This window comes from Panicum hallii, chromosome 3 (genome assembly GCF_002211085.1).
Source record: "Panicum hallii strain FIL2 chromosome 3, PHallii_v3.1, whole genome shotgun sequence".
NCBI classification, from domain to species: domain Eukaryota; kingdom Viridiplantae; phylum Streptophyta; class Magnoliopsida; order Poales; family Poaceae; genus Panicum; species Panicum hallii.
Window position 1 is genome coordinate 12,445,208 of NC_038044.1, and position 134,635 is coordinate 12,579,842.

The window sequence follows — 134,635 nt, forward strand, 5'->3', positions numbered from 1 at the left end:
GAAATTATCCAGGGTGCGAGGTACCACTCAATTGAAGAGGTGAAGGAAGCTGTTAAGTGCTGGTCTCTGTCTCTTATGCGAGAGTTTAAAACAGTCGAGTGTAAATCTCGTAAGTACGATGTGGTATGTGTGAAGGAGGGATATCCATGGCGGGTGCATGCCTATAAGGGTAAATGGAAAGATTATTGGGAATGCTCCATTGTCACTCAGCACACTTGTCATTTGCCTGGGGTGCAGAAGACCCATCGCAACCTCACGTCGCAATACATCGCAAATGAGATGTACGGGACGATAGTAGACAACTTGTCATATGAACCAAAGTCTATTATCAGGTATATTAAGGAAAAGTACAAGTATACCATCTCGTACAGCAAGGCGTGGAGTGCAAAACAAAAGATGTTGGAGATGAGGTTTGGTACGTTCGAGGCTGCATATGATAATGTTCCTCGATTGCTGGCTGTCCTATGTCAGAGAAATCCTGAAAGCTATTATGACCTGAAAACTCTAGACAGAGAAGAATGTCCGCCCTACATATTGCAGCGGGTCTTTTTCAGCTTGAATCCATGCATTAACGCATTCCATCACTGCCGGCCTCTCTTGTGCATCGACGGGACCTTTCTCATAGGAAAGTATAGATTGCAAATGCTGACGGCTATTGGAGTAGATGGAAACAATCAATTGCTGCTTGTTGCTTTTACTTTTGTTGAGAGTGAGAACACGGACAGTTGGTACTGGTTCCTGGAACGGGTTAAGCTTACAGTCGTTCAGGATAGGGAAGATGTCTGCCTGATTCATGATCGTCACGCCGGCATACTGAGGGCAATACTAGATTTGCAGTAGGGGTGTGTGGAGATAAGAGAGCCGCTCAAGTGGCATGATGTTCGCAGTAGGTGGTGCATGAGACATATCGGTGCAAACTTTTTCAGGCAATTCAAGAACAAGCACCTTATGAATATGTTTAAGAGGCTGTGCAAAGAAACGAATCAGCAAAAATTTAACAAGCAGTGGCAGAAACTTGATGAACTGGCCGGGAAGAAAAGAGCCGAGGACGCATCAAAAAATATAACTGCACATGATGAAGCAGAGGCTTTATGCCCTTTGCCAACAGATACTGCACGTACTCGCAGAAGGTCTGGCTCAGTGGTGAAAAACTTTTCTGAATGGATTGAGAATGAACCCAAGGAGAAGTGGGCGTTATTTTATGATACCGATGGTGCAAGGTACGGCATAATGATCACCAACTTCGCCGAGGTTTACAATTGGGTGCTGCGAGGTGTTCGTGGGTTTCCACTGGTTGCAATTGTGAAATTTATCGTCCGGGGGTGTACCGATTATTTTATGGACCGGTTCACTAAAAATCAGGTATTCATCCGAGATTCTGACAGAAATTTTGGACTCATGGTAACACAATATATGACTAAGAAGGCAGAAAGCGCCCGGTGACACCACGTACGGCAATGTGGAACACAGGAGCTCAAGTTTGAGGTATCTCCTAAAGACAGGGCGCGACGTGGCATGAGACGTCAAACTGCTGTAAAGGAGTGCATTCTCAAGTTTGATGGAACTTATTGTTGCTCATGCATGAGGCCCAAGTTGCTGCACTTACCTTGTTCTCATGTAATGGCTGCTTGTGCGGATATTCGACATCCTGTTGATATATATATTTCCCATTACTTCAGAAAGGAGATAATTGACAGCACCTGACAGTATGAGATCTATGGGTTCCGTTTGATTGGATCGTTCACTAAGACAGCGAATCCTGTTATATATATTCCAGACCCAAGATCATCACGGGTTCAGAGAGGGCGCCGTCAGACACGGCGTATTCGTAATGATATGGATGAGTCAGAGCTCCGTCCGAGGATACAGCGCTGCAGTGCATGTAATCAGATAGGACACACGTATAAACGTTGTCCAAACAATGATGCTGGCTCCAGTTCTGCTGAAGCTGGTCCTACAGGTCATGCTACAGATGGAAGACCTCCGGTTGCATCAAAGAGTGGGAGACGTCGCCGATCGAGTGCTATTACGTCATCAGGCATCATTTAGTTGCAATTTTATTTGAACGTTGTTTGCTCATGTGTAATATTTGCTGCGTTGAGATTGTATCACACCTGGATGTGTATTTGTAATATTTGCCGCATTGACTGAAGACAGAATATTTGGATTCTACGTTGCAAAACGTTATCGTTTAACTATCTTCGTACGAGTTTTAGATACCGTAATCTTCTTCGTAAAATTGAATTAAAATTTTATATGCATACATAAGAGTATGGCGAATAAATTTTGTATTTGAAAAAAGTCTGAATTTCAAATAACTCGTGAAACATAAATTCTATGAAGTATAGAAGTCTGAGTTTGAAATAGCCTGCGGGGGGCCTCCCGCCCGCTGGCCGGGCGGGAGGCCTGCTTCAGGGGTCTCTTCGCGAATAAGAAAAGTTTCTTATTCGCGAAGAGGTCCCTGGAAATTTTTTTCGAACCTCCCGCCCACGCATCCTTTCCGCCCGTTCAGCGGGCGGGAGGCACCCATTTCTCAAAAATTTCCCAACTGGCACCCCTTTTACGAATTTTAATTTTTTTTAATCCCCTTTTTAAAAAAACTCAACGTGGAAGGAGAGATGGCCTTGCCGCGCGGCCCAGTGTGTGCACGAGGAGGAGGAATCTGCACAGCTACTATCGGCCCAGGCCCAAGCAGTTGCCTGCAAATCCACACAGAGACACCGAGACACAGGATTCGTCGTCGTCTACCCCACCCGGCAAGCGGAGTCTCCTTTTGTTGTCTACGCGACTCCAAAACGCCTTTTGGCCCATCCACGATTTCCGGCCGTGCCACACCATCATGCTATCTAGTTGTGCATGGCTACACGAGGGAAGTGACGCATTCAGACATTCAGTGGAGACTGTAGAGTCTAGAGACTTGAAGGCAAAAAAAAAAAACTCTGGCTTTGCTACTACACGGTTTTCTGTTCAGACATCCCTTTAGTACCACGGAGCTGTACTTGAAAAGTGCAATTTCGAGGGACACCATTATTGGAAGAAGAAAACCTTATCGTAGCAGAATCGCACGGGCAAGTTGCCCGGAGCCTGCCATTGACCATCGCGTCTGTCCGTATGCGCAACTTGCCCCCGTGCATTGCTGCTACGGTGTTCATGCGAGGGTCGGTCAGCACGAATAATATTGGTGCTCCAGCTCGTATTGCTCCTCGCCACGCGAGCGGGCGACGACCTGACGCGCCAGGCGGCCACGCTAAACAATTGAGCAACTTGATTGGGGGGTGCTGCCTGCTGCGTCGTCGTGTGACGCCGCCCGGCCCCCATCATGAGGGAGCAGAGCGGCCAGGATAATGCTCTGGACCTCGTCACTTGATTCCTAGTTGGCCCTATTTTAGAGGCAGCGTTACTACGTAGTACCTACGCGTGGATCTTTCCTTTCCCATCCAAGACAGTACAGCACTACAGCTGTGGTTACAAGGAATCTAGTACCGTAGTGGCACAGGACAGTAAGTCAGCATAACACAGATGATCATGCTCCCAAAAGTGAGTCGTCTCAAGAATCATCTGCTCGAAAATTCAAGTACATGCATGCTGTTCTTGTCTCAACTTATCTCCAAATAAGGGGGAAAAAAACAGAATGGAACAGGACACACTGGCATTGGCACAAGTAGCTGTACACTGCACACATGCGCCGCCGACCAGCAATATACATAATGGTTTATTTCCAAAAAAAGAATACATAATGGTTCAGTACGAGCAGCCAGCTCCGTTCCGGAGGGGAAAGTGACAAGGGGAGTCGATAGCCAGGGGCTGCATGGGTCACAAGAGACGAAGCGGAGAACCAGCGCCAGCCAGCGCGCACGCGTCCGTCCAAGCAGAAGCGGCCGCGCAGCGACAGCTTCGGCTGCGGTGGTGGCTTAAACAACGGCGACGGGTGACGGATCACCTCGCCCCCTGCGCTACCTTTCCCCTGCCCGCCAGCTCCCCGCGCAAGGCTCCAAGGCCGGAAAGGCGCGTCGTCGTCCCCGGCGCCGGCGTCGACGCCTCCCCGACCGGGGGCATGCCAGCGCAGCGACGCGACGGCTGCCTCCACTCCCGGGCTGGGAGTAGATAGAGTATAATATACTAGGACCGCTCGTCCGGATAATCGTTGACCTGTTCCATCAAAACCTCTTCCCCGTCTTTCTAATCGTGCCCCTTTCGTTTTTCTGATGAATCGGAGAAGGTCAATGGCGTTGTTAAATGGATGGACAGTTCACTCATGCAAAGCGTCAATGGCCGATCGAGCGATTATTGTACGGTTCGAGGGCCAATCATTTGGGCCGGTGCGGCTTCGGGATAGAGTTTTTAATTTTAATTTGTTGATGATCACTTTGCGTCCTTGTTATTGGACCAGAGTCATGGCTAGCTACGTAATGCGTAGGCACTGCTCTGCTGTGAGCATGCATTATATTCCGTTAATTCTCAACCACTACTAGAAGGCAGCAAAACCACCAGGTGTTCAGATAATCTCAAACTTACTTCCATTTTTTTTTTTGCCGAATTATGTGAAATTCCAATGGCGCCTATAATCATGTCTCTCTCTTTTTTAAAGAAAAAACACAATTATGGCCACTAAATCTAGCTCCCGTGTTAGATTTATTTTAGGCCTTTTATCTCCTTATGCATGAATTGTACGCATTGTAGGCAATCAAATGAAAAGGTACAAATGCAAACACTCACATAGAAGGATGCGCATTGAACATATAGATTGGCTGCCCTATTTTGAGATAGTCTCCAGCTAGGCAGCTACTCAAGCTCAAGGGCACGCTGCCTACTATTAAAAAGATAATTAGCCGTAAATACGAGCAACTGCAACCTACCACAAAGTAGTACGTATCTAATCTACTGAGATAGTTTGCAGGCAAGTATTTGGTTAGCTCCCTGCTACACTTAATGTATGCCAAATTGTACCTCTAGCTAAACTCGTTTCCTTGAAAAGTTTATCACATTCGTGACGCAACTTTTTAGTTGCCTACATAGATTTCACCACCACCGTCACCCCACCAACGTCGAGCAAGCGGATTAGATCGTCTGAGGTAGTGTGGTGTAGCAAGTGCTCGTGTCTCCATCACATCGCACATTGCACTTGGCCGCTGAGCATTAAGTTAACTTCACTGTAATTAATTAGAAAGTCGCTCCAGCCCTACTGATGGCTACTTCATCACGGGTTTATTATATAGTTTGAAGATTCATTTTTTAATAGGTGGATGGACACTTATCGTCATCCTTGAAACCTGTCGATTGATTTAACTAAGATGCGGTTAGTCGTCGTCACCTTTGTGAACTCCCACATATATGCACAGACAACAGACACTTGTCACTTGGCAGCTACTCCGATCCTTCCTTTCCAAATTGTAGATCGTTTAAGTCAAACTCATCTAACTTTAACCAAGTTTGTAAAGAAAATACTAACATCTACAATATTAAATTAATGCACTATCAAGATATATTCCACGGTGAATCTGAAACTTGTTTGACCTAGTAGACATTTGTGTATTTCTTATAAAGTTAGTTAAAAGTAGATAATTTTGATTTAGACAAAGTTAAAATAACTTATAGTTTTAAACCGAGTGAGTCAATACTAGGTGAAGCACGAGAAGGAAACAAACAAACTAAACATGTAAAATGCCTTCAAAGGCAACTGCATGCAGCAAAAACATAGCACAGCCTGCAGTGATCGGCCAATAAGTACTTGGAGCAACAAATCAAACGAAGAACTTGCTATTTTTTTTAGTTTGTCTTTACGTTGTCATTTTATTGCGATGTGTCATAACGTTATTGATTTACCGTAGGTGTGACGCCTGCTCGATGTAGACAGAAAACTTAGACACGTACGTATTGGAGTTTTCCAGGGCGTATAGATGTTTCTATTGGGCGGCTTCCCTTTTCCTAAAAACTAGTGCTTTCGCTAAGTCGAGTGACAGAGATGCCACGTAGAATATATTCTCTAGATACGTGCCTGTCATGCTTAGATTTATTATGTGTAGTTCTATGCATTTCGCAATGCATGCAAACCATCTTGTCGCGTGATCTCACGAAAGATCACGCGGAATATATGATTCCGGCGATGAATTATAGATGCTTGTACGCCACACACGACACTAAGTGTTAGTTACAAGGAAATATGTTCCACAAAACGAAGTACTACGAACGAATATTTTTCACGAACGAGCTAGGTTCTCTCTGGTGGAACATGTACATTTAGATTTTATAGTCTATGGCACATGCAGCGTGAAGTTTGCATTTGCTGTAAATTTTTCGGAGCTGGATGATAGCAGATCTTACGAACGAGTTACTCCTTTTGCTTTAATTTCCCGGGCACATGGAAGTAACCGCTGTGCCCAGCCAGGTAAAACGCAAAACTTTTGCGGCGATGACAGACATGTACGTTTTGGTTCGATTCGACGAAGTGGGCGGGCACACATCAAATTGGCCGGAGGAAATACGAATCCATGCACGTCCTTTTGGCAAGATCAGGTCCCAATCCATCCACGCGCTCTCTTTGCCACCTGCTTTAGTTTTCCGTAGCAGAAAAGGGCAGATACCAATTCGTGACGGGCAAACTCCAATCGATCAGTCGCCACTGACCACCACCGCACAGCATCCCAGCGCGCGCCCAAAGTTTTCGGCCGTGATCGTACCATATCTCCGGCTCTTTTCGCATCGCTGGTCGATCTTGCGAAGCTCTTCATCGTCGTCGTCGTCGTCGATCACCAGCCTGATGAACTCCGATCCTCCGGACTCCATTTTCTGCACCCAATCTGATCGGCCGGATCGCGCCTGCAAATTGCTCCAACCTTTTTGACCACGGCTCTGGAGCGATTATTCCCTCGCGCACATAATGGCTGCACACGATGCCCCCCTCTCGTTTTCGGCTATCTTCGCCTGTAGATCTTGATACTCCTCTCGGATTTTCATCATTTGGTTTCTTTTTCATCAGCTCATTCATCTCGTGCTATCCGATCCGTCGGCAAGATCGGTCGAGTAGCCATTTCAAAAAAAAAAAAGATCGACCGACTAGCGCGAAACGATGGGCTCTGATGAGCGCATGAACGACGAGGTATCAGCTCGCAAATTGCGAGCTTTCCCAACGTTCTCCGCGTAACGGCGCGCCCCCTTTTCGCAAGTGCGTGCAGTGCATGTTGATGCAACGCAAGTGCCAGCAGCAGCATCCGCCGGACTAGTGTCGCTGTCCAAAAGGTCAGCAGGCCCAAGTCCACCCGCATCTCTCCTGTTCTATCTAAGTACTTGGCATCATCTTTTTTCCCCTTTCACGAATATCACCTTGCATCTCTCCTTTCTGTCAAGGATATTTACCTTTGCTAAATCAAATCCCGGAGTTGAGCCGCTCCGAAGGTGCTGATCATGTGGCGACCACATGCCCAAGTACAGCTTGCTTTTTCCATGCAAGACAAAAACAAGTCCCAGTTGTTCTGTCAACAGGTGAGATTAACCGGTGGCAACAACTGTACTAAATTTTCGCGGCCAATTGCGAATTCGTTGGAGCATATTCTTTCTTGATCATGTGGAGTGCTAACAAAAGCGTTTCAAGGTTTCTGAGGACAAGAGAGAGGGTCTGGGCTGAGGCTGCCCACTGGGGAAGACGTACACGAGGACCAGCTAAATCCTGGCAGTTGTACCAGTGGCCAGCTCGTGGCCTGCCGCAGACAGCGTAGGACACATGGAGCCGAGCCACAGAAGCTAGCCCGCATCAAGAACCTGCATGCCGTCGGGCGAACCATCCAAGGACGAGCAAGAAGGCTGCAACCTGCAAGACCCATTTCCTTTCAAACCGTAGCCATGGAAGTGCATGCAAAGGCTGACCCGATTCTGGCGGGCTTGCCAGCGCCCAGATCAGGAGGCGGCCACTCACTCCACAGTCCACAGTCCAGCAGCATCTACGGCCATGGCTCTGGTAGAATTGGTATCGCCGGTCCAATTGAACGCGGCACAAGAACCACGGGGCGGGGGGAGTAGTAGGCTAGTGGTGGTGGTCTAGGATCACTAGGCGTAAGAGAAGCTGAGAAGGAGCAGCTCTCGCCGCCTCGCCGGCTGCGATGCATTGGCTCCCGTCGCTGTGCGCATGGATGGGCTCATGGCTGTGCAGCGTGTAGTAGCCATGTGGGCATGTGAGTGGCCTGCGCCGTGGGGGCCCGGGGCTCCAGGCGAAGCATCAGTTCGGGGGCTCATCGGGGAAGCCACATTCCCCCATGCGCAGTCTCCGTGCTTTCTTCGGCTTCTCCGTTCCCTGCCCATCGTGTGCCGCCGGGCGTCAGAAGGTGGGGCCCACGCCGCAGCCTCCATTCCGTGAACCTTTTTCTCTCTTCAATTTTCCATTCAACGCCGCCCGCAGCCTTACCTGCTGAGCCTCTCCGACCCCGTCCGGACGAAAGCCGAGCTCGCCGGGGACCCCGACACGACACGGACGGGCGCGCGCCACCAACTCGCTGGCCAAAGCCCAAGTGGTGGCGGGCGGAGGCAGCGCCGGTTTGCCGAATCCAACGCGCACGGGGGACCGCCGGGACAGCCACCACCCACGCTGCCTGCCCTGCCCCCAGGCTCGGCCCCCGCCGGGAGCAGGCCTGGCGACCGCCGCACCGGACGCCTCGGAATGTTCTCGCCATCCGCGGGACATGCGCCGCTTATTTTAAACCACGCCCCTGCCGGCGCCTGTCCGGCGGTCGCAACGCCCGCGGCCTCGTCCTCGTTTTGGTCGCGTGCGCTCCCCGGCCCTCCCCTGCGCGCGGCACGGGCACGGCATCATGACCTAACAGTTTTTGTTCTGAAAAGGTCCCCCCTCCCCACCGTGTCATGTCCATTGCTGTTACCAAGCCCGTCCCTCTCCTCGGTATATATACCCAGCACCGGCTCGGCGACCGCGAGACAGCGTCACAATTCACAGCGCGGCCAGCACCACCACAATCCATAGTTGCAGGCGAGGCCAAGACAGAAATACCGGGGGAGAGGGGGAAATCTCGCGAAAAGAAATCAAACAGCAGGAAGCGCATGAGCGCGGCGCGGTCTGGCGTCGTCGCCCAGCTGTGCCCGTGCCGCGGTGGTGCCCCCTGCTCCCCGTATAAACCCCCAAACGGGCGTGTTCGCAAGAGACAAAAACAACACGGCGGTCATAGGCGGCTGATTCGGATCGGGCGCTAGCTACATGACCAGCCTCCTCGCCAATAGGATCACTACGCTCGTGCGCGCTCCCATGGCCGCCGCGGGGGCGAGGCCATTGCACCTGCACCGGATCCCGCCGCGGGGGCAGGAGGAGGAGGAGAAGGAGGCGGCAGCGGAGGAGGAGGACCAGCGGCAGCAGCGCCGCCGCAGCAGCAGGGGCTCGCTGTCCTGTTCGGCGTCCTCGTCCTCGGAGCGGGCGGCCGCGGGCGTGGTGGTGATCGTCGGCGCCACGGGCACCGGCAAGACGAAGCTGTCCATCGACGCGGCGCGGGCGCTCGGCGGGGAGGTCGTGAACGCGGATAAGATCCAGCTCTACGCCGGCCTCGACGTCACCACCAACAAGGTGCCCCTCGAGGACCGCCGCGGCGTCCCGCACCACCTCCTCGGCGCCGTCCGCCCCGAGGCCGGCGAGCTCCCGCCCTCGGCCTTCCGCTCCATCGCCGCCACCACCGCCTCCTCGATCGTGGCGAGGCGCCGCGTCCCCGTCGTGGCCGGCGGCTCCAACTCCCTCATCCACGCCCTCCTCGCCGACCGCTTCGACGCCTCCGCGGGGGACCCCTTCGCGCGGGGGCGGGGGGATCGCCCCGCGCTCCGCTTCCCGTGCTGCCTTCTCTGGGTCGACGTCGAGGAGGCGCTGCTGGCGGAGTACCTCGACCGCCGCGTGGACGACATGTTGGGCGCCGGCATGGTGGAGGAGCTCCGGGAGTACTTCGCCGCGACCACCCCCGCCGAGCGCGCCGCGCACGCGGGGCTGGGCAAGGCCATCGGCGTCCCCGAGCTGGGCGGCCACTTCGCGGGGCGCAGGAGCTTCCGCGCCGCGATCGACGACATCAAGGCCAACACGCGGGACCTGGCGGCCGCGCAGGTGTCGAAGATCCGCCGCATGGCCGACGACTGGGGCTGGCCCGTCCGCCGCCTGGACGCGTCCGCCACCGTCCGCGCCCGCCTCGGCGGCGCGGGCCCCGACGCGGAGTCGGCCTCCTGGGAGCGCGACGTGCGCGGGCCGGGGCTTGCGGCCATCCGGAGCTTCCTGCGAGACGGCGGCAGCGCCGCCAATTGCGACGGCGAGGCGGAGGAGCGGATGGCGCCATGCTGCGACGTGGTGGGGTGAGCCCGCAGCCGCTTGCTGTTACTTTCCGGGCGGAGTTATTCGGGCGCAAAGGGTGGGGGGGCTTTTGGGGTTCGAGGGTTTAGGCCGCCGATTTTGCAGGTTCCCGGCGGCGCCCTCTGCCGCTGGCCGGTGGGGTCCGACAAGGCACAGTGACACAGAGATGGGAGAGAGAGAGAAAGGCTTCTACTAGTAGAGAGAGAGAGAGAGAGAGAGAGAGAGAGGCGAATTCTTTGTTATTTCTTTTTCTTTCTTTCTTTTGTTCGTCCGTTTCCTAACTGCACCACTGTATGTACTACTAATCCACTAGACAGTTCAAATTTTGAAATATATGCAGTACAGCTGAGGCTCCTCCTTAATTGATCCTTCTCCCCCTCCCGGTGTTTGTTTGTCCTCTTCCCAAACTGCATTCTGCATTTCCGTTTACACGGACAGAGCTCTGCACCCCACCTGCTCCATCTCTCTGAACTTTCTAGTAGCATGGCGATCTGCTGGGCTGGCAGTTTGAAATGGAGAGGAGATGCCACTGCCATGGTGGACGATGATGCCTCGGCGCGGGCTCAACTAATCGCGGAGGGATGATTGGGGCGGTAATCCCCTCCACGCATGCTTAGTGTGTGATTGCTGCTGATCAGGGGGGGTTGGGCGTGTGAGTTGGTGCCTGGTGTTCTTGCTGTTGCCAGCTAGGAAAACAGAGGAGCCGCTTCTTTGACTCCTCCCAGTTTTCTCGGCGCTTCCACGCGTGGCATGGCTGGCCGGGACCTGGGATTCGTTCGGAAACCAGTACGCCGTGACGTCTCTTGCAGTCTTGGCTCTCAGCGGCGGCGAAAAGCGGAGCTCAGTTCGAAATGAATTTACAGGAATGCTGGGGTTTTACAGTCGTGTTCGAGTATGCTGCTTGCATGCCTTTTGGATTGCGATCGGATCGCTTGTTTGGATTCCAAGGTTTTTAGTTTTTCCCTTGCTTTTGATTGGATGCTAGCGCAGAATCTCCATTGTTTTCTTCAGGCTCATGACTTGAAAACAAAACAAAAAAATCACTTCTCCAGTTCTCCGTTTTAGGGTACGTTCGTTTCCTACCCTCTAAACTTTAGACCCATCACATCAAAGAGAATCTTGTTATTTAGAAGTATTAAATAAAATCTGTTTATAAAACTTTTTGCACAGCTGGGTGCTAATTCGCGAGACAAATTTAATGAGCCTAATTAATCCATAATTTGCCACAGTGATGCTACAGTAATCATCCGCTAATCATGGACTAATATACCTCATTAGATTCGTCTCGCGAATTAGCACTGGGGTTCTGTAATTAGTTTTATAATTAGACCTTATTTAATAATTCTAAATGACAAGATTCTCTTTGATGTGACCTCTCTAAACTTTGATCTCAGAAAACGAACACACACTTAAAGATTCGGCTCTGCTCGGCACACAGAAGGGATGGCTGACTGATGACCGCACGTCCGACATGGAGACACAGCCCAGGTTTCAATACGACACTGTCGAAGTGTCAAGGGCCCTCTGCTCTGCGTACGGTGGCTTCGTGCTCGTCTGCTCGACCTCGATCGCAACTCCCGGCCTGCCGTGATGATTGTACCCTCAAACACGACGGTGCTCCAGCCATCCAGCGCGGCGCTACGGCCTACTAGTCCAGTACAGTACTGGTGGTTTGGTGCAGGTGCACGGTACCGAACCGTACTCGTACCCCGGCACGGCGTATACTCCCTCTAATTTTATTTATTTTTATTTACATATGGTATTAGATTTATTTTAAATCAAATTTGTCAACTTTGACTAAATTTATAGAAAAAATATATTTACAAAATTAATTTTATTTTATTAAATTCATCATAAAATATATATTGATAGCGCACAGGTTGGTTAGTATTGTTGCTGCCCTATTTTACTGTAGATTCGGTCAAAATTAACCATGTTTGATTTAGGATAAACCAATATAGGTAATAAATCGGAAGGGAGTATGCTATTCGCCGCGTGTCTGTTGGTCCTTTCGACCGCAGTGAACAGCAACGGCAGGCAGCTCCCTCCCGGCCTCTCTTTCAGTTACGGAATAATCAAAAGTAACCTGGAGGCTGGAGTGCATGGTACACCTACAGCTGCAGGCCGGCGGCGTGTCCACCGAAAGGAGCTGGTTCCAAGTCCCTACACGGCTAGTACAATTCTGTGATGTTTTTTTTTAACGGGTCGGAGGACCAGATGCTCGTGGGATTAGCAGATGACTAGCAGGGGGTCAGTTGGACCAGCCTGCAGGTCGGACCCAGGCCCGCCCGCCCGGCCCAAGGACGGCGCGCGCAGGCTTGACCGGAGCAGAGAAGCTGTTGAGCAAGGACGCACGCCTGGCACGCGTGTCCAGCAGACGCAGGAGCCCCCTCCCACGCGCTGTGGCAGCTTCAGAGCTCGAGGGACGGTGCACCGCGACGCAAGAGCCACGACGGGACCAACTAGTCCTACGATGCAGTGGGCCAGGCGTTATGCAGTCAAGCTTGCTGAGACCCTGAAACCTTTGCATGCATGGGTACGGTTTGGGTTGTGGAGTGCATGCAATGCAATGTACTCGGACCATGACCAAGCAACACAGTGTAACGCTTGGGTGCTGCAAAACTGAACACAAGCGGCGGTCGGCGTTCGTCGAGTGCCGGACTTTGCCCACAAACGTGAGTGGTTTTTCTTTTCGGCTGAATCTTCCGTTTCGAGAGAGAATGTGCGGTTCCGGAGACTACACTTTAGCCCAATCACATTAAAATTTTTTATTAATTTAAAATATTAAGTAAATTTTAATTATAGAACCCTGGACTAATGCGTGAAACGAGTCTAATTAGCATAATTAATCCATAATTCTATAATTTGCAACAGTGATGCCAGTCGTTAATCATGAATTAATATATCTTATTAGATTCGTCTCGCGAAGTAAGAAAATTTTGTAAACAGATTTTCTTTAATATTTCCAAATGATAAAATTCTATTTTATATGATGGGATTAAAGTTTAGCCCATAGAAACCAAACGAGATTAGAATACCTGCATGCTAGTCCGATGAAGACTCGACGGGCTGTTCTTCACCTTCGGCATTTTCTCCGGATCTGTAAGCCTGCCTGCTGCGGTTGGTCCGGTCTCTATGGGAGGTCCCGGATCATACACAGGCTCAACCAAGTGCATGCATTGCTCGTAAGAGAAACTCTAGCATATTCTTTAAAGCTCCTATATTAAATTTGGAGGGTGGAATAAAAAATCACACTCTAGCAGATCTTCTACTAAAATTCCCGTTTCGAGGAGGTCTTCGAATATCTTCCTCCACCCTCTATTCCTCCACCCTCTATTTCTAAGGGTCTTTAGGAAGCTCCCTATACATTGATAAATGGGTTCCATTCTTTAGATATGGTAAAATTTAGAGAACACTGCTGATAGCTCTTAGAAAAATAGAGGGAGCTTTTACTCGAGAGTTTGATTTGAAGACTATGACCGGATATTCTCTAACGTGCCTCCGAGCGTGACGGGCCCCTGGAGCTTCCGCGCCGCCATCACGCACTCGGGCGGCGCGCAGGGCGTGCGCAGACATAGGTCCAAGACCCTCTGAATAGCCAGCCATGGGAGCGCGACGTCCTACAATGACACACAAACCGGCCCACCAAGCAACAATTCAACAAAGCTTGCCGATTTCCACCGTGTGCTGCACAAATCTCCAATGAATCCCATCCGTACAAAAACGAGTGAAAACCAACCATCCGATTGATGGATAGAGATTCCGAAACTTCAGCCATCGGACACTTAATTACACCAAATAAATTCCTTTTCCAAGTAAAAATCAATGAAATTTCTCCTGATAAAAAATAGAATAGATAGGTCTATTGGGCTGTCAATGGCTCCTCCAGGCCCATAAATCCGAAAGAGAAGCCCATGAACTAAACCTTGCAGAGAAGCCATAACGGTCAGGAGGGTTGTTAGGAGAGGAAGGAAAGGAGGCTCGAGGGATCGAGGACGACGATGTCGATGTTCCTATCCGCCCGCCTCGGCTTCCTCCGCCGTTCTCTTGCGGCGCCGCCGGAGCTGCATCTCTTGGAGCGGGCCTTCGGCAAGCCTCGGATGAATCTCCGTCGCCAAGTGTTCTCCACTGCCAGCTCCTCCCGCGCTTCTTCACCTCCAATGGATTCGGATCCAACATGGTATCTCTGTCTCATACCATTCTCTTGATCCGTTTCATCCTCGACCTTTTTAGGTTAATCGAGAGATCAGACCACGAATCGAGCCCCAGGCACGGTTCATATTTCCGCTTTTGCGATAAAAGATCTCCACTGGGTGCCCCTTTTTCTTTCACTCGGGAATGGGGGTGCAGTAGCGCGGTTCACCTTCTGAGTCACCATAGTTCCTGTAGTGCCAATCTTGCTTGCAGAAATCAATCCGTCCTTCTCCTCCCAAACAACTCTCTCCTTTTTGGTATGAATATGAATGGTATCTTTTTTATGTATAGCTATTCTGCTGCTCTGTCTGATCCCTCATGAAATTGATACAGCTAAATAAAAAAAGAATGCCCCCATCGTGTCATAACTTGTAATAGTTTATTGCGGTCGAGCAAGGCTGGAATGGTAGGTGAATTTTTGGAGTATGTCTAAAGTATTAAGAATATCCTACTGGATGGAGTACACCACTTTACTCTTGTAATTCCACATTTTCAGCGTAAAGTTTGTGAATCTTAGACCTTTTTATGGGTTTGTATTTTTTTCTTTGGAGTCTTTTTTTATAAAAGGCAATTTGATTCTAGTCTATTCACTAGGACATGTAAATTTGCTGCCAATGTAGCCAATTTCCCTAATGCTACAGCTTTCAATCCCTTGCATAATACTCCCTCCGTTCTAAATTAAAGTCGTTTTGGTATTTCTAGGTGCACAATATTTGCTATGTATCTAGATATAGTGTATATTTAGGTATATAGCAAAAATTATGCACCTAGAAATATCAAAACGACCTATAATTTGAAACGCAGGGAGTATTGTATATTGGTGTAGGATTCTCATCTCCAAACCTACCGACGCGTCGGTAGAAATTTACTATTTTATCATCGTCAAAAGTGGGTTTTACTGGAATGTCATCTCGCAAATGGATTTCGCCGGAATGCCATTATAAAACTGTGGTCTCCTGCTACAATGCCTTTTCTCTTCTTTTCAATTCGTTTAATCATTTTTCATTTTATCTTTCCAGTGTAAGTTCCCAAGTTACCCCCGGGCCATCGATTGAACCAGGCCGACCACACCCAGCATAGTTCGTTTCCTCGTCACCCCCCTCCTCTTGGTTCTTGGTGGGAGCGCCGCTGCCCCCCTCCGCCAACACGGCGACTCCCTCGCTGCCCCGCCGCGCAAGCCGACGACGGCGGCAGCACCTAGCACCGGAAATCCCTCCCGTCGATGCACCAAGCCGGAAGTCCTCAACTTCGCCAGCCGCAAGCTCCCAGGTCGCTGGCCCCATGACGCCGTCTGCAGCCACGAAGCCGACACCGCGAGGTCGAGCGACCCTCTCCGCGTTGTCCTCCATGCCTAATTCCATGTTGTTTCTCCCATCCGCCTCGCTCCTGGCTCCCGGCCGCCTCTTGCTCATCTTGCTAGCTAGTCACTGGATTTGTTTCTAGAGCTGGTGTGCACGGATGCTTTTGTCACTGGATTCGACGATGCTTGCTGTTTGTTTTTTTTTAAGAGGGGTGGCATCAAATCAATTGAGATGTGATGCTGTTACCAGTGGCTGCTGATTGCTGGAGACGCGCGATTTTTCTTCCTTGCTAGCGCGTCAGATATGATGATGGCTAAGTGCAAGCAATATTAGTCAATATATTTTGCACGGATTGTTCGGTCCAAGAAGCAAGACAAGCTAATCATCGCACGTCGAGAAGAGCAGACAACCAAAGCAGCGCTAACACTGGCGGCAGTAATGCCGTGATGCACATGGAGTGCGGCGGCAAGAAGAGACGGAGGAGAGAACAGATCGAGATGGAGGAGAGTGACGTACGGCCGATTTAACTTGAGGAGGCAGGGGTATAATAGTCAGTTCATATGACTAAAGAACTGAGAAATTATAACATGAATTAGAAAAGACTGAAAAGGCATTGTAGCGTGTTGCACCAGTTTCATAATGACATTCTGACGAAACCCGTTTGCTGGATGCTATTCTAGCGAAACCCACTTTTGACGATGGCGAAATAGCAAATTTCTCTACCAACGAACTATAAACTTTTAGATTGGACCGAAATTTAGATGATAATATAAGCAATCACAGTACATATTCTCACATGAGTTTGTAATTTAAAATTAAACTTTCTTTTCTTTACATCATGTAAAGAATGAAAAAAGTTTCCTATTTTTGTACATTTCTCTGTATAAACACTGTATCTGTGTAGCTAGTTTTAACCATATGAGAAGTGTTGTCAGAGACTTTGTTTAACTCAGATGCTTTTACTTCATTTTTCACTCTCCATGTGGAATAATTGATGTTGTGCCTTGCAATTCATATAATACTGATATCACATTGCATCAATCACCGCTTATCTGAATTTTAACAGAATCAATTTTGTCTGTACAGCCTTTCCCACCTTCTGGATCTGTTGCCACAGATCTGAAGTCACATCAGAATTTTAACAGAACCAATTTTGTGCGTCATGATTTCCGTGCTAAGACACAGGTCAACTTCAACAATACAGATAATGGTGCGACAATGTAAGTTGGCAAATGATATTTCAGTGAACACAAATATTTGTCTATTCCATGTTCTGCTGTTTGCTCATTCTGATTTGATATGAAACTTCAGGACAGCTGGTGGAGAGAGACCTTTCAACCTTGGGGAGCTGCTTCCTTTCTCCGCTTCGCGTGTCATTAAGGAACATGAACAATATTCACAGAGGAAAAAGACATTTGTGACTGTAACGGAAGCTAGTGGGAATAAAAAGACCGGGGCCTCCTCTGGTTGTTTGGAGGACAAGAAAGGGTGGTCTCGTCCCTCTCGATATGCTGCTGAGGCAACTGCAGAATGTGTCGGGCGATCTGTCAGGAAGATGGGTTTAAGGTCTGTTGTCATGAAAGTGAAAGGGACTTCCTTTTTCAAGAAGAAGAAGAAAGTGATCTTGAGCTGGAGAGAAGGTTTCCGTTGGGAAAGAGTAAGAGATCAATCTCCTATCACGTACATCCACGATGTGACCCAACTCCCACATAATGGATGCCGACTCCCCAAACAACGCCGGGTGTAGCTCTCTTTGAACTGGAGGCAATGTTGAGTACAAATAAGTCGAAGTATTGAAGGTGATCTGGAAGGCTTTTGTAAGCTTCGTGGTGTTGGGGTTGGTCTAGTTGATGCATTATACGGACATGTATTGTCTCTGCTGAGTTGTTAGGCTATCCAGCCTGGTTTCTGTATGACCTGATCAGTTACTCACTCAGTGAGTTCAGACATACACAACTCTGCAACTTTTTTTATCTGTTCAATGCTGATAGCCTGATAAAGAACTGTCCAATTCCCAACCATGGTATAATATGAGATCTTAGTTGAGAGTTGGCAATGAACTTTGGTTTTGATCCTTGTTAAGCAACGAAGTCATTTTACTTCGTGAACAAGACGGCACTCTCTTGTGAATTGTGATGTTATTGTTGTCGCTGAAGATTTTCATACCTGCATATTAATGCCTCTAACCATGCTGGACGTGAATCTTGACTGAAACTTCGCTTCGATCTATCATTTTGTCACATAACTGAAGCCTACAAATGTACAAGGCAGCATGCTTGCTGGGTATCACATAACCGGTGTGCAAGAAAAGGGGAAGCAGCTTTTGGATCACAAGAAGAGATATTAGGAGCAACAATAAAATCTCAAAGAAAAAACCTTTTTATATGTTTTAATCCTGGATACTGACATATAGCAAACCATCGCCATTATTTAGAAGCTAGAGCCAATTTGCATAATGGTGCTTATGCATATCATCATGGTTAGGCCATTAGATATTTAAGGGCCTCAAATATTCGTCTAGGAAAATTTAATAACCAAAAGGAGATATAAGGGAAAACTAGCCAAGCCCAGTAAAGCCTCTCCCATATTAGAGGAGCCTACCTCTGCAAATAACTGTTTTGGTAATCTTATCCGCCTAAGTTGCAAATACTCTCCTCAAACTATAACTAATGCAAAGGAACACCAAGGCATTTAAAAGGAAAGGACCCAGTTTACAGAGAATACGTTTGAGTGAAAAATAGAATGCTTGAAAAGTGCACTTACTTTTTAAAAGAAAAATCCAAATGCTTCCTTCCAAAATTTTGCGAAAAATAGAATGAAGGGGTATATCTCTACTCCTATCTATCGTTCTAGAGGCCTGTGCTGGTCTAGTCCTTCAGGCTACATGGGCTAATCCACCCTGGCGTATAATGTTATCCACAACTACAACTCTGTATCTTTTTTTTTCCCTGTAAGGAGCATTTGTACTGTTCGAATGCCGATACAGGACCGAGCTGGAAACCCCAATACTCAGGATTTGAAATTTGCTAGGTGTGGCCGCACTGGGGTGAGATCGTAGCAAGATCACTGGATCTGGATGGAACTCCTGTCCTTGAGCTCCCAAATCTTCCAGCATCCCCTGCATTGGCAACACCTGGACGTGAACACCTTGTGCCTATGCAGAAAAACGGGGACGGGAGGGGATACCACAGTACCACACTCGTCCAGGAAAAGGGTTAAGGTCCGATCAACCAGCGCAGCGCGGTGCAGAAACTGGTTTGCAGACACCGGCTGCAGTTTGTCCAGCTCCGCGCTGCTCCTCCTCCTAATGGCACGACCACCAAAACTCGTTTTCTAGGCTAAAAGCAAAATGACAGCTCTGCTGGATCATCTGAAACCACGGCAGAAAGGCAACGGAGACGCCACTTGCATTGCCTCATGTCACGATCAGTTGGAAGACATTCAGCCTAAGATAACTTCACCCAGCGATAAGGGGATCTTGGTCTCAAGCACACGCAGGAATACAAATATGGCCTTCCGTGTAAGACTGAGGGAGACAATAGTCTTAAACAACGACAGCTCGACCTGTAGCTTTCGACTGAAAATTCCAAAGGCTGACCGCAACCTTGTATTATTACATTATTATCTATCATCAACACAGCTTACGTCTGAACAAACCACTCCGGTGCAATCGAGACACCCTGCAGTGTTCTTGCTGCAGGCATGGCAGGAAGACCAAAAGCTCCTTGCCAACGTCACTTTCCCGGGCATGTGAAGCTACGAATGAATCAGAGCACAGATACTTTAAACATGTCGAGTAGATATACAAGCAGAACTGCAGATATTATCAGGCGCAGTGAGTCAGAGAACACAAATCTGGACATGTCATGCTGGTGGGGCGCACTGATTAAACAAAGCATTGTCAATATGCATGGGCCAATGAAGGATATTAATGAAAAGAATACGATAACTTTCACCTGAAAACAAGTTCCAAACACAATCAGGAACTTCTGGATCTGGATATGCACAGAAGATGCAGTGAAAAGGCAATTTTATGTTCTGAACCTGAATTCTGCAAACTGGCACTGCTCCAGGGAGAGGACAGGTGCAGTTTCGCCTGCCAGCACTAGTCAGTAAACCACACAGCCAAACTTTCAGGAACATGAAGCATTGTCAAATAAGTCAATTATGTGAAGTAAAATTACTGATACAACAGTACAGTGAGCCAAATGCATATATGATATTACCCGAAGATCAAAGTTTGAATTGCTAGGCTTATCCATATTCTCAGGATCAACAAACAGCCCGACCGAAGACAATGCCATCCAGCCGATTATTAAAAAACTGAACCACCAGATAGTGTGCTCAGGGTATAATACTAAAATCAAGTGGCCTTTCTTGTCTTTGGTAAAAAGTACTTGAAATGTGCTAAAGTAAAAGGGTGGGCAAGAGTTCAATTATGAATTAAATGCATTTGACAAATAAAGACCGATTTCTTATGCATTGCAGGGACTTCCCAGTCATCTGTGTAAAAGCCAAAACAGCTTCATAAATAGCTACTGAACATGGTACCTTCACCATAAAGCAAAATAGATCAAAGAAAATGATATACGGACCAAGCCAGCAAATGGTTAAATTATTGGCATTATGAGCAAGAATGAAACATGCCAACTTTATTAATTGTCAAAGTTTGCAGCAAAAAAAGAGTGAAGCATAAGCAATATAAGACACATAAAACAGGTGGACAACGATAAAAGAAGACAATTGTGCACATTACACATGCAAATATAAGATTCATATCATGGGACTTTGGTAGCTTGTACAATGTTTAGAATTTTGACAGATCATTCTCCATATGTACCACTACAAGTGCTGTACCATCTCTTTCAGGAGCAATGCTGAATTTTTTTATATAGTAATACACATACTCTACCAGAGAAGAATAGAAGTTGTCTCTTCTGTTGCCTGCAACTAATTGACATGTCTTTCATCAGAAAATCCAGAAAGCAATCATCCAGAAAAATTCCACAGAAATTTGCAGGCCATTTAATCAACAGCTTATCTGGGGAATTTGAACGAGTGAAAAAAGCATTTCATAGATTAGAACCATGTACATAGCATGAGAGCTTCCCATCACCTAAGGATATTACCCAATTCTACCAGAATCATACCCCCCCAAACTCAACATCACACGACGAAGCACAAGCATCGCCCATCAGCCCCACAACTTATCATAAAACAGGACTCCCATGTACAGAATTAGCACTGGAAATCTAACATTCCATCTTCTAATCAGCAAGAACTAGAATAATTATGGGATGGAGATGCTAGCCATCGCAAGAAGAAAGCGAAAGCTGGAAACATCTGAAAAGTTCCTCCTATGTGCAGCTCCACCACGGCGCCAATCACCTCTGCACGAGGAAAAAGGCGCATGAAGAAAAGAACCAACTTTGGGGGAAAGAAGTAAGAAAAACGCCAGTGAAACAGCCATTTCTTACCTCCTCGATCTTGTACGAGTCCAGATTCACGTCGGCGAGAGATAATCCCGGGTACAGCATCTGCAATTCCAAGCAAAACCAAGCAGAATTGAGCACGGGGACCCAAAATCGCGCATCGGAACGTCCTCGAGGGGGGCGAGGCTGTATGTAATCCTTACGTCGAGCTGGCGCTGCACGGCGCGCGGGCGCTTCTTGGGCCGGCGCGGCGGGCGCGTGCCGCGGATGGCGGCGAAGTCCTCGGCGATCTCCTCCTTGGTCAGCGAGGCGGAGAAGCCCCTCTTCATCGCCACCGCCGGCGGCGACGCGAGCGACTGGTGCGCCTGCCCCGCCGCCGCCTTCCAGGTGCCCTCCGATCTCGACGCGAGCGGCGCGACGGTGGCGGAGCGGCGGGTGCGGAGGTTCCATGGGCGCGGCGGCTGCGACGCGCCCGTGGCGCCGGGGGAGCCATGCTGGCCCTGGGGCTTCTCCTTCCCGGGCGATGGCGTCTGCGGGTGCGGCGGCGGGGACGCGGAGGCGCCATCCTTGGAGCAGCGGAGCAGGCGGTGCGTGCCCCAGCTGAGCGTCGGGAAGGAGAAGTCGTGGAGGCGGGTGCGCGCGGCGGGAGCCGGCGACGGCGACGGGGACGCCGGCGCCGGGGGTGCCTGCGCCGGCGCGGTCTTGGCAGTGGCGTGGTGGTCGGAGTCGGAGGCGCCGGCCATGAGGACCATGAGAGGAGGCAAGAGGTGGGTGCAGGCGGGCGAGGCGAGGACAGAGGAGGAGGACGCAAGGGAAGGGAGGGGGGGGGTGAGGGGTGAGGTTTTCAAAAAGGCAAAGGCAAGAGGAGAGAGAGGAGGAGCCGAGGGGAAGCAAGCCTTGCTCACGGCGTCCGCTCCACCGGCCCGGCGGCTCGCGTGAATTCCCTGACGGATGTATGGCTGGTTGGATGGTTGAGCGGCGGCGCGGTGGGGCGGTTTTCTGGTGCTCCGTCCCGCGATTTTGGTGGCGCGGCTGCGTGGTGACTGCGTCGCCTCTGGCCTCTGCCAGGAATCGGCAACGGGGGGAGCACGGCACGAGAGCCTCTGCAGGGCCGGTGCGTGCTCCAGAGCGTCACGACGCGCCGTGGATGGGGTTACTGGGTTGCCGCGCGCTGCGTTAGGCCAGGCGCCCGCAGGGCGGTTGGTTTCGGCCGCCCTTGCCCTTGGCCTTGCCATGCTTCAGGGCCACAGACCGATTATTGTTTTTGCTTTGCATAGCTGGGGCTGGACTGATGCTATGATTAAGTCGGCTCTTCTTCGCAAAAAAAAGGTCGGCTCTGATGGAGTATGTGGCAATACAATTTGGTATTAACGATGCCGTACTGATCATCATATGAAGTTATTGAATGGTACGACAGTATCTATTATTAGGTCAGCACCTATTTTTCGAGCCACAATACATATATTTATATTATTATGTTAATATTTTGTTGCTACTTGAATTAGTGTTTACGATAATATTATCAATAGATGATGCACAAAGAATAGAAACAATATAACTAATGTATACAGCGAGAAAGCAAAAATACGAGCCTTTTCGAGGTGATATCTCTAAAAAATATAATAAATGTTAATAATATACTTTGCGTTGCTAAACAATATGATTGTCCACCGTGCATAGTATGTGTTCATAAAGAAACTTACGCTAGCAATCCTTATTTTGCTTTTAGGAGTTTGCCGTCAAAAAACGAGCTATGAAAGCTAAATGCTTGGATTACAAGTTAATATTATTTTAAGTTATGATAAATGTAGAACTAAAAGCACATGATTTTTTTGCGTGACAATGCCTATGAAAAATACATACCGGTCTTTTTGGACTTTTATGTATTCTTTGTGGAAGCATTACTCTTACTATGTATTAATCCTTCGCGTCGTCTTGTGAAATATTATTATAGCAAACATGTTAGTTCACTTGACACATGTATATAGACAGGACAAAAGCCATCACCCAATATAATAGAGCAATGTATCTGATGTATGCTATGAGAAATCAAAATTGCTATGGTTCATTTAAGGGTGATGTTTTTTTAAAAAAAGAAGAGAAATAAATGCCAATGAAATACTTTGTGTGTGATAGGCAACGTGATCGATTGTCATGTATGGTAAGTATTTAAGAAGCTTTTCCCAAGCAAGTTTATTTTGCTTTTTTACGATCTTGCTAGGAAAAACAAGATATCAAGTTAGATCCCTAAATCAAAAGTTAAAAATAGCTTAAGTTACGACAAATTGAGAATAACGAACATATATTTTATATTGATGTGGCAATATTTATGCCCCACACACACTCCATCTTCTCGATATTTACATCTTTGTTGGACTCGTAGCAAACCATGTCAGTTCATTCTTACACGTATATCAAGATAAGACAAATCGTCACCGAGTATATCAGGCTATCCAAGAAGTAGTGACAAATAAAAATTATACTTTAAACCTCAATTTAATAAAAAAACAATCCATCTCCTGCGAGTTACCGCGAATCCTTTTCCATTTCTTTCCTTTTCGAGACGAGGCATTCTCAAAGACAGAGGAACTTGAGCGGGACGCGTTCAGGAAGGCAAACCACTGCGAACGAAAACCGTGGACTTAACCCTGTCAGGCCGCTTCGACCCCGTTGCCCGCACCAGCAGCCGCCGGATCGGGATCCAACGCCCTCCATGGCTCGATAACCGCAGCGTCAGGCCAGAAAAGCAGAAGCCTGTGCGGGGCCCAGCCCGCGAAGAGGGACAGATGCAACCGAACCGCACTCGGCTCGGGCTCGAGCCCAAAGGCCCCCCGAAACCCAACAAGGAGGAGGAAACCGCGCGGCGCGGCGTCTCCTCCCCTTGCTCCCCCTCGTCGCAGCCTTGCGCTCCCCGCAAGCCTCCTCCTCCTCCTCGGCGGCTCTCTCTTCTCTCTCTACTAATCCGATCGGAGGAGCGAAATTTAGCGAGAAATCGAGAGGAGCCCCAGACCCTGGCGCGCCATATATAGCCAGGCACATGCAATCGGCGAACCCAGTTGCTGCTGGGCTCTATCCCCCGCGCGCGCACACGCATTTGCCGCCTCTTTAATCCCCTCCCCTCTCTCGCTCACGTCTTCCGCTCGCCAATGGAGTCCTCGCCGGCTGCGGCCATGGCCCCGCCGCCGCCCGCGCCGTCGTCGCGGGCGAGGGACCCCCTCCTCTTCGGCAGCTTCGACCTCCCCGCCGGCTGGGGGTGCCGCAAGCCCATGGGCTTCTGCCGGGACATTGGCGCCCCCGCCGCGCCCGAGCCCAACGCAACCGCCACCGCGGCCGAGAATAACGGCTCCCGATCGCCGGCGAAAGGAGCCCCGGCGGCGCAGCACGCGCCCGCGCCGGAGGAGCCCCGGGAAGCTCCCCGGAGGCAGTGGAACCTGCGGGAGCGGACGTCCTGGCGGGATTACAGAGCGGAGGACGCGCGGCAGCCCAAGAAGCTCGGGAGCGCGGACGCCGGCGGCCAGAATAGCCGCGGGTTCTCGGTGGCCCTGACGCGGCAGGAGATCGAGGCGGACTTCCTCGCGATCACCGGCCGGAAGCCGCCGCGCCGGCCGAAGAAGCGGACCAAGAGCGTCCAGCGCCAAATCGAGGTGCGTACTCCTGGCACGCAAACAGAGCAATGCCGATCTTGATTCCTTAACCGCGATCGCAAATTTTCCTCCTGGTTCCTCGATTACCGACCGCCCAGTTCGTGCTTCCTCTTCCTCCTGTGGCGCAGACGCTTTGCCCCGGGAGTTCGCTGATGGAGATGACCCGCGACCGCTACAAGGTGAACGAGGTATGCCTAAAAAACTCCATCTTTGATTCCCCCGGAATCTGCTTGTGAGGTTCGAGAGGTGACACCGATTGATTCGACTCTTTAATGGTGCAGAAAGGGGGGTTCTGAGTTGCACAAGCGCAAGGGGGGAGGAGGAGATGGATTTCCAACCGAGGAGCTTGATCGAGCAATGGCGGGCTCATCAGAGTTGCTAAGAGAGATTTATTTAGGGTTAATTGCCTCAGTTTGTCGGTAGTTATGCAATTGATCATGCACTATGCCAAACCCTAACAGTATGTGTGTTGGTTGGGTTCTCTCTCTTAAACTGATTGGGGGGTTTACTTATGGGTATCCATCAAGCCTGATTCTCCCGTTCTTTGGCCAAAGCACGGACGCCCATTCTGCAGGAGAAGAATCACAAATCTCCGATTGCTGTCAGCGAGAGATGCAGTTGCAGATTCTTCGTTCATCTGCCATCACTCCTGGGTGCCATGTAATCTTGGGCATTGATTCCAGCCCAGTACCTTTCTTCGCCGCTTCTTGATTTCCACCGTGCAGTTCAGTTCATAGCAGCACCTACTCTGTCCACCAAGCCAGTTCCCCGCCTGATCTTGCCACACAGAAAACCTCATCAATCATTTTCCTCGAAAGACAGGCACAGGAACATAATACTCCTATCTCCTCCCCTTTTCTTGCAAGAGTCCTGTCACTTACGCGGTTTGCTTGACATTGATCCATCTATGCTTGAAGATAAAAGAGGAACTGTATGCTGACCAAGTACTGTCTGTTATTCGGGATGATCAGAAAATTCCATCCAGACGCATTTGACTCGACGAGTGGTTCATCAGAATCGCGTGCTGGGACTCGAGTTCAGTAGGCGCTCACGAAGATTGGGAAAACGAAAAGCAGTTTCCAAGGAAGGGGAGAGGGGACGGAGAGAAGTGTGTGACGCTGGAGCACCATGATTTCCCAATCATTAATCCGGTGTACTGGGATGTTTGTTCCGTCAGCGGCCTCTGATGAAAGCGACCCCTTAAACAAAGACAATGAGAATGAGAGTGATCCTGCTGGAGTACAATCTTTTCACCATCCTAAAGAAATAGTATTCCACTTTCTACATTTTTTAAAAAAAAATACACGGCACAAAGATGCTACTGTATCTCACTGATCTCTGTTGGGCTTTTAGCCAGACTGGTGAAAAAGCCAAAGACTTGAGGCTCGGCCACTCTAAGACTCATGAGTCAAATGTGCCCTTGTACTAAGTTGTAACAGAACATTTATTTGTGCCTTATTAAGCAACGGCCATGATCAGCTAGCAACGGCTACTACTAATTTATGATATCTTTCTCACGCAGCTTCGCGCCACACTGCCGGCGCGCCTGACAAATGTATTTGCCGATCTCGATGAGCCCAGCGATCGAGCTCATGGCCTCTCTAAATGCTGCTGCTTACTGTGACAATGCTTCTTGGCCTATTTACTCGCCCCACTACACCTGATAGGATTATGAATAGCTTCCACATTTCCACTGACATAATTTCGCCAATTGACTCTTCAGGCTTTATTTCAGTATCATTTTTTTTTTGCTATTATGGGCAGGATGTGTCCTCTGCTTCTCCAGGACGCGACAACGAGTAGTAGCCTCCTGCTCTCTCTCCTACCTGTCATGGTGAGAGAAGAACAGAATCATCCTCCTACATACCTGTCCATCATATGCAAATGGATCCTGGTTGCGGAAGATCATTGGTTGTAGCAGCAGTATTTTTCGGTTAGCTGTTAGCTGGCGATCAGCCACGATCCTCCTCGTGCCGCGCTGCGTGCTGATACTATAAAATTCCCCCCACTAGCCGCCAGTTTTCAAAGACCATCAAATCTTAAAGGGTACTAAACAGATGGGTGTATGGTGCAAAGCAAACCGTTTATTGAAAAAAAACCCAAACAATGTAGTAAAAAGTGTAAAACATCTTGCACGCGTGGAACTTCAAATTGCGGCCTCTCTCGAAGAAATTTTTTCACTTTTACCATTCCATGTTGACCAGCCAGCAGGAATTCACTGCTCTGAAAACTGAACATTTGCGCACTGGTCTCCAATCTCCATTGACCTTTGTACACCCCCGATCTACCCCCTTCTCGTGCACGTGTCGCCTCCAACCAAGCGACGAGCCGTCGTCAAGGAAAGGAAGTTTCGGAAGGTATCCATTGGCCGACGCCGACGCTTATTTTACACCCGCGCGCGGGGGCCAGGCCAGGCGTAATATTCCGCGAGCTCAAACGCGACAGCGCCACCCCGCTCTTGTTTTATTTAACTAATCCTCCGTCGTGGACAAGAGATTAGCGAGCCGTGTCCTACTGGTCAAACGAACGGTCGCCTGCTCTCGCTCGTCAACCCGATCGAAGCCGGCAGCACTCGTTTCCGGGACAACACGGTTGCAATGGGCCGTAGGTGCTTTGCGATCGATTGCCGAGGTACGATCTTGTTTGGAATGCCTGACCAGTCTCTACTTATTCCTCAAGAATCAAATGGGCTATGTGAAAATTGGCGACAAATAAATCCTTGCGCTCCAAGCATAGCGTAAAGCCCAGGACGCCCGTACTGGCTCATCGTCCCTGGGGAGCACTGGCTGCATAGAGCACCTACTGCCGAGAGCCCGAGATCGCCCGCCGGAGCACGCGAGGCGCGGGCAGCCTTTTCGACCCCGTGGCCGTGGGAATATCAGCCAGCGTGAGGGGAGCGCAGGGTTGGGTGCCGTGCTGGCCGGCGGTGGGGACCGCGCGGCCGTCCTCCACCGCTCCGCCGGGGGCAAGACCAGGTCCAGGGAGCGCAGGGATCCTGGCCTGGCCGCCGGGCCCCGCCCCGGAAAATCCCAGGCGACCCACCACGTACGAGGACCCGTGCATGGACGCCTCCCTGCCCGGTGGGCCCGCCCCCGACCTCACGGACACCGGTACGCCACCGGCTTTCACCCCCCGACGCCTGGTGGTCGCCCAACAGACTGGCCGGAGCCCAATTCCCTTTCCGTCGCCGGCAACGTGCGCACCGCGGACTCCACGCTTGCACTCACTGACATGTGGGCTTAGCAAATCAACCGGGCCCGTCGATCAGTGGATAGGGTAGCAACGTAACGGCCGAGGCAGTTGGTCTTTAGGGCCGAAACCTCCGACGTGCGAGTCCTGGCTGGGCAATTACCAGGCTGCCCTCGAGGCACCCCACCCCCCTCGCGGCCTCGCGTCCGTAACAAAACGCGAGAGACCCCACCCCCTGTGGCCTCAAAACCTTCTCGCCTCGCCTCCTACCCATCACCTCCCTCTCTCTCTCTCTCTCCTTCTCCTTCTCTCGTCGGCGACGCACGCACGCAGCCGTTCCCTCCGCCGCTCCGCGCCGCCACCGCGGGTCGAGTTGGGCGGCCATGGCGGCCACGGCAGATCCGCGGGCGAAGCCCCTGGCGGCGCCGCCGCCGCACCACCTCGAGCCGTGGTCGGCGCATCAGCCTTCACCGCATCGCATGCCCGTCCTCCCCGCGGCAGCCTCGCCCGCGGGTGGCGGGTGCGTGGCCGCCCGCGATCGCCGCAGGTCGTCGTCCCACCGGCGGGGCGGCGCCGCCCAGGCCGTCGGGGAGGAGCCGTGCGGCGGCGGGATCGAGGCGCTGCGGGCCAAGCTCATGGGCCACCTGCGCGACGCGGCCGACCGGCTCCGCGTGCCCCAGCCTAGTAGTCGGGGTTCCTCCCTGCCTCACCCACCTCCGCCGCCGCCGCCGAAGACCGCCGCGAGCCCGCCGCCCGAGACGGGCTCGGAGCCCGAGCCCGAGCTCCGTGCGCCGCCTCCTCCTCCGCCAGCGGCCCCGCAGCAGCAGCCGCAGGCGGAGGCTGCGACGAGGCCGTGGAACCTGCGGGAGCGGTCGCGGCGGCGTCCGGCCGCCAGGTCGTGGGCCGCGTCCCCGTCCCCGCAGCCCTCGTCGTCGTCGCGGAGGCGGCGCAGGCGCGCCCCGTTCTCCGTCTCCCTGACGGCGGAGGAGGTCGAGGAGGACATCTACGCGCTGACCGGCGCCCGGCCGCGGCGGCGGCCCCGGAAGCGGCCGCGCGCCGTGCAGCGGCAGCTCGATGTAAGGCGAACTCCCCGAACTGCCCCTCCTTCCGAACCACTTTATTAATTAATTACCCGGCTCAATTCCGCTGCTATTTTATCACCCCCGCTCGATACGCTTTAAGCTTGCTTATCGCTATTAATATCCCACACTGACATGGAGTACGGTAATTGTTGTGTGCAAGAATAATCCTCCTACCTCGCGATCCAAACCACTAACAATATCGCGTGCGCGCTGTTGCTTGTGCAGTCGCTGTTCCCCGGGCTGTGGCTGACCGAGATCACCGCCGACGCGTACCGGGTGCCGGACGAGTAAGCTACTGCTCCTGCCGCCTCCGCCTTGCCTTGCCGGCGCCGCCAGCCAGTTTCCGAGCTCCGACCCCAGGCTCCAAGGAAGGAAGCTGGGCCATCCAACCACCTCGCGTCATCGCGTCGCGGTCGCGTCGTCTCATCGCCCCGAATTTACAACTCGGGTCGAGTCGAGCCCACATCCAGCCGGTAGGTCCGCCTTCCCCCCCCCCCCCCCCCCCCCCCCCCCCGCTTGTCGTATGCCCTCCCAAGTTCGTTCTTCTTGTTTTTTTTCCCCTCCCTCCCCTCGCCATCTGGTGTTGGACGTGTGCTCCATTCCTGCGCCTGCTTCTAGCAGCCTGTACATACAGTTGTGTGCTTTGTGGTTACTGCTGCTGCTGCTAAATTCATGAACAAGTTCCAGTACCTGTTCTTACCGTTATCATTCAGTGCTCGTTCCATTTGCTCTGCTGCTTGCTTGGTAGCTGCCGCCACATCCAGCGGCACGGGCCGAGCCGTGTGCCGGCCGGGATCCTGCCTCCTGCGCGCTTTACTTTGTGCTGCCCCGGCCCCGTGGATGTTTGATCCGGTCGTGGTGGTGCTTTCTCGGGGGCTACCCAATGCCTGCCGAGGCGGAGCGGACGCAGCAGCATACGCCGGAGAAGGGGGAGAGCCAGTTGGGTGGTTGTTTGGCCCGGCGGCCGGGCGTGTTTGGATTCTCCGGACCCCCTCTTCCGCCGCTGGGGTCGACACGCCACGCCACGGACCACCACCGCGCGGTGCAAGTGCAGCGCCGTCTATCATTGCTGAGAGCTTAGGCGGGGATAGCTCGCCACGAAGGGAGCCCGCAACTTTCCGCGACCTCGTTCTGACCCAATCGTCACCACGATAGCAGTGCTCCAGAGAAGATTGGGGAAGAAAAAAGGGCCCTGGGAGGCTGGAGGGTCGGGGACTCCTCATGGTGGTGCACAGCCCCTGTGCTGCGGCGGCCTTGTTGACGTCCAGGTTTGTCATGTCCCAGCGTACGATGAATCATGAAACCGCCGGAGGATGTGGTCTTGTCTGGTCATCTCTTTCTCTCTCTATCTTGTGGTGTGAACGAACGATTTCTGGCAGTCCGTCCGGGGTGAAACAGGGCACGAACGTCCAGCGGGCTCGCACCGCTCGCACGAGGCAGGCGCTGTGCCGTCCTCTTGTTCTCCGCGCATGTTCGAAAGCTCAAGCGCGATCGGGCACGGACGGCCGCCATCACTCCAGCACACGCCACACGGCCGCACCAGGCGCCACGTCTGCCCGTGCCAAGTGTGCCATGCTAACGGGAGAGGGACGCGCTGTTGCCGTACGGTGCCGAGGCATACAATACTTCCCCGTTTCATGGCCAATTTAAGAAGGCAATCAGGCTGCGTTACCGGGCCCACTTGTCAGGTTCAGCGGGTACGCTTGTGATCATCAGGTAGGGAAAACGATATGGATGCTGGTACTACTGCTACGCGCAGACCTGAGACCTGTCGTGGCGCCCCTGGCGTAGGAGAACGGCCCGGGCAGGGCCCCGCGTGTAAGGCTAACGAGCCCGCTTTCCACGGGTACCTCAGGCTTCAAAGCGTCTGGCCCATCGAATCAGACTGCCCATGCAGTTCAAATACAAGGGCGGCGGCAGGGCGCCCTTTGCCCCCTCGCTCGCGGCGTCTTCTGGATGCGGTGATTGGACTGATCCGACGGTCCAGATGAGGCACGTGGTATATGATCATGATCCGCAGCACCTAATTCGATTCAGCACCAGTTGTGGTAAAAAAAAGAATGAAAAATCAAATAGTTTACCTTGTACCGCGGCTGGCTGCACGTACTCGTCGAAGGGGCTCGCTCGCCCACGTGCTGGGCAAACGGCCGGACGCCCGATGCACCTGCGTCTCCACGATCTGCAGAGGTGTACGGTCAGGTCGAGTCGAGATCCTGCCGTTGCGGCGTTGGATCGCGGTACGCCTGCGCCGTACGAGAAGTCGCTGTTGCCGCGAGAGTGCGTGGCGTGCTGACATAGCTAATCCACGCCCCCCTTTATTTGAGGCGTCGAATCGATCTATCTCAACCTGTGTGGTCGACCCTAGTAGGTCGCAACCGGCAGTGAAAAACCGGCCTCTAGCTCCGCTGTCATTACCATCACCTTCTGGGCCATGGTTTCTCTCTCTCTCCCCTGTTATCGGCAACGCCTTTCACATGCCGTGACATGAAAACCGGCGCCTCAGCTCGGCTCCGTGGCGTTGCGAGTTGCGACGTCGCTGTTCCGGGTACAGCGGCAGGCGCCAGCAGTGCGAAGCTACGGCAGCGGGCAGCGGCCAGCAGGTAGGCCAGCAATGCGCCGCCCTCCGGTTCCGGTTCGGGGTGGGCCCGCGCACCACACGATCCGTACCTGGGGAATTGTCAAAAGGCATGCGCCGAGACGCTGGTCGAGTCTGCTCTGCTGCCGGCGTTTTTTCGTCTGGGAATCGCGGCGGGTTCGGACGCCAAAGCCGCGGGCGACCACCTGCCCTGCACGCGCCGCGCCACCTCGGACGGGAAAAGGTTCACGGCCCACAGCACCTCCATCCAAGCAAGGAAGACGGGATGGGCTGGGGAGACTCTTGCGGGAGTTATCTGTGGCCTTTTTTACATGGGCCGGGTCACGCGAGCAGCATCAGTTGGGCTTAGCTACGCCACTTGGGCCGTGAACGGGACAGACTCTCATGCTCTGTTCTGTGTTGGGTTTGGGATGGGAAAAATGTTTTTTCTAAGGAAAAATTTCTTTCAACCCTTCCTCACAGATATTCAACACATGCGTTGAATATCCGGTTTTTCGGCTGAGAGGGTAAATCGTGTTGACAGTTGAGAGAATTGAATCTTGCTCAACTTCGGGCTCTCGGATGCCCAGTCGACCAGAAAACGATTGCAGTTTCACGTGTTCTACACGGAAGCTGGGACTGTACAAAGCGACAGCGTAACCGACAAGATGCTCCAGCAGCGGCACCGTATCCTTGTACTCCCCATACATAATACTGTATCGTAGCAGTGGTATCGAGTGTTCGAATCTTGAGACGTCGATCGGTTGCAGGCGCACGTCATCCTTCGTCTCTTTTTTTGGGAACACGTCATCCTTCGTCTGAATTCCTTCAGTTCAGCAGTGAGAGGAATACCGAATACAGGTGGAGGACTTGAAAGGAGTTCGCATCATTTTCTTTCTGGATTTTTAAAAGCGAGACGGGGAAGGCATCGATGGGACACGCAAACGACGTGACATTACCTGCGGTATCGCAGTCAATAGTCCGCACACGCTCTCGTTCATCGTTGCAGAGACACATCCTTTTTTTTCTTAGTTGTAAAAAAGACAAACCTTCCGTTGTTCATCTCAAAGGCCCTGTTTAGATGCAGACCAAATTCTAAGTTTGTGTAATATTTTAAAGTTGCAATCTAAATGGGCTGGTTGCAAAAAATTTAGCCTGCGGGTGGAATGTATTTGGCCCAGCCCAATTGGGAGCACCGCGCGGTGGACGGCCATACCCCTCGCTGGTTGCAAGCAATGTGTGATGCTGTAACTGGCGTTTTTTTGGCACAGAGGGGCATTCCAGTCTTTCAGCAACCTCATTTAAAGCAATTCAAAGAGTTGGAATTTTGTGTTGCAAAGTTGGGGTTTAAAAGTTTCCAACTCATAGCTGAACTTGCAATTTGGATTAGAAAAATTTGGAATCTAAACAAGACCAAAGTGTAAATTTTGTAACCGGAATATTTCATTGAGTTTTTTTTCTTCTTCTAGGCCTCCATGCCGGCAGGCAGGGCAGGGCACCCAATCATGGCGTTCCAGGCTCAGGCAGCGGACAGCGCCGGCACGGTTCAGTATGCGGGCGAAAAGCGCCACTGGCACCGACACCGGCTGGTCAGCCGTGCTGCCCGTGCATGCGGGCCGCGCCCCGCGCGCGCCGGCCGCCACCGTTGGATGGTTGCGGGTCGCAACTCGCAAGTGGCGGTGGGCGCGGGGGCAGGGCAGGTGGCAGCGGCGAGCCTGCAGCCACACGCCTTTTGGGTGCACGGTCTCAGCCAGGTGGTGCTCCTGTACGCGCGCGTGCTGCTGGTGGAGCGTCGAGTACTTTTCACGCCCGCCCCCCCGAGACCGGATTAATGCATGACACCACTTGCCATTAACGTCACACCAATCACTCTTACTGTCAGAGAGGAGCAGAGAGAAGAAAGATTCAAACGGTAGGTCACAGGTTCTTCTTCTTCTTTAGGGGGCCTCTGCGTCGGTACAATCAATTAGGAGTACGGTACAGGGGGCTACAGGAGTCGATCTACTCGTAGCTGGGATGGTAAAAAAGGACGCCTGCTCGAACTGCTACTGCTTGTGCAGTGAACGATCGCTCTGGTCTCTGGTCATCTCACCGTCTCGAACTGCTACTGCTTGTGCCGTGCCGTGTCGGTTCAACGCCATCCAGGGAGAGGAGGACACTCTGTCTCTGTGCCCGGCCCCCGCCCGGCCCAATTTTGGGTTGGCCTCGACGCCTCCGTCTCTCCCATTTCGAGCGACGCATGTACTACGACCACGACGATTTGCTCTAATCGCCCGGCAGTTACGATCCAAAGCGTGCGACTATTCTTGCCGCCACTGCCAAAGCATCGACAGGACACAGAGGACGCATGCATTACGGGGCTGTTTGCTTTACGGTCTAGGACGCTGCACCGTGCCTAAGGTGCGGCGGCCGATTCGGCTGCGGCACGGGATGTGCAGTGCGATGTGGCGTCGTAGGCTAGAAACCAAACAGCCCTGTATGCACAACAGTTTACTACTGGACAAGTGCCTCTGCAGGTGGGCCCGGTGGTGCCCGTTGACAAGGGGGTTGGACCATGCACGACGCAAGGACGAGGTGTCAGGGTCACAATCACAAGGCTGATAGTAGATGGTACGGTACTCGACTGAGCCAGGCCACTGGCCACGCTGTGGTGTGGCTCACTCGACTGTGCGCGCAGTGCTCGTACCCCGCCATTGAGCAGGTTGCTGCAACTTGGACAAGATCCTAGAAATGAGCTGGAATGCTCATCTCCCGGCAGGTACGGTCCGCAAATGGTGAACCAGTAAGGCGATCAGAATTATCAAAAAAAAAAAAACACCACATGCACATCCACCGTAGCACTTTACTATGCGCTGATCCTGGCTATTGAGCTGCTAGTAGCTAGTCAACGCTGTGCCCAAGGATGTCCGACTAGAAACATGCTTAGAATATGAGGCCGCATTTGACCCGGATCCTGGAATGTATCTTTGTACGCTTGCAGACTTGATGTGCTATTATATTATTACTATATGTACGTCAGTGGGTTCAGCACTCAAGTCTGCCCGTCTCAAGGACCAAAAAACAAATTAAATGTCGGTCTCGTCATTGTTGTCGTGTGATGGATCATTTTATTCTGCCGCCGCGGAACAGGCACTGCAGGTGTTTGAAAAGTTTCAAATTTCAAATCAAGCGTATTTGTCCATATGCGCCATCCTGTTCAAACTTCCTAGCGTAGCGCAGGGTAGTTGACAAAAAGGGGGCAAACATACTCCGGGATTGCTAACGTTCTCTCGGGCAGTAAATTGAAGGGGTAGCAGGTGGCCGTGTGTCAAGTTCAGCTACGAGTAGTATTTGACATGTCCGTGTACCGCAGCAACAACAACCTTCCCTTTGCTTTGACCTCACTCTTCGGTTAGCTAGACAGTAGACATGAGCCGGCAGCCCAACATCCAACCAGAGGTAGATGCACCGTCACCATACATGTGCCGGGGGCATCTGAGCACAGTCACTCTAATCGCCCTGTAATGATACAGATAGCAGCAGCTTAGCTAGGCTGTGCGAGTAGATTGTTACCATCGCTACGTTCCGTTATTGATGCTGTCTAGCATTACAAGCAACGTTTCACTTTTCCTGTCCCGCCTTGCCTTGTATTGCACTCAACTCTCCGTTGGAGCCATAGGAACCGTAGATTTTTACTTCTGAAGCTGCATTACGGAGCACAGTAACAGCTTTGAAGTTTGGATCAGGATTAGACTTTAGAGCTTAGACCAGTCCACGTGCCAGGAAAACGAACAAAACCCCAGAGATGTCAGCGCAGAAAGATCACGCAAGCCGAGCCACATGCAAAGAAACAAACAAGAACAGTCATGAGACGTCGCTTCCTATCTGCAACAGCCAACAGTGCCAAGAGAAGCCTGCAGAGCGCCCCCACAAGTCCCCTCCTGGCGGTCCTCCTCCTCTCTCTCTCTCTCTCTCTCTCTCTCTCTCTCCTCTGTGTTCTCCGGTCGCCTGGTTCCAACACTTGGATCATCTGCCCTCTTGCTCTGGATCACTACACCATTTTTTATTTTGTTTGATATAGGACTTGGTTTAGAAAGGGTTCCCAGGACAGGGAGAGGAATTACAGTTCAGTAGTCATATCTGAGCAAGAGTTCCACCTATGGCTTTCTTTCTATTTTGTTCTCTAGCATTTGTCCATGTTTGTTCATGGGATGTGACCAAGGCATGATCTTTTAGGCATTTAGTGATCCCGTCAAGATTCAGCAAGTCAAGAAGAATTGGAGGTAGCAGTTATACTTTAGGAGAGAGAAAATCGCAGCCACTGATTCAAGACCACACCCCCCCCCCCCCCGCCCCATTTTTCTGTTTCTTGCATTTATTTTGGGCTTTGTAAGTATGCGCGGAAGTGAGGAGGCATCCGAGATTCAAAGGGAGGACATGCATTCCGGTACAAGGCGAGAGGAGAATTGAGTTTGAATTCTTCTTGCGGGCGTGGAGACATGAAGAGCGGCAGCGCCGGCGCCTCCGCGCCCAGCGCCGGCGGCAGCAGCCTGGCGATCGCCGAGCGGCAGAAGCCGGCGCCGTCGTGCGTGGCGGCGCTGTTCCAGATGTTCGCCAGGAGGAAGCTCTTCTCCTCGTCCTCAAAGAAGAGCAAGCTGCTCCCCTCAGGTAAGATTGCAACGAAACTGCATTGTCCTTGCTGCGCGCAAATCATCCTTCCCCCCCCTCCGCCGTGCGAATCTGCCGCTGTTCGTCAGCTTTTGTGTGTCGGTGTTTCAGTGCGCGCACAGAAGTTCTCGCCCGGGAGACCGGCGGGCGGCGGCGAGAAGACGGCGGCGGCCAAGATGAGGCCCCTTTTGGTACAGCGCAAAATTTCCTCTTTCGTTTTCTTCATCAGATATTTTTGGGGGGATGAAACTACAACTTTGCTTTGGAGTTCTAGTTCTGAAATTGTAATGAACTGACTCTGAAATTCTGGGCCCTTTGCTTCCAGCAAAAAATTATGCCTGAAAAGATAATTTCCCTTCTTCCAAGGCATTGTTTATTTGTTTTTCCAATAGTTCTATCTCATTCATGTTCTTCTCCTCTAGCTTGATTCTGCGGATTACTCAAGAAGCAAAATTGAAAGCAATGGCACCAGTCACTACCCACAGCCTGGCCAAGACAGAAACTGCGGTGAGAATGAAATGTGTGCTCCAGGAGTGGTAGCCCGGCTGATGGGTCTCAGCTCGATGCCGGCTGTGAACCATCCAAGGCCGACCAAAGCCACAGACTCCACCGAGCTCGGTGACCACTGGAATTCAGGCCCTCAAGATTGGTCCGGTACATCTCGGAGCATGTACACATCGCCTCAGAAGCAACAGAAGACAGGGCAGGTCTTGGATGATCGGCGGCAGGACAATGGAAGTCAGTTCAATGCTCCAGATACACGGCCATTGTGGCCACGGAGGCATGCACACAAGGTGGCCAAACCTATTAAGAGCCCAAGGTCGATGTCCAGCAGGAACAAGGCTCGGCTGATTGAAGCAGCAGTCAAGGTTCTGGAAACTGGGTTGCAGTCAAGGACTCGACGTCTTTCACGGCCACATGCATATTTGGAGTATCCATGCAGCAATGATGATGGTGAGCCTGGTGCTGCTGCTGTCTTGCAAAATTTGTCTGATCAATTCTTAAGGGATATGTCTGATGGAGATGCACAAAGATTAGGTGCTCACAACATGGGAGCTACATCTCTGCACAACTCGACTTCTAATAAGTGGATCGAAGAGGATACTAGCAGAAAGAGTTTTCTGTTTAGGAGGTCAGACCAGAATGTACCGTGTCAAATTCAACCTGAAGGAAATGGTAAGTACTTGCTCATTAGCTCGAGCGAGAACCCTGTTTTTGAGGACAGTGCTAAGAGGACCTCCAATTGTGTTGCTGTCACAAATAGAGATGCCCGAAGAAATCAGCCTAGGAACATATCCCGGGAGAGCGCTCGTCATGGCCCTCTTAAACAAAACAACCTGAAGCAGAATACACTACCTGCAGCATGTAGAGAGGCAGATCCAGGATCTATGGTCCAAAGGAATAAACATAGAAGTGGGGAGCGAAATGCGACAAACACAGCTCAGGACTTTGTTTCTCTGAACAAAAAGATGACTGGCAGTAAATCTTTGAGGTCAAAAAGAAAGGAGTTGGATAGATTTGGTGAGTCACATATTAATTCAGAGAACAAGAACATGACCACAAAAGGTCGTCAAAGCAGCAGCCTGCATAGTGATACCTCTAACAAACTGAAGCTAAAGACTGTAACTCCAAAAGCTATGGAGAAAGGCATGATAATTGCAAAAGGAGCAGGATTGGTCAGTGAGAACCCGAAGTCTGCCAGTCAAAACCGTGCAAGGAGTGATTTCCAGAGACAGTCAGAATCATGCAACGTTTCAAGGGTTAACAAGAAATCAGGCATTATTTCTTCCAATTCCAGTTCACCAGTGAAAGTTGATGCCACTTCTTTGTGTGGTGATAATGCTACAAGAACGGGTACTGCTGTTCAGGGATCTCCAGTCAGTGCTTGCCCTAAGAAACACTCTAGTAGAGACTGGCAAAGTACATCTACTCAAAGAGGATTAGTTTCCAGGGAAGTATTACAAGGCATATCAAGTCCGGAGACCACAGAATCAGTTTTCTTTAACAAAGATGAGTTGAAAAATAGAGATACTCCTGATGGTAGAGCAGCATCTTCTTTATTTGAAAAGAAGTGGGCTGTACCTGTTACAGAAGATTCTTTGAGTGATGCACTGCTATGGCAGCGCAACGCAGTGGATACCGTGACTTACAGCTTCGGAGACAGTTCTAAACGTGTCCAGTTGTGTGAAACTTATAAGAAGCATGAGGTCAGTCATTTTGATCCTTCTTGTTCTCAACCATTGCATAACACAGAGACAATTCTCATGAAAACAGCACTTTTAATTTAGTCTGACAGAAAATTCTTTGCTCGCTACTATCTGCAGGCTGATGCAAAAGGTTGCAGTCCATCTCCATCTATTTCCAGAGGCAGCAATAAGAAAAGCCCTACATTTATTCTGCAATCTACATGTGCAGATGACGCCTTCATTCCTGGTATTCCACTCAATACTGCAGGTAAGCAAAAAACCATTTTAGTGCATTGCCAAAAAAGTTTGCAACGTTATTATGTTATAGCATGCAACATCCTGGTAATTCGAGCTGTGTTGTGACTGTTTCTTGTCGTCAACTGTAACCAACAGAAGCCTCCTTCACTGACTGCCATCCGATGGAGACATGTACGCCAGCTGCTCGCATGCAAGATGTAACTGTCGAGATAAACTCCAGGTCTTCTGAACCTAATGTTGGCCAGCATGATACTCGACCGTTTGAGCCGGCATTCCAAGACAGCAAGCTGAAACACCCTGAAGAGGTTACAACAACCGTCGAGCTGCTGCTAACTAACGTCCGCTCTTCTACTCGACACAAATTGAAGGAGCCGTCCAAGACATTCCTCCTCCGGACAATCGAGTCCACTCTGTTCACCTTGGCTCCAGGCTCCAAGCAGGATCTCAACACCACCACCAAGGCGGCCAAGGAAGCGAGCTCGCTAAGGAACCTCGCGCTCGATCTCGTCTGGGACTGCTTGGACTCGATGTGCACCCATCTCTGCGACTCGGGCTACAGGTCGTTCACGAAGCAGGGTCTGGTCTGCACCGAGGATAGGCTGGCTGCGGAGGTCGGGAAGGAGATCGCCAGGTTCAGCGACATGGCTGGGAGGGGTTTGGACGAACTGGCTGTGAGTGAAGTGGAGAACGCGGTTGAAGCTGGCATGAATTCCATGCCGGAAGCGTTTCAGATCGGAGCCCAGATCGAGCAGGATCTGGTCCAGGAGCTTGTGGACGAGATCGGGCTTGACTTGTTCAGGCGTTGGTGACTTCATAGTAATGATTGATGATTCCTTAGTTCTAGTTTGCTGTGTTGTTAACACTTGGCCTGTTTCTCCCTCCCGTGCTGTGTCGACGTTGGCAAAGCCGGCCAGTCGGCAAGACCTGTCAGGGCAACTTGCATATCGTTAGCATGCCGTGTGCGTGACTGCGTGCTAACTCGCAGCCATGCTCAAGCTCAGTAATGTCACAGGGGCGAGAGGCGAGGAGAACCGAGCCGCACCGCTCCCGCTCCGCCTTGTACAGCCACAGGGAAGGAGGTTGGGCCTTGTCTGATCGGTTGAGAATAATGAATCAAGACGCGCCCGCAGCGCGCTCCGCGCCGTGCGCCTGCGGTGCCGCGTGCTAGTGATCAAGACAAGGAATTCAGGGCGCGGCGCGCCTCGCTCGGGAAGGGGAAGAACAATCAATGAGCTGGCCGCGTCGTATTCCTGGTCCTGGACCGCGTGGGTCTCACGCACGGGCCATGGACCGCGGCCTTGCACGCGTCAGGCACGTGTGTCAAGGACTCAAGGTTCAACATTCAAGGCCGGCTGGGCAGATTCGGTTTCGGTCGTCTCGTACTCGTGGCAACTGCACAGGTAGAAACGACCGACGCCAATCCGCACCGGAGGACTGGAACCTATCGAGGCGTGCCAGAGCGGTGCGTACGCTGCAACCCATCCATCAAAGACCCATGCCACTCCGGCTATGAAACGAAAACGAATGCTCTACTCCATAAAAAATTGCTCCACTCCACCAACTCTACAAAATTACTATCCAAATATATACAGCTTCGCTAACTCCAGCTCCAAAAAAAAGTGGAGTTGAGGGTCGGATCCACGTTTTTGGTGGAGAACCTCAAGAGGTGCTCCAAAAACATTAGTTTCGTACCAATTCATGGAGTTGTGAGGTAATTACCCACCATACCACTGGTTACAACGTAACGGTTCGATCCATCTCCTGCTCCTTTCCTCATCCCGTCGCCTCCTGCCCCTCCCCTCCCGCCGCCCCCTGCTCCCTCACCCTGCGCGCCCCCCGCGCCGCCGCCCCTCCCACTGCTCCCCCCCCCCCCCCCCCCGCGCTGCCGCCCCCTGCTTCCCCCCTGTTTCCCTTTATCAAACTCACTGGATGTCATGATCTTTCTATTCATAGAACTAGAACAGATTGAGAGATTTCCCATAGCATGGAGATGAAATGTTTAATGCATTATTGACAAAATCATGTCAAATTCAAATGGCACTTGTTCTTCCAATAATCCCAAACACGTACGTGCAATGAAAATATTGATTTTGTACCATAATTATTGCGATCTTTAATATTATTTGGTTGAACAATGACATTGGAACATTATTGGGCTAGTTTTTTTGAATGAACAGTGTGCGGGTACTGTAGTGCATTGTAGCAGCGGAAAAAAATAAACCAACCCTTCGTCCAACCACCATGGGCAAAATAGACTATTCCCACCAAATTCTCATATTTCTGGAGCTGGAGCTCCACAATCTCCCAAACACGTATGTCAGCTCCAAGTTTTCGTAGAAAAGATAGAGTGGACCTGCTAAAAGGTGGAGCCGGTGGAGTGGAGCTTGTTTTTTTGAGTGAAGTGCTCCCAAACATGCCCTAAGTTATTACAGCTACAAGCAACAAGGGGTTTCTCGCCCGTAGATATATATATGTACAAATGAATCGCAGAAAAGAAATTACAAAATGCGAAACTTGCAGGGCGGAAAGTCTCGCCTGGTTAGTTTGATGTAGAACACTCTACCGTGTCGGTCTTGATGACCCTGGTGTTGTACGAACCACAGAAGCCACATTTGTGGTAGAGCCAATGGAACCGCGATCTGCCTTTCCTCTCACAGTCATTACATAGTATATCCTGGGACAGTCACGCAACGAAATGGCAAATAAACACACATGAGATGAGACATGTGAAAGAATGAAGCCGGGAATAGGAGAAATAGCTTGCCTGACACCGGTCCTGATATTCCTCAGGAAGCTGCTCTGCAGCCAGCAAACCATCAAGCATGCCAAAATACACCTTCAGAAACGAAAGCATTAGCTACCATCTTAACGGAATGGAGAAATCGGGGAACGGCTGTAGGACGTAAATCGTCAAGGTATGTGAGCAGAATAAGACGTCCAAAAACAATACTGATACACCAGTACACCACTCTAGAAGTTCGAAAACATTCAGCCGGAGATGCCAAGAGAAAGCACCAAGGAATTTACTACTAGAAGGGGTCCAAAGGAAGCCTCCAAGGCTGTCTAAGCAGGCTTGCTGCTGCTACTACGAGTCCAAATAAGAAACACTGCTTTCTCTTTCTCAGAAAAAAGAAAAAATGAAGCAGCGCTTTCTGCTTAGCTACGTGCAACTTGGAGAGCATAGCACGACCAGCTTGTAATAGATCAAAGTCTGTTTCTTGGTATATTTATGTATTTATTTTAAAAACGGAACACAATTCAAGCAGCACAAGAATAGTATTCCTATGGACTATCAGTGGCAGAGCAAATCAAGTGGCAAACGCAAAATACTCTTTCAGCTTAAGTGGTGTAGTTTACCGTCATATCTCCCAAGGATTTGCAGCAGATTGGACAAGTGTAGTGGGTACAAGTATATGCCTGAAATTGAATATATGAGAACAGCACTTGCTCCAGCCATAGTAGTAAATGAAAATACTACTAGATCATCATACCTGAAAGCAAGCTGAATGCATGAAATGGCCACAAGGAAGACCTTTAACTGGTGCACTTGATGTAAATAGAAAGTCACAGCAGATTGGACAGTTCATCTCTAGCATCTTTTCTCGGCACTTGTGTTCTAACATCTTTATCCCAAGGCAACAATTGCACTTCATGCAATGAAAGAAATCAGTGCCCAAGCCATTCCCAAGGCGACACAAGTTGCAAAACGGACAATGGTAGATGCTCCTGCGAAGCAGCCCAGAATTAGGAGTGTCTTAATGTCACAAAGATGAACCACATCAACCAAGAATCTTCATGTAATGATGCAAAAAAATAAATAAACTGAATGTTGCACACAATACAATAGGCACTCTAACATCTTACTATTTAGTGCCTTGAAGCCTAGAACTAAGAAAATAGCACAGGGTAATTTTATTGTTCATAAGTAGAATACAACAATAGGAGGATAATAGAATAAGCACCCATATATTTGGCATCAAGAAATAAAATCAACATCGTTCCAAAAGATAACGGTGAAAACTGAGCCACCAATGCATTTATGTGAGAAATGTACCCAACCTACAAAGGCAAGGACTGAATACTGCAGAAGGAGCTAAAATGCAGATCTGCACAGTATTTATTACCTTTCATCGTCAAAAAACTTGCATATGCTACAATAATACTTTGCCATGGACAGTCCATTGCAAGAAGGGGTTTGGCAATTTGGACCAACTGGTTGAACATTCAGACATAGCATGCACATCATCTCCACCACTGCTTTCCTACAAATAGTAGCCCCACAAAGTAAGGTAAGTATATAACGTTTTTTTTTGCCTTGTAACAGATTTCTAAGTTCTAAGTAAATAAGTCTCCCTCAGCGGGGAAAGTGTGGAAGACAAAATGAGTGGTTGTAGTGAAGTTACCTGTCCATTGTATGGTCACTAACTTTATCGTGACAGAATCTGCATGTGAATAGCTTATTGCAGCAGGCAGCAACAAGCTTGCAGTTTCGTTTGTAATGCTCACAACCAAATATTTGTTTCTCTGGGTCTCGGTATGAAGGAAGACAACCAGGTAGTCGTGTACATCCGTTATGTTCTTCGGCATCTGGTTCTGATTTCTGCTGAGCAGCTATCCAACGGCTGAAATTACAAAATTAGAAATATATAAACATTACTTAAATATGTATATATATACAGCCATACAAACTTATTTTCTGTATTATAAGGGGGAATAACGGGCAATATCACTTAACTTGTTTACTGTATTTTTAAAAAACAAACCTGGTCATGAGATTTTGGAGCAGATAGGCCTTCCTTCTTGGATCAAGAGTAGAATCTCGAGAGACCTTACGTATCTCAGCCTCGAGCTCACTCTGGTTCATTCGGAAGATGTCCTTCCAACCAGGTCTAAACATCTGGTCATTCTGTTCAAGATTCTCCTGAAAATGACTTTCTACAAGGCCAAAAAAAATATCTCAGTGACATAGAAGTCCCTTCCATCATTCTGGAGGAGAGGACAACTAACTGAACACACCTTCTGAAGGAGTGGAAGCATTATCTGATGGGTCAGATGAAGTTGAAGGTCCCTTCCACCATTCATTTAGCCACTCGTCGAACATTGTATTCTTGGTTGCTTGCTTCCATGTATCCAGCATCTTGTTCTGTTCCTCTAGACTAAGTGCTGACGTGACCCAAGGTAACATTGACTGCAGAACCTCAGCACCAGTGGTTCCAATTATACGGCCAATGATCTTATCCTGCTCGTCTACAGAAAAATGTTTATCAAACAATGGCCACAACTCAAGTTCTTCTCTGTGAACGTGATTTGACAAGGTGACCCGGATAGACTTGCATAATCCTTGAAGCTTTGTCAGAAGTTCATTACGCTTTCTAGCCCAATCAATCTCATTATTTGAAGTATGATCTGTTCCAGCTTCAACACCAACGGGGTGGCTCAAACTTTCATGTAGTTGCGAAAGTTCAGATAGGACAGTGGATATATCTTGGAACAATTCTTCTTCCTGCTTGTGATCAAGAGTGTATGAATGGCTGACATTATGGAGTGTCTCCTTTGATTCAAGAGCAGGAAATACAATCTCATCTTCAGCATTGCTGTGTGCTCTATATAGACCCCACAGTAAACGAAACCTTCCGATGAATTGGCGGAGGCAAGATTCATTCCCGTCAATAAGCTTTCCAGATTCCACATCTAAGAATTCTAAATCCTTACGAATTGCCTTATGAAATTTGAATATGGTATCAATTGGCCTACAAATATTATCCGGGCCAGAAAAGGTTGTGTCTGTCTCCCATGAAAAAAGGCTTGAATATAGTGAAGGTGCAGAATAATTGTACGGCAGAGAGCGAAAAGATTTTGCAGGGGTAAATGAATTAACACCGAGGTAGCTACTTTCTACTCTTAACCTGGGAATGCAACAGGTTCTGTTGTTAGACGGGGATGCTTGAGTACCAGCACTTTGGGAGCAGTGACTTCTGTTAATATTAGTGCTAGATTCTCCATGACTTGCTCGCTTTACTGGTCTAGAAAAAACTCCATTGTTACTTGGATAACATGGACAGAATGACTGGCATGTTTTGGAATCATTTCCATCCAATGCACAGCTTGCTGTTCCTGATGCCAAGCATATGAACTTTCCAGGACTGGATGTGTCCTCCAAACGACCTTTGCATGCCCAGCCGGAGAGAAGGTTGACCAATGAAGTTTCAGAGGAAGGTGCTGTGATGCATTCAGTAAATAATTAAAAATTAGGAAACGTTGTGCAAAATTGTTATATTATTCAAGAGAGAAATAGAAAAGGTAAATGCATGTACCTCCCAATCGCATATTCTGAAGAAAAGACACCGCTTCTGCATCATTCAGCTTCGCTACAAACCATGGTAGAACATGCTCCAGTAGCTTTAGTGGCATGACACATAGACTCTTATATAAAAGTTCCCTTTGTTTCTCTGGAGAGAAATTTATCCTAGCTTTAGGAAGTACCTGGGTAACAAAGGTAAACAAGAGCTGAGAATCTGTTGGGAAAGTAGAGTTAATATTCTGATTGATAGAACAGCAGTCCGCTTTTTTAATACTAAACTAACCTTTGTTTCCTCATCACTGAAGTGCCTCTCGATTTTCTGCATAATTTCGTCAGCTTGTGAACATAACTCAGAATAAAAATCCACTACAGTTGATCTGGCTCCTGCAATTTGGATTTGTTCAATTAAACTCCTAAATTTATTAAACCGCCGCTCCTCTTCAGCATGCTCCTGCGCAAAGGATAATTCACTATCCACTGCTGGGAATATAACTTGATCCTCGGCAATACTGCAGACCAACGAAAATGCAACTGATGAAACTAAAGAAAAGCAATACATTTCACTTGAGAGAACAAAATAAAAACATTGTTGGATCTGAAAATTCAAGTGCTTTGACAAAAAAAAGATTACATTTACTCTATAAGCAAAGCAAATAAAGAACATATTCTAGCATATGGCTAGTATGCTCACAGCTTCACTGCGGCATCTGTTGCGGTTAAAGTGTTGGAGCGCAACAATGTGTTGTTGCATCACATGTAAGCAATATAATGTGCAGCTGATAACTATCAATAAGTCTAACACAGTAGAAATAAAATTTAATCCATTGCCAATTTGATGCAACATGTTGTGAAAGAAGATTCAAATGAGTTGATTCAAAGCATCATACCTGTGGAAAATGCACACATCTGCGACAAATTGCAGCCTCATATTAAAGCCTCCTATATCAGAAAAGTCTCCTGACTGCTGGATCCTTTTCGCCTCTTCTGCTATATCACTCAATTCTCTCCGAATAGCATTGTGCCAATACAGAATTTCATCAATTGGATGCACGACAAGCTCACTAGATTCTGTGGACTTCCTCTTTCCAATTTTAGAGTGTTCAAGTGTGCATCCATGTTTATCCGTTTGATCACAGCTATACTCACATGTAAAACTGCCTTTCAAATAAGGATCACTGAAATCTTGTGCTATTGTTCTCAATGAGTTTCCTCCAATCCATGCAAATACAATCTTCACAAAGTAAAAAAAAAACTAAATTAAGTGAGGGACACCAATAGCTTTATAAATGGAAAGCTAAGATGCATGATGTCATAATCATGAGGACCTCTTGGAGGAGTTTTTCTTCAGGAACAATTTTACGTAGGCAGTCAAAAATATCTTGATTCTCATCAGGCGAAACAGAAGCAGAAATCCATGGAAGGAAGTCTGCCATCATATTTACAGGGATGCTGCATAAGAACTGCCAAACTAAATTAGCCTGTTCTTCATGTGAAAACTTCTTGATGAGCAATGGGAAGACCTGAAAAGTTCTCAGAAGATTAGACAACAGCATTATATGCTCTATGCTGGAAGAAGAAGACAATACTAGAACTGGTCTGAATTCAAAAGGACACTGAATACTGAACAGTTGCATAATTCAGATACACTTTAAATTAGATGACCACAACCTAAAGAGGTTACATAGCATTTGTAGGAGTTCAAGGATACGCTTCCCTTTGGTGTAAATCAATATGACTGCTAAACTTGTTTAGCAGTGATTTCTAGAGAAGTGTTTCAGCTACTAGCACTACTTAGGATGCGAACTGTGAAGTTACTAAATGTGCCTTACCATGTTTAACCTGCTGCTCAGTAAAATGTTTAGAACAACATACGGGAATAGACTATACAATTATAGATGTTTTCCTAAAACGTGTAGGCAACCATGTGGTTCAATTACAACAATACTGTTACAAATGTGATAAGAGCAACTAAAAGGTTGACAATTATTCCTTATTAGACTACTATAGAGCATGTCAACGCATCTCATGCAGCTTCTTAATGGAGAAACTGAAGGCCTGCTAGTTTTATTTCAGTATTTAATCAAAATTTATACAGAAGGCTGAAGGCATGACATAATAAGCTTATAAGCAGGGCAAGAGAAAAACCTGTTCTTCTTCCTTGGACATATGTTGGGCTAGAGACGTTTGGATTGCTCCAGTACAAGATGCAAGTTCCCTCCGAATAGCATCATCACTCTGCACATCTAGCTGCAGCAGAGCAAATAGATGTTCAAACAGATCATTTTCCCCTTTGTGTTCAAGAGAATATGTCCCTGCGACATTTTTCACTCGAATATCAAGTGCTGGAAAAATAACCTGCAATTACCAATAGAAGAATCTTATATCTCAAATACTATGTCAACACTTTGCACCACAATAGACTTGTTGCCCTATAAATCTCCTCAAATAAACCGACTTATTGGATCTAAAAACAGAAATTAATCTACAGTGAAAATATGTGAGGTCCACGTTTGAACGATTATCAGAATATAAAAGGCTTAGCATTTCCCAGTATGGACGTATGAAACAGGAACAATAGTTGTAACACGAATAACATATTTGTTCGCAACAATTCACTGACTGGATTCCCTTATAATCCAAGTATCAAGCTTCTGACGGGAATGAAATTAAAACACGTTTAATCTACTCCAGTATAAACAAGGCACATTGGCTATGCTACTCCAACAAGTACTTAAAAAAATATAATCCAAGATGGAACCACATAGTCAGATACTCAGATGCTACCAGGGTGGCATATTAGTTTAACGCATAACTGGAAGTTCGCATCACAGTGGCATGAGAATCCCGCGCATGATGTCAGACAACAGCTAATTGTTTACAGTCACATGGCCCGTACACGTAGACGCATCTCAAACTACGCACTTGAGAATAACCAAATCACAGCCAACTGGCTGCGCTCCACCCGTTTCCAGATCATGTCGGTGCAACCGCTATTCAACCGGAGCCCAAGCCAAATCCTCCCAACCCTTGTGTCAATTCCGCAACTATGAGATCCTCCCCTCCCTCCTCCCAACCAGCACAATTCCGCAGGCTCGTAACTCGTAGCCGCCACGATCTCCGTACCAAACCAGCGAAACAGAAATGCGACGAGAGACAGGAGAATCCCCGGCCGAGCTGGGCACACGGAGCGCACGTACCGCGTCCTCGGCGTGGCAGTGGTGCCTGTAGACGGCGAAGAGGAAGCGGCAGCGCGCCTCGAGCGCCGCCACGCCCCCGCCCCCGGCCCCGGCAGCTGGCCCCGTCGTCGCGAGCCGCACCGCCGCGGCGTGCATCCGCTCCAGCTCCGCGCGGATCGCCTTGTGGAAGTAGACGAAGATGAGCACGGGCGCCTCGGCCGCCGACCCGCCGCCGCCGCCGCCGCCCGCGGCCGGCTGCGGAGGGGACCGCGGGATCGCCGCCGCGATCGGGCCCTCCCCGGCCATCGGCGTCGCCATGCTCTCCGCTCGCTCCGGCTGCGCTGCGCGGTGGCTCTGCGTGCGCTTGTGCGCGTCGGGCTCGCTCGCGGCCGCTCGGCTAACTTTTTTGGTTGTTTTTTTTTTCTGACTGGTTAATTTGTTGTTTTCTGTGGGCTTATATGCTCGCGGCCACCGGGCGGCGCGGGTGCGGGTTGGCTTTGTGGGCTCTGTGGTCTGTGCCCTGCGTGCGCCGGTGGTGGTCTGGTGGGTCAGTGGGTGCCCGTGCCTCCTCTCCTTTCCAGTGGCCAGTGGGATTCCATGTTTGACTTTTCTACGGACCAGGTAGAGCGTAGCTTGGGAGCGTGCTTTTGCTGAGCTGTACGCTCGTACCGGTACTAGCTTTTCCGCAGAGTACGTCAGAAGAGATCGATGAAAATTGTAACTGGTTACTGCATTGTCCATCTGATTCTGACCGGGAGTGTCGAGAAGGATCAGCTTGAACATTCAAGGACGACGCGAGCCTTGTATGCATACATGCACATTCTGACATTCAAAGCATGCACTTGTCATCTGAAAGGAGTTCAGACTTGAGGCACAGGGTACAGCAGCCTAGCACAGTGTCTACTACAGTAGCTCTAATGATCGTTTTAGTTTGAGGAACCAGGTGCGCCCAAGTTGCAGCTAATTTAAGAATCCTCGACCGTCCGTCCAACAGCAGAGAAAATTACAAAAATCGTGTGGACGTGCCGCGGCTGCCGATTGGTGCAAATTCATGCAGCCCATGCGCACGTGGCCCCCATCCTCCCGGTGCCGTGTCAGCTCGCTCCAGCTGCGTCGTCGCCGTGGCCCGTAGTAGTAAGTGAAGCAAGGAGGCGGCGTGCCGCGTGCCGCGTGCCGCTTAGAAAATCTGATGGCGCATGGCGTGGAACCATGTCTCCGATAGAGATAATGCCGATCCGAATCCATCGGCTGCTAGCTGATATAGTAGTAGATTTGCATGGGACGTTGACAACGAAATTAATTAATTAGTGCGGGGTTTATTAGTAATTACCGGATCTAGGCTGCAAGCCAACATTCGAACGCTGATTTCGATTATATTTACGTGGTCTCTGTCGAGCTCCGAGCCTGACGATCTCACGGTCAGCATTTCAGAAATTGGGTCGCTTTCGGAGAGGTTACCATGCATGGAAGATAATAAAATTATTCCCGGAATGGAACGGGCTCGCTTGTTTGTCGCCCCTCCACGTTCCGTTCCGAGAGGGTGGGTTAGATACTTAAGCTCTGTTTGGATCCGAGGATTAATTTTTAGTCCTTAAATTTGGCACGACCTAACGAGAACTAAATATGGACTAATTGCTAATCTAATTGCATTGATTATGGCTAATTGATAGCTAGAATCCATTAGCCTTGATTAGTTCAGAACCAGTTTATATTTAGCGTATTATAGAATATCGTACTAAACTTTAGTCCTCTTATTTTAGAACGGGACGTTAGATATATACCACTCCTAGCTACCGGTTCATCTCTGCACTACCAAGCAGGTCGATCAGTTAAAATAAACCACATGCACGCCCGGAAAGCCAGATTGCAGGAGGAAGATGATTAGAGTATTCTGACTGACAGGGCGGGTGCGTGGCCGTGGGTGGTGGGTGGTGGGTGGGTGCTCTCTCCGATCCCCACCTCGCGTCGTGATCTCGCTGGCCCGGCCCGGAATAATTGCGTATGTATAATAAATCCATGGAGCTACGGAAAACAACGAGCTGATATATAAGAGAAGGAAAAAAAACAGGCTCGATTGGGGGCCGTGGCGGCCAGTGCTGGAGGCACTGGCGGTCATGGTCACAGCGTCCGAAATGGAGAGCTCGGGTCACTTTGGTGAATATGTCGTGTGATATGATCAAGCAAACCAAACTGATCCACTATATGTGATCTTGGATTCGTGGTTGCAGGCTCGCATGATAGTGCGGCCGAACCGGTCGCTGTCGGGCTAGGAAAAGACGACGGCAAAAGTGTCGACGATGACAGCGCGATGAAGGCGACAACGACGATTGCCAACAAGCGAGAACCCTGAGGCTTGTCCTCGACCTCTTCTGATCTGCTCTGCTTGATTGCTAGCAATAACGAACAAAAAAAACGGCCGTGTCAGCCCCGGGTTGCTTGCATGGAAGACTACTGGAGAAGGTGTTTTCTGCTTGCATGCCGTGCTGGCGCTCTGAACGCCGATCAGGCGAAGCGTGAATCACGCGTGCATCCCAACACGTGCGCACGGTCCAGGTGAGTACTCCCCGAGAACTAGTGCTTGTGTAAACACGTCGCTCTATCCAGCCGCTTGCCCAGCCGTAGGCCCTAGCCGGCGGGGAGCTCGCATCTCTGCCAGAACGCGCGCGGCGAGGCTATTCTCGCGGGCCCAGCACCACCGCGAGATCAGGTGGGCACTGCCACCTCGCGCGTTGGTCGGCGTCACCGCGCGGTCGCGCGTGGCGCCGCTGGCTTGGCGCGAGGAAACGGGTGCCGCGCGGCGGGGCCGGCACGCGCGGCACGGCCTGAGGGCGGGTGCGGCACGAGCCCCTCGCGTGTCTGGCTAGCGCTGCTCGCCTGCTCCGCGGGTGGCGTGCGCGCACACCACACCTTGTTGAGTGGGCGAGGCACCGGGCAACCGGCGTTCCGTCGGCGCGCTGGTCCAGCGCGCACCTGCGCCAGCCACCACCACCAGGCACCAGGCAAGCTCTGGGAATTTCAGGGATTCGGGGCGCTAGAAACAAAGTTGGGACGCAAAATTCCAATCAAGATTCCTGGCCCAATGCGTTGGTTGAGTGGACCTAATGCATCAAGCCCACAACTAACAACTGCAACGTGCAGCCCAGTTGGTAGGCTTGGGACATATTTTGAAAAGAGATAGACTTGGGACATAGAAAGGAACTGTCGCCATTAACTATTTGGGCCACCATTCCAGACCTAAAAAAAACATAGCCATTTGGGCCACGAGCTGACTGCATTGTAATTTTCTTGTTTTCCGAGGGTGCTTTTGCAAAAGTTGCAATGTAAACCTTATCCTTCGTATGTGAAATGCAATCCCGGATTCTTAAGAAAAAAACCTTAACCCCCCCTAAAAAAAAGTTCTGCTTAAAAGTTGATATAAGAGCGATTCCAGCAATACCCCCTAGAGTCCCTACTTAATAGTTGAGGGCTCTCCCAACTTTCTGAGTCTTAATTTTTACTCACAACTCCAACAACACCTCTTACTTTGAACCCCTACTTTTGTTATGACAGGCGGGACCAACTGTCAGACCCGGGGCTACGGGGCTGTATACATCAAGGAGTCCGTATTGGGCTAGAGGATAGGACGTGTCCTGTACCTTGTTTATGTTGTATTCTACCCGTATGCGGAGTAGAACTAGTCGATATAAAAGAAAATAACTCGAGTTGTACTTGAGTACCATTCCTAAGCTAGTATCAGGCTAGGATTCATGTAACCCTGTCCTTCCAGATATATAAGGGCGGGCAAGGACCCCCTCAAAACCAAGATCACCATATCAACATCAAGGCAATACAAACCATCATACAGGACGTAGGGCATTACGCATATTGCGGCCTGAACCTGTCTAAATCTTATGTTGTCGGCACCTTCGAGTTCCTGATCTCGGCGCATCCTAACCCAAAACCTACCACCTTGGGTATACCCCTCGGTGGGCAGCCGGATAAAACCCGACAGCTGGCGCGCCAGGCAGGGGGCGCGTCGAAGATCCATCGGCGAACTCGTTGGCATCTTTCTAGTTCACCAGGTGGCGGATTGCTACCTTCATGCATGTGCATCGGCGGATCGATTTATCGAGTTCGAGATTGGATCCTTCAGCGAACGGCTACATCGACCTCGACTACTCGGCTCGACTTCGCCTTGCGCTGCAACGTCGATGCACCGCGGCCGTCGACCTCGACAACCTGGTTCAACTTCGGCTTGTGCCGCAGTATCCGCGCGCAGCAGCGACGGGTTCGACTACTTCGACTTCGCGAGGACGATCGGCAGCTCGCCGACGATTACTTCAACTACTCGTCTCAACTTGAAAACTAGTCGGAATCGACTCCGACTAGTCGAGCTTCATCAACAAATTGTCGCAGCTCCATTAACGAGCTCCTCGGCTTCGTCGATATTCATCCACGAATCAAGCTAAGTGATTTTTACCTTTTCCGACTTGTTCTCCACAGAATCGGCTACCCTTTCGGGTACGCCTCTCGATGGGCATGAAACCCTCGGAGGCTACGCCCTGATCGACTACTCCTGGGATGTTAGACCGACAGCCACAGCTTTGGTGCACCGAGTACTGGAGGCTCTGTCACAGACTTAATGCACCGAGTGCTGGCGGCTTTGCCACGGCCTTAGGACACTGACTACGGAGGCTACGCCACAAGGTTGTGTTCTGAGTGCTGGAGGCTTCATAGGACTACACCCTATGTAAGTATAGATCTTTGCGTGTTGCCACACACGCACTCGCCGACTACTTATGCATGTATGTCTCTCGATGGGTACGAAATCCTCCAGAGCTACACATCGCCGACTACTTTATGCGCACCGTGCATCCTCTTTGTCGTATGATGACTTCTTTGTCTTCTCTTAACGGTTGCTAAAGTACTCGGGTAGCACACGCCTTAATCCGTGAAACCTCGACTCTTCTGTAAGCCTATGCTCCTACGCGTGCATGCGGCAAAGTTCCCTACGCTATGGTCTACGGCCATCAGGGATCAGGTGATTAAACGTAACAGGCTAACTGCCCGGAAAAATTACATGGCCTAGCAAGAGCAAGACGCGAAATTTTTACACCGAATAAATTTTGGTTCCTTCATATTATTACTGAGTACTACTCGGTATCTTCGCATTATGCTACATAATGTATGCATTGTCTTTTTTCAGATCAAGCTTCGGCAACAACCCTCCAGGCAGCAGGGCGTGCCATCACAGTTCCGCTAGTTCCCAGGCTTGGGGGCTGGGTGATGCGCACTACTCGACATGGTTCCTTTGGCTCTTCTGGCTCGTAAGCTCGGGGGTTGGACGCCGCAAAACTACTCGAAGACGACTCATATGAAGACTGAGAGTGCAGAAGAAACCTTAAGTCACCGCGCGGTTAAATAAACCAGCGGGAGGCTTAATTTCACTACGCAGAAGGCGAAGAGTTTTTTTTTTCAGAATTTCAGAGTAATACTGCATGCCACGACTTTCGGATCCTTATCTCCAAGTTTGTGGGATTTGGATTCAAGGCTCGGGTGCTGTGAGACACGTGGCATCGACTACTTATTTTTCGAAAGTACTCGAAGGATAAGAAGAAAAGACTCAAGACTAGTTTGACCCTCAGCTTGATTCTTCGATTCAACCTAAGGCTCGGCGGCTACTCCATATGGAGTGCGATTATTCATCGCACCCCATACAGAAGAAAGAATTCGGGGCATGAGCACCTCATAGCTTCGATGCAGTCAGAAGAGTATTCGAAGAGAAATTTCAAGACGGAGCTTCGAAAGAAGTCGAAGATTGCTTCAGAAGTACTCGAAGAGCCTGCAGTACTCAGCTACGAAGAGCTCGGGGGCTTGTCAGACCCGGGACCACGGAGCTGTATACATCAAGGAGTCCGTATTGGGCTAGAGTATAGGACGTGTCCTGTACCTTGTTTATGTTGTATTCTACCCGCATGCAGAGTAGAACTAGTCGATATAGAAGGAAACAACTCGAGTTGTACTTGAGTACCATTCCTAAGCTAGTATCAGGCTAGGATTCATGTAACCCTGTCCTCCCAGATATATAAGGGCGGGCAAGGACCCCCTCAAAACCAAGATCACCAGATCAACATCAAGGCAATACAAACCATCATACAGGACGTAGGGCATTACGCATATTGCGGCCTGAACCTGTCTAAATCTTGTGTTGTCGGCACCTTCGAGTTCCTGATCTCGGCGCATCCTAACCCAAAACCTACCACCTTGGGTATACCCCTCGGTGGGCAGCCGGATAAAACCCGACACCCACCCACCAGTATCTATTTTTTATTTTATTCCTGAACACCCCTTTCTTCTTCCTCGCATCTCTCTCACCTGCACCTCTCCCTCCGCCGCCTTGCATCTTTCTCTCTCCTGCACCCGTCTCCCTCCACCGGCCAAAACGGGTTGCTTGCCCCTCCACGAACCACGTGCCCAGTGGCAGCGGCGTCGGAGGCTGCCGCCCCCTCTCCCCCAAGATCTGTACTCGAGCTCCCGTGTTCAATTTGGCGAAGGATCTCCAGCTCGATGGAGGAGCTCGGTCGTGACCGCCCATGCTATTCCGGGATGCCAGCCGCAGGGGGCTACAAGGACTCAAGCACTACGACGTTGGATGGGGAGAGCTCAAGTGCAACACTCAATTTGGACCGCCGCTTGCTCGATCTGCTCGGAGAATGAAGAGGCGAGCTCGGTGCGGCGCTAGAAAACGGCAACAACCGCGAATAGGGGCCTTCCTACACGTATGTGGAACAAGGGGCTTGGGAGGGGAAAATAGGGGCCTTCTTAGAATATGGATTCTAGTAGAGTCTCTGCTGGAGTAGTTTTTTCGTCTTCGGCTCTTATTTCTTGAATAGGACTTAAAGCAGAGATTTTGCTGGAGATGCTCTGGAACGGATTACCAGCTGCCACTCGTATAAACGGCCACAGTTTCTATGTACATTTCGGCTGTCTCCAAGGTACGCAATTACGCAAAACATAATTTACACAAACACAAGGCTAAAAATATGTATACCTACATACATCGGGAGCAATCTCGACAAAATTGCACTCAACTTGCACTCAACTGTCACTGGCTGCTAACGCTGGTTGTTGTGCTCATGCTGTCCCACGGAGCGTGCACGGTGTTGGGGGAGCGCGGCGCGACGAGCGCGTCCCCCTCCTTCTCCTTCGCGAACCCGCCCTCCTGGATGCTCCTCAGGGCGTCGAATACCTCCTTGATCGGTGGCCGCATCTCGCCATTCTGCTGCAGGCACCGGAACGCGAGCTCCGCGACCATCGTCATCGCCTTCCGCGTCGCCTCGTCGGAGCCGTACCCGAGCCCGAGGTCCACCAGCTGCTCCAGCTGGCACTGCTGGATCTTGTTGATGGCCATGCCGGCCAGGCTGATCTCGCTGCGGTCGCGGGTCACGTCCACGGCGGGCTTCGACGAGATCAGCTCCACGAGCACCACGCCGAAGCTGTACACGTCGCTCCGGTCCGTCAGCTGGTAGCACTGGTGGTACTCTGGATCCACGTACCCTGGGGTGCCCTGCGGGGCGGTGGAGACGTGCGTGACGTCGAGCGGGACGAGGCGGGACAGCCCGAAGTCGGCGACCTTGACGTGGAAGTTGGCGTCGAGGAGGATGTTGGTGGTCTTGACGTCGCGGTGCACGATGGGGGGCTCCACGGCGTGCAGGTACGCGAGCGCCGCGGCCGCCTCGACGGCGACGCTCAGGCGGAGCGGCCACGACAGCGCGCGCTCCGCCGCGCAGTGCCCGTGCAGGTGGTCCGCCACCGTGCCGTTGGGCACGAACTCGTACACCAGCAGCAGCTCGCGGCTGCGGCTGGACGTGCACCCGTAGAACAAGACGAGGTTCGGGTGGCGCAGGCGGGACAGGATGGCCGCCTCGTTCAGGAACTGCTCCACGCGCCGGCAGCTGTTGTTGTACAGCCGCTTCACGGCCACCACGCGCCCATCTCGGAGATGCCCTGAGCCGACCAATCCACCCAATCCGAAGTAAAAATCAAGTTCCAAAGGTGAAAAAAAATCTTTACAATCACATTCTAGGGTTTCAGTGTATCTAGACATAGTGTACATCTAGATACATAGCAAAATATATGTATATTAAAAAAATCAAAATGAATTGTAAGTTGAAACAGAAGGGGTACCTTTGTACACGGTGCCGAAACCGCCGTCGCCGATCTCCATGGCGCCACTGAAGCTGTCGGTTGCCTCCTCCAGCTCCTCGTACGTGAAGTGGTGCGTGTGCGGGCTGTGGACGCTGCCGGACTCCATGTCAGTGCTGCCCCTGGAACGCGGCGTCCCGCCGGAGGCCGTGTACTTGAGGAGCCGGGAGGACGAGGTCATCTTGTACTGCCTTCTCTTGCGGAAGTACAGGCACGTCATGACCGCAAGGAGCAAGGACAGAACGCCGGCGGCTATGGAGCTCCCTGAAGTTGAAAAATTCGCAGATGGTGACGACATTGTTCAGGAAACACCAGGTGTGCATGGATTTGGGGACCTGTAGGAATAGGATGGCAATATATGTAGGTATGGCAAGCCCGCTTGCTTAATTTCTAGCACTTTGCACTCGCTATTATGCTGACAGTTACATTGTGTTTCTAATTTCTATTATCAGCAATATTTCCAAAAGTTCAATCATTGCGACAACTAAAGCCAAACTTCTGGCCAAAACCACTAATCGATGTGTCGCTGACTGTGGAATATTTGTAACAACAAAATGAAGTCTTTGACAAAAAATAGATAATTGATTAAACAAATAAATATGTACAGTTCATGTCATGCAAGATTATATTCCCATGGAAAATCAAGAAATTTACTTGTAGTAGTAGACATGGTTAAGAAATTACCTATTGTAAGTGCTAATTTCCTCGGCTTTGTTTTCTTCCCTGCAAAATAAATAAAAGAAGTTATGGAACAATGCACAAATCAAGTATAATAATAATCACCTCGTTATTTTTTTTCAAGAAAATTTATTGCTACAAAAACTCCCAAACTTATGTTATGTTTTATTGCAATGCAAATTGTTTACAATTTTGTCTTATTCTTAGTCAGGCCCTTCTGTTAGTATCTGCTGATTGTCAATTATTAGCTATTCAATCAAATGGACATCAAACTTGCTTTAGAAGGAAAAAAAATCAAGGTCCGGATATTCATTTCCGTCATTTTGTAGGAACATCCATGTCGCCGAGATGAGAAAATCCAATTTGGCTTTCCTTTCAGGAAGGGTACTTAATTAATCCTAACGTCCTACTACTAATCTTCTACTGGCCAATTGGTTACGTGTTTAGGTGAAGAGACAACATCAAAGAAGAAAAAATGTTTCCAAAGACAAAGTATTCGACCAATTCAAGAGCAATCTGATTTTTTTTTCCCATTCAGTCAGAGCAAGCAATTTCGGTTCATTTGAACCATGTAAACGCACATTGGGTCAAAGACATGACATGGCGTCATCGCAGAAAAAAAAAGAAAAAAGAAAGAATATATGTCATGGCAACATGGCCTACTACCGCGGTCTAAGATTGAATTGGGTAACTATCGGGAGCTCCAACAAAGTGTCCACATAGATTCAAGTCAGAACTAAATGCATTTTGAAAAACCATAAAGCTTAAATGTCTCAATCAGACTACTTTTTAGTTTTTACTAATCAACTACAGAGTATCCTTGACGACATCAACATTAGCTTGTTCAAATTAGTTTGATTCTGAAGCTAAGACAGAAGATACCTGAAGAACATGATCCACTAGATGTACCGTCAGAGCAGAAGCACGTGTGATCGCTAGGACTGCTGGAGTTATATCCACAGAACCCTCCGGAGTTCCTACAGTCTCCACCCCACCCCACACCCGCCTTCCACTGCACGGCGAAACCGCCTCTTATCACATCCCCAAAGGTAAGAGTTCCCGGCGGCCAGCGAGCCCGCCATGGTCGGGTTGCACGGGAGAACAAGCATGGAGCTGCACGGCCCCAGCACGTCCGGCGCCACCGTGCCATTGTCCAGACTATAGTAGGACCGGCCCCCGGACAGGCACGAGAAGAAGTCTAACGCGAGAGGCAGCGACGACGACGAGCTGGCGCTGCAGTTGATGTACGCCGTCAGGAACTGGTCGCGGTCGGTGTACGCGAACATGGCGCCGTCGAAGGTGGCGTTCCGGTAGGGCTGCGGGCACGTCTGCTCGGCTAGGCCCTCGTCGACGACGGTGAGGAGGCGGTTGCCGTAGTCGACGCCCGTGACCTGGAACAGCCCGCCGCCGGAGGAGTTCATGGTGGTCACCAGCTTGCCGGCGTCCGTGCAGGAGAGGAGGTACCCCGGGACCGAGCAGTAGTCCGGCCGGTCCACGCCGTTCACCGAGAACGGGTAGCCGATGTCGAACTGGAGTGCCCCGCACTGGTAAGGTTTTGGTGCGCAGCTGCTGTACCGGAAGTAGTCGTCGGATTGTGGCTTGCAGTGGGGCAGTGATGCGAGGAGTAGGGTGAAGAGGAGTGGTGCTAGATGCAGGAGATGCATTTGCTCTGCAGGTGCCATTGCCGGATCAACCGATGCAACGAGGAGGAAACTAACGGGAGGAGAGGACAGAGGAGCAAGATATATGGATGAATGATCGCAAACACTAGACGAGTGTGCTGCTAGCCTGATACTCAGACGGTGGTTTCTTGGTCCTTGCAATGGTCAAGGACTCATGGTCCATTCTCAGAGGTCAAGACAGGAGGGCTGAGAAACAGAGCGTGGCGTCAGCATTCGGTTATTCTCTCTCCTTGACGGCTGCAAGCAGAAGAAACTTTCGGTACTGCGAGGACAAGGTCAAAGACTTGAGGCGCCTATCGCAGTCTCGCAGATGGTTGACGAACAGGATGAGCATCGCATAAGACATTTTCGTTGCACTCGCGTGCCTGAAGGGTCAAAGTTGGCTTCCGCAGCACGCAGAACTAGGTCAGGATTGACGACGACCACCGTTTTCACTGCGCGCAATCTCATGAGAGAAAGGGGATCGTTTGCTTGGTTTGGTGCCCTTGGCTGCCCACCAGCTGCGACCAGTGGTTGCCCTAAGAGAAAAAAAAAGCTGCGACCAGTGGTCAACTTTGCCGCAGGGTTGCGCTCCTAAAATGGATCACGATTCACAAACCACTGCGGCAGAGTGGGCAGAAAGAAATGGAGCAGGATTTCTACTGGTAAATGCTGCAGAAACAAGAGCTCTGCAGCGTGCAGTCTAGAAGCTATGTTCTACTGGTACACTCCGGCGGTTCGTCAGTCACGTCTCCGGAAACCAAGCAATTGGCAAACAAGGTGCTCTTTGAAATGACACGGATAAAAATTTGGCACTGCACTGTGAATTTAGGAAGAGCAAAGGTGTGGGAAGGAGAGACTCACCGCAAACTGGGTTGCGGACGCGGCCGTCGGAGCACAGGCAGCCGATGAACTCTCCGCTCTGGTTGTAGCTGCACTGCCCGCCGGAGTCCTCGCACACGAAGCACGGCCCGGCGCTCGGGTCCCAGGTCAGCTGGAACCCCTGCTTCAGCAGCTTGCCGTACCCGTCGCTGTTCAGGCTCGGGAGGTACGCATCGTCAGAGCTCAGGAGGAGCTCCTTCAGCACCGGCGTGACGACCACCTCCTTGCACGCCCGCGGCCACGAGTCCTTGTGCGGCACGTCGGCCTGGACCGCCACGTAAGACACCCCGTCCCGCTCCGGGAAGCCGCTGCAGCTGATCGGAGGGATGGGCGGCTGCGGCGGGGTGGCCGCCGTGAAGTCGCAGCCGAAGTAGAAGGTGAGGTTGTCGTTGGCGGTGGTCGACAGGTTGAGCCAGGTCTCCACCGGCACGGATACGTTGTGTTTCACCCGCGGGCAGCCGCCGCCGCCGCCGTCGTCCAGCACGTCCGCGTCGGCGACCGTGACGGTGTGCTTGTCGTAGTTGATGGCCAGCACGGTGTAGTTGCTGTCCTTGAGCCGCAGGGTCGCGCGGCCGCCCTCGCAGGCGACCGCCATGCCTGGGTACCCGCAGTAGGAGTTGCCGTCGATGGTGTAGGAGGCGTTGGCGAGGAAGAACGGGTAGTGCACTTGGACGCCGTCGCCGCAGCGAAGGGACTTGGGGCACGCGCCGGGGTTGTAGTACGTCTCGTCGTCGGCCGCGGGCGCCCCGCGGGGGAAGAAAGCGGCGGCGAGGAGGAGGAGGCGCGCGAGCGCGACGGCGAGGAGCTGCATGGCGGGGCCGAGGGTCGCCGCGGAGCACGCTGACTTGCGCTGCACGGCTGTCACGTTAGCCTGGCACGGCCGCTGCTTGGTTTTTACCCGCCCGGCTCTGTACCGGGAGACATCTGGTTCGTGGTTTGGTGGCGGCGGCGCGCGGGCGGGCCGCGAGACTTGAACTCTCTCGGCCTTGCTGCTGTGCCGAGGTGGTGCACGACTTTGACTTGCCCGGTTCGGGGGAGGGCGGTTGGTAGAAGCGGGGGACGTGGCGCGGCGCGATTGGCTCCGAGAGGCGGTCGGGGTCTCCGGTTGGTGGTGGCACGCCACCGGCCGATGACCTCATCCGCTTGCGTGCCGAGTCCCCTTTTATTTTTCGCGGCGTGTTCCTCGTTGCGGTCCTGCAGATTCTTTTTCTGTCCTTTGCTTGTTGATTTTTTTTGTGCGCTTGTTCATGCATGTTTGTTTGTTTGGGGTTTCACTTGAACTGCGCACGAAGGAAGCGTGCGAGTTCGTGGTCGTGTAAAGTGGTGGGGAATGCTAGATCACGCTTTAGACCAGAGAGGAGGCAGCCGAAACCGAAAGGATTAGGTGTAGGGCCATGCATGAGCTGCCGTCGACGACGGCGCCGTGAATGCTCGCTCACCGAAGGAAACCAAAGCAAAAAGATGTAAATTTTCAGGTTCACGGTGTTCACGGATGGATGGATACGATGTGTGCGTCGGCCAACCCGAGACTTGCGCAATATGAAGAGAATAAATTTGCCAGGAGGTCACACGGCTACTCCATATTTCCTGCATAGTGCCCTGCATGCTCTGCACGTAAAGATGGGCGTGGATCGGGTCGAGCCAGCGGTTCATCGAACCGATCCTAATAGGCTCCTAGTTGATCAGAACCCCGATAACCTTAGAGCAACTACATTGCTACACGTCAGCGATCTCATAATTTGTCTTATACAGATCTACGTAGGATTTTTGATGATGTGGAGGAGAGAGAGGAGGATGGAGAATGAGGTGGTTGTTTCGCGAAACAACTGTCTCATAAGCTAAAATTAAGAATTATGAGATCACTTACTCACCAATATGTATGAGTTGTTATTGTCATACTACTTACAATATTTTTTTTCCTTTCCACAAATTAAAGGATATGATATACTATGAGATAGAAAAATGACAATTAATACAGGTTGTTTATTCAGCCGTCTCAAAATGACGTGTCACTGTATAAGATCGTGTATTAAACGGCTACAATATAATTACCCTGGATCGGTTGAATGGATCCGGCCCCTTCGACCCCCTTTGCAGCGGTACTGCGGCAACACCCCCATCCATTGTCCGATGCCGTGCGCAAGGCGGAGGAGCCGACACCTTCGTGGGCAGCGTCGTCTTCCGGCGAGAAACGAAACAGCAAGAGCTTTGCGAGGATGAGCAGGATCTGGGAGCATCTGGTGCCTGATGATGACATGCTTCCGCTCGCCGCGCGACACGCCATGCACGAAAGCGTTGCTCACGATGGTATCGGCACAGGCGCACGCCGCGAGGGCCAGCTCGGTGATGACGGCCTCAGCGGCAGCGGGCATGGCGCGAGGGAGCCGCAGCAGACGGGCTTCTCCCCCATTGTGAGGTGTGGGTTCAGCATGCCTTCCTTCGTCATGAAGCCTGAGCGCGCTGCACGCTGCGCCATGGCAGGAAGCCCCGGCCAGGACCGTCCCGGCGTGACGCGCGGCCGCCCAGGATGGATAGCAGCGTGGACTTGCCGCTGCTCGACGCCTCGACGGGCCCAGCATAGCAAGCATCTCTCCCAGGTGTATGCCTCGCTCGTGACTCCCATGAGGATCTGGGCTCTTTCGTTGCCTCCCGTCGTGACCAGGAACAGAGCAGCATGAGCTCCGTGCAGTCATCCCATACAGTTCCGTGTTGGTGGCTTGTGCTTTGGAATAAATTTGTTTAACCATGTTAGCTTTGTATCCTCGGTTTCTCTTCATGATATTTTAAGCGAACATGCCTGAGCACGTATTTTATTAAAAGAAAGAGAATTACAGCAACACACTTCGAGAGAACCCTCGATGGGCAGAGACACCACGCAGAAGGTGATGTAGCAACCAACACCACAACACGAGCAACACAAAATCCAACACCTGCGGAGTAAACAGAGGTACACCATGATCAGCTGAACAAGAAGCCTAAACCAGGCGAGATGACGCCTTAAAAAAGTAATAACACCAGGATGTCACTGTCATCTGTCCATCCCGTGTAGGATGGCGTAGGCTTTCGCTCAGCACAACCAATGGTGTTAGAAGGCCTTAACAACGCCTCCAGCGAGGTAAGCTACGTCCTCGGACACAGCCGTTGTCGGCTACGGCAAATGCCGGGCGGAGCTTTCGCCCATGGCACTTCAAGACACCGCACCGCATAGAAGTTCAGGAAGGCCCCAGCAAGCAAATCACATCGATAACGAAGAGGCACATCCACAAAGCGCGGTCTAGAAGAGAACCTCCTCCGAGCAGTGACAATGACAATACTAGAGGAAGGGGTGGCAATATCCGACCGCCACCAACAGCGACGAGGACCCATGTCCCGAGGCCAGGCAACATGGGGCAGTGGCGACTGTCAGCGGGCATATCCGGCCACCGCACCCACACAACAGTACACATCAGCACAGAAGGGGCGCAGATGTCGCGACCGGCGATGGCAGGTACCAGCGGGAAGATGACCGCCCCGAGACCGGGGAGTGTAGATACAAGCCTGGAGCATGCAGATCTAGAGGTGGGGAAGCCATGGTGGCCCACACCGGCGAGCAAGATGAACTTGGGGAGGAGGGTGCAACCTCAAGGGGGTGGTGCGAGGGGAGAGGGAAAAAGGGAGGTAGAGGAAGGAGGCTTGGCGAGGTAGGCGCACCAACGCCGGGCGGACTAGGATTTAGAGAGAACGCTGGCGCCAGGCGCGGTCACCCCCGAGCCGCTCGGAGTAGGCGACTTACTCTTCATGGTATGGCTCGATCCATGAGATGCATAGGGGCGTATGGATCAGCCGCTGATCCAAAAATGGATCAACCCATTTCCCCTTATTTGTTGCATGGATAACATGGAGATCCAATGGAGCTACCACGGGTCAACCATCCCCATCCATATCTACACGGGTTCGAAGGTCTGATGCATTGCGCATATCGCCACCTGACTGGCCAGGATAAACCGGGAGCATACAAGCCCTCTGACTCCATCTTCCTAGATGAAAGGGAGCTGCAGTCTTCGATGGGCTCGTGGACTCATGGTCTCCTGTACGGGAGTACGATGCGCCTCCCTAACCTGTTCATGTACATGCGCGCAGTGCAGCATGCTAGTGGAGTCTGAATCTGAACATTAGTACTTAACCGTTCCCTGTTTCAGCTCGCTGGCCAAGGTCGAGTGGATGATGACGTCTAATACATCCTTGGTTTTTGGGCTCTAGTACATCTCGGCCCGTCTAAATCAGCAGCAGTTGGGCTTGCTCTACCGACGCTCTCTTCGCATTCGACGCCTCCAACGGCTTGGCGGCCTGGGCCCGGTGAAGTCGGGATTTGATAGGAAACATGTTTTGAATTTGAATTTAGTTTGCACCATTGTATTCCTTACTATCAGATCCATAATGCATATACTTCAGAGATGGTTTTTTTATAATGGCAACTTATATTGGAGTATAGTAGCTAATTCCATATTAAGTGTGTATGTAAGGTTCCATTAGGCTATGTAAGGTTCCATTAGGCTATAATTATAATTTTGGTGATTGTGTGATAACATAGTTAATAAGACTATAAGATCAAGTTTGTAGGAGGTCCTATGGATGAAGTCCAATTCATATACAAAGATGGTTCAATTTGCTATCAAGATATCCAAGGTGTGGTGAAAATGCAGAGATTAGGGTGTCCAGATGATCGCAGCGACAATTTGGACAAGTGTTAGCTGAAAACAGGTGAGTTGAACCGATGACATCAAATATGAACTAAGTGGTGCATTGGTAATTGCAACAATGATCAAATGAAGAAGTCAGTTGCACCGGTTGAATCGACACTATGGCTAATAGGCGTCAGTGCAATTCTCGGTTGGTTTGGTGTTATGCATATAAGCTCCAGAAGGTTTTGAGCAAAAGTGCCTTCGGCACCGCTTGAACCGATGCTCAAGAAGAAGACGTCGGTACACCAGTACTTCATATGCCCGAGAGATTTTTCAAGATAGAGAAGCATGCCTTCGAGGAACAAGATCTTCAACACCGGTTAAACCAACGGTCGTTGATGTATTGCATCGGTGCAATGACGTCAACAGAGGATGGTAGTTGGAGTTCAACAGCTACTAGGCATGCTGAGTGTGACAGGTTAAACCGACGGCGGCGACCGGTTTAACCAACGCTTTATACTTTTTAGGGAAAAAGCATGTAACGGCTAAGATATAAGGCCCCACCCCGGATCATTTAAGGTTGCTGGAGTTTGCGAGAAGCTACCCACACTCTGAAGAAGTTCTCCAAGCCACCCAAGAGCTCATTGATCATATCCTTAGATTTAGCACAAGGTTTAAGAGTGTTATTGTTAGAATTAGCTCTAGAGAGAGTGAGAGAATAAGGCGTTGCTGCCTTGTGTGCTAGTTCTTAAGTGAACCATAAGTTGTATCTCAGTGTGCTGCCCCTTGGAGTCTTGGTGATTCGTTGGCAAGTCATCGACCCTCCGGCTTGGTGTAGAGCGGTGACGATGGTTTTGTGCAGGGGATGAGGAGACCCCTCATTCGTGGGAAGCTCCGTAGTGAAGTGGCATCAAGGTGACCAGGGACTTGGCGTGAGCCTTAATGGCCAAGCCTTTATAGCAAGTCAAGAAAAATTCCAGAAGAGATTACGTGACCGGAAAGTAATACTTATGAGTGCTTCAACAATGTGGACTAGAGGTGGTTTAGTACCTACCGATACTACGGAATAAATACTCACGTCAAGAGTTTGCTTCTTCTCATCCCCTCCTTTACATTTCCGCATTACTCTTGCAACTTACGTGCTTTACTTTCTTAGCATAGTATTTTGCTAGGATTGGCTATAGGTTACAAAACTTATTTTGGGATAAGCATTTCACACTAGATGAACCCTAGTTGCACATCTAGATTATATATTTTAACTTATATTTTGTGCTAACTAATTTAAAACTATAGATTAAGATTTTAGAATTGCTTAATTCACCCCTTTTTCCTCTTAGACTACGAGCACCGATTCTTTTCGGTATAGCAACTTATATCTCGGTCTCTCAGAGATGGTTTGCATACTCTTCTCTATTTTTTATCAGCTTGCGAACCGAGAATTCTCTAGAAACTTGATTGTGTGTGGTCATAGAGGCCGAAATTTTTTCTTTTTTCTAAAAGAATATCTCAAAGATGATGCATGTTCAGTTGGAGACATACTCGATGAAGCTGAAGATGGCATTGAAGACACATGCATTCCGTTAGCGCCCATGGACGTAGTGTTATGTAAAGCAAGAAGTTTAGTATCTGCACATTTTATAATCTTTTCAATTTTGTTGCTGCGCCGGTGTTGATGCGTCGCTGGAAGCGCAAGGTGCACGCGCTCCTAATTAATTGGATCGCGATAGATGGAGGACTTGTGTAGCTGTGCGGGCAGCCAAGCCTCAGAGCTCGACGTCAAGGTTGTCAGGGTGCATGACCTGGACCCAGCGGATCAGACGGCGTACGCGCGCGCTTCCCTGAGCAGCGGAGCGTGAGGAGGGTCGAGCGTGCTCCACCTCCTGCCGGTCCTGCACTCAGATGACCGCGGTGGCGACGAGGCCGTGGAGAACATCGCAGTTGCGTAGAAATTGATGGGTATAGTTAAAACAGGTATTCCCGCGTATATCCATCCTACCCGTATCCAAATTTAGATGAGTAACTCCGTACCCTACCCAAATACAACGGGTATGGATTTAGATATGGATGCATGGTACCCAACGGCAACGTCTGTGCATCTCTCCTTATCCTTTCTCAGCAGGCAACCTCTATCGCTAGAGAGCTATCCATGTGTTCCTCGCCGACCTCAGATTTGCCTGCTTCACCATGAAGCATCGCTCCAGACATCAGTGTCTCAGATCCTCGCAGAGTCACAGCGTGGACATTACATTAATCAGATAAGGTACAAGAAAAAAAAGAAAAGAATCTGAGAGCGGAACATCTTTTCTTTTAAAAAAACGGAGGCATCATTTGCCGCCGAAAGGAACGGAGGCATGCAGCCCACGAGTTCCCACAGGGCAGGGCAGTTGGAATGCGCGGACACGCTGACGCGTTGACTCGTGCGAGCCCAGGCCACCACCCACAAATGGCAATAGGAAGCCTCCACGAACCCACTGGATGTATGGAACGGAACGGAACGACATGCAGCGACTAGTTAAGTACTAGTACTAAGCATCACTAGCTACTACTACATGACGTACGGCAGTGTCAAGTGTCAGTGTGCTTATTTCTCAGATTGCGCCATGCCTCCTCTCCCCCTCTTCCACCTCCTCGTCGCCGCATCCCTGGCCGAGCCCAGCGCCGGCAACATGTTAGATCCCGGAATGTGCCAGAAGTCCGTCGCGTGTGGGGACAGCGTCGACGTCCGCTACCCTTTCTTCCTCACCGCCGCCACCGCCGCCATCGTGGGGAACACCGCCTACTCCTACTGCGGGTACCCCGGCATGGCGATCATCTGCGAGGGCGGCCGCGCGACCCTGCGGCTCAAGGGAAACGAGTACACCGTCCTGAACATCAACTACGAGGACCACACCGTCACGGTCGCCGACACGGAGGTTCTCAGCGGCGGGGACTGCCCGCGAGTGACACGCAACGTCACCGTCCCGCCGGAGGCATGGCTCAACATCTCGACCACTGCCAGCATCAACCTCTCCTTCTTCTTCGACTGCGTCTTCACGGCGGCCACCCCTCCGCCGCCGGCGAGGCCTCCGATCAACTGCAGCAGCTTTCCGGGACGGGACAGGGTGTCTTACGTGGTGGAGGAGCCCGACGTGGCGCCAGCGGACCAGTGGCCGCGGGCGTGCAAGGGGATGGTCGTCGTGCCGGTGCTGAAGGAGCTCCTCCTGGGCTCTGATGAGTACCTCGCGCGTCTGAACAGCGACGGGTACGGCAAGGTGCTGAAGCAGGGGTTCCAGCTGAGCTGGGACCCCAGCGCCGGGCCGTGCTCCCTGTGCGAGCAGTCCAAGGGGCAGTGCAGCTACAACCAGAGCGGCGAATTCATCGGCTGCTTATGCTCCGACGGCAGCGTGCGCAACCCGGATTGCGGTAAGCCCATACTCCAGTACATGCTAAATTGCTAATTCTTGTCGTCTTAGACTGAAACTCTGACAGGATAGGTTTTTGAAGGAACTCTGTCATACTCGTCATAGTTAGTGATCAGAGATTTGCGAGTCATACTCGGAGCCTTTCTTTCGTTTCCCTTCTTTTTTTTTTGACTCGGGTTGCTAGTTGGTACACCATTTCACCAGCAATTTAACAAGAATTATATCACTGTTGCAGGACCCAGAATCTCAGAGAAGAAAAACACAACATGTAAGCAAAAAAAACTCCCAGATATATTATTAGACGATTTTCTGCCTTCTCTGCTCTGAGTTCTTATATTGTCGTGATAATTTCGAATACAATTGCATTTTTTTTTCTTTCAGCTTGCACTAATCATATAGGGGGGGTGTCTGGTTTGAGAAATGGGGTGATCCATTATCTTCTCTATCCTTGTCTCTTTGTTTGGTTTATGGAATGAAATAGGTTGATCTATCACCACTTCATCCCTCACAAGAATAGTCAAATAATTAGTATAAGCATAAGAGCTACTTTTCTCAAACCAAACACCACATTAGGCTTGCCAAGCCCCGTTGAGAGAGAGCGGGAGGGGGGTAGCTTATTCAAGGATTAATATCCCACCAAGAAATCTGCAAGAATTTGTGTGTTTTCATTTGCATTTCTATATTTTTTTTTAAATATGCCGATGAGAACTTATAGATGACACGTTTGGTCACATCCTTACGGAATTTCTACTGTTTAAATGTTCTTGCAGATATAGTATCAGCTGTTTCAGGTTCAATTTTACTGTTTCTGCTCCTTTCTATTTGCGCTCTGCACCGTAAGAAATTTCACATCCCAATGCCCTGGGAATGGGGATCCAAACATATTTCAACCATTGAATCATTCTTGCAAAAGCATGAAGCTCAGTACCCAAAGAGATATACTTATTCAGAAGTGAAGAGAATGACCAAATTTTTTGCCCACAAGCTAGGCCAAGGCGGCTTTGGTATTGTTTACAAGGGTAATCTACCAAACGGGCAGGATATAGCAGTGAAGGTCCTCAATGAATCGAAGGACAAAGATGATGGGCAGGAATTCATGAATGAGATAGCAAGCATTATGAGAACTTCTCATATTAATGTTGTGACTTTGCTGGGGTACTGTATCGAAGGATACAAAAGAGCTCTTATCTACTAGTACATGCCTAATGGCTCACTTGAAAGATTTGCTTTTGGACGAAGTTCAGGAGGAGGAAACTCACTAAGTTGGGAGAGATTGTTTGATATTACAGTTGGCATTGCTCGAGGACTTGATTATCTTCATCGTGGGTGCAATACCCGCATCGTGCATTTCGATATCAAACCCCACAATATTCTACTTGACCGAGATTTCTGTCCAAAAATTTCTGATTTCGGATTGGCAAAACGGTGCATGACAAAAGAGAGTATTATATCTATTGATTGTGCAAGGGGAACCATTGGTTACATTGCTCCAGAGGTCTTCTCACCGCAATTTGGGCAAATAAGTAGCAAGTCTGACGTCTATAGTTATGGTATGATGATCCTTGAGATGGTTGGAGCAAGGAAGAACATCAATAGAAGTTCAGAGACCAGTAGCAAATATTTTCCTCAGTGGATCTATGAACATCTGGAGGAACATTATATTGATGCTTGGGAGACCAGTATTCATAGTGAGGTTGTAAGAAAGCTGCTAATAGTCGGATTGTGGTGCATACAGCTTCAACCTAATAACAGGCCTTCGATGACTAAAGTAGTTGAAATGTTAGAAAGCAAGGCAGATGATCTGCAGATTCCACCAAAAAGCATTCTGTGTTGAAAGTTTCGGTTTCAGTCCATTAACATTCTGTACCATGTAAATTAAACTCCAGCAACGTTAAAAATGTGAACTTTTCTATGAAGAAGTGGCGGAGGATGGAACAAAATTAAGGTATGGTGAAGTATAGACAATGGTAAGATTCAGTAGCAATAGTCAAGTCAATCCACAAATTGAGTAAACCCGGTGCTCGTTTATCAGACTAAAACTATCTTTGAATGACAATACCAAACTATAGGTAAATAGAAACCAACCAATGATGTGCTTAATGGGAAGCACACTAAAATTTGTTACTTTGAGACTAGAATAGACCAGCAATGTCAAAATCTCGCGCATCAGCAAATTTTAAACTTGAATAGAATAGTAATGCCATTATTCCCGTGCTTCACCGTGAAGCATTGCTCCGGAGATCAGAGTCTCAGATGCTCCCAGAGTCACAGCACCGACATTGCATTAGAGAGTTTACAAAAAAGAATCTGAGACGAGTTCCCACTGGGCAGGCGAACAAGCTTAAGCGTTGACTGGTGCGTGCCACCGTCCACCGAAGGCAACAGCAACCGAAACGCGCACGGCCGCCACCAACCCACTGGATGCATGGAACGGAACGGAACGACGACGACGAGTTAAATAAGCAAATGTCAGTGCGCTTATTTCTGCGGATTCCACCCCACAGTCTCTTGTGTCGAAACCTTCAGGTTTCAGTCTTTCAAGGTTTTTTTTTTTTGGTACCATGTAACTGAAACTCCAGAAAGGCTGCAAATGTGAATTGTGCTTTGAAACATGTCCTAAACTCACACGGCTACAACGATCTTTAGTACAGTTGTAAGATACACACTTAAACAAAGGTGCTGAATCTGAATATAGCCAATTCACTACTAGAGAATGCAGAAAGAACAGAACAAAAAACACTGACGACCTAACAAAGAAACTACAGATGCTGCTCAACTACTACACGAACAGGCTGCAGAGAAACTAACCGAGACAGCAGCTGAGCAAGGAAGTAATTTACTAATCAATTGGGTTCTGCTTAAAATAATGCTCGCTGCTATACGCTGTAGCACTGAAAACAAATCTTGAGCTACAGCTTAAATACAAACATACAAAACCTCACGCAAGCTTAATTGGTATTTGGTAAACATAAATTCGGCAACAGCCAAGCAACTGAATCATATGTGAATGATCAAGCATACAACGATTAACGGATCCAAGCGCTCCTAAAACGAGACAAGCTGCAGTAGATGAGCAGAACAGCAGAACCGAGAAGCCAACGTAATTTTGCAGGCGCGGGTACAACCGGCTGAAACTACCGGTGGCCGAAGGGACGCCTCATGCTACCAGCGCTGGCCTCCCAGTTCGCCGCCGCCGTCGCGCTTGGGGCAGCCAATCCCTCGACGAGCACCGGCGGGCGGCGGCGGGGGCAAGTCGATGGAAGTCCACATTGCTGGGCTGCGTGCATGGCTCTCAAATGGGCCTCCACAAAAATCTGTAGCATCCTTTGAGTGGGCCTATACTTGGCCCAGAGAGCGCCCATGTGCTCATATTGACTATGTTTGTCACGTCGAATCCTGGCCGAACTATTTAGATCCAACGGTGCAGGAGACCTCGACCCCGGACGGTAAATCAAATACCGTCCAGAGGGTGGACGGGGGCTCCCCCCTGCAGCTCCACGGCGGCAGCACGGCTTCCCATTTCGCCGCCGCCGCGCGTGCGGCGTCTCCGGATATCGCAATGTCGCGGGGAGGTTATGCATGCTGCTCCCGAAGGGCATCGTTTCTTTCTCTCTCGGCGCGCCTTATCGCCGGGGCCTTCTCGATCGGCGTTGTCAGATGGTGCCATGCTTGGTGACCGGCCGCGTCCACGGCCTTCCCGCCGCCACCTCCTCGTCCGGCACCTGCCCGCTGGGCCACGCCATCGCCTGCCGCGCATAACGGCCACCTGGATCCTGGGACGTGTAATGCGTATCCTTTTTATCGGTGAAATCGTGACTGCCCGCGGTGAGCCGGTGACGCCGGTTTGGCGGTCTCGTGACTCTCGTCTCGCTCACAACACGCCTCGTGGTCGGCGGCAGATGGCAGGGGAACATCGCCGGGGCTCATGGTGCCAATCCCTCTCGCGCGCTTAGCGTGCTTAGCTTAGCTGGGTGCCCCGACAACACAGGAGCCGTGGAATGGGGACTACTAGTTTGCATTGGCAAGCTCAGAGGCAACTGCCGGGTTGTCTGATCAGCTGAGAGTTGTGTTTGACGCGGTGGCGAATGACCCCCCATGGCTGCTGCTGCTGGATAGGGTTACCGAGCTTGTTAGAAAGCCGATAATAGCAGGATTATTGTTGTGCATACAGTTGCAGAGCCAAACAACCGGGCTTCAGTGACTAGAGTAGTTGAAGTGCCAGAAGGCAGGGCAAATGGCATTCAGATTCCGCCCCAAATTGTAGTATCTTGTGCGCGCTGATAATTTCAGATTCGGTCGTCTGTCAGTATCTGTGCTACATATGTAACTGAAACTCCAGCAGAACTGCAAATGTACTTCGTCCTCTGAATTTGCATTTGCATTTATTTTAGCGCGACTACCAAACAATCAGCAACCCAAAGTGACCACACTTTCATTCCTGTAACATTTGCTTGATACATATATTATTGTGAGTACATGACAAGTAGAGTGCCTGATGTTGCAAAAGTAACAAGGCCTAGTGTTTTTTAAATCTCAAGTTAAATGTTCCGACTTGAATGTCTTTATCTCTAGATTTTTTTTAATCTTGAGGAAGAAAGTTATTAGTTGATTGTTGGTCTTTGATCTTTGTAGAGTTCTCTGTTCAATGTCGTCCTTTTCCCACATTGAGGTCCTGTATGGATACACGGCTTTTGCAGTCTCTTTATTATACAAAACCATGGTATTTACAAATATGGCAGTCTTAGAAGCTTTCAGCGTTTGGGTACTCTAGGTTTTGTGGTTTTGAATCCTTTCAATCACCCGTTCAGTGCTGCCGTCTTAGATACGCTTGGATGCTCCTCTCCTCCTGGGAAAACAAAATATATTCGAACGAATCCAGAATCCAACTGACGTAGAATCCAACTGGGAAAGCTGATGACGTTGTGAAAGGAAGCCTGCAATATACTTCTGCTAGTGTCCAAGTGTCCAGTGTCTCTGGTGGCGTTCTTTGCTGGTGTCTGTCGTTGTTCAAAGAACAATGTGTACTATCGTAGTAGTAAAACCCGTGAATAAAGAAACATGTCGGCACCGCGTCGAGACTAGCTCCATCGGAGAAAAACGCGACGTGTGGCAGCTGTCTCCGACGGGGACTTTTAATTTGCTTAATCCAAAGAGAAGCAAGATGACACGTGGCGAGCTTTTTTACCTTAACCAGGCATCAGTGCTGACAGGATGCTGCCAAGGTGGTGTGCGGGAACTAGGAAAGTCTTGCCCGTAGAGGCATGCTGCCGTGTGTCGTGCGGCGGCCGGTGGAGAAGCTGCGCCCGAGTTTTACCCTCCCTAGCCTGCCCCCTTCGTGTGGCCTTCGCTCAGTGTCAGTGTGATTGCTCGGATCTGCATGCTGACTGCACATTCGTTAAATTTTTTTCTATGATTCCTTTCGTCATTTTTTGTCGTTAGTCGCTCGATATAGCTAGCTCTAGCTGGCCGAACGTGCGACACATGACCCGCTCCCCTCCTTTCTTGCTTCTTTAGGAGAAGGGTTAGTCCCAGGCAGCTCTTGGTACGCAGGTTTGGGCAACTTTACAGTGGTATACTGTTAAAATATGCCGCCCTGCCACATACGGCGGGTGCTTAATTATTATATGGATAATAGGAAGACGTGGCTAAGTTTATTACATGCTAGGTGTAGTCTCTCGGTTCTTAAGTAATCCCTCTGTCCTAATTATTAATCGTTTTGGCTTTTGTAGATTCATAGTTTTTATTATGCATTTACATATATATTATGTGTAAGTGCATAGCAAAACTTATGAATCTAGAAAAGTCAAAATGATTAATAATTTGGGACGGAGGGAATATATGAGATTCATAACAAAATAGTTAGTTTTAACTAGTTAGCTTATCTTAAACGTCATATATCTAAGAACAGAAGGTTGAATCATTTAATTGAACACCCGTTTATATTGAAGGGAAGAGTTCCTTTTACAACTTAGTGCTACATATCATACTGAGTTAGTTAGATTGCACCACAAGCAATAACCTATAATGGATTGAGCTAACTGGAATGCATGTACCTATCTATAGTTTTTGTTTCTTGTGTTCCATGCTTGTCTAATCTTGATTACAAAGGGATGATGATTCTTCGATCATCAGTGACTGTTGTACCATGGTCCATGGCATGCGGACGAGACGTATACGCGTGAGATATATATGTAAACCAAAAGCTAAGCCACATCCTGGTTAGCTACTGTACATACGGTCACAGGTTTTACCTACTGCATGAGCATGATAAGTGTTTCGGCTACACACACGCTTCCAGGCGAGACCGTGCACGTCAGCGTCAAAGTCCCTGTAGGCGGTTGCCACCTCCTCTGCGACCAAACGAGCACAGCAACCATTATATATACAAACCAGGTTAAGGTAAGCATCGCACCGCCCATTTGCTTGCTGATTTGCGGCAATTCGGCCCCGACAATGCCTGTCCTCCTGTTCCACGTCGTCGTCCTCCTCGCCGCCGTCTCCCTGGCCGCTTGCAGAGGCGAGCGAGGGCACCGTCGGCCACACGCCCACACGCACCAGAACGACCCCAGCATGTGCCACAAGTCCCTCCCGTGCGGCGGGCACATCGACGTCCGCTACCCTTTCTTCCTCGCCAACGCAAACTTGGCCGCCGTCGACGGCGGCGACGGGCACCCGGCGCGCTCCTACTGCGGGTACCCCGGCATGGCCGTCACCTGCGACGGCGGCTGCGCGATCCTGAGGCTCAATGGCCACGACTACACCATCCTGGACATCAGCTACGAGAACCACGCCGTCATGCTCGTGGACAGGGACCTGCTCAACAGCGGCGAGTGCCCGAGGGTAACCCACAACGTCACCGTCCCGGCGCCGTCGAGCCTCTCGGCCACCGCCAACAACGAGGACCTCTCCTTCTTCTACGACTGCGTCTTCACGGCGGACACCGCCCCCGCGCCGCCGGACATCCCGCCGATCAACTGCAGCAGCTTCCCGGGCGGGCGCGGGGCGTCTTTCGTGGCGCGGCGGTCTGACATGGAACGGCCGCAGCAAGATGCTGAGTGGCCGCGGGCGTGCAGGATGGCGGTCGTAGTGCCGGTGCCGAAGGACTGGTTACCGAGCGCCGAGTACCATCCGCAACTGAACAGCGACGGGTACGGGCAGATACTGAAGCGAGGGTTCCAGCTGAGCTGGGAGCCGAGCGCAGGGCCGTGCTACGTGTGCGAGCAGACCAAGGGGAAGTGCAGCTACAACCACAGGGGCGAGTTCGTCGGCTGCTTGTGCTCCGACGACGGCAGCGTGCGCACCTCGGATTGCGGTAAGCCCGGACTCTGGAACATGCTTATTTTTCTTAGGGTCTTAGGACAAGTTTTGAATCTAGCACACTGAAGCTGGTCTCTGTAGTTTTCATCAGAAATTTGCAAGTCACATTTAGAACATATTTTTTCTACAAACCTAGTTTGCGTACTAACATTTTTCATTACTACAGAACAATCAATCTGTACCGGCATTCTTGCAGGCACAAGAGAAACGACAGGGATACACTATCTCTGCTGGTTCTGTAACCCAGACAACCTCACATATTGCCTCGTAAAACAAACCATCAAGAACAATAATCTAGGGTATCCGGTTGGATCCACCTTTCTCCTAAAATCCAAAGTCCATTCCAACCGATCCTGCCTCTATCTCTCCATTTTCTTCCTCCATACTTCCTCTCTTCCCATGATCCCATCCCCACCACTCATCGCCACCCACCGCCGCCGCCTCATACACATGACATGCCTTGCTATGATGGCCCCTAGCTATAGGGTGGCCCCTAGCCATTAGAGCTGCGGCTGCTCCAATGGCATGACACTGTTGGTGCTACAATGACAGTCACTTAGCTGGGCTCATGTGATCTTGCAGGTTCACCTAGTAGCTGCCTGGCCGTATTATACGGTCTCTCAAGTGACATTACAACTACAATCAGATGGTACTACAGCGAAAAGAACATGTTATTCTAAAGGAACGTGCATTTTATGACCTGGTGCATTTGTGATGCTTTTGTTAGCATGTGTTCAACCTTGTTAGTATTTATGATCACAAACTTAATATTAGCTGGACTTTGTTATGAATTTATGACCAAGTTAGTTAGTATTTATTCTAGAGGTTCAACCTAGCTATGTTTTAATTTGGATTGATGAATGCTATGAGTCATGTTTTAATTGCTTCGTTGAAATATTGGTTAGGCTTATGTAAATTTTGATGTTGAAGTAGGAGTATGATTATAACTAAGTTTTAAACTGCTTTGTTGAAATATTCATAATGGCGAATTGGAAAATTATGAAATGGGTTCATCAAAGATGAATGTATTACTTTTATTATTCTCGCATGTTCTAAATGGACGGTCACTATGATATGCATTTATCTTCAAAATTATTACATTTGCATTTTTTTTTCCATTCGTTCAATGTCATATCTATCGATGCCTAAATTATGATGCCTTTGGTTATCATCCATTTTTTTAATGGCTGATTGATGATATTAGTCCTCAGGACATAACATGCATTCTAAATGGTTTCTCAATAGTTCTAAATGAATGCACTATATGTGTTTGGACTTTCTTCCATTTATTTTAAATAAGTATTAATTGCATCTAGAAGCTGGAATGTGTACTATTTTGATTTGTAAAAAGTACTCAAAATTGATCCCTTTTCCATTGGAATGAGTATCCTTACCGGTTCACGGTTATGCACGTCTTTCTGGTTCGTCGTTATAGTTCACTAAGTGAACTTGAAAGGATATTGATTATCCTAGCTAACTGGTGTGCAATCGGCAGGTGTGCTCTGTGTATCCATATCAGTTAGTTATGAAAATTGGTAGGGATGGGAGTTATAGGAACACTTAAGGATACAATGTTAGTAGTTGTTGTGTAACAGTGGTGTCTAGTTGTTACAACATTCCTTCAGGAACTTAACAAGATATGCTACGTGTTTCTGCAGGACACAGAAGCTCAAAGAAGCAATACATAACATGTAAGGAAAAACTCTCAGATGACAACCATATGACTTTCTCTATTCATGTCTCTTATATCATTGCGATAATTTCAAATAAAAGTGCATAGGTTCATATATATAGAAGTTTGTTTTCTCTAGCTTACACTAATTTTGTAGCTGCTGAGAAAAAGGCCATATTGCAATCGAGTATATTATCTCTTATTTTCCATTGATATTTTCTTTTTGACCTCATCTTCTCCTCCCGTTCTTCATGTTCCTTATGCTGCTGCCATCCAATGCACCATCGTCCCGTTAATTGCCACATCATGCCTCTAATGGGTTTGTTCAACCCCACTCCCGCCATCATTCCTCGTTCAAACCTGTCATCTCCACCCATGGCCTACCGACAGGGCCAGCTCTACGATTTCGAGGGCCCCCGAGCAAACTAGAAATTATGGGCCCTTTAGATTAAATATTTTTATTTATAACATAATAAAAGAGCAATATTTTAAATAGCGGGCTATAGTGGTGCTATAGCGGTTCCGCGGAGCTGCCAATATGCTCACTGCAGTAGGAAAAGCACGCTATAGCGGGCAATATATAATATATAGTAGTGCTAATGACGCATATTTAATTTTGAACAAAAACTAAAATTAGTTTAAGTTAAAGTTTAAAATTGAAGATCTAACATGCTAAATAAACGATTAGTGAAACAATAACTAGCTGAATTCAAAATGAAGTACCGCAAGCAATCAGGTTGAGCGCGAGGGCAGCAGGGCACCTGCACGCACACTGCACGCAACAAATGTCCAATGGCCGGTGGCCGTTTCTCTAATTTGCCGATTTAGTTTGAGCTGTTCGGGTTCCATCGACGATGGCGTCTACGAGTTTACAACGCCGCGATCTCCAAAGAAAGAAGATACGTCGCCTCCGTTTTTCCGATGCCGCGGCCGGCTCCGAAGAAAGTAAAATATGGGACGACTGGAGTTCTGGAAGGCATGCTTCATATATGGGCTGTTGTGCCCCCTTTTCTTTAGGCCCCCGGCGGTCGCCTCTGCTGCAAGAGCCGGCCCTGCCTACAGACTCCAACCATTGAATCATTCTTGCATTTCTATATATATCCTTTTAATTTTTTCCTTTTCTATATTGATAAGAATTTACAGTTTAAACTTGTGTCACATCCTTATGGCATTTCTACATACTATTAATTGTTACTGCAGATATGGTGTCGGCTATCTCAGGTGCAATTTTACTGTCACTTCTCCTTTGTATATGTGCCGTGTACTCCAAACGGACTCCAACCGTCGAATCATTCTTGCAAAAGCATGAGGCTCTGTACCCAAAGAGATAATACTTATTCGGAAGTGAAGACATTGACCGAGTCCTTCGGCCACAAGCTAGGGAAAGGGGGTTTTGGTACTGTTTACAGGGGCAGCCTGCCAAATGGGCGTCTTGTAGCAGTGAAGCTTCTCAACAACTCCAAAGATGATGGCCAGGAATTCATGAACGAGGTAGCAAGCATTATGAGAACTTCTCATGTTAATGTTGTGACTTTGCTGGGTTATTGTCTCCAAGGACCAAAAAGAGCTCTTATCTACGAGTACATGCTAAATGGTTCACTTGACAGATTTGTGTTTGGACGAAACTCTGAAGGGGAGAACTCACTAAGTTGGGAGAAATTGTTTGATATTGCAGTTGGCATTGCCCATGGACTTGAGTATCTTCACCGGTGGTGCGGTACTCACATCGTGCATTTTGATATTAAACCCCACAATATCCTATTGGACCAAGATTTCTGCCCAAAAATATCTGATTTTGGATTGGCAAAATTGTGCATGTCAAAAGAGAGCATTGTCTCTATTAATGGTGCAAGGGGAACCATCGGCTACATTGCCCCGGAGGTCTTCTCACCACAATTTGGACAAATAAGTAGCAAGTCTGATGTCTATAGTTACGGGATGATGATCCTTGAGATGGTCGGAGCAAGGGAGAACATCAATAAAAATTCAGAGACTAGCAGCAAATATTTTCCTCAATGGGTCTACGAGAATATGGAGGAATACTGCCTGAATGCTGGTGAGATCAGTGTCGATAATGAGATTGTCAGAAAGCTGATAATAATTGGATTGTGGTGCATACAGTTGCAGCCTAACAACCGCCCATCCATGACTAGAGTAGTTCAAATGTTAGAATGCAGGGCAGATGATTTGCTGATTCCACCACAAACTCTCTTGTGCTGAAAGAGTGAAAGTTTCAGTTTCAGCCTATCAGAATTTCTGTATCTCCAGAAAGATTAAGATTAAACCATTCATTATTCACCAAAACGTGCCTTCTACCATAGCAACCTCTGTATTTGCATTTGAGTGAGACTAGATAACCATCAGTCACCCAAACTCTAAAAACGGCTACACTTTCTTGTACATTTATTCACCTGACCACAAAATGAGCAGAGTCCATCTCGAAAAGAAGGGGGGAAAACAAAAGAGCAGAGACTACAGGTGCTGATATCTGAAGACTGAAGCTAGCTGCTAACTAAAGTTCCCTCCCTCTAACTGCAAACAGAGGGATCGTTACTAATAAGAATCTCTGATCCATTTTTTTAACAAATATCTCTTATTTGGATCATGATTAATAATTATGATCCAATATCGCAAAAGTCCGATTTTCAACCTCTAGTTTTTGGATTTTGCATGATTAATAACGTGCTCTAGTATTTTTTGCAAAAAAAAAAAACTCTAGTTTGGGACCCGACCCCTCTCTCCTTCCTCAGCTCGTGCAAGTTCCTGCACACTATATGGATAGCTGCTGCTGCCCACAAAGAACATGGTGTGTACTGGTACAATTTCCCAAGCGGCTGGTGAGAACAATCAGTTGGTTTTACGGTGTTGATCAGATTAAAGGGACGGGAGTGGTGCATGTTTGCTCCGCTCCTGATCGTCTTCATGTGCATTTTGGGTGGTTGTCTTTGAGCTCAGTCAATCTGGTGGTGTAACACGTTCTGTGGTTGCCAGTTTGCCACTTGCGGCAGTGGTGTGGTGTTGTTGGAATCATGGACTAGATCACCCAAAACCTGAGTGCATGCCTAATGGTTCACTCCAAAGATTTGCTGGACTAAACTCTGACCGGGGGGCAACTCACAGGAAATACTCCTATGTTGGATTTCATTTTTGTGTTGGAAATGTTGGCATTGTTTCATATATATCTTCATCAAGGCCGCAGCACTCATATCTTGCATTTAGGTATTAAAGCACACAATATCCCTACTGTACCAACACTTTTGTCCAAAGACAACTCAAAAGTGTCATTCTTTTATTCTTGCAGCATTTACTTCATAGAAGCTCATACAAATACTGCATATATAAAAAGTGTGCATACATAAACGATACATCAAGTCTGCGGTCTGCACGCAGCAGAACTCACAACGTACCAAGTACCCAAGCACTATTACGTCTCAATTTATTCTCAGTAAGTATTACGTACGAACTCTAAGCAGATCACTGCTCTTTTATTAGTATAGCGGATAGCACCAGCGAGCCATGGCATCGTCGGTGCACTCGCACGGGAGCGCGCGCACGGCGTCGATCGAGAACGCGAGCTCGATCGGATCGTCGGGCGCTCAGCACCTGGGCAGGGGCACCTTGCAGGTGGCGAAGACCTTCTTGCCGTTGGGGGAGTTGACGTAGCGCTGCATGTTGGGGTTCTTCTTGTACTGGCAGAAGCAGCTCGCCGGGTGCGCCTTGAGCCTCGCGCAGCACGCCGCCGTGGGCGCCGCGTTCCCGATGATGGCCGGCGCGCACGGGGTCAGCTGCGTCGGGGTGCACGTCGTCGTCGCCGCGCACGCGCCCGGCGCCAGGCTCACCAGCACGGCGCTCGACACCGCGAGCGCCACCAGGAAGAGCGCGAGAGACGCCGCCTTGTTGCTGCTGGCTGCCATGATCGGAACCGGATGGATGGATGGAGCTGATCGGTTGACCTCAGATTACAGAAGCTGACAGTGAGAGGTTGTGCTGCTGGTGAGCTGTGGCGAATGGATAGTGTGATCGTGGTTGTATTTATAGGGGCCTTGCAGTAGGTTAGGTGAAGGGGCAGCGTAGGCAACCGAGTCGTAGAAGTTTTGAGGGAATGCAGGTCGATTAGGTTTGGTACGTGAGCAACGAGAGATCATCACAATCACATCGCGGAGGCACCAAGCATGCACTGGGCAACTCAACGACTGACACACAGTTCCACTACCGGTTGAGTTCGTTCACAGTGCATGTGCAGGGGGCTAGCTCAGTAGCTCTTACGGATTCGACGCGTTGGAATTCAGAGTTTCAGACGGTACGGACCTGGGGTGAGGTGTTCATCTTTCTTCCCTTTTTCCGTATGAACAAGACGATCCTTTTTTCTAGAGAGAGCTTAGTAGTGGGTTGGTTAGTAGAACGGACAACGGAGAGAGGGCATCATCATGAGCGTGACGAACTGATGAAGGGACGGCAAAAGCTGGTCCAGCAAAGTCTCAGCGGCGTACACGTAGTAGAAGGTCAAGCACGCGCGCCCGGAGATCAGGGCAGGGCCATCTTTTTTGGACGGCAAGCAAGGGGCCAAGATGGCATGCCTCCTCGTTGCAGCTGTCCAAGGCTCCAAGCCTCGAAGTCTTAGGGACGATAGAGTGATTGACGTGATCATGGATCAGCATTTCGACATCGCCTATAGCCGTGCATGTATTTCCAATCCTCGATCTTTTGAGTTGAGATTTTTAATTAAAGAAAGTTCGTACCTAGAATTAACGGCCTGCTCATTTGATCCAAAAATAAACACAAGGACGACCAATTTCACACCTAAACCGTGCGGCGCATTCTTATTTTTTTGAAATATTTCTATTCGAATTTACAGAAATAATACATTATTTTCAGTACTTACAAAATAATACTCTATTGCGCTATTGTAGCGCGAAATGTAAAATTTGACCTACTGTAGAACGAAACATAAAAATGACACTATGACAGTGTGAACTGTGACGATATCCTCCATGCATGATACTTAAAAAGTGCAATAGAGTATTATTTTATAAGTTTTGAAAATACTTATTCTTTATTTTAAAAATGAATAAAAAGTAATATTTTTTTTAAAAAACTCTTCATTCTTGGCTCAACCTTCCGTGCAGTTGTTTACTAGTTGAAGTTGAACTAATTCATGGATGCGCAGGTTTTCCGTTAAAATCGCATGGAAACTACCAGTTCCTGATATTCAGTATTGGAAAAATGAAAAATTACAACCATTTGAAAGTTCAGAATTGTCCCTAATGAAGGTAAAACAGAATAATCAGATGCGCAAAAGTGCTCAAAGACTGCCATTGACTGGTTTAATCAGAATTTATGAACCACAATCCAAATTTTGATTAGAAAAACACAATTATCTTACTCGTGTATTTATCAATTTGCATACAGATCGTATTTACATAAAAGTACAATTTGATAAGCAGTGATTAGTTGTATGAATCGTTTCACATGAAAAAGGCAAGAACGTACTTAAGGTGAATACTAGGAGAAAAAATTACAAATGTTAGTCAATGGTGAATAAGTTCACTTAGAGTATCTCCAGCAGTCTTCCTCCCTCCAATTAATTGTTAGTATTGGGAAAAGATATGCTCAAGCATTTCCTTAAAAGTATCTTCAGCAGTTCTCTAATAAATATCTCTCCAGCAGTTCCCCAATAAACATCTCCCAATAAGATAGTATTGGAATGTCCCAATACCACTTTCATAGATTATTGGAAGATGCTTTTAGAGTTCCCAATACTCATCCCAGTACAACTAACATATTGGGAGAGCCAAAATTCTCTTTATTTGAGGGGAGTTGGAGTGAAATATTAGGATAGCCCAATAATTATTGGAGAAAGTGAGAGGTTTTGGAAACCACTGGAGTATATTTTCTTCCAATATTATCAGTTTATTGGGGAAAGAAGGACCACTGGAGATACTGTTAGCTCTTTCTTTCGTTAATAATTATTTGTTTGTCCTAATATTTAACATCGAACTTATAAGCCGGAGATGCTCTTGCGTCTTGCACCAGTGAGCAAATGGTAGTGATAAACAGTATTGTATTGGCATGCCTTGGACATCATTCCAGACTTGCTGACTGCTGTTGCTACTTTTACCTCACACTTTTAGCTATCACTGTTGGCACTAGTTTTGTCACCATCATTTGCTGATCTTAATGAGAAAAGCCACGAGCCCACGAACACACATTACACATATAGCGTACGTAATTATTACATCCTTTATTCATACACGCGAGCCCGAAGAGCTCGGCAGATGCAGGAAGCAGAGACCAGCACAGCACCACGGAGATCAACACGCATACACGGGAACACGCTAGCGCATAGAGCGAGGCCGGCCGGCCGTACGCTCGCGGTGCTGACGCGAATCGAAGGATTTAATTAGCAGGAGGGCACGGGCACCCTGCACGCGGCCATGGCCTTCTTGCCGTTGGGCGAGTTGACGTAGCGCTGCAGGTTGGGGTCGCGCGCGTACGTGCACAGGCACGGCTGCTGCTCCTTCATCCTGCTGCAGCACGCCGCGGTGGGCGGCGCGTTCCCGATGATGGCGCCCGCGCACGGGGTCAGCTGCGTCGCGTCGCACGTCGCCGCGTCGGCGATCCCCGGCGCCGCCGCGCACAGCAGCAGGACCACCGCGCAGGCGGCGAGCAGCAGTTGATGCGCCGGCTTCATGATGGCTCGGAAGTTGGAGCGAGCGAGATCTGGTATGTAGTGTAGTAGGATTCGGATGGTGCGAGCGCTCGGAGAGAGACCGGCGCTATTTATAGGCTGGCTTCATCAGGAGAGTGGCAGCAACGACGACCTCGCGTCGCGCCACGTCGAGGTGGAAGCTGCGATCACGTACAAGGCCGGCCCGGACATGCATGATCGCGTGGCTAGTGCAGTACAAGTGTGCAGCGCAGATCGACTCGATGGCATTGTGAGGAGCACGTCACAAGCAAGCGCACGGTGTGTGCGCCACTAGGCAGAGGGAGGACCAAATGCTCTGCACAATGATTGCACCATTTGCGCTACTACTCAAACGGAAAAGAGGAATTATTCTTGGTGCAGCTTGAAAGCAGCTCAACCGAGCGCATAACGAAACGGCGCGCACTGCGTGAGTGTCGATCACGGACTAGCGAAAAGCAGGTTTGGTGGACCGCCGGCCATGATAAGGTTTGTTGAATTGCGCTGTTCCATTCTGTTGATCAGATCAGGTTAGTTGGGATGGTTAAAGTATGAGCAAAATCTGTTTTACTTTGGTAAGTAGTTCGTTAATTTGGTTGCTTTGGGAACCAGAGAGAACGCAAGACATCTGGTGGTAAAAGTAGTGAAAGATAAAAGGTGATTGCACTGCATGCCTAGCTGAATATCTATTCTGAACATATATATTGGGTAGATTCAGGAGCAATTTTCTCCCTTTTTTCCCTGGATTAATAAAAACTGCCGCTATAACTAACTCCCTTAACCCAACATCGTGCTAGGCTGCTGCTGGCTGCTAGCCTGCCACACAAGTAAAGAGAAACTGGTTTCACCTGTACAACAGCAATCGCCTGTACTGCAAGTTTCTGGTGAAAACTACACTCAGCGCAGGCCCAAAAAAGCAACTCCCCAACATGCTAATGGCCATTATTATATTGTATTCTTCCTCACAAACAAATAGGCATTCCAAAACACATATGAAAACTCAAGGGGGTTTAGCTGATGCTAATGCCCATTCCATTAAGCCAACCTTTCTGTAGTGGCAATGGCACTTGCCTCTCCGCCATCTCGCATCACTGTGACAGCTTGACAGGCCTTCAGTTCCCGAAACATCTGTTCCTAAATTAACGTTAGAGTTCAGATAAAGATTTTACAATCTGGAATCTAGACCAAAAAGTCCCTAACCCATGCGAAGGTGCCCCCCCACCCCCTCTCAATTAAAGCAGTTTATTCTTTGACAAAGACGATGCACAAGCACAACAATCAACAAGTCCCCGATGCCACGATACCGGCAGTGATTTTTTTTTTCCTGCGACCGCTATGTGGCTTCAAGTCTGTAAGAAGGAATCCCTGAGCTGTTACAAAACCTCCGGCTGAAGCAAACCTTACCTCATATTCGTTCACTCCCCTGTACCCCCCGGCACAAAGCTATCCTTGCCTTCTCATGCCAAGCTTCTTTATCCTCTCATAATACCTGACAGCCTATAAGGACAACTGGAGGAGAGCTGTCGTGACCAGACGAATTGCTACCAAACGCCACAAGAATTTCTCAGAACTCTGAAGCCATGCCTCCTCATGTTGAGAGCAGTTCTTCTGACGATGATGGACCGGCAACAAGGCTATTTCATAGACGCAGATCAGTTCATAAGCTACTCGGTCGATGGAAAGGTGCAATGCTACTAGTTAGTATTTTCTGAAAAGTTGTCGTGTATCAGCAACATTCCAGGTGCTGGTGTCTGAATCGGCTCCAGAGTGATCACTGAATTAGATTGGATTTGCAGTCGCGGACATCCTGCTATGGAGGAACAAAAACCTATCAGCAGGGATCCTCGCAGGGGCAACACTGGTCTGGTTCCTGTTCGACGTGGTTGAGTACAACGTAGTAACGCTCCTTTGTCACATTGCACTCCTTGGGATGCTTCTGCTCTTCATCTGGTCGAACGCCGCGCCTCTCTTTGACAGGTTGCACTGCTATGCTGTCTAAGATTTTTGTAGCTATATCTCACCGGACAAGGGATAACGCGAAAACAATGTCAGCTAAAGTCTCGTGTTTTGCAGGCGGCCTCCACATATTCCAGAGGCCATTGTTTCTGAAAAAGCGTTCAGAGAAATTGCACAGACCACCCAGTACAAACTGGCTCACTTTGTATCAATCCTGTATGACATTGCATGCGGGAAGGATCTCAAGAAGTTTCTCATGGTATATACGATCTGCGTTTTCTGATCTGCGCACTTTGCTTAATAGTATTAGCATGGCCTATGACTATCACGTTGTTGCTGTGCATCAAAATATGCAGAAGTTCTGAAGACTCGAACAGAGAAATTTAAATTGATGCCACATGTTCTTTAATGGCATAAAGCAATCTCAAATTTCCATCTGGTTAAAGAATATTCATTAAGCATGTAATGTTCACAAAATAATCTCTATGCCTTTATTTTTCTGTTAACATTCAGCTTAGTGAACTCAAATGTTTTTTTCTTTATTCTTATAAGGTGATTGGATCTTTGTGGGTACTGGCAGTAGTTGGAGATACTTGCAGCTTCACCACACTGTTATATGTTGGTAAGTGTTATTGAAAGAGGATGCTTGAAGAGATGCATCAGCAAGTGCACAGCCCAAAGCATGCGAAAAGAACGATTTATTCATATGTACTCATATTCTGACAATTTATCATGCTTTCTTGACTAGGATTTTTGTGTGCTCTGACTTTACCGCCATTATATGAAAGATACGAAACAGAAGTGGACCATATTGTTGCCAAAGGGGGTGAAGACCTCAAGAAATTCTACGAGAAGGTTGACTCCAATGTCCTCAACAAGATACCAAGAGGCCCTATCAAGACAAAAGTTCGCTAAGATGTTCTTCGAGTTTCCCTAAGTCGTCAGGACACACAAATAGTCCCATACTCCCATATATGTAAAATAGTAACTAGTTACTGGATTTAGGGCCTGTTTGGAGAGCCGCCACACCTGCCACACCGCGCCTAACTTTTTCTGCCGCAGGTGCGGCGGCCGTTTTGGCCGCCACAAGTTAGGCGCGGTGTGGCGTCCTAGGCGCCACACCAAACGGGCCTTTAACTTCAAAACAAATATATGGTACGAAATTGCGCATGTTAGACTACTACTGATGTGAACCACTGCACCATATACTTTACCTTGTCGGAATATGATGGTTGGATGAATGTTCGTAAAGAAAACATTTGTTAGATGTACTTACTAGATTAGAATGTTTTTTTTGTAAAAATGCCACAGCAAAGTACTGCTCCATGTTGTTTTGTGAGGCACATGCCTCATGGTACTGTGTTAGTGGCTACTTTGGGCGAAAAAGAAACTGATCCCCATGAAGGCAAAGGGGCGTTGCGTAGGACACGTGAGCCAAAAGAGAAGCCCACTGATATCTTAGGAAAGAACTCCATATGGAGCCCACAGCAATGATCTGATCGCTTCAGCGATACAAGTTGGGAAATGCAGTTTGGACCAAGCCTGGGACAAGATAATGTCCTCTCCCATTTACCAGCTGCTATAGGACAAGTTGCAGGGATATCAGCTGCTGGACCCCTTATCATACGGCCATTAACCTTATCAAGTCCTGCTCCCAAGCAAACCAAGCTACCGAAAAGCCTCATTGCATCTTCAGTTAAAATGCACACACCATAACCTGCAATCATCTTGTTTCCTGCCATAACATTCCTGACATTCGGCAGCGAAGCACACGTGCCACCGCTGCTGCTCCATGGCCGTGGCCACCGCAAAGTTCTTTGTTTCCAATTCCATTGATCCGGCAGCTGTTCATCAGCGACCTCTTTTTTGGGGTTTGGGGGGGGGGGGTTGTAAAACGCCCAAACGGGCTACAAACTTTCATTCAAATGTGGAAAACAGTACAAATATCAGCCTAAGATGGCCAGTTACAAAGTTTTTCTTTCAGAGGGCAAACCCCACAACGAGTGAAATTAGAACAATTGAAATTGAGGTTATCCAATCTTACAGAAGTTACATTTCGTGCTAATCTATCAGCTATAATTTTTTCTTCCCTTGGAATATAGAAGAACTCTCGCATATCCTTAATAATGTACCTAATTCTCCAGTCCGGACTCCGGAGTAACTTCCTGTTGTTCTTTCATACAGGCGATGAGTTCAGAATTATCTGCAAGGAAATAAAAATCACACTCATGGACCTGCAAAGAAATAATAACATGAAGGCCAAGGAAAAGGCTCAAGGCCTCAGCATGAAGGGGAGAATTAGCTTGTGAAGTTTTTGCTTGGATGTGTAAAGTCCATGAGGATTGGTCTCCATGATATGATATATGGATCAGTTTTAATCGCTAGAGGAGAAGCAAACCAAACATTCCTTGCAAAGTTACAGTGAAAAAACAGATGCTCATCATTTTCAACCATATTGCAATGTGCACAATTAGATTCTGTATTTCTAATTCTTCTGTGCACACGTTGAGCATTTGGAATATTTTTTGTGAGGAGTCTCCAAATAAACACTTGAACTCGAGGAAGGTTTTGTTTATTTCTCCAAATTAAACTAAATGACAGCTGTTGTATGATTAGATCGGTTAAGTTCGCTTACAGTTGATTCAATAGTTTCTTGTTGAAGGAGTCTGTATGCACTTTGCGCATATTATGATATCTTGACCTCCAGTTTGGCATAAAGGGATCTGCAGAACATGATTTACAAAATATGGACTGAAAATAGAAGAAAGCAAAGTGAAATTCCATCTTTTGGGATTTGTCAACCGCAAATCTGCCACATCTACCGGAAGGTTGGAGTTCATAGGCTCATCTTTGACGTGTTCGTGTATGCTAATCCATTCAGGACACCATGGCTGATTCCAAATAGAAACATTACCATAAAAAAGCTGCCATTGTATAGCTTTAGATAAAATGTGTCTTCCAAAGTTCAAACTACTGGCCAAGCATGGCCGGAGTGGCATTGCCTCGATGACACCTTTTTTCTCAACTAGGAACTAGCCCAAGATGGCTGCATGCTGAGATAAGCTCCTGTAAGTATGGTAATGGCATCCAGCCAATGAATAGGCATCAGCGAAATGCTTGATGTGCACCTGCAGCCCTGCACTGTCTGATCAATACAAGCGTTTGCGCGAGGCGTTCAGCCGGGATGACTCATCAGGCTTCTCTACGAAGTCATCTCTGAACACTACCAGTGTTTTAGAAACGCAGGGATGATGATCCCCCATGACACCAAATCCATCAATGACTTCTCAGTGAGCTCTGAACTAAGCCAAGGGCTGCCTCTGCTTTGATAATTTGTTTGGTCAAGTGAACACAAACTGGGATGAAGCAGATCCAAGTTTCAGAAGTTTTGCATGGATTTACTAGTTGTTCCTCACTTCCTTTCGCCATGAGCTTGTTGGACAGCAGATACAAAGTTACAGCAGCTGGATACAGATGAACTCATCAAGTCTTGCTCCGAAGCAAACAAATCTACGGCCTACGGAAGAGCCTCATTGCATCTTCAGTGAGAAATCTTAAAATGCACAGGCCATAACCTGCAATCATCTCCGTTTCCTGCCAACATTCCTGACACCGGGATTACAGAAAAAGCCGTAGGCACAGTTGAGCAGATCACATCTAGACACTAGACGGCACGCCAATAAGCACGTTTTTGCTACAAGAACATTGTCAAGATAACCATGGCAGTAGGCAAGTTCAAAGATCTGAAGACCAAGAGAGGCGTTCTCTTTATCAGGACAGAGAACGTAATTTGTTTAGGCTTACAACAGCATCGTAACATGTCCACACATCCTCATCATATGCGAGACCGGATATCAGTATATCACGGTCCAGTAGACGAGGCTACTGTGCGGCATTTCGTCAAACAGGACGATGCTGACCAGAACCCATCCTAGGAGGAGAAAGTTACACACAATGATACAGATGTAATAAAGAGCGAATAGCGTATCGGTGTTTGGATAGCGGACCTCTACTGCGGGTGCTAAATTCCAGCGGTGAAAATTAAACATAACTCACAAATTTAGAGTCATATGAGTCCATTACTTACTGCGTTTCGTAGCACAAAGAGACAATAAATAGCACAAAATTAAGGAATAAAAAACATAATCGGCACATCAAGAACATCACTCATGAGTCCAAGTTATGCGTCATTTTAACTCTAGATACATAATTTTTATTATGTATTTAGATATAGCGCACATAATAAACATACATGTCGATTTATTTAGAGGGATTTCAAAAAAAATAAACACATTTAGGAGCTTTTAGCTCAAGAAAACTATTGCCTTTTAAAGAAGAAAAGAAAAACTAGAATAAAATTATTAAATCATGGATCACCGGCCAATCTTTTTGCGAGAAGGGCATTCCTGTCAAGCCTCTACTCTCCGGTCCCTAGTCGCCCCAACCGGCCATCCCCGCCCTTCTGACACCATCCCTTACTCCTTCCTGCCTGCGATCGCCTCCAACCCGCACACCCGCCACAGATCGGCCTCCTCCTCCACCCTCCGTCCCGCCTCGGGCCACTTGATTTGCCATGGGCTGACCACATCGTGCCTGGGGCAGTCGCGGCGGCGGCTTGGATTCGGTGTCCTTTCTGAAGAACAATGGTACGCAGGTCCGGGCGCTACGAGCAAACCCAATATCAGTCAAATGGATACACCAAATAGATAGAGCGGACCTGATTCCACAATTATAAATAAATCACTCACAACCGCTGATATCTGATCCAGCGCACCACATCATTGATTGACGGAAAGATAAAATCTCAATCGATTGAAGAGGAGCAAATTTGTTATTTTTTAGCAGAAGTTAATATGAAGTTTGTTGAATTTTATAAGCTATTACGCAGGTCAACTTCCAATGAAATATGACCATTTTGAAATTTGTTGGCACGTCTATGCAAAATGTATTGTTGGAAGTTTGAAGTAGGACTGGCTGCTGAATTGCATGATCCCTTTTATCCGGTGCCTTGCATATGGTGCCTTTATGTAGTGTTTCTACTTTATCTTATCTTTCTTATCTAAAATTGTTAGTTTGTATATTTGGCTAAAGTTGATACTACCTGAAATCTTAATTCATAATCTTAATCATAGTTTGAATTCTATCTCTTAAGATGTGAGTTTTAGCATAATTTGTGCATAAGACAACTATAAGAACCTTAATCTCTATATTTCACAGTAATTTATAGTGTGATTTTTCTTCATTTATGTAATTGTAAAGATAATGCATGTGCCCCTTTATCACTGTGTGTCCTGTATGTGGCCCCTTTGCCTTATTATAATGATTCTTTTTGTGTTGGGGCTAGAAGGTTGTTATTTTATTCCCGCTAATTCTTATTATAATGATTAGATGTGTCCTTACTAATTATATTGTATGTTCCTTTATTTTTTCCCTAAGTGGAGCAAAAAAAAATCACTCCGCCTCCACTGCGAGGGGTCACGGTCCTTTTCTTGCAAGCAAGGTATTTTTCAAGTTTCTTTCCCGATTATAGTTTAAATATGTTATAGTTACAGAGAACGATTTTGTTGTATCTTATACTCTTGCTGGCTGTAACTTTTTAGATTGAGGGGTATAATCAATCCTCTTTTATTCAACATTTAGTAGCAGATCTGTACATATATGCATATTTGTGGATTTTATTTTTGGTGTCCAAATTCATGCCTTTTCTGTTAGGATATGCTGCTCCTTTCTTGGACATTTATCAGTTCTTTTTTTGCAACACTACATTCTGGTAGTTGGACTTTATTTTTATTTCAATTAGAGTTGCCTAATACTGTACATGTACTTACACCCCAAATTTTGGTGTATCTTGTGTGTATGGCCACTATAATTTAAAAAAAATATGCATGCAACTTACATCAATCCTTTCTTTATCCATTCTGCAGCAGCCATGTCTTGCTACTATACATTTCTATTGCCACTTCTATGTGGTTTTTCTTTTATACAAAATAACTTATAGGATTTTATATGTCTGTTTTCAGATGCCACATTGTGCCAACTCTGAATATTTTTTTAAACTCTGGACATGATGTAAATTGATTTAGTTCTGAGTTTCTATTTTCTCCGTTTGTTGGTTTGATTAAGTTGAACTCATGTTCTGTTGTTGCAACAATAGTCTGCTACCTAACTTTGTATTGCAAATGAGTGGCCATTGGTAAAGCTATTTACAAGTATATGAAACTCATGTTTACCGGCTGGGAATATCTTTGAACTACTAATGTCAGTTTCAGTTAATAAAGTTGTTAGAACAATATTTTTTACTTCTCTAGTTCCTGGTATATCTAATAGTCTTAAACAGTAACTGAGCTGGCTCTAAAACCATTTGCACTGAACTTTATGCATCAGTTGTCCACCATACGTTGATTGGCACCAGAAAGAGTAGCTCTCTAATAGTCAGTACTCTTGTTGTCAAGGAGTGGGTCTCATGATGGCACTTAAAAGGCTCCATTTACACGGATCTCGTTTTTTACAGGAGGTATAATCTCGAATCTTTGGCAACGACATATGTTGTTCAGCCTTTAACAGTATACACGAGAGCATGTGCCAATCTCCTGGTGCAGCTTTCTTCTTATGCTGTTTAGTGTTACATCTATCAGATTACAGGGTTGTTGATTGATGGTTGTGTAGCCCATTTAGAAAACAATATTATTGATTTATTGTTAAATCATTTTCCATGGTCCACTTAGCTGTTTTGATTAGGTATAAAGATTAGGTATGTTATACCTGTTGTCCATGGGGCTACTTTCAGGAATTGCTTTTCCCTCACTTTATTCATGCTAGAATGACTAGTTCGTTTCATACAGGTAGCCAATTTAGTGGCTAGGATTTCATTTCATTTATCGTTGTCTTTACCTTTGTGCATTCCTCATGAATGCCTATTTTTTTACTTTTATATTCTGTCTTTCCTCAATTTACTAATTTCACATGATCCTAACGTCTTTTATGTTTGTTACAACTGTTCTGGCAACATATATTATTATTACCCTTGGAAACTAAGATTCAAACCTTCTACTTCTAGCAACTAATGTCTTTTCTTGCATTCTGTTGGAAGAAAATATTTATACATAGGTGCTCTTCACACATCCTTTTTTTAACCTTATTTTATTGTGTTGTTTTTTAAGATAAATATGGACCTGTCTTGCGACGACTATGCATATCTAGGCTTAGTTGATATGTACATATCATTTTAAGTAGTTAAGTTGTTAAATTTTAGAATACAAGAACTATAATTCTTAACATGGACTAGTCTTGTTTTTTCAGGCCAAAATTTCCAGATGTTAAATTTTTCAGGTTTGCGTTATTCAGATGTGTTTTTTTCTTGCTATCAGCCCAAAAAATATACCACTAAACCTCTGTTTTCTAAGATGTGTTTTTTTCTTGTTATCAGCCAAAAAGTTGCACTGTAAATGTGTGTTTTTTCAGATGTGCTTTTTCTTTTCTTGTTATCAGCCAAAAAGTTGCACTGTAAATGTGTGTGTTTTCATGTGTTGTTTTCTTGTTATCAGCCCAGAAATTGTACCTATAAATGTGTATTTTTACTTCAGATCTGTGGCCTTTTGTTTGTAATATCAGTCTAGAAAATGTTCCTGTAAATGTCTGAGTAAATGTAACTTTATTACCAGCCAAAAATTTTACAAGTATTTTTTATTTATTTGTTACCTTTTTCTATTCTAGTTGGGAAAACTAAACAGAACAGGCAGTTACAGGACCCAATATCAGGTCCCAACCGCTAATGAGTGTACAGACCACCAGCATGCCTGTTTTGGCTGTGTTTAAATCTTTAACCGGTGCGCTACGGTAAAAGCGGACCCGATAAGGCACAGTAACAAGCACATAGAAATGTGCAGCAGGCCTAGCCGTCGAACTGGAGACACATCGATTGACAGATAGCTACATCTCAGTCGATTGACATGGAGATACATTCTTAATTTAATTATTGGGAGTCATGGGAAGTCGCTTGTTCTGTGGTGTTCGTATTGGACTCCGGCTGTGACTTCTGTACATCCCCTCTATCTATTGAAGTTGGAAGGTGCGTCTCTGGGATAATTTCCCAAGCATCTCGCTTGACAACGCCGTCGACCCCGACATCGGAATTCAGGCGGTACAAACCCTTGTTCTTCCACCTAGAATTTTCATTTTTTTTTTTGGCTGCGGAAGAAAGAATTTTCACTCGTAGGGTCCTATTAGAGAAAACTTGCAGATGCAGAGGCCGGAACATCTCCTTTTATTATAAAAAAGCTAGAGAAAACTTGCATCTTAGGTTATCCTGATACCTAAATTTTTTTCTCCTGTGTTTATTTCAGTGCAGATTATCTCCACTAGTCGATCAATTTTGGGTGACATGACTACAAGCAATAAGAGAGTTGCATTTTCTGGTGGTGCGCATGTGCTGCCGGATGAGATGATGACGACAGAGGTGTTCCTGCGGCTGCCTGTCAAATCCATCCTCCGCTTCCGGGCCGTCTGCCGGTCCTGGGCTGCAGAGCTTTCCTGTGAGGAATTCTTCAGCCTTCACATGGCGAGGGCCGAGGCAACATCCGTGCTGCCTAAGCTGTTTTTCATCTCAACAGATTCCGATGCCGCTGCGGTGTATTTAGGCTCATCGTCGGGCCCTGATGATGATCTGCGCCGTGTCGTGGCCTCACCCTTCTATGCGACCCTCTGGTGCCATATTACTATGTTTTCAATGCAGCCACAAGGGCTGTCACCCGCTTGCCACCTCACCAAGATTTGGAGTTTGCAACTGCTGGACTCGGGTTTGATGCCCGGGCAAAGAAGTACAAGGTGGTGAGGTTATTTCAATCGAAATATCTTGATAAGCAGCGTATTAAGTGTGAGATATACACTCTGGGTGGTGAGCATGGGGATTGGTGTAGGCCAGCTGCTCGAGGTGTACCCTTCAGGTTCCGTATGGCTGCTGCGAGTGCTATTAGCCATGAAATATGGGATAAACTGCTGCCAGTGTTTGCAAACGGATTTCTGCATTGGCTTACAAGCCCCTTATTTGTTGTCAAAAGGCCACGAGCTGCCATCCTAGCCTTCTCTGTCACAGATGAGATCTTTATTAGTTAATTCTCCTGCTCTTGCTCTTTTTGTTGGATCATGCCATGCCACTGTTTAGCGGCAGCAAGTTGGAGAAAACAGTAGCAGCTGCAAGTAGCAATATGGCAGCAGTAGCAAGTAGTGGCAGAAACATTAGCAAGTAGTGGAATAGTGGTAGCAACAGAGTTGTATGAAATACCTTGTACTTCTATTTAACTTATACTATTTAACTTAGTATGTGCATACAAAGAGAGCAGCTGCAGTTTCAAGCAGCACCCACCAATGTGTGTTCACTACTGCTTGCCCTTCTTCTACCTCTAGCTGTGAGTGTGTGTGTGCCGGGGATGAGGTTAGGGACCTCACCTCGAGCAGGCTGGACCAACAAGTGGTACCAGAGCCATAGCTATCTCAAGTACTGCTGCCTCAAGCGGGCGCAGGCACCGCGCCACGTCCACCGGCCGTCAAGGACGATGGGAGTCTATCTCACCAGGGCGTCACGGGACGATGTACATGGTGAAGAAGACCGTCGGGACGTCGGCGGCGCCCAGGACCCCATCCTCACCTGCACGAACTATAGCTAGTGGGAGGTAATGATGAAGGTGATGCTAAAGGCCAGGGGCCTTTGGGTGGCGATCGACTCCGGCACCGACGACGAGCAGGAGGACCACATGACGATGGAAGCCATCCTCAAGGCTATCCCGCCGGAGTTCATCATCGCGCTGGGGTCCAAGGACACAGCGCATGAGGCCTGGAAGAGCCTCAAGACCATGCGACTTGGTGGCGACCGCGTGCGCAAGGCGAAGGTGCAGCAGCTCCGGCGGGAGTACGAGGCCATCACGTTCCGTGACAGCGAGGCCGTTGAGGACTTTGCACTGCGGCTCACCATGATGGTGAGCCAGTTGGGGCAACTGGGCGATACCATCAACGAAGAGGAGGCGGTCGAGAAATTTTTGCGTGTCACGCCACCACGATTCGCCCAAATCACCATGTCAATCGAGACGCTGCTCGATTTGAGCGAGCTCACGATTGAAGACATCGCAAGGCAGCTCAAGGTGGCCAAGGACCGCGTCGTGGAGGTGCCGGCACGCACGTCCGCCGGCGGCCAACTGCTACTCATAGAGGAGGAGTGGGCGGCGCGCGTGTGAGAGCGGAAGCAGGGAGAGGGGCCTCTGCTCCGGCAAAGGGCGGCAGCAGCGGAAAACGCCGCGGGAAGCCGAAGAAGAAGGGCGGCAAGCCCGCCCCGAAGGACGTCTGCCACAACTGTGGCAAGATCAGGCACTGGGCCCACAAGTGCAAGGAGCCTCGCCACCAGAACGGGGCGCACCTAGCCCAAGAAGAAGAGGAGGAGCCTGCGCTCCTGATGGCACAGGTCTGCGCCATCAGTGAGGGGGTTGAAGAAGCCCCCCACGCACACGTCGTGCTCGATGAAACGCGCGCGCAGGTCAACCTAGCGTGGGAGAATGATGATGTGGAGGAGCGGTGGTACCTCGACTCCGGCGCAAGCAACCACATGACGGAGAACCGCGAGGCCTTCTCTGAGCTTGACACCGGTGTCGTCGGCACAGTCAAGTTCGGCAACAACTCCGTCGTTGACATCCGGGGCCACGGGACGATCCTCTTCCACTGCAAGTCCGGCTAGCACAAGGGCTGACAGACATCTACTTCATCCCCAAGCTCCGTAGCAACATCATCAGCATCGGCCAGCTAGACGAGCGAGGCTGCCAAGTGCTGATCGACGGTGGCGTCCTCCGCATCTGCGACTGTGAGCGCACGCTGCTCGCCAAGGTGGAGCTCACCAAGAGCCGGCTCTACATCCTACAGTTGCGCGTCGCGCGACCAGTGTGCCTGGCAGCAAGGCACGACGACGAGGCATGGCGCTGGCATGCGCGCTTTGGCCATCTGAGCTTTGAAGCTCTGGCAAGGATGGCGCAGCAAGACATGGTGCGTGGGCTGCCGCTGATTGAGCACGTCGGGGAGCTCTACAATAGCTGCCTTGCCAAAAAGCAACGGCGAGCTTTGTTCCCCAAGAAGGCGAGCTTCCACGCCTGGGACATCCTCGAGCTGGTCCATGGCGATCTGTGCGGGCCCATCACGCCGGCGACGCATGGTGGGCAACGCTACTTCCTTATCCTAGTAGACAACTGCAGCCGCTACATGTGGCTGCACCTACTTACGAGCAAGGACGAGGTGCCGGCGGCGATCAAGAGGTTCAAGGCGCAGGTGGAGACAGAGACGGGGAAGAAGCTGCGTGTGCTGCGGACGGACCGTGGCGGTGAGTTCACCTTGATCGAGTTCGGGCTCTATTACGCGGAACAAGGCGTCAAATGCCATCTCACGGCACCATATTCACCACAACAGAATGGTGTCATGGAGAGGCGGAACCAAACGGTCGTCGGCATGGCTCGAAGCATGCTCAAGGCGAAGAAGGAGCCGGCGGCGTTCTGGGGCGAGGCGGTGAGCATGCCTGTGTTAATTCTCCTGCTCTTGCTCTTTTTGTTTGATAATGCCATGCCAATGTCCGGCGGCAGCAAGTTGGAGAAAACAGTAGCAGCTGCAAGTAGCAATATGCCAGCAGTAGCAAGTAGTGGCAGAAATAGTAGCAAATAGTGGAATGGTAGTAGCAACGGTAGCTAGCTAGCAGTTGTGTGCCATTACCTTGTACTTCTATTTAACTTAGTATGCGCATATAAGGAGAGTAGCTGCATCTCAAAGTTTTTCAAGCAGCATCTAGTGTGTTCGCTACCGTTTACCCTTCTTCTAACTCTAGCTGTGAGTGTGTGAGTGGGGACCTCACCTCGAGCAGGCTGGGCCAACAACCTTTAGATGGGTCGAGTCACCACCCTTCGTGGCACCAGGGGTGCGCTTTGGGGAACTTAATGGCCACTTATGCATGGCCCGGGAGCGAGTGGTATCGGGTGTGCACTTGGTGGAGCTTGCTGGCCACTTTTGTATGCTCCGGGACCTTCGTAATGCCTCGGCTTGATTGCAGTGCATTACAAATTTGGAAGCTGAATGACTATAGCTCTGGTGGTTGGTCATTAGAGCATCGCATTGATTTATTACCGCATGTTGCCAGAGATTTAGTTGAGCCAGAGGTTGTTAAAGTTATTGGTTCTGTTGGTGATTGTGGATCAACGAAGGTAATCATTGCTACATCCAAAGGCAAGGTGATTATCTATGATCCCGTGCTTGAAACTCTACAGACTATTCTTGCAATTAGAGAAACCCATTCTTATCAAACTGAGAAATATGCTCTTAGAGTCTCTTTATTTAAAGAGAGTCTTGTTCGAGTGCATCAAAAAAATGAAGAGATAGCATTGTCAGCTCCTCTGGCTAAGGCGACTAGGGAGATCCCTACATGAAGATTGTTTGTTCCAAGCCTTGCCATGCTAGGAATTTGCTAAGCACTGCAATGAAGGACTATCTTTACAACCATTGTACAGGTTACCATCAGGTCAATCAACTCAGGGCCCATTCTCTGGAACGCCCTGGAAAATTCATGGATATGGTAGTACGCTTGAAGGCCATATTTTTTTGCAGTTGTAACAAGATTGTTGGCCTGTGGGTTCAATCTGTTGGTGCAGGATAGCAGGAGCATCTCATCCATGTTTTTTGACATGCACAATTTTTACCGGTAGCTTTGGCTTTTCACAAGCACCCTCTTTCCACCTCTGCTTGTGTGACATGCCACCAACCTATCTTAAAGGAGTGTTGTACCTGTACTGGATGAGTGAACCAAGGTTGGGTCAGTTATTTGAGGATCATTGTATTGTTTGGGCATAGTAACAAATACTTTTGCTGTTGGTCTTACAGAGCAGGGCTTCTACAGACAGATAATCCTACCAAGTATATTCCACTATATTGGTACGTAAGCCTCCATACCATGCCTCACACATTCTGCGCATTCACAAGTTCACAGGCAAGAATTTCATGAGTCAGCGCTCCTAACTCACAGACTCAAGGCACTCAGGCTCCCCGTCCAAGGCTGATATAGGTACAAAGAACATACAGAAAAACAGTTGCTTATCTATCAGGATTTGGAAAACACTCGGCCAACTATTGATGCAACTCATGCTTCTCTGCAGAATAATTTGGCTTTGTATGTGTAACAAGCCCCTCCAATTCTTTGTACTGACTAGCCTGTCCCTCTTGTACAAGTAATTTGTTTTTCTGCTGTTCTAGGCTCCTAGCATCTACTTCTCTTTAAAACCTTCATTTTCTCTTTAAATGCAAGAGCACATAAACCTACTAGTCCTGATGCTTGGGCATGATGATTGAGAAAGTTTATATGTTCTTTGCCCTATATTAGTTTCAGGTGCTTCTGAACGGGCTGTTAAGGCAGCTACATTACAATTGTATCTGTTTTGCCTCTATTCTCTAGCCTGATGGAAATGACGAAGAGATTTCCTTTCATGGTGACAAAGATGATAATGTGGCTGTCTCAGGGTCTCTACTTGATGGTGCTAACATAAAGCATACCCATAACTGAAAAACTGACGGATACCCTTGTTCTGTTACTGGAACTTACCGATCATGTCGATATTTCTCTTGAGATAAAGACCTATGTTTAAGGTTGTTCCGCTTCTCTGTTCTACTACGGCAATGGATGCCCTGCCAATCAGACCATCCTTTGTAGTTCTGGTGGAAGATGGAGGTGTCTACATGCTGCCGATTGCTAGTAATAATGAAGCAAACTTTTTGAGCCCATGTCTGTACCTGCAATCCTGCTGCCTGCATCATTTTGGAGAGCAGAAGGTGCTGCTTCTTTGGTGCTATGTTACTAGACATGTATGCACATATGTTTAAGCATGCCAGCGGCTCGGATGTGCTGGAATGTAAGCTCAAAATCATAAGTAATATCATTATCATGCATGATATTGTAGCCTTACTCGCTTTGTATAGCTCATTCATGATTTACATATACGGCAGGGCGACAGTGGCAGCAGCAGCAACACGGGCCACCAGGGCGACAAGCCACAAGCCAGAGAAATCCAACTTTACCAGGGTAATAATAAATGGGGAAATATCCTTTGAAGTTTGAAGTGAAAAAGATTCGTCCAAAGCCCGTGTCAGAAAAGAAAAATCGTTCAAAGCTTACGCAAAAAATCGCCTGTTCGGCTGTTCGTCTCTCTCTCCCGGAACTGTCCTTCGCTTCCTCTTCTCTCCACGCCGTCGTGGTCAATTTGGTTAACAAACCGAAGAGAAGATCCATCAATTCGCCACCTCCCCCCAATCTACCACAGCAATCCACGAAACCCTAGTCCATAGGGGGTACTCGAATTGGCGGCTTGGCGCTGGGGATTTCAGCCGTCTGGGCATGGATTTGGATCTGTGGATCGCCAAGGTCAAGGAGGGGCATCACCTCGCCGAGCACGAGCTCCAGTCCCTCTGCGAATACGTAAGCTCCTCCCGACTCCCCGATGCTGTCCTCCCTCCTCTAGGGTTTTGTCTCTGCCCAGCGCATTCGCTTCTACCTGTTGTTGTCGAATAAGCTGAGCTGGGAATTCGGTGGCACGAGTTGGAGAAATGGTCGCCTTCTCTGATTCCCGTGCTGTAACGGGACTTTGTATCTATTTGCTGCGTGGGAGTGCTGTATGAATTTTGTTATGATCGACGGCTCTGTGTGTTGATGGTTCAGGTGAAGGAGATTCTCATCGAGGAGTCGAATGTGCAGCCTGTCAACAGCCCCGTGACAGTATGTGGCGACATCCACGGGCAGTTTCATGACTTGATGAAACTCTTTGCGACTGGAGGGCATGTCCCCAATACGAATTACATATTTATGGTCTGTTCTTGAGCTATTGCTGTTCTTGTGGTTGAATATCCTGTTGGATTGGTATCCCCTGATTCCTAACCTGAGGTTGGACTGGCTTGCAGGGTGACTTTGTGGATCGTGGATTCAACAGCCTAGAGGTTTTCACAATCCTTTTGCTCCTAAAAGCAAGGTATTGCATTAAATGCCTGCTTGGGTATTGTTTTGTCATGGTCGATGTGATGCCAGAGTCTTGAGCATTACACTAAGTACTTGATTACTGACCCAATTGCGACATTGTTTCCTTGATGTCATGTAACCAAACAAACAAGTGTTATTGAATTACATGAGAAACATCCAGATAAGTTTTGCAGAAATTAAGACCTTCTTAGCTTATGCCTAGAATCTACATAATTATGGCGATTGAATTAGAACTTTCATGCATACATGTCAATTTGCTGCTGATTTCCTTGGTCCTTATTCAAAATAGTGTCAAGATCAATTTATCTTGTAGTTTTTAGTTTGTCGGCACTGCTTGAAAAAAATTGGCCGCCTGGGCAATATGAACCAATCCACTGCCCGACTTTCTAAAACACTGCTTGTCGGTAATTTACAATGTTCTTGTTAGTGATTGGGCGCATGGGATTTAGTATAAAATGCTTCTAGAAAGTTTCTATCTATTACCGTTAGCTGTGTTAGTAAGTTGAAACATAAAGGTGGCCGCGATATATACTATTCTATCTACAAAGCGAAACATTGGCCCTTTATTATTCCTTATTAAAAATTTCCTAAGAGTAGCAAACTTATTTTAGCTCCATTTTGGTTGATCAGTCTAATCAGTTATTTCTGTTTGATTCCGAACTTGTTTTGCTCTTTCTGGAGGCTTCTTCTTAATACGTTATTTTAGGCATCATTCAAATTTCTTGTTGTTTCATCCATTTTCTGTATGTTGTAGGTACCCTGCGCACATAACCCTTCTACGTGGCAATCATGAAAGCAGGCAGTTGACACAGGTAATTCTGTCTGTATAAAGATTGTTCCCCCACTTTACAGTTTCTTTAATTTGCATTCGCACATTTCTCTTGCAATCGCAATCTCATTTAGTTTGGTGCACTCCTGCATCTTGTGGACTCTCTGTCATGGGAAAAGCTAATTTATTTATTTCTTCTTTTAGGTGTATGGTTTTTATGATGAGTGTCAGAGGAAGTATGGAAATGCCAATGCATGGCGATATTGTACTGATGTTTTTGATTACCTTACTCTTTCAGCAATCATTAATGGCACGGTAAGTTACAGGTAAAGAAATTGTAAGCTGTGAGTTTGTGCCATGACAAATGATACTCAATGTCATGTTGAATATTAATTAGGTCCTTTGTGTTCATGGTGGCCTTTCACCTGATGTACGGACTGTCGATCAGGTTAGTGATTCTCTTTATTTGTCTTTATTTCACAAGATGTTTCCATTTACATTGTCCTGATGAACTATCGTAACATGTGTTTATTCACAAATTCTGATGCAATATTATGGCCTTTTTATCCTTTCCTTTGCCAAATTAGTTGGGAGCATGTTGTGCCCTTTATGTTTTGAAGGATACATTCATTAATAGAAGCATCACTGCATCAGATAATAAGGATACAGGTCATTAACTGAAGGATAATCCACATTTTGCTGTGGCCAGATACGAGTCATCGATCGCAATTGTGAAATTCCCCATGAAGGCCCTTTCTGTGATCTGATGTGGAGTGACCCGGAAGAGATAGATACATGGGCAGTTAGTCCCCGTGGAGCAGGTTGGCTTTTTGGAACAAGGGTGACTCAAGAGGTAAGAAAATAAATTTGATTTTCTTTTCATTTTTTTACTTATAGTAATAATATGTCAAGTAAAAGCTTCTTACTGCTGTGCCTTTTCTCAATGCAGTTCAACCATATTAATAAGATTGAGTTAGTTTGCCGGGCCCATCAACTGGTCCAGGAAGGCCTGAAGTACATGTTTGATAAAGGCCTTGTAACTGTGAGTTTTCATTTCGCGTGTCGACTTGCCTCAAAATGCAGTTCCATACGCTCACTACTTCTTTTCCTTCTTTTTCTAGGTGTGGTCTGCGCCTAATTATTGCTACAGATGTGGCAATGTTGCTTCTATACTAAGCTTCAGTGAAAATATGGTAGGTCACTTCATCCCCATTCATGCACCAGCTCTTAATCCTTTTTTTTGTTATCTGTTTTATCTCCTGGTATTTGGATGGCCGACTTCAAATTGAGGATGTTTTACTTGCATTAGAAACATTCAAAGGAATCCTTCTTATTGATCTTTGATTGTTTACATCAAGCCAATTTTCTACTGTGTACATATTGGAAGTAAGGTGACAATATTGAGCCCTGATAGCTTACTCATGTAGTGAACAGACTAAAAAATTCCTCTGTATAGTGATTCGCTTCTTCCTTCAACATAGTGTACTTAATGTAGCTGGGAGTTGGATCAGTTCAAGTGTTGAAAGCTTTTTCTTTGTGCGTCCTATCGGTATAACAGTAAAAACTAAAAAACTTCCAGTGGCTTCCATCTAATTTAGCTAAAAGAAAATTTTAAGCAGCCAAGTTGTTGCAGCATCTTATATACTGGTCTGTGCTTACAGTAGTTCCGGTTTTGGGATTATTTTCTTGTGCTTTATCTTCCCCCTTCCCTCTCTGTTGGCAGGAAAGGGAGGTCAAGTTCTTCACCGAGACAGAGGAAAACAACCAGATGCGAGGGCCAAGGAGTGCGGTCCCATATTTTCTTTGACTCTGGCTGTACATTTTTTTTTAATTGTGGCTCTTATTTGTATGGGCTAGATGCCATCGGATTGATGTTCATAGTTGTAGGTTTCAGATCTGAACGCAATCTGGTGCATTGTATGTCAGGTTATTTTATCTGCTTGTACAATAGATATTGAAAGAAATACTGTTTTTTTTGTTACGACCTAAATTCTCAGTGTCACTGCCACCTATCTTTTTTTTTAACCTTTGTCACCTCTTGCTCCTGAGCCACACCTGATGCAGTCTCTCCCGTTCATCCTGAATCGCATGTGTAATATGCTTCGCTTTCCTGAATTGTTTTAGATACTAAGATGTAGAATCTGTTAACCATGACATAAATTCTCCAACATGCTGACACGGCGTAAGAGGATGGCAGATCAACAAGACACTGAGCAGAGAGGGAGGGGAAATAAAAACAGCTTTGCACTATCCCTGCAGACATAGATGGCCAAATGGGCCGCACGGCCCGACACGGCACGGGCACGGACCGCACGGTTTAGGCACGGCCCATCTAGGCCCGGTAAGCTAACCGTGTCGGGCCGTGCCGGTCCACGGGCTGAGCCGGCGGCCCAGGCACGGCACAACGGTGGCCTGACCGTGCCGGGCCGGCCCGATTAGCCCACGAGCACGCCTCCGTCCGTGGCACCGTGCAGCACCGCCGCTGCAGCTCGGCGGCCGAGCCCTGCTCACGCGCGCTGCTGCTGCCGCCAGACGCTCACGAGAATGCCGAGGTGGCGCCCGCGGCGGCGCTTCTCCTTCCGTAGATCGTGTTGCCAATTTCCTCGTCGGAGAACGAGGACGAGGACGTCGAGGAGGCACTCGGAGCCAGGACGCCCCGGGCGCGCCGCGGCCGGGCGCAGCCCCGCGCGCGCGGCCACGGGCAGGCATGCGCACAGGACGCAGCACGCGGCCGTGCACTCCGACGCCGCCGCCTGCCCCTGCGCTGGCGTCGCGACTACCGCCGCCGCCTGCGGCTGCGGGTGGCTCCCCCGGCCCGCGCCCGCCTCTCCTTGCCCTCTGCCGTGGCCGCTGCTTTCCACGCCTGCGGCCATCTCGTCGCGTGTCTCCGCCGCAGCTGCTGCCGTGGCAGGCGTGTGTCTTGGGCGTCCGTGCCTGATTGCTGCTTGATTTGCTTCTGCATTTCTCGCGTAACACTTGCGCCTGATGATGATTGGCGATCGAGACCGGCGAGTCTAGGAACTTCTAACGCTCATGGAGCTGTCAGTTTCTCCTTCATTTTCTACTCGCCAGCCAGGGCCCAGGAGGCAGGAGCAGCCAACTGCCTCGCCACCAGACCATCAGTTCATCAGGTGCTGCGTCTCCTCGCTGCTGCATACGCATACACGTTCTCGTCACAGCTGATCTGATCTGGCCCCTGACAGTATTTTCCAGCAGGAATCTCACATAACAATGGTGATGTTACAATTGCACGCGGTTTGTTCTGTTCAAGGATTGGGCTGGCTCGCCGTACGCATAAGCGACAAAAGGCAAAGGAAACCGGCCGGTTGTGCCCGTGCTGTATTAGGAGTCCCCAAGGCACGGGCATTGTATCTTGCTCACCATGCGGCGAGCCTGATTGATGCAGCTAACTTGGATGACGCAAGAGAAGAGCTGTGAGGACACATCTCCGGATCATAATTTAGTGGCAGATGGTAGCATCTGCTGCTGTCTATCAGATATTTAGATTGCTGAATATGACAGGGCAATGCACCACGAAAGCTGTTCAAGATTACCGTGATGATACGCTGTCAACTGACTTAACAAGGAAGCGCGAGCTGGGGACAGATCGCAACCACCGGCCAGGTACGCTGCTTTCTAGAAGGAGGCTGTGACAGGAACAGGGTGGATAATGTATGGCTGCGACGGCGATGTATTGTAGCGAGCTCCTGAATTTTGCCAGGCATTCCGGCTTGGAATCGCAAAGCCGACGCTTGCCCATCTCTGATAGCTCACGGCTCCGGACTCCTTTAGCTTCTTCCTTCTCCTATATAACCATAGCTTCCAGGTTCCGGGAGATCTTGCAAAAATAGGGAGAGTAAAATGGATCAGAACTCGGAAGAGAGCAGATCAGTAGAGGCCATGAGCATCTTTGGTCAGAGCATCGATGTGAGGAGGCCAGTGAGGAGCAGGAGAAGAGCCACCCAAAAGGTACAGGTGCCATCTGAATCTCTGTTACTTGCCGATTTGTACTGTTGCGTTGTGCCTGACATCCACCACGGCGCGTGCAGAAATTTTCACCTGCGGGAGAATCACCGGCGAGTCCCAGCGTGGAGAGGCTGCACGTCCACCAGCGCAGGCCCCTCGCGGAGCGAGAGCGCGCCCGTGCCGAGGCCGAGCTGTCGAGGGCAAGTACCATGGCTAGCGAGCTGGAGCGGCAACTCGAGCAGGCCAACGCAAAGGCGAGGTCTCACAGGTCGGAGTCGGAGCTCCAAAGAACGCGTGCCGCCGGCAGCGGTGGCAGCAGGAGCAAGAAGGTGCTCGCGGACGCCGAGGCACCAGACGCCGTGCAGGCTCAGGATCAGAGCAACTCGCTGTACGTCGAGGTGATGCACGAGCTGGACCGCGTCAAGAGGGAGCTCCGGAAACTGCAGCGCGAGGTGGAGGAGGCAAGGGAGGCCAAGGCCAAGGCCGAGGCCGAGAGGGACGCCGAGACGCCGACGCCCAGGGTGCTGAGCTCCGGCTCGCGTCCCCTCGACCGCGTGAAGCGAGAGGCCGGCGAGGAAAGCGAGGACCGCGGCATAGCAGAGCTCGCCGAAGCCGACGGATCCCGCAAGGGCATGCAGTCGCAGGACACGTGGACGCGCGTTCAGAGCCTGCAGAAAGACACGAGCCGCGCGAGTGACCCTGATGAGAGGTTCGCCACGGCGAGCAGCTCCGACGTGGGGCTCGAGCCCGCGGAGATGGCGATGGTGCCAGCGACGGGGGAGGCGGACCACGTCGAGAACGGCGAGTCCGCGCTGACGGTCACGCGACACGGGGAACACGACGATCGCTCGTCGCTGCAGGCTGCGGCGGAAGCCGAGCTGACCTCGGCGAGGATAGAGCTGGAGTCCATCAAAGAAGAGGGCATCCGGTTCACCAACTCCACGGAACGCACGCGCAGGGAGACGGCGCGGGTCGCCGAGGAGATCGACCGGCTCACGGAGCAGGAGAAGAGGGCCAGCGCGCAGGTGCAGCAGCTGAGCGCCAGGCTGGTCAGGGCCCGGTCCCGGCTGGACGCCGCCACGGCCGCTGACGAGAGGGCCGAGGCGATGCTCTCCAAGCTGTCGGCCGCGCTGCGGCAGCTGGGCGAGGAGACCGAGGCGGCGGAGAAGGAGAGGGAGCTGATGGAGCTGGAGAACCGGTGCGTCCGGGAACACGCGGAGACCGTCGGCGCCGAGATCGCCGCGTCCGAGCAGAGGATCCGGGAGTCGGTCAAGGAGCTCGAGGCGGCGAGGGCGTCGGAGGCCGCGGCGACGGTGAAGCTCAGGGCCATCGTCGGCAGCGCGACGCAGGCCAGGGCGGCCGCGATGTCGCAGAGGTCCGGGAGCGTGACGATCCCCAGGTTCGAGTACGAGTACCTGACCGGCCGCACCGAGGTCGTCCGCGCGGTCGCCGTTAAGAAGGTGGCCGCGGCGGAGGCGTGGGTGGAGGCGCTGCATGCCGGCGAGAAAGAGGTGGTGATGCGGGCTGAGGCGATCGAGAGGGAGATCGGAGAAATGACAGCCGGAGGCTGCGGATGATCAGCGCGCAGGAGAGCGCGAACCACGTGGTGGCTTGCGGCGCGCGCGGACAGAAAGGAGACGAGCACGGGAGGAGGATGCATTGCCGACGACGTCGAGGAGGACAGAGACACCGTCGCCATTTGCGGCGCGAAAGTTCGCCTTCGTTCAGCATCAAAGTGAAGAAGAGGAGGACACTGGTGCCGAAGTACGTGAAAGGTGAAACTCATTGCAGGGAAATGTAGGGGCCAGATTTGAGTTGCTCATGTTTTTCACATACTACTCTGTTCCAACAAAGAATACAATTCCGGATATGCACTGGACGTCGCATTGTCCAGATACATCGCAATTGCATTCTTTTTTGACAGAGGGAGTGAATGTTACTGTACATGTACACCAGATCCTCATGTTCTCAAGACCGGTGACAAGATGATGGTGTCCACGTCAGCCATTTGGTTGCGTAGCTGAATGGACTATGGAGCGTCGCCGCTGCCTAAGGCTAATCACAATAGGAGTTTTATGTTGAGTTTCATGATATTAATTACCATGACACATCAATATTTTTAATGATTTGGCACTGATTTAATGAGGGAAGAGAAGGAACCAGTTTCATCCCCATGACACTCTGCTAACTCGTTTCCAAGACGTTGGAAATGGCGTGAAACGACCACTACGACCGCCGTTGTTTCATGGGGATCCCGTGCGCCAATAGATCACTTGTTAGCTTTGGAAACAGTGAAATGAAACTCTCCATTAATACATAGTGTTTCGTTCATCCCCAAACTGATGTAGCGTTCTTAAAACCGCACTCTGATTAGCCTGAGACACCAGGCGAAGACCGAGGCGACCTAGATCGAGCCAGAGCGTTAAATGGGCTAGAATCTCAGGGGCCCTAGTGCCCACTTCTTGCCAAGGCCCGAGAAACGAACGACGAAGATGGGCAACTCGGCAAGGAGCACGCAGGATGATCTTTGCAAGCCCCTCGCTGCTGCGCGCTCTCAGCGTTTTTAGGATTTATAGACATCTTTGCAGTGAAGTAATCCTCCCCCAATGACCTTCTCTCGCCAATAACACAGCAGAAGCAACAACTTTCTCAACAGCAGATGCATTGAACCAGCACTAGATAGATGGAGCACTCAATAATCCATGTAAAAACAAAAGAACTTGTAATTCTATATGCAAATAAACTCTTGGATCCTATGCTTGTACGAGCGTGTATGCGGAGGGCTGTGCAACAACAAAAGAAAACTAATCCTTTACATTTTAATTCAATTACTCGGTAAATAAAGTGTGGTCTAGAGTGGGACTTCAGGTATTTGAGACAGTGGTCTTGCAAACAGGGCAAGCATTCTTTTGAGAAAGCCACTGCTTAATGCAATGCACATGATAGCTGTGGCGACAACTCAGCTTCCCAGTTTCTTCATTTGCTTCGAACTCTTCCTGAAAATTGAAATGGAATAGGTAGCTAAGCATCAGGTGGCAATGCAAAGTACAGTACAGTTCGTGAGGGGCTAAGGCGAAAGAGAAGGGACATACTTGGCAAATGCTACATCTCCTATCCATTTCTGTAGAAAAATGCTTGGGGTTGAACGCTGAGTATTTGACCATCCTAAGGCTTCGAGTGATCTCATCCTCACGCAGCCCTGTACTTACGTATCCAATTCGGTCCTCCAGATCAAGCAGTTCCTGCCAAGCGAAATAGTGTGAGCGATGATGACCATGTAAACTTTCTGTTATATATGATATTCAGTGGGAGGGTACCTCATATGTCATGTTATCAACATCGAGGCGCCAATCCTGATACTGATCATACATACCCATTCTTCCTAGTAATATCCTTGTTCGGAACATCATCATCTGCAAGTTGTAAATAAGAGTTGAAAATGAAAGAAGAAATCATGAGTTCATAATCTTCGGAGAAAGCATATCCTGACTAAATACAATCTCCTCTGAAAAAAAAAATACTGCTGGATCTTCAACGCACATGGATGACTGAGGAATGTGCATCGGCAGTCACCAACAGCCATGTGTCACAACCTGTAGTATACAACTAGTACATTGGACGACAGACTAAAATGGCATGGAAACAGTACTGTTAACTGCTTTACCTGAACAACTAAATACTTTGACCAGTAATTGCAACACTCTAATCTAATACCAAAGAACGCCTCTGGCTTACAAGATGTTAGTTCACACTCTTCAATAGCTTCTTATAGAGCTACTTAACACCTACTGCCACTTCAGAACCTACATGAACAGCCAAATTTTAATCCTTAGTCAGGTGTATATCCTTCATTACCCCAGGACTGTTCTAAAAAAGCACAGTATACAGCAAAGGAAGCATCATTCCACCAACTTGGTAGTTAACCGAAAGAATCAGCAACATGGTTGCTCGGCCCAGCACAATGATTCAGCACGGATGCATGTAACCAGAAAAAGGACGGCAACTCTGCATCTACACTCAAAGGTCCCCCTTGACCACCTAACTATTCCTGAGCCATGTTCCGGCTATCACAGTGTCACCTTCTCTCATGTGAACCCCTCATATCTCTTGCCGACTCCTCAATATACATGAGTACATTACCACCAAGTAGATAGCATGCGGTGCCACACACTTCCCGGGGTAAAGCCTCTTAGCTATTGAATATCTAACTGAAAGTCACATCTTAGTTGACACTCCATATTTCATAAGGAGGGTATCACGTGACATTCTCAACTAACAACAAACGAGCCAAATCAGCACACAACACCTGTAGTTACCTATGACGGGATCACCCTACTGCAGGCATCAACCTTTCTAACAACGAGGTCACAAGACTCTAGCGACATCACATTGTAACTTTGTAGTCTGTAAAGTTAAATGGCAAAAGTCCATATGCAAGCACAAGCACAGCACAGGACACAACGGGCTAAGCTGAACAGATTCTGCATAATTGCATCGTTACCTCTTCCTCGAGCCGTGCGTGCGAGTGCCGGCGCCCACTCGTATTTCGGCCGGATGGTGCACGGTCGGCATCAATGAACAGAATGTCATGGTGTGGCGGCGAATTCATGGGAGACGAGGACATGTGCTCCCGCATGGTGATCCTCCGAGCCGGAGGCGCGCCAGGCCTCTGTCACCGAGCAATCGATGGTCAATTCGGCAGCACGAGGTAGAAATTCGAATGGATTAATGACGAAAACAGCTACGAAATGCTGGGATTGCAGCAGCACAGTGATGAATTTCGAACAGATGACGCATCGAACATGACTGAATTTGAACCACACTAAGGCAGGAAATCCAATCAAAACAGGAATGTAGTTGTTACGAAAAGATGCAAACATTCAGGCATTCAGCATCTACAACCGTATCCAGAACAAAAAAGGAGAAACAAAGCATACCTCTCTGCGCGGCCTCTCGGCATCGGCGCGGCGGCGCGCACCCGCCGTCTGGTGCGGCGCCACCACGCAGTCCACCGACGAGGCCTCGGCGGCGAACGGTATCCCCGGAGTGCACCACACGTCCCCGCCCATCCCACCACCGACGACGCCGCCGCCGCCGCCCGCGCCCCTCGCCTTCCGCCTCTCCCTCCCGCTCCTCCGCCGCCTCCCGCGCCTCTCCTCGGAGCGCCGCGCGGCGTCCACCGCGGCGGCCGGGGCGTGGGCCTGCGACGCCGCCACCGCCGCGCACCCGAGCCCGCGCCAGTCGGCCGCGGACCGCGTCGCTTCCGCCGCGGCGGCCGGCGCGTGCGCCTGCGCCGACGTGCACCCGAGGCCGCGCCAGTCCGCCGACGGCCGCGCGGCGTCCACCGCGGTAGCCGGCGCGATGGCCTGCGACGCCGCCGCCGACGTGCACCGGAGCCCGCGCAGCAGCCCCTTGCTCGGCGTCCTCACGGCATCCACCTCCGCCGCGGCCGGCGGCACCGCGGACGAGGACGCCTCTCCACCAGCGAGGAGGGCACGCAGCGCCACTCGCCGCCGCTCCGCGCCCGGCGAGCCGCCTCCGCCCCCGCCGCCGTCGCGGGCCATTCAAAGGCTGCTCGCTCGTGCGCTCGGTAGCCGGTAGGTGAGGACAAGGACTCGGGAAGATCGAAGACAAGTGGGCGAGCGCTGCGCCGAGCCGGCAGCCGAGCAGCCGATAAAACACGCGCCTGGAACCGTCACGATCAACCTCAGCCGTCCGATCCCGCGCGGTCCCTGTCGATCTGACGGCCGTGGACCGGCTAACCGTCGCAGGAATCACACGTCAGCTAGCAAAGGCAACTGCCAAACAGCAGCACATAGGTTAGTCGACTAATTTTTCAAAGAAAAAGATTAGTAGTAGATTGGTACGGTCAAAAACTACGGATTATTCGATGGACTTGCCCTAAGCTCGTTGGACGAAAGGGTACGGTGGATAAGGATCGGAGTAGGGACACCTCCCTTTCGGCAACCACCGTGGTGCGCAGGAACGCTGGGAGCTTCACGGCAGCTCAATCAATTGGCTGCGCATATCTGACGGGAATGTCAGCCTCTGAAACTTCATCACGGAAGGCCGGTGTCATCTTCTGGAAACATGTCTGACAGCAACGTCATCTCACTGCTTAAATTGCAAATCGATGCCCGTTTCAATTATTGTGGACGAACTAGCAGATTAGCACGGTGCTGACGGGACCGCCGCTGTTGTGTGTTTGTTCAGTTGGACACTTCTACTCCGTCAGCTGTTTCGGCAGTGAAGTGTGCTTTGCTACTGTTGGCTTGGGCACGAGACTGAAGAAAGTTCTTTCTGCAAAATCCGGTTGTCTCTGACTATGTAGTTGCCTCGAAGGTCAGACGTCGCCGTCATGGATTAGTACAATACAAGGGCCGATCGTCTCTGCCTAGCGTAGATTGTAGGGCGTGACCATTGACAGGTGTAGGTTGTGAGTTGTGACTGATGGACACCGAAGGAGCTCACGTCGTTGTTTGGTTTCGGAGGGTCGAAGTTTAGTCTTGTCACATAAAAAATATTTATCATTAAAATATATTAAATAAAGTTTAATTATAAAATTAATTGCAGAATCTCTTGACTAATTTCCGAGACGAATCTAATGAGATGTATTAATTTATAATAGCGGATGGTTACTGTAACATTACTGTTGCAAATCATAAATTAATTAGGCTCATTAAATTCATCTCGCAAATTAGCATCCATTTGTGTCAAAGATTTTGTAAACAGATTTAATTTAATACTTCTAAATAGCAAGATTTTCTTTTGTGCTGGAGTGGTGATTGTTTTGGTTGTGCACGTGAACAGTTTCAGAGGTTTTTTTAGCTGTAGTAGTCCAGGGTTAACACAAAGAATGGGGACATGGGTTCATGTGCGTTCCTGACCACTGCATGAGTCAGTAAAATGTTGCACGGTTTGCGTTGAGATGGCGGTTTGTGGTAGTGCAGAACTGGAGGTGCATCCTCTTCCCAAGTTTTGTGAACAAAGTCTCGCGAGAGATGTCTTTTGATCTTAGTTTTGGTGAATGGGTGAGGAACCACCAGATCGCTATTGCCAATCCACTCTTAGTTCTGTCAACAAATGGCATTGTCAGTATCACTGCAACACTGCACCAAAATAGCTCAATTTCATCGGCCATATTTAGTTTCGTCGGCCTATGGCAAACCGACGAAAACTACCAAATTAGTTCGTCGGCTTGTGTAAGCCGACAAAATTATACTTATTTTTATCGGCTTGGCACGGGCCGACGAAACAAAGGCTATATTTTCATCGGCTTAGCTGAGATCGACGAAAATAAATATAATTTCGTCGGCTCAAATGAAGCCGACGAAAATACCGGTGCCCTAAGTAGCTGGCTTCCCACGTTTTGTTTGTCTGGTTTCCCCGCGCGCCGCCGCCGCCAACGCCCCCACCCCTGCCCCCTCGGGCCGCTGCCGTCCCCGCCCCGCCGCCGCCGGCCCTGGCCCCGCGCGGCCCCGTCGCCCCTGCTATTATTTTCGTCGGCTTGTGTAAGCCGACAAATCTAACTACTATTATTTCGTCGGTCTTCGAGACCGACGAAAAAAACTGTATCTTTTTCGTCGGCTTCTCGGACCGACGAAAATATGGTGTGTATTTTCGTCGGCCTACGAGGCCGACGAAAAGAGATGTATTTTTCTCGGTTGCCGATGAAAATACGTTCATTTTCGTCGATTTTATTCCGTCGGTCTATTTTTTTCGGCCGACCGACGAATATATATTCTTTCGACAGCTTTATTACTATTTTTCTAGTCGACGAAATTAAGAAATGCGCCGAGCGGGGCCGGAGAGCTGCGTTGTATGTTGGACCTGCGTGCCTATTTGCTATTGGGTTGAGCCCATTTATTGGCTACATATACCGCCCCGCCTGCAAGTGGAGGGATACGTGAATGTCTTTTGATCTCAGTTTTGGTGAACGGGTGAGAAACCACCTGATCGCTGTTGGCCTGTTGCCGATCCAGTTTTGGTTCTGTCAACAAATGGCATTAACGTATGAACCCCTGCCGTCCTCTTGGTGAGATTCTTTCCGTCTTAATACAATTAAGATAACGATGCACAGCTCTCCTGCGTATTAAAGAAAAAAAAATCTCAGGTGAGATTGTCTGAATTTCGTTTTCTTTTAAGAGAGTCAATGCGGTAGTACAATCCACTGGTTTTCATATGCTTAGTCACTGAGGGTGCGTTTGGTTGGGGAGCGAAGTAGAACGGAGCCGTTCCATCCTACTTTTGCAGATATTTGGTTGCCAGACTTGTGGAGCGGAACGGCTCCTGATAGGAATATTCCCGTTAGATGCCGAACGAGCCCTCTCTAAAAAATCGGGCGGACAGATCCGCTCTGCTCCGGACTCGCTTCTGCCTCGCTCTCCCGTCTCTGTGCACAGGTTGACTCCTCAACCAAACACTGGATGGAGTCGCTCTGTTCCGGTTCACTCTGCAACCAAATAAAAAATAGAGCCGCTCCGTTCCAGTTTACCAAACACGGAACAAAGCGGCTCCGTTCCTAGAATCTAGGACGAAGCCGCTCTGTTCCACTTCGCTCCTATACAGTTAAACAACCAGGATTTATGTCCGACTACGTACAGACTACTGATGGCGAGGGCTTAACGCAGAAATAGTGGTCCCATGCATTCCTGACTACTGAATACTGATGACTGATGACATGGCAAGTTTGGGCTTCATTGTCTGCAAGTGGCCCTAGCTGCAAGGGCCAGATCGAAATGATGCACAGTTCGTGCTGATCGAGATGGCGTACTAGCAACGCAGACACATTGTCTTCTGAGGATCTTTGAAGGTATCTCGTCGTCCACCTGTTTCTGGAATATCTCTCCACATCACCGTTTGCGGTGCTAGTGATCGGTCAGGAGCCAGATCGCTGTTGCCGATCCAGATTTAGTTCTGCACATGAGATGGCAATAGCTTATGAACCCGCGCGGTCCCTTCAGAATCTCTGAATTTGTGCCTTCCAGCTGACCGTGGAGCCGGTCAATGCAGCAGTACGATCCACTGATTCTTATATGCAATCCTGCTTACTAGTCGGTGGGAAAGATTTCAAATGACCAGCATTTCTGTTGAATTGAGACGCGATGTTCTTGGATGATTCCAAGCCTGCAAGCCACAGATGCAGCGGTTGCTTCCCCTGGCGAACAAATTACCGCGAAGTCTTCAGCCTTCTCTTCTACGAATCCGCGGCAGAAAACCCTGCGCCCTTCTGAACCTGCCCTGGTTGTTCACCAATTTTCACCTAAAAAAATACAGCGAAACGCGCATTCCATGTATCGTTTAATCAGGTGGCTTCGCTGTCTGTTCATTGCTCGCTGCCGTCGTGCATGGAAGGAGGATCGAAGAGGAGCGAGCTCGTGGCCGAGGCCGTTGACCTCTATTACAGCGCAGGACGCAACGCCTCTCCTCTGTGAGTACTCTCTAGTAATGTCATGCGCGTCGTCTCCCTCCCCTGTGCTCGGGATGTCCGGATCGCGGCGGTTGCAGCAGCCTGCCGGCCGGACCGACGAGTTGTTGATCCCCTTCCTAACCGGCCGCTGCAGCTGCCATGTACTAGCAGCAAGCAGCGCCCGCCTTGACTCCTGCAGCTGCCCTGTCCGATCAGGCGAACAGGGAGAGGAGAAGATGCCTCCGCCGCCGCCGACGCCTACACCGCCGCTCATCCGCCTGGGCCCCCCGCACCCGTACCTGAAGACCCACGGAGGCAAGGTCGCGAGGCTGCACCTGTACGACTGGGTCGTGCTGACCCTTCTCGTCGCCATCGACGTGGGGCTCAACCTCATCGAGCCGTTCCACCGGTTCGTCGGCGAGGACATGATGGCCGACCTCCGGTACCCGCTGAAGAGCAACACCGTCCCCGTCTGGGCCGTGCCGGTACGTTACGTCTGCACAGCCTTGAACCTTCCCTGCAAACAAAAAATAAGAAAAATATATAATTCGCTGGATTAAACATCGCTGTCTTGCATTGAGGTCGCGCAGATATACGCAGTCATCGGGCCGATCATCATCATCGTCGGGATCTACATGAAGCGGAGGAACGTCTATGACATGCACCATGCCATTCTAGGCAAGCTCTTCTTGCACTGGAGTCACTTTGCTGCGGTTGTTCTTCTGCAGCTGTGCCCGCTGTGCTGGTGTGTTCTGACAATGTGGTTGCCATGTGTTGCTGTGGCTGAGCAGGCCTTCTGTTCTCCGTGCTCATCACCGGCGTCCTGACAGACGCGATCAAGGACGGAGTTGGCCGGCCGCGCCCCAATTTCTTCTGGCGCTGCTTCCCTGACGGAGTGCCGGTGAGTTCTGTTCTGAACCTCCATGGTCTGAACCGTCACAAACTTCAGAGTTCGCTAGCCTGTTTCTTTTTCTCGCCACAACGTGACGCACCATGATCTCATTGCTCCATGATTCGATGTGTCGCTGTCGTAAATTCAGAAGTTCAACAACATCACTACACAAGTCATATGCCACGGCGACCCGGCTGTGATCAAAGAAGGGCACAAGAGCTTCCCAAGTGGCCATTCTTCATGTAAGCGGCTACCTGCATCTCTGCAAGCCATTTGCTGTGTGCAATAAACAGCCTACCATTGGATCCTGAAAACTCCGGCTTAAAATCATCGCAGGGTCCTTCGCTGGGCTAGGCTTCCTGTCGTGGTACCTGGCCGGCAAGATCAAGGCGTTCGACCGGCGCGGCCATGTGGCCAAGCTCTGCATCGTCCTCCTGCCGCTGCTTCTGGCTACCATGGTCGCCATCTCGAGGGTGGATGACTACTGGCACCATTGGCAAGATGTGTTTGCCAGTGGAATTCTCGGTAGGCTTATCGGTTCAGCTGGCTCACATCTGTTGCCAACTACTGATCTGAACAGAGATCCCTCGTTGGTGTAACTTTGCAGGGTTGGTGGTTGCGTCCTTCTGCTACCTGCAATTTTTCCCTCCACCCTCTGCGGAACAAGGTATGCACCTGGATACCCAATGGTATTTTATGGATTAACTAAATAGTTATGATGGCATACCATTCTAATTTATTTTCCTCCTAAATTAATTATATAATGCCATTCTACTTCATTTTATCAAATTTTTGGATCATTCTAATAGCTCAAAATAAATATAACTTGCATCCCTGACGATGCATCGTTGCATGCAGGAACCTACTACCCTTTTCCTTTTTTTTGAAAAGTCCTTTTCCTATTTTTTTCTAAAACGAAGAAACCTACTAGCAGTACTTTGCTGACTAGACCCAAACGTCTTTGTTTTTTGTGAAATCAATCTGGGCCGAGAAAAGCTCAGTTGCTTGGACCAGGCCACATAGAATAATGGGCCGAAGTATGCTCGGAGTCTCTGCCTGAATCCATATATGATGTCCTTTGTCAAGATTTTTCTTTCTGAGCAAAGTACTACTTACTAGTAGGTTTCTTCATTTATTTTTTTTGTCTGCTAGTATTGGTATTGGAATAATATAGTACCAGAGTATAAATACAATCCAAATTGTAGCCAAGTTTTCTTTGCTAGAGATTTATTGGTTTAAAGGAATTAACTTTAAATAGTAAATATACTGTAGAAGACTAAGGCAGTCGAGCAAGAAAAACAAAAAAAAAGAGTACAAGACTAGAAGGCTGATATTTTTTACCTGTGGAGTTGCAGGATTTTGGCCTCACGCGTACTTTGATCACATTCTTAACCCCGAGGGAGAGGGCCAAGTGCAGTCAACAACCAGCTCGAATCACCATCAATCACTGTCGGGAGTGTCAGTTGCAATGGAGATGGGAAACACGAGCCAAGAACTGGGTTCCATGGAAGAAGGCCACCGAGCTCGGTGACCGATTGCCGCCGTGTTGCCGTACGAACAGAACCGTCCGATCCTCACGGTCCCTGTCGATCTGACGGCCGTGGACCGGCTAACCGTCGAGGGAATCACGTCAGCTAGCAAAGGCTACTGCCAAACAGCAGCACATAGATTATAGTTGATTAATTTTTCAAAAAAAAGTTTAGTGGATTGGTACGGTAAAAGACATGGATTATTTGATGAACTTGCCTTAAAGCTCGTGGACGAGAGGGTGGATAAGGATTCCTGCAGCACGGCAGCTCAATCAGTTGGCTGCGAATATCTGACGGGAATGTCACTCTCTGAAACTTTGTCACACTAGGGTGTCATCTTCTGGAAATCCAGGTCTGAAAGCAACGCCGTTTCACTGCGTGCTCAGATTGCAAATCAGTACCCCTTCCAACCTTATTTTGTGGACCAACTAGCAGCGTAGCACGGAGCTGACGGAACCGCTGCTGCCGTGTCTTTGTTGTACTCCGTCAGCTGTTTCGACAGTGAAGTGTTTTTTACTGTTGGGACGAGAGGGAGGGTATTTGCATACACGGATTAATTTTTTATCCGGATCATATCGGACATTTGGATGCAAATTAAAGGACTAAATATAATCTAATTGTAAAACTAATTATATAAGTGGAGACTAATTTATGAGACAAATCTATTAAACCTAATTAATCCATCATTAGAACATATTTACTGTAGCACAACATTATCAAATCATAGACTAATTAGATTTAATGGATTCGTCTCGCAAATTAGATTCCATTTATGCAATGGGTTTTGTAATTTATCGTTTATCTTAATACAATAGTATTAAAAGAAGACGCAACGTTCACCGAGAGGGTCTAAAAATTCCCATATTAATCAGAAAAGAAGAAAAAATTACACCGTTGGACTTTATGAAGATCTAATGATCTATATTATTGTAAAGAATTCATATATGATATAAAAATCTATATTGGATAAAAATTTGGTATTTCCTATTAGACGGGGACTCTATTGTTTTTGTGATGTTAAAAGGTGTTCAGGTACTTAAGACTTCATCTTTCCGTAGGTATGTATCCCAAAAGATGCCTTTCTAGAAACAAATAATGAATCCCCTAATCCAGATAGAGAGAAGTACAACGAGCAATAGGAAATATCAGAGGTATAAACTTCTGAAATAGTTCTTTTCAGATATAAGTTCAACACGTGCAAAGTCAAAAGAAAAAGCCATACGGCCCAGAATACAATTCGTAGTTCACCTCTCCATGAGTCGTGGCAGATTTGGAAATAAAATAACATTTCAAAAATAAACTCAATACTGAATAGAATACAAACTAATATACTCAACAAGCCTATGTAAAAATTCTACATGGAGTGCGATACAAAAACTTAACAATCCTACTACATGCTATCCACCGCCATAATCAACTCTCATCAAATAATTCGCCACGTACCCTGATCGAAGAAAAGATTGTAAAGCATGAGTCTATGTCTATCAGTGAAGTTAAAAGTAGTCTTCCTCCTCAATGCACCACGAGAATATATTTGCCACCACGTTCGCCGAAAGGGTCTAGAAATTCTCACGTTAATCGGAAAATGGCAAGAACATACACTGTTGAAATCTAACGGTGTAAACTAGCCTAAAGAGTCCATGTCCAATATGCCATGTCGAATACAATTAATAAATAGTTATATTCATAATTTAAAAGCAAAGAAGATTAGTAGTTGATTTCTATGCTATTGATTTTGTGGATCAGATTTTCATAATTTAAAAGAAAAGAAGATTAGTAGTTGATTTCTATGCCACTGATTTTGTGGACCAGATTATAACAGTGCAGATTTGTTTCCATCTTAGCATTTTGAATCACAACATATTTGCTGGGATCCTTTAAAATAAGATTCAACATAATTAAATCTTATCGTTCTCCATTTGTCGGGCACGTCCGCCATAGGCTGTGGGGCCCCAAGGGACCCCATGAAATGACGGGCCACGCCGGAGGACATACCCCTAGTGTAAGAGTAGGTAGCGTAAAGGTAGATAAGGACGTGCGACGATTTGACCTCCAGAGGAGACAAGCAACTACGGCAAACCCTGGCCGTCCGCCGCTCTGGGAGTTAAGCCGTAAAACACGCCAAAGCTCACGCCGTAGGGAGCACGTCGCCTGTCCTTTTGCCAGGCAGGCCCGCGCCGCCCGTCCCGTTGGGACGCACGCCGCACGTCACACTAGGGCACGACATAGGAGCGCCTCCATCATCATCTACAGGGCCAGTGGGGCCCACGTGAATGGGAGAAACAGCACGATCCTGGGGATCTCTTTCGCTCTTTCTCTCTCTCTCACTGTATAAATTTTTTCACAGCTGCAAAATTACAGGCCTCATCCTAGAGAACCTGAATTGGAAAAAGTGGGCCTCTGTAGATTTTCATAAATTCACTTATCATAGGCCACAAAGCAGCGTTCGTATCGCTGAAATCTTGCAATTCCGACAAAGATGTCTGGACCCACCCATGTTCCGAGACGAGTTGGTTGTGACAGGAATGGCATATAGAAAGTTAGCATGGACATGGACAGTTTAGAAGATGGGTCAGCATGAGTTACATCGTGCAACCAAGACGTTAAGGTATCTTGGAGGCTCCGACACCGTGGAGTACCGATGCAGATTTCGTAGCGAATGTAAAACCTTGAGAACTCTACCATATGGACATTGGATCATGCTAGATTCTTTTTCACAACTGCAGAATTACATGCCTCACCCTAGAAATCCTGAATTGGAAAAAGTTAGCCCCTGTGGATTTTTATAAAATTCACTTTTCATAGGCCACAAAGCAGCATTTGTATCGCTGAAATCTTGCAATTCCGACGAAGATGTCTGGACCCATCCGTGTTTCAAGACGAGTTGGTTGCGGCAGGAATGGCACAAAGAAAGTTAGGTGGATAGTTTAGAAGATGTCAGCAGTAGTTACATTGTGCAACCAAGGCGTTAAGGTACTTTGGTGGCCCAGACTCCGTGGACTGCTGATGAAGATTTCGTGACGATTGTAAAACCTTGAGAACTTTGCCATCTGGACATGTGATCATGCTAAGTTTTTTTTTTCACGGCTGCAGAATTATGGGCCTCACCCTAGAGAACCTGAATGGGAAAAAGTGAACCCTGTGGATTTTTATAAAACTCACTTATCATAGGCCACAAGGCAGCGTTTGTATCGCTGAAATCTTGCAATTTTGACGAAGATGTCTAGACACACCCATGTTCCAAAATGAGTTGGTTGCGGCAGGAATGGCGCATAGGAAGTTAGCGTGGCCAATTTAGAAGATGTCAGCATCAGTTACATCGTGCAACCAAGGCGTTAAGGTACTTTGGTGGCCCTGACTCCGTGGAGTGCCGATGAAGATTTCGTGGCGATTGTAAAACCTTGAGGACTTTGCCATTTGGACATGGGATCATGCTAGTTTTTTTCTTCACGGCTGCATAATTACAGGCCTCACCTAAAGAAACTGAATTGGAAAAATTGGGTCCCTGTGGATTTTATAAAATTCACTTATCATACGCCATAAAGCAGCGTTTGTATCGATAAAATCTTGCAATTCTGATAAAGATGTCTGGACCCACCCGTATTTTGAGACGAGTTGGTTGTGATAGGAATGGCACATAGGAAGTTAGCGTGGACAGTTTAAAAGATGTCAACATCAGTTACATCGTGCAACCAAGTCGTTATGGTATCTTGGTGGCCCTGACACCGTGGACTGCCGATGCAGATTTCATGGCGAATGTAAAACTATGAGAACTTTGCCATTCGAACATGGAATCAAGCTAGTTTTTTTTCACAACTGCAGAATTACATGCCTCACTCTAGAGAACTTGAATTGGAAAAGGTGGCCCCCTGTGGATTTTTATAAAATTCACTTATCATAGGCCACAAAGCAACGTTTGTATCACTGAAATCTTGCAATTCCGATGAAGATGTCTGGACCCACCCATATTCCGAGAAGAGTTGGTTGCGGCAAGAATGGTATATAGGAAGTTAGCGTGGACAGTTTAGAAGATATCAGCATAAGTTACATCGTGTAACCAAATGTTTCGAGAAGAGTTGGTTGCGGCAAGAATGGTACATAGAAAGTTAGCGTGGACAGTTTAGAAGATATCAGCATCAGTTACATCATGTAACCAAGGCATCAAGGTATCTTGGTAGCCCCGACACTGTGGACGAGCGATGCAGATTTCATAACGAATGTAAAACCTTAAGAACTTTGTCATCTGGATATGGGATTATGCTAGGGTTTTTCTCACAGCTGTAGAATTACATGCCTCACCCTAGAGAACCTAAATTGGAAAAAGTGGGCCCCTGTAGATTTTTATAAAATTCACTTATCATAGGCCACAGAGCAGTGTTTGTATCGCTAAAATCTTTCAATTCCGACGAACATGTTTGGACCCACCCGTGTTCCGAGACGACTTGGTTGCGGTAGGAACGGCACATAGAAAGTTAACGTGGATAGTTTAGAAGATGTCAGCATCAGTTACATCATGCAACCAAGGCTTTAAGGTACCTTAGCGGCCCCGACACCGTGGACTGCGATGCAGATTTCGTGGCAAATATAAAACCTTAAGAAGTTTGCTATCTGGATATGGGATCATGCTAGATTTTTTTTCACGGCTGCAGAATTATAGGCCTCACCCTAGAGAATCTGAATTGGAAAAAGTGAGCCCCTGTAGATTTTTATAAAATTCACTTATCATAGGCCACAGAGCAGTGTTTGTTTCGCTAAAATCCAGCAATTCCGACGAAGATGTGTGGACCCACCCGTGTTCCAAGACGAGTTGGTTGCAACAGGAATGGCATATAGGAAGTTAGCATGGATAGTTTAGAAGATGTCAGTATCAGTTATATCGTGCAACCAAGACGTTAAGGTATCTTGGTGGCCCCAACACCATGAATTGCCGATGCCGATTTCGTGGTGAATGTAAAACCTTGAGAACCATGCCATTCGAACAAGGAATCGAGCTAGTTTTTTTGCAACTGCAGAATTACAGGCCTCACCCTAGAGAACCTGAATTGGAAAAAATGGGCCTCTGTAGATTTTCATAAAATTCACTTATCATAGGCCACAAAGCAGCATTTGTATCTCTCAAATCTTGCAATTCCAACGAAGATGACTGGACCCACCCGTATTCCGAGACGAGTTGGTTGCGGCAGGAATGGCACACAGGAAGTTAGTGTGGATAGTTTAAAAGATGTCAGTATCAATTACATCATGCAACCAAAGCTTTGAGGTACCTTGGTGGCCCCGACACCGTGAACTGCATATGCAGATTTCGTGGCGAATGTAAAACCTTGAGAACTTTGCCATCTGGACATGGAATTGAGCTGGTTTTTTTTCACAGCTGTACAATTACAGGCCTCACACTAGAGAACTTGAATTGGAAAAAGTGGGCCACTGTAGATTTTCATAAATTTTACTTATCATAAGCCACAAAGCAGCGTTCGTATCGCTGAAATCTTGCAATTCCGATCAAAATATCTGGACCCACCCGTGTTCCAACACGACTTAGTTGTGGTAGGATTTGGCACATAGAAAGTTAGCATGGACAGTTTAGATGATGTTAGTATCAACTACATCACACAACCACAGCGTTAAGGTACCTTGGTGGCTCCGACACCGTGAACTGCCGATGCAGATTGCGTGGCGAAAGTAAAACCTTGAGAACTTTGCCATTCGAACATGTAATCGAGCTAGGTTTTTTTATAGCTGCTGAATTACAGGCCTTACCCTAGAGAATTTGAATTGGAAAAAGTGGGCCCTTGTAGATTTCCATAAATTTCACTTATCATGAGCCACAAAGCAGCGTTTGTATCGCTAAAATCTTGCAATTCTAATGAAGATATCTGGATCCACCCGTGTTCCTAGATGAGTTGGTTGCAGCAGGAATAGCATATAGGAAGTTAGCATGGATAGTTTAAATGATGTCAGCATCAATTACATCACGCAATCATGGCTCCGGCGACCGACCATGCTCCTCCTCTCCTCATCTGTCAGATAATGTGCGCACGAATCCTCAAGCACCGCCATAGCTAAAATACCAGATGGAGCACTCGTCCTTCTAGCGCGCCGCCTTGTTAACCCTACTACCCAACAGCCGGTCATGGCATCTATGGTGGCGGACGCCGGCGAAGCCTCCATCTCAGAGCCTGCGGCGATGAGGGAGAAGCCCATCATTGTCCGGGTCAAACGCAAGACCTCACAAACTTGCCCGGACACATTCTGTGAGCTCCCCTTCTATCTTCCTTTCTCATTGCCCCCATCCAATTCCTCCTTTAATTTCTACTTGATAAATAGAGAGGTTTTCAAAAAAAATATTTTCTCTATCAGGGCTGGAGATTAATGAAAGGCCAGTGAAGAAGGCAATGCTCGATTTCTCCAGCCTCTCCATCTCCGAACCACCCTCTTCCTGCTCTAGTGCTTAAGGTACGGACCAAACAGAATGTAACCTTGACGCCATGGTGCTTTGCCAAAAACAACTTTGTCACCCTACATCGATACTACACATGATATAATACCAAATCCTCCTCACTCAGACGAAGAATTATAGACCAAAAAGAACGTAGTAGTGGTGCCTCCATCACCTGCAAAATGTCTTACTGTCTTGCCGTATGCCCACAGCTTCAGAGGAACAACCATGGGTTAAGAAGCTTCTTGTTCAACACATAGAGGAACAACTAAATTTTCTCTTGCCCATTTTATGCAATGATGCTACCATTTTTTTCCAAATCCAAACCAGAAAAGACCAAATTTTTTCAGTTCAAGGTGGAAACTCTAATTGATCATACTATTTTTTCAAGTGCATTCCAATCTACACCAAGTCTCTTTTATCTAGTTCAAGCCAGAAGGAGTAAGACGGTGAAGAATATCCACCTTTAAGATCAATATACCGTTGGATCGAAATCTCCTCCTAGTGTTTTTATAATGAACAAATTCACATCGCAACGCAACAATAGGAGAACAGAAGGGCGCCGTTCAAGTAACATGACGAGTGATAACATCGGAGAGGAGAAGGAAGGCATGAGGAGGAGGCTTATTGGTGGTTTGGGCTTGGCACCGCTGTATAGACGTCAGCGGCAGATCCATGATAGCTTAGATAAGATACTGCGTCGATGAGAATCCAGCTTCCGCTTCTCCTTATCTGGAGCCTGTAGTTGGGGGCGCAAGAGGAGGCCGGACTGTTGGGGATGTTGGCGACGGAATCCAAAGAATCCATCCATTGGTGTTGTTGTTGGTGTTGGTATTGGAGACGGACTGGACTTCGCCACCCGGCGACCGACCATGCTCCTCCTCTCCTCGTCCGTCAGATACCGTGCGCACGAATTCTAAGGCACCACCCAAAGTTAGGTAGTGTTTGGTTGGAGAGCCAAATTGGATGGATTAGTTCCATTCTAGATTTCAGGGTGAGATGATTCCATCTATAGCTTGTGTTTGGTTGGAGGGATGGAATGGTTTTTTTTACCAGAATCGAATCGCTCCTGCTTTGTCAATCTCCGTTATGTGGGACCCGTCCATTAGCCACCATTCCTCTTCCTCCCTTTCTCTTCTCCCTCCTATCCCCTCCCCTCCCTCCCTGCTGCACCGCCGCCTGGCCAAATTGCGCCACCAATTTGTCGCGCTGCTGCCTTGCTGCGCACCACCAGTCCGCCTGCTTCCGCTCCGGTACTACCTGCCTGCACCGCTTTGCTGCTCGGCCGCCTGTGCAGCGCCCGCCCACCTATGTCTTTCTTGCTCACCATCCAGACCAGACGCACAATCATAAGATTTTCTAGTCAGCGGTCCGAAACACCAACACCATTAGCTTTGGATGGAAAAATCAAGATAGGACTATATAAATACAATATTATGTTCAATTTGATTTGGTAAATATTTATTTTGTTGCTCATCTCTTTGGCGAATGCAACCAGACTAATGTCCTTCTCATTTGTGGGTGATGGATGGAGAGGAATAAAGATAAGGCCAACGAAACTTGATCCTATAGTTGGGTGTGTTGCATTGTCGTCCTCGAGGAAGGAGAGTCAAGAATAAGTAGTGAAACAAAGAAGAAATCGCCTTCCATATTTTCTTTTGATGAAACAAGAGGTACTAGTTATTGTTGCTTTCTTCAATGTCGAACAACAAGTTGCTAGCAAAGCAACATGCAGCCGCATATGAAGAAGCGTGGCTAGACAGTAGCAAATGAAGAATAATTGCACAATCATCAAAATATAGAAGAGAAGAGTGGCACATGTTAATTAAGAAGTGATTTTGATCTAGAAAGAGATGAGATTTTGCTATGCTTGGAGAACACAATAATAATAACCAGTGCATGTAGATTAGGGGTACAATAATAAAAGTTTGGTTGTGCAACCATGTTGAGCAACACAATCCAACATGGTCACTAGGTCGGGTATCATCCTGCCCTAGCACTTTTGGTTCTGCTGAGGCATGGTCATCGCTACATGCAAGTTGCAACAAGAAGCAGGGAAACATTAATATCTTGCTGTGGACATCAAAGATGCACCCTCGATTACTACGGTGTAGCGGGGCGGAACTCCTTAGGAATTGAAGTTGCAAAAAAGACAGGTACAAAGGAGAGGACTATACCTTGCTTGTACAACAACAAATTTGTTGACCGTCGGCATATAAGCTATGCAAAAGATGCAACAACTTGAAGAAAAAGAATATATAGAGCGGCAACAATAGAAGATGGGAGAGATTTGAATATGATCAAAACTAAAGAGGATGCATCCACTACATGTTAAGGTTTGGATTCAAACTTCAAAAAGTAAAATTTAATCATCTTTGGAGTATACATTGAGCCACTCACCTAGATCTTCTTCTTAACAAAAAAACTAAGGATAATTTGTCACCGTAACTAAAATTTTCAAACAAAAATGTACACTACTAGTCAAATATAAAAAGTAATATATATTCCTTTTAAAACGTAAAAACTTTATATTACTTTTAATATATACAAAAAATATATTTCTAAATAAGATATTTCAAAAAAATTCTGCCATATAATAGGACGATGGAAAAAACATATATGGTGTCTTCGTCTAGGATATCATGAGTAAGAAATTACAATGACATGGCAAACAAAACTATTTGCATAAATTTCTTTTTGAGTAAAGTACAAAAGTTACTCCTCATGTTTCAAATTATTGGTCACTTTAGTTTTGTTCTAAGTCAAACCTCTCTAATTTTTATGAAATTTATAAAACAATTATGATAATTTTCATGATAAAAAATACATATACTATCATTACATAATTTGTGGTGAAACTAATTTAGTAGCATAGATATTGGCTTTTTTTAAACAAAGTGAGTAGCATAATAAACCTAGCTACCAGCGCTATTTGCACGGGATACCTTGCTGGTTAACTTATATTTAATACTGGTGTCCAAACATTCAATGTGATAGGATTAAAATTTAATCCTGAGCAAGCAAACATTGAAACTTCTTTCAACAAAATTCGGTTGTCTCTGGCTATGTAGTCGCCTCGAAGGTCAGACGTCGCCATCATGGATCAGTACAAAGGGTCAATTGTCTCTGCCTAGCGTAAATTGTAGGACGCGACAGTTGACAGGTATGACAGTTGGAGATGCTCTTACAAGATATTTATGCTCATGTTGTTATTATCAACGATCTACAGCAAACCGACACATGAACACATATATTGTTACAGCAACTCTTATCTCACAAAACTACACAAGTCCAACAACAACTAACCAAGTGCACAATGACAACACGTTTCATTTTATCTAACCACCACATCGTGCACCTACTCTCGCTTGGTCACCATCTCAGCACATCGCAGTTTCTAGTGTTAGTCAATGGCGAGGAACCAGATCAGGTCGCTGCTGCCGATCCAGCTTTTGTCCTGCAGAGGACATTAGTTTTACGAAAATCCGTGTCGTCTGTCGGTTCTGGAGATCCTCTGAATTTTGAGTTTTCTAGGTGATTTTCGAGCCCGTCCATGTAATACCATTCAGTCATCCAGTGGTCAAACTCCTCGTGCTCCTTAACCACTAAGTTATTAGAACAATCTAAAAAGTATGGATGCATTTGTCCTCATCCAGTGTACAATCTCGTCTACTCCGAGGTTGGATGTCAGCATTCAGCCATTAAATTAGTGGCTGTTCCTCCCTCAAGATCACGCGCGGAGAGGCTTACTCTCACAGGTCAGGAGGAGCCAGCTACCCTGCAAATTCAGGAACCGAACATTCAGCAAGACACCAGCCGGTTCCGGTCTCCTGGATTGAAGCCTTCTCGTCTTCGGATCGGCGCATAGACCGCCCGACCCTTTTCTACCTGCCCCGGTTGGTCATCAGCATCACCAATAATACGGTGCCGACTGCATAATGGGCATTTGTATACAGATCAATCAGCCTGTCTCGATGCCCTTTTCATCGCGGCCGTCGTGCAGGGGAGAATCGGGGAGGAGCTCGTTGCCGGCGGCGTTGACTTGCGCAGGCGCAGGAAGCCACGAAGCAACTCCTCTCCTCCGTGAGTTTCTGCGTACTAATTCCATGTCGTCTCTCCCTCTCCCTCTCTCCCGAGATTGGCAAACAGCATGTCTGGATCGCCGCAGCTGCAACCTGCTCGACCAAACAAGTTGTTGCTTCCTCTCCAAACTGGCCGTTCTAGCTGCCATGTAGTACTAGTACCATCCTTCGTCTTGATTTCTGCAACCGTCCCCCTGATGCCATCGTTCATCAACTCATTCCTCGATTGCCATGTCCGATCAGGAGATGCCGCCGCCGCCGCCCATCCGCCTGGGCCCCCCGCACCCGTACCTGAAGACCCACGGGAGCAAGGTCGCGAGGCTGCACCTGTTCGACTGGGTCGTGCTGGCCCTTCTCGTCGCCATCGACGTGGGGCTCAACCTCATCGAGCCGTTCCACCGGTTCGTCGGCGAGGACATGATGACCGACCTCCGATACCCCCTGAAGAGCAACACCGTCCCCGTCTGGGCCGTGCCGGTACATCTATCTATACAGCCTTTTCCCTGCAGAAGACCAAGAAAATTATTTCGCTGGATTAAAGATCGCTGTTTTGAAATTGGGCAGATATACGCAGTCATCGGCCCGATCATCATCATCGTCGGGATCTACATGAAGCGGCGGAACGTGTATGACATGCACCATGCCATTCTAGGCGAGTTCTCGACGGTGGCGTCAGCTTGTTTCAGTTCTTCTTCGTCAGTTTGTTTTAGGGTTCTGACATGGGCTTGCTGTGGCTGAGCAGGCCTTCTGTTCTCCGTGCTCATCACCGGCGTCCTGACCGATGCGATCAAGGACGGAGTTGGCCGGCCGCGCCCCAATTTCTTCTGGCGCTGCTTCCCTGACGGAGTGCCGGTGAGTTCTGTTCTGAACCTCCATGGCCTGAACCGCCAGAAATTTCAGAGTTCGCTAGCGTGTTTCTTTTTGTCGCCACAATGTGACGCACCATGATCGCATTGCTCCATGATTCGATGTGTCGCTGTCGTAAATTCAGAAGTTCAACAACATCACCACACAAGTCATATGCCACGGGGACCCGGCGGTGATCAAAGAAGGGCACAAGAGCTTCCCGAGCGGCCACAGCTCATGTACGTGGGTGACCTCCTGCAACTCTGAAAACCATCTGCTCCAAGAAGTCTTTTGTTCATGTACGCCTTCTCTTCCAGGGTCCTTCGCTGGGCTAGGCTTCCTGTCGTGGTACCTGGCCGGCAAGATCAAGGCGTTCGACCGGCGCGGCCATGTGGCCAAGCTCTGCATCGTCCTCCTGCCGCTGCTGCTCGCGGCCATGGTCGCGGTCTCGCGGGTGTCTGACTACTGGCACCATTGGCAGGACGTGTTCGCCGGTGGAATTCTTGGTAGGCTCCCCGTTTCAGCTGGCTCACCTACTACTACTCTGTGGACAACTACCGTTCTGAACAGAGATCACAGGTTCACCCTCTCGCTGGTGTAACTCGCAGGTTTGGTGGTTGCGTCCTTCTGCTACCTGCAGTTTTTTCCTCCACCGTCTGGTGACCCAGGTACGATGCAGAATTTGCATACAGAGACAGAGTATATTTTTTCTCAAAAAGAAAAATGAAGAAAGCTATACTAGCAGGACTTTGTTGACTAGGCCCAAATTTTGTTTTTTTTAACTCAACCTGGGCCGTAAATGGCCCAGATTCATGGACCGAGCCTTATGCCAATAATGGGCTGAAGTATGCTTGGCGTCTCTGTGTCCGTCCATTTATTATGACGTCCTTTGTCAATATTTTTCTTTCTGAGCACTCCTTATTTCCCACCCAAATGAAAAAAAAAGTATTTTTTCCTCTTCCTATGCCAATAAAAGAGTACCAGATACAGTCCAGATTGTATCCAGTTTAGGTAGCCAGAGATTTATTGGTTTTGTGGAATTGAAGTTCCGCATATAAATACAAGTCTACAAGACTAAAGGCAGCCAAGAAGAAAAGAACAAGAGTACCAAGACTAGAAGACTGATGTTTTTACCTGTGGAGTTGCAGGATTTTGGCCTCACGCGTACTTTGAGCACATTCTTAACCCCGAGGGCGAGGGCCAAGTGCAGTCAACAACCAACTCGAACCACCGTCGATCACTGTCCGGAGGCCCAGTTGCAATGGAGATGGGAAACACAAACCAAGAACTGGGCTCCATGGAAGAAGGCCGCCCAGCTGGGTGACGTGCTGCCGTTGCTGCCGTTACGAACAGAACCGAGTCCTTTTCGTTTTTCGTTTTTCCCCCTTAGCTTATTGTATGTTTGATAGTAGATGTTTTTGATCTGTAATCGCGTCTTGTAAATTAAAGTTAGGTGAAAAGCATCATGAATTCATCCACAATGTTCGTATGTTTGAGGTGATGGTGGCCCTCAATCCATGCGTCCGCATGATCAGCGCAACGGAAGCAGGCGCAGAATTCAGATTCCTGTGTGCTGGATGAGGGCAGCTCACCGACCTAGCTATGATTACCAGAGTACAAGAGGGCCTGATGTGTTTCCATGGTTTCCCCGTGATTTTTGTCACATGGTAGGTGTTTCATCAGCAAGATGCCAGTGCCAGACATAGCAGATAAGCATCCACAGTACAGGTCTAGGTTCAGTGACGATGATCATTTTAGTCTAGGAAGCGTCTATCATGGCTATCACAGCTGTTTGTGACCTGTATTCAGCTACAAAACGATGTACAGCTGCTGTGTTTTGACTTGTAAAGCCACTGTAAAAGACTAGCCCATCTGAATGATACTGTAGCACGCTGTCCACGACGGGTAAGTAGGAAGCCTATCGTCACGATTTTCTACGGCACGGGCGACTTGATCAGTTCATGACTTCAGTCAACAAATGGATAATGTACTAATATTCTCGATGGCATGTTGTGAATTACTGAACTCCCAACGCCGTGCCGTTGGAAAAGACTCCTGAAAACTCTGTATGGCATACGGGAGCGACCTGTCTGGAGGCAGCTCGTGACTTTGAAATCACAGCTAGCTCACATGTTGCTTCTGCTTTCTTCTCCCACGTGATTTCCCTTTGGTTTTCTTCCGAGAAATTATGACCTGGCTAGTACTCTTATCTCCATGAACAGTCTGCTTGGTGATTCAGACATTCAGGCACCAACTGGATCACATCCGTCAGATCCAAGACCAACTGTAATCGGCAAAATTTTGGCCGAAATTGTGAACCCTGCCACTGCAGGTTTTGAGTAGGACTGTAGGTGATCATGGAGACGCATCAGATGCAGAGAAAGAAACACATGCACACCGGCTGCACGGCCATGTGGTGCTGGTACTAGGCTGTTCAAACAGTAACAGAGGTCTGAACACAGTGATGAGGTTTGAATGGATCCATCAGGCACCCACCAGGCATGCAGTCTGCTGCTGCACAGCTCGACTGGTGGTGCACCTGCGCCGGGTCCATCGCCCCACATGCGAACAGAGAGAGAGAGAGAGAACGCGAGGTGAAGAACCTGACACGGCGACTTGACTTTTAACTTTCTTTGCCCCCAAGGCTGAGCAAGCGCAAGGTCTCTGCAGAAACTTCCATCTGATGTGCAAGCTCTGTCTGGGTGAGCGGTGACCAGTTGATGTTTCTGTCGTCAACGCGTTCCCTTTGAGCAGTGGAAATTTAGCGCCGCACGGTCAAGTCATCCACTGTACTCGCGCCATTAGTATCCTCTGTATTTCTATCAGCAGAGATTCGGCGTGAAACAGTACGACTCTCTTGTTAGATCTTTACAAAACTCTGGTGTTCTGAATGTTACCTTCCCATTTCAAATTTTCAGCTACCAATGAACTCTAGTGATAACGACAAATTTGATGTCAGATACAGATGCTTAGATGGAAGTTAGCGTAAGCTGCATACCTTATTGCTTGCAGCGTCAGGGATGTCTTTGGCAACATCAAGTTGCTCTCTGTCGATCAAGCTTCACGGGCAAGAAACCAATGATTCCTCACTCCTGTTTGTCCCATTATGGGACCTCAGATCCAGCGATTTAACGGCGAATCGACGGCACAGATAGACACACATTGATTTGGACACCATCTTCTCCTACCTGTCATTCTCCTATTTTAACAGTCGCTGCGTTGCTTCCGTTTTCTGAACTCTCTGACCGGCACCTGATGCTTGCTATCTTAAGGCTTGTTGGGATGCACGGGAATAAAGTCAGTCTCCTCACATCGGATGTTTGGACACCAAGTATTAAATAAAAGTTAATTATAAAACCAATTGCATAAGTGGAGGCTAATTCACGAGACGAATCTATTAAGTCTAATTAATCCATCATTAGCATATGTTTATTGTAGTACAACATGGTCAAATCATAGACCAATTAGTATTCATCTCGTGAATTAGCCTACATTTATACAATTGTTTCTGTAATTAGGCTATATTTAATACTTAAGGTTCCATCATCCAAACGTAACATTAATTAGGATTCATCTCGTAAATTAGCCTACATTTATACAATTGGTTCTCTAATTAAGCTATATTTAATACTTAAGGTTCCATCATCCAAACGTGACATTAGCTTTGCCAAAGCTGCGGCAGCGCAGCAGAGCACCCACACAGGACAAAGCAGCCAGCACATGGCTTTGGAGTTTGGACGTACGAATTGGCTGAATGGCCAAGGAATATTGCGTGCAGATGGCTACCCATTTCGTTTTGAAAAGTCCTAAACTTTTGACTCGCAAATCCTTAGGGTTAGGTCCATGCTCCATGGGCTTGGCTCGCTTCGCAGTACCCAAGATGCGCGTTACTGTGGATGGATACCACCTTGATTTGTTTAGGACTCTGAACCGACGACCCGGAGACGAGATTAGGTCGCCTTTTTATTGGGTTAGAGCGTGCAGTGTGGCAACGACAAGCTCTGTGGCTAGCTCATGATGCACTCCGCCGCCGCCGGTGGCATGTGGGATATATAGAGCGGCACGAGCAGCTGCAAGAACATATCTCCAGTGCGGCGACATAGTTCTCTGAAGATGACAGGCACAATATAATGCAGGTAGCTGTGCTGATGGTCAGTACAGCAGAGAGCAAACTGAAAGTCATCGTTGAACTTGGCAACTGTATTTTTTGCTTTTCAGGTATTGTTTTTACCTGCCGAAAGCGCACTGAGGACAGAGCCGCTGCTGTCACACATTCGGATTGATGGATTCCGTCATCTGTTACATTGGCTTGAGGATCATTCTTTTCTGAAGATTATTGCTACTAGCTAGTGGTGTGGTTTACGCACTAGCTGTATCTGTCTGACCAAGCTTGGTTCTGATGTGCTAAGCATACATCTTTCAAGTTTGACGTCTGTCCAGCCCCCACCAATGGCATGGCATGTCCTCCCAACTTACGAGCACGTACTTATCCGCCCCTAAATCTAATCCATCCATTTTAAAACTAACTTTGGCGCCGTCGGTGACAAAGTGGCGCATGATACATTTACCGCGTCTATCCGTGCTCCCCAAGCACCAGCAAAATTTTTACTCCAACTTGTGGCATCCACACCCACGCATAGCTTCAACTGCACATAGAGTAGAAGTTAAATATCGCCTGGAAACCGCTAGCTAGCAAGCAAAGTAAAACCTGTGTTGCGTCTTGATGAGGCTAAGTGAGCAAGTAAGAACGAGTCAAGGGAATCATAAATCTCACCGTAGATCTACCCGGAGATGACTTCCTCTTTCACCAAGGTTTTACATTTTGACAGCGACCCGGTAAGCGTTGACTCCAGCACCCCCACATTAACACACGCCAAGTCCAAGCAGTGCAGACAAGAAGACTGAAACTCTCACAGGCTAGCTAGAGGCTACTGCACTACACTGACGGGCTTCTTGCACTGCATGGCACATAAGAAACTACACATGGGACATGGCTGGAGAAGACGATCGAACCAGACGAAAACGACCTAAACCGGTGCAGCGATGCAGGGGTTGACTCGCCATCAATACCCAGCGTCTGCGTCTCCACGTCCAGAGATGAGCCTGGCGCTCGTTCACCGATCAACGAGATCGAGCAACAGGGCCTCATGGTCATGGCAACTTGCAGATGGGTGTGTGCCTGTGACCGTGACTCTCCGGCCAACCGGAGGCACTGTTGCGAGCTTAGCTGCAGGTGGTCACTGGCCAATGCCATCTCTGTGTGTTTCGGCGTGGAGAGAGAGAGAGAGAGAGGTCTGGGCCTTTGTCAACGGTCGCAGAAGTCGGGCCGTCTCTGTGCAGTCTGGTGTGCTGTCTCTGACTACGTTGAGCGAGACTCCCTCCGCCGTGTGTGTCCCATGTCTGTGCAAGTGTCGCTGGCTAGCTATATTTTGCGGGAATCCTCCGATCTCATCAGCCGCCATGAAAAATTCCAACAAGGAACAGTGGGAGAGGCTCAGGGATCGATCAGGATTAGGTGGCTGGGTTGCAGAGGCCATGATGAGTTGACTACGCGTACTGCTACTGTGGGAACTAATTCTCTTACTCCAGCTTTTAATCAACCAGAGACGCTTAGAGGTTGTAAAGTACCTTAAATTTTAGCCTAGATAATGTAAGACACAGGCTCTAAAAGGACCGGGCTCTAATCTTATACAATTTTAAGCTAAAAATATATAAGGATCATATTAGATTGTGAAGAGAGCACTAGAATCATGATCCGTTACCACCACTAGAGACGCTAGATGCCGATGCATCAAAATGGCAAGTATTATTGTGGGCTTTACATCAAAACACTTTTTGCCCTACAAATCTAGCTGTATCATATTTTCATTTTTTTGAAAAATTTTAATTAAGTACTAACCCATCAATCCATGTTTCTGCCCATGCTATTATTAATGGTAAGAGACATAAATGTTTGAGGTTTTTAGATAAATGTATTGTGGGGCTCACAGCTAACTAGAATGGCAGAAGTGATCGAGTAATTTGCAAGCACATATTGGTAAGCGCTACCTGATTTAAATATAATTTAAGGGTTACTTTATGTTACTGTTTTTAACAATAAAAGGGCGAGTAATTTAGAAAAAAGTTTTGCGGGTTAGTTTAGGTTATTTTTCACAGCATGAATGAATATTAGGTGTTTCTTTCTATTATTTTTCATAATGATAGAGGTTGATAATGTAGATATAGACAGTGACGAAGGTGGGTATATTTTTAGAAAATAAAATAGATCATAT

General features: G+C 48.5%; 18 protein-coding genes and 2 pseudogenes across 24 annotated transcripts; 13 read left to right on the top strand and 7 right to left on the bottom strand.

The window, feature by feature from the left end:
* Positions 1-8,935: 8,935 nt before the first annotated feature.
* LOC112887399 (adenylate isopentenyltransferase-like) lies at positions 8,936-11,806 on the top strand. Its single transcript, XM_025953559.1, has 2 exons — positions 8,936-10,320; positions 11,713-11,806. Exons 1-2 carry the CDS (start codon positions 9,197-9,199, stop codon positions 11,729-11,731), a joined length of 1,143 nt encoding a protein of 380 aa, XP_025809344.1. The 5' UTR covers positions 8,936-9,196; the 3' UTR covers positions 11,732-11,806.
* A 2,605-nt stretch (positions 11,807-14,411) lies between these two features.
* On the top strand, positions 14,412-17,598 carry LOC112884125 (probable ribosomal protein S11, mitochondrial). Its single transcript, XM_025949465.1, has 3 exons — positions 14,412-14,498; positions 16,900-17,033; positions 17,125-17,598. The coding sequence occupies exons 1-3, from the start codon at positions 14,496-14,498 to the stop codon at positions 17,558-17,560; spliced, it is 573 nt and encodes a 190-aa protein (XP_025805250.1). The 5' UTR covers positions 14,412-14,495; the 3' UTR covers positions 17,561-17,598.
* A 3,599-nt stretch (positions 17,599-21,197) lies between these two features.
* On the bottom strand, positions 21,198-21,988 carry LOC112885219 (translation initiation factor IF-2-like). The gene is made up of 3 exons (XM_025950871.1): positions 21,449-21,988; positions 21,291-21,350; positions 21,198-21,203 (listed from the first exon to the last, which is right to left on the bottom strand). Exons 1-3 carry the CDS (start codon positions 21,986-21,988, stop codon positions 21,198-21,200), a joined length of 606 nt encoding a protein of 201 aa, XP_025806656.1.
* Positions 21,989-24,118: 2,130 nt separating this feature from the next.
* LOC112883885 lies at positions 24,119-26,183 on the top strand. The gene is made up of 3 exons (XM_025949143.1): positions 24,119-24,889; positions 25,018-25,077; positions 25,171-26,183. The coding sequence occupies exons 1-3, from the start codon at positions 24,392-24,394 to the stop codon at positions 25,183-25,185; spliced, it is 573 nt and encodes a 190-aa protein (XP_025804928.1). The 5' UTR covers positions 24,119-24,391; the 3' UTR covers positions 25,186-26,183.
* A 2,161-nt stretch (positions 26,184-28,344) lies between these two features.
* LOC112883884 (serine/arginine repetitive matrix protein 1-like) lies at positions 28,345-29,865 on the top strand. The gene is made up of 2 exons (XM_025949141.1): positions 28,345-29,154; positions 29,386-29,865. The coding sequence occupies exons 1-2, from the start codon at positions 28,462-28,464 to the stop codon at positions 29,449-29,451; spliced, it is 759 nt and encodes a 252-aa protein (XP_025804926.1). The 5' UTR covers positions 28,345-28,461; the 3' UTR covers positions 29,452-29,865.
* Positions 29,866-35,376: 5,511 nt separating this feature from the next.
* LOC112887836 lies at positions 35,377-39,669 on the top strand. The gene is made up of 5 exons (XM_025954108.1): positions 35,377-36,382; positions 36,494-36,573; positions 36,805-38,589; positions 38,707-38,836; positions 38,962-39,669. Exons 1-5 carry the CDS (start codon positions 36,214-36,216, stop codon positions 39,633-39,635), a joined length of 2,838 nt encoding a protein of 945 aa, XP_025809893.1. The 5' UTR covers positions 35,377-36,213; the 3' UTR covers positions 39,636-39,669.
* Positions 38,642-48,735, bottom strand: LOC112887835 (zinc finger protein BRUTUS-like). Of its 3 annotated transcripts, XM_025954106.1 has the most exons (15): positions 48,325-48,621; positions 47,273-47,482; positions 46,453-46,647; positions 46,015-46,358; positions 45,411-45,636; positions 45,141-45,309; positions 43,843-45,045; positions 43,590-43,761; positions 43,230-43,448; positions 42,951-43,088; positions 42,318-42,552; positions 42,184-42,243; positions 41,591-41,662; positions 41,362-41,500; positions 38,642-38,830 (listed from the first exon to the last, which is right to left on the bottom strand). In XM_025954106.1, exons 1-14 carry the CDS (start codon positions 48,619-48,621, stop codon positions 41,366-41,368), a joined length of 3,675 nt encoding a protein of 1,224 aa, XP_025809891.1. In that variant the 3' UTR covers positions 38,642-38,830; positions 41,362-41,365. The 3 variants fall into 3 exon arrangements, with proteins under 3 accessions (XP_025809891.1, XP_025809889.1, XP_025809892.1); XM_025954104.1 differs by lacking the exon at positions 38,642-38,830 and having other exon boundaries at positions 41,072-41,500; positions 48,325-48,735; XM_025954107.1 differs by lacking the exon at positions 38,642-38,830 and having other exon boundaries at positions 41,072-41,500; positions 47,273-47,439; positions 48,325-48,421.
* A 6,472-nt stretch (positions 48,736-55,207) lies between these two features.
* Positions 55,208-60,649, bottom strand: LOC112887837 (LEAF RUST 10 DISEASE-RESISTANCE LOCUS RECEPTOR-LIKE PROTEIN KINASE-like 1.2). Its single transcript, XM_025954109.1, has 4 exons — positions 59,691-60,649; positions 57,172-57,210; positions 56,470-56,751; positions 55,208-56,289 (listed from the first exon to the last, which is right to left on the bottom strand). Exons 1-4 carry the CDS (start codon positions 60,517-60,519, stop codon positions 55,388-55,390), a joined length of 2,052 nt encoding a protein of 683 aa, XP_025809894.1. The 5' UTR covers positions 60,520-60,649; the 3' UTR covers positions 55,208-55,387.
* Positions 58,069-59,663, bottom strand: LOC112887838. Its single transcript, XM_025954110.1, has one exon. It carries the CDS (start codon positions 58,845-58,847, stop codon positions 58,143-58,145), a length of 705 nt encoding a protein of 234 aa, XP_025809895.1. The 5' UTR covers positions 58,848-59,663; the 3' UTR covers positions 58,069-58,142.
* A 6,283-nt stretch (positions 60,650-66,932) lies between the features above and the next one.
* Positions 66,933-69,778, top strand: LOC112887067 (LEAF RUST 10 DISEASE-RESISTANCE LOCUS RECEPTOR-LIKE PROTEIN KINASE-like 2.7). The gene is made up of 3 exons (XM_025953147.1): positions 66,933-67,771; positions 68,006-68,038; positions 68,541-69,778. Exons 1-3 carry the CDS (start codon positions 66,970-66,972, stop codon positions 68,963-68,965), a joined length of 1,260 nt encoding a protein of 419 aa, XP_025808932.1. The 5' UTR covers positions 66,933-66,969; the 3' UTR covers positions 68,966-69,778.
* Positions 69,779-74,223: 4,445 nt separating this feature from the next.
* On the top strand, positions 74,224-78,979 carry LOC112885220 (annotated as a pseudogene).
* A 1,088-nt stretch (positions 78,980-80,067) lies between these two features.
* On the bottom strand, positions 80,068-80,768 carry LOC112887945 (probable non-specific lipid-transfer protein 2). Its single transcript, XM_025954242.1, has one exon. The coding sequence runs from the start codon at positions 80,671-80,673 to the stop codon at positions 80,356-80,358; it is 318 nt and encodes a 105-aa protein (XP_025810027.1). The 5' UTR covers positions 80,674-80,768; the 3' UTR covers positions 80,068-80,355.
* Positions 80,769-82,803: 2,035 nt separating this feature from the next.
* Positions 82,804-83,501, bottom strand: LOC112887946 (non-specific lipid-transfer protein 2-like). The gene has a single exon (XM_025954243.1). The coding sequence runs from the start codon at positions 83,448-83,450 to the stop codon at positions 83,160-83,162; it is 291 nt and encodes a 96-aa protein (XP_025810028.1). The 5' UTR covers positions 83,451-83,501; the 3' UTR covers positions 82,804-83,159.
* Positions 83,502-84,992: 1,491 nt separating this feature from the next.
* Positions 84,993-86,710, top strand: LOC112887622 (reticulon-like protein B9). The gene is made up of 5 exons (XM_025953847.1): positions 84,993-85,127; positions 85,241-85,421; positions 85,503-85,659; positions 85,953-86,022; positions 86,149-86,710. The coding sequence occupies exons 1-5, from the start codon at positions 85,025-85,027 to the stop codon at positions 86,313-86,315; spliced, it is 678 nt and encodes a 225-aa protein (XP_025809632.1). The 5' UTR covers positions 84,993-85,024; the 3' UTR covers positions 86,316-86,710.
* Positions 86,711-93,780: 7,070 nt separating this feature from the next.
* LOC112885221 lies at positions 93,781-97,843 on the top strand (annotated as a pseudogene).
* A 1,686-nt stretch (positions 97,844-99,529) lies between these two features.
* Positions 99,530-103,193, top strand: LOC112887776 (phytochrome-associated serine/threonine-protein phosphatase 3). Its single transcript, XM_025954042.1, has 10 exons — positions 99,530-99,879; positions 100,120-100,266; positions 100,359-100,426; positions 101,189-101,246; positions 101,408-101,518; positions 101,601-101,651; positions 101,913-102,056; positions 102,153-102,245; positions 102,325-102,396; positions 102,927-103,193. The coding sequence occupies exons 1-10, from the start codon at positions 99,799-99,801 to the stop codon at positions 103,008-103,010; spliced, it is 909 nt and encodes a 302-aa protein (XP_025809827.1). The 5' UTR covers positions 99,530-99,798; the 3' UTR covers positions 103,011-103,193.
* Positions 103,194-105,015: 1,822 nt separating this feature from the next.
* On the top strand, positions 105,016-107,141 carry LOC112887512 (protein PLASTID MOVEMENT IMPAIRED 2-like). The gene is made up of 2 exons (XM_025953700.1): positions 105,016-105,172; positions 105,253-107,141. Exons 1-2 carry the CDS (start codon positions 105,065-105,067, stop codon positions 106,744-106,746), a joined length of 1,602 nt encoding a protein of 533 aa, XP_025809485.1. The 5' UTR covers positions 105,016-105,064; the 3' UTR covers positions 106,747-107,141.
* A 671-nt stretch (positions 107,142-107,812) lies between these two features.
* Positions 107,813-110,825, bottom strand: LOC112887513. Its single transcript, XM_025953702.1, has 5 exons — positions 110,107-110,825; positions 109,671-109,838; positions 108,487-108,582; positions 108,262-108,411; positions 107,813-108,165 (listed from the first exon to the last, which is right to left on the bottom strand). Exons 1-5 carry the CDS (start codon positions 110,731-110,733, stop codon positions 108,034-108,036), a joined length of 1,173 nt encoding a protein of 390 aa, XP_025809487.1. The 5' UTR covers positions 110,734-110,825; the 3' UTR covers positions 107,813-108,033.
* Positions 110,826-114,510: 3,685 nt separating this feature from the next.
* On the top strand, positions 114,511-117,396 carry LOC112886528 (lipid phosphate phosphatase 2-like). Of its 2 annotated transcripts, XM_025952452.1 has the most exons (8): positions 114,511-114,599; positions 114,733-115,063; positions 115,169-115,256; positions 115,370-115,479; positions 115,619-115,712; positions 115,807-115,995; positions 116,078-116,137; positions 116,826-117,396. In XM_025952452.1, exons 1-8 carry the CDS (start codon positions 114,517-114,519, stop codon positions 116,999-117,001), a joined length of 1,131 nt encoding a protein of 376 aa, XP_025808237.1. In that variant the 5' UTR covers positions 114,511-114,516; the 3' UTR covers positions 117,002-117,396. The 2 variants fall into 2 exon arrangements, with proteins under 2 accessions (XP_025808237.1, XP_025808236.1); XM_025952451.1 differs by having other exon boundaries at positions 114,584-115,063.
* Positions 117,397-126,858: 9,462 nt separating this feature from the next.
* On the top strand, positions 126,859-130,325 carry LOC112887567 (lipid phosphate phosphatase 2-like). Of its 4 annotated transcripts, none has more exons than XM_025953761.1 (9): positions 126,859-127,359; positions 127,439-127,518; positions 127,761-127,994; positions 128,082-128,169; positions 128,260-128,369; positions 128,509-128,602; positions 128,681-128,869; positions 128,972-129,031; positions 129,512-130,325. In XM_025953761.1, exons 3-9 carry the CDS (start codon positions 127,764-127,766, stop codon positions 129,685-129,687), a joined length of 948 nt encoding a protein of 315 aa, XP_025809546.1. In that variant the 5' UTR covers positions 126,859-127,359; positions 127,439-127,518; positions 127,761-127,763; the 3' UTR covers positions 129,688-130,325. The 4 variants fall into 4 exon arrangements, with proteins under 4 accessions (XP_025809546.1, XP_025809547.1, XP_025809545.1 ...); XM_025953762.1 differs by having other exon boundaries at positions 126,859-127,331; XM_025953760.1 differs by lacking the exon at positions 126,859-127,359 and having other exon boundaries at positions 127,366-127,518.
* Positions 130,326-134,635: the final 4,310 nt, after the last annotated feature.

What these genes read in the sequence shown, in the direction of transcription:
- LOC112887399 (XM_025953559.1), top strand. Translation starts at nt 9,197, where the DNA reads ATGACCAGCCTCCTCGCCAATAGGATCACTACGCTCGTGCGCGCTCCC.
- LOC112884125 (XM_025949465.1), top strand. An exon ending in ACAGATAATGGTGCGACAAT is followed by an intron (nt 17,034 to 17,124) that starts GTAAGTTGGCAA and finishes ATGAAACTTCAG; the next exon opens with GACAGCTGGTGGAGAGAGAC.
- LOC112885219 (XM_025950871.1), bottom strand. Translation starts at nt 21,988, where the DNA reads ATGGCCGGCGCCTCCGACTCCGACCACCACGCCACTGCCAAGACCGCG. An exon ending in CCGTGCAGCGCCAGCTCGAC is followed by an intron (nt 21,351 to 21,448) that starts GTAAGGATTACA and finishes TTGGAATTGCAG; the next exon opens with ATGCTGTACCCGGGATTATC.
- LOC112883885 (XM_025949143.1), top strand. Translation starts at nt 24,392, where the DNA reads ATGGAGTCCTCGCCGGCTGCGGCCATGGCCCCGCCGCCGCCCGCGCCG. An exon ending in GCGTCCAGCGCCAAATCGAG is followed by an intron (nt 24,890 to 25,017) that starts GTGCGTACTCCT and finishes CCTGTGGCGCAG; the next exon opens with ACGCTTTGCCCCGGGAGTTC.
- LOC112883884 (XM_025949141.1), top strand. Translation starts at nt 28,462, where the DNA reads ATGGCGGCCACGGCAGATCCGCGGGCGAAGCCCCTGGCGGCGCCGCCG. An exon ending in CCGTGCAGCGGCAGCTCGAT is followed by an intron (nt 29,155 to 29,385) that starts GTAAGGCGAACT and finishes TTGCTTGTGCAG; the next exon opens with TCGCTGTTCCCCGGGCTGTG.
- LOC112887836 (XM_025954108.1), top strand. Translation starts at nt 36,214, where the DNA reads ATGAAGAGCGGCAGCGCCGGCGCCTCCGCGCCCAGCGCCGGCGGCAGC. An exon ending in AAACTTATAAGAAGCATGAG is followed by an intron (nt 38,590 to 38,706) that starts GTCAGTCATTTT and finishes TACTATCTGCAG; the next exon opens with GCTGATGCAAAAGGTTGCAG. An exon ending in TATTCCACTCAATACTGCAG is followed by an intron (nt 38,837 to 38,961) that starts GTAAGCAAAAAA and finishes TGTAACCAACAG; the next exon opens with AAGCCTCCTTCACTGACTGC.
- LOC112887835 (XM_025954106.1), bottom strand. Translation starts at nt 48,621, where the DNA reads ATGGCGACGCCGATGGCCGGGGAGGGCCCGATCGCGGCGGCGATCCCG. An exon ending in AATCCTTGGGAGATATGACG is followed by an intron (nt 41,663 to 42,183) that starts GTAAACTACACC and finishes TCGTTTCTGAAG; the next exon opens with GTGTATTTTGGCATGCTTGA. An exon ending in AATATCAGGACCGGTGTCAG is followed by an intron (nt 41,501 to 41,590) that starts GCAAGCTATTTC and finishes TGACTGTCCCAG; the next exon opens with GATATACTATGTAATGACTG.
- LOC112887838 (XM_025954110.1), bottom strand. Translation starts at nt 58,847, where the DNA reads ATGGCACCTGCAGAGCAAATGCATCTCCTGCATCTAGCACCACTCCTC.
- LOC112887837 (XM_025954109.1), bottom strand. Translation starts at nt 60,519, where the DNA reads ATGCAGCTCCTCGCCGTCGCGCTCGCGCGCCTCCTCCTCCTCGCCGCC. An exon ending in CGTCCGCAACCCAGTTTGCG is followed by an intron (nt 57,211 to 59,690) that starts GTGAGTCTCTCC and finishes TTTATTTTGCAG; the next exon opens with GGAAGAAAACAAAGCCGAGG. An exon ending in GAAATTAGCACTTACAATAG is followed by an intron (nt 56,752 to 57,171) that starts GTAATTTCTTAA and finishes TTTCAACTTCAG; the next exon opens with GGAGCTCCATAGCCGCCGGC.
- LOC112887067 (XM_025953147.1), top strand. Translation starts at nt 66,970, where the DNA reads ATGCCTCCTCTCCCCCTCTTCCACCTCCTCGTCGCCGCATCCCTGGCC. An exon ending in CGTGCGCAACCCGGATTGCG is followed by an intron (nt 67,772 to 68,005) that starts GTAAGCCCATAC and finishes TCACTGTTGCAG; the next exon opens with GACCCAGAATCTCAGAGAAG. An exon ending in AGAGAAGAAAAACACAACAT is followed by an intron (nt 68,039 to 68,540) that starts GTAAGCAAAAAA and finishes ATGTTCTTGCAG; the next exon opens with ATATAGTATCAGCTGTTTCA.
- LOC112887945 (XM_025954242.1), bottom strand. Translation starts at nt 80,673, where the DNA reads ATGGCAGCCAGCAGCAACAAGGCGGCGTCTCTCGCGCTCTTCCTGGTG.
- LOC112887946 (XM_025954243.1), bottom strand. Translation starts at nt 83,450, where the DNA reads ATGAAGCCGGCGCATCAACTGCTGCTCGCCGCCTGCGCGGTGGTCCTG.
- LOC112887622 (XM_025953847.1), top strand. Translation starts at nt 85,025, where the DNA reads ATGCCTCCTCATGTTGAGAGCAGTTCTTCTGACGATGATGGACCGGCA. An exon ending in GCTACTCGGTCGATGGAAAG is followed by an intron (nt 85,128 to 85,240) that starts GTGCAATGCTAC and finishes TTGGATTTGCAG; the next exon opens with TCGCGGACATCCTGCTATGG. An exon ending in GCCGCGCCTCTCTTTGACAG is followed by an intron (nt 85,422 to 85,502) that starts GTTGCACTGCTA and finishes TGTCAGCTAAAG; the next exon opens with TCTCGTGTTTTGCAGGCGGC.
- LOC112887776 (XM_025954042.1), top strand. Translation starts at nt 99,799, where the DNA reads ATGGATTTGGATCTGTGGATCGCCAAGGTCAAGGAGGGGCATCACCTC. An exon ending in TCCAGTCCCTCTGCGAATAC is followed by an intron (nt 99,880 to 100,119) that starts GTAAGCTCCTCC and finishes TTGATGGTTCAG; the next exon opens with GTGAAGGAGATTCTCATCGA. An exon ending in AAAGCAGGCAGTTGACACAG is followed by an intron (nt 101,247 to 101,407) that starts GTAATTCTGTCT and finishes TTCTTCTTTTAG; the next exon opens with GTGTATGGTTTTTATGATGA.
- LOC112887512 (XM_025953700.1), top strand. Translation starts at nt 105,065, where the DNA reads ATGGATCAGAACTCGGAAGAGAGCAGATCAGTAGAGGCCATGAGCATC. An exon ending in GGAGAAGAGCCACCCAAAAG is followed by an intron (nt 105,173 to 105,252) that starts GTACAGGTGCCA and finishes CGGCGCGTGCAG; the next exon opens with AAATTTTCACCTGCGGGAGA.
- LOC112887513 (XM_025953702.1), bottom strand. Translation starts at nt 110,733, where the DNA reads ATGGCCCGCGACGGCGGCGGGGGCGGAGGCGGCTCGCCGGGCGCGGAG. An exon ending in CCGAGAGGCCGCGCAGAGAG is followed by an intron (nt 109,839 to 110,106) that starts GTATGCTTTGTT and finishes GCTCGGTGACAG; the next exon opens with AGGCCTGGCGCGCCTCCGGC. An exon ending in ACGCACGGCTCGAGGAAGAG is followed by an intron (nt 108,583 to 109,670) that starts GTAACGATGCAA and finishes TACAACTTGCAG; the next exon opens with ATGATGATGTTCCGAACAAG.
- LOC112886528 (XM_025952451.1), top strand. Translation starts at nt 114,617, where the DNA reads ATGTCATGCGCGTCGTCTCCCTCCCCTGTGCTCGGGATGTCCGGATCG. An exon ending in GCTTCCCTGACGGAGTGCCG is followed by an intron (nt 115,480 to 115,618) that starts GTGAGTTCTGTT and finishes TCGTAAATTCAG; the next exon opens with AAGTTCAACAACATCACTAC. An exon ending in GTTTGCCAGTGGAATTCTCG is followed by an intron (nt 115,996 to 116,077) that starts GTAGGCTTATCG and finishes GTAACTTTGCAG; the next exon opens with GGTTGGTGGTTGCGTCCTTC.
- LOC112887567 (XM_025953759.1), top strand. Translation starts at nt 127,586, where the DNA reads ATGTCTGGATCGCCGCAGCTGCAACCTGCTCGACCAAACAAGTTGTTG. An exon ending in CATGCACCATGCCATTCTAG is followed by an intron (nt 128,170 to 128,259) that starts GCGAGTTCTCGA and finishes GTGGCTGAGCAG; the next exon opens with GCCTTCTGTTCTCCGTGCTC. An exon ending in TCCACCGTCTGGTGACCCAG is followed by an intron (nt 129,032 to 129,511) that starts GTACGATGCAGA and finishes GTGGAGTTGCAG; the next exon opens with GATTTTGGCCTCACGCGTAC.